This window comes from Adiantum capillus-veneris, chromosome 13, assembly GCF_014529385.1.
Source record: "Adiantum capillus-veneris isolate H3 chromosome 13, ASM1452938v2, whole genome shotgun sequence".
NCBI lineage: Eukaryota > Viridiplantae > Streptophyta > Polypodiopsida > Polypodiales > Pteridaceae > Adiantum > Adiantum capillus-veneris.
Window position 1 is genome coordinate 52,572,953 of NC_140943.1, and position 144,179 is coordinate 52,717,131.

Genomic DNA, 144,179 nt, shown 5'->3' on the forward strand with positions numbered 1-144,179 from the left:
ATCCTTCATTTTTGCCATCATCACTACAAGAGGTACTTCACATTAGCGATGCTTGTAGTGTGACGTTCAAAAGTTAAAATGCACAACATCGCTACAAGCATCACTATGGGTGTCGCTATGAGCGTTTCTATTTTCTTTGTTGCATAGTGCCCTCTATAACGATGCTCATAGCGACGCCCATAGTGATGCCATAGCGACACCGATAGGGAGGATTCAAGAGATCACCTCGCTAGTGCAAGTAGAGATTAGCCATGGCAAGACTAACTCTAAACATACTCTAATCACTAATCAATAAACTCCTACACACATCAAGTCCACAGCAGTCTGACTTACCATAGACTAGAAACCCCAAGCACACTAATGATAAGCACACACTAATTACCACATGTCAATCACGGTACTTCAAGACTAGAAACCCCAAGCACACTAATGATAAGCACACACTAATTACCACATGTCAATCACGGTACTTCATCAATAGCTACACACACAAGGTGAATGGTGCTAGAGCTTCATAAAACCTATCTACACATAAGCAAAGAATAGGGCACACACACAAATTACAAGATTAAAACCCAACTTAATGAACCTAATTTGTGATGCTAAATATCACAAATCAATTGCTTGTAGAAAGATAAGGTTAATAGCAAGAAGTACATATCTCTCTCAAATCTAGAATAATGAGAGTGTAATACTACTCTATAACATGATGAAATGTAGAGAAGAAATATACTAATGAGAAAATATGAATTAGATTAATCAACAAGAGCTTACTCTAATTACAATGGTTAGCACTAGCCTCTCAAGCATAGACATTAAGCTCAAGGCTAGGCGATAGAGTGAACACTCAAGAGAGAGGGAGCTCTCAAAAGTGGATCCTCAAGAATGAAAGCTCCCTGCACTTCCTTTTAAAGGCTTTCACCACAATCCCTTCTACTATGAGTTTAAGCTTGAGCCCTCAAACTAGCATTTACAACTTTGGAACTCCAAGTGAGCCCAAGACTTATACAAAATGAGTGGAAATATTATTCACAACCATAGATATCTCCCGCTTGATGCATATTCGGTGTAGCCTGTGTTAGCCACTGCTAACATTCCCCCCTTCCTAACTTGGCACACGTCCTCGTGTGCCGATGAAGCAAGACAAGGTGACATGGTAGAAAGCAAGTCCATGGAAGAAATGTTGAGCTGCAAAACATAAGAACAAGTAATGAGCATCAAAGGCCACCAAGAATGAATAAAACATGAAGCACAATGAACGACCATGCAAAGTGAATTTTTTGCTTCTAAAAGATGGGTGAATCATAGTAAAAAAACTAGACAACATAAAGCAAAAAAGACATCTATACTCTTGTGAAGATTAAACCATTTGAAATTTCAGTTTTATGCATGAAACACAAGCAATCAATTATGACCATAGGCTAATGCAAGTTCATAAACCTACTAGCCTAAAAACTATGTGACCAATATTAATAAATCATTCAAGTCTAGTATGTCTACGGGTTATAAAAAAGCTCTTAATCTAGTAGTACATTGTCACAGCTTTTTGAAGCTCATGGAAGTTTTGTTTTTGTCATTCAATGAAAAAAATAAAACACATCGTAAGGCTACCACCCCAAGGAAATTTTATGTGCGACTCTCGACTCCTTGAACCCTCAAGAAGGTGTTCCAAAAGCCTACTAGCCTACCAAGGCGACAGATAACCCTTATCAGCCCAGGGCATGGGTTTAGGGCCTTGACAAAGCGAGCCAAGGTGATTCCCCTCGCCTGTCAAGTGCCAATAAGGCGCTAGGCCTCACATAGACACAACATACCATAAAAATGTTCTTTTCACATGTCTAGTAGCATTTTTGCTACTTCTTCTTGACACTTTTTTGCTTCATTGTTTCATTTTTTAGCACTTTTTTTATTTCTTCCAACATGAGATGTTTATGGAAATTGGACTAAAGGACTAAATCCTAATCATAGCCCTAGGTCATGTTAAAAATGAATGGAGTATTAAGACCACACTAAGACTCTCTAGGACTTATAATTAAAAGACCACCAACAAACCTTAATTTGCAACACATAAAAACCTAATTTTTGCACACATAAAACCTAATTTTTTGAGGAGTTAATATTCACAAAGCAAAGTGTTGAAATTTTAGTATGCCTAGATTTTGAACATGAAAGAACCATAGCTTGGAAGAAAAATTTCACTTAAGCCAAGCATAGAGAATGGAGAGATGAAAAAGAGCAAAATCATGGAAGGATTACACCTATTCATGCTCTTTTGAGCATCCTTGAGCAACCATCCCCTTTGTGTAGAGAAGTCTTTTGATCTTTTTATTTACAATCCACGCTGATTTGAAGCTAAGTGTGAACACAAGCTCCAAAAGTCTTTTACTGAAATCCAAAAGCACACAAAAACATTTATGAAAACCTAAAGGTAGGATCTTACCTACATTTTCCAAAAAAAAACCGGGAAAAAAGTGACTTTGGTTACATGAAAGACTTTTGGAGCTTGTGTTCCATACATAACAACAATGAGAGAGGAAATTGTTCTACATAAGAAAATTTTGCAATTTTTACCATCTCTCATGCATGATTCAAAGGTTGATTAGTTTGCTCAATGATGCTAAAAAACAAGACAAAAGCTGTAATGCCTTTTGAATGAAATTGAAGTGGCTCTCGAAAGCCAAATTTTACAATTTAAAGCTTTTCAAAAAGTTGGCTAACAACTAGCATACATGAAATTTTCAATTTAAGAGCAATCTATGAGCTAGAGATGAATGCAACTTGATGAAATGAAAATGAATGGCTCTCAATAGCCAAATTTTGTACTTTGAAAGTGCTCAAAAAAATTGGGTAAACACTAGCTCAAAAGAAAACATTTGCATTTTAAACCAGGCTATGAGGTAGCATGTATACAATTTTAATCCAAAGAATTGAATGGCTCTTAGTAGCTAAATTTTGCAATTTTTTGCAATGATGACCCCTTCATGGATCATGAGAGTACACTCCTGCCACACCCCTTCAAAATGAAGCTCAATTGCTAGTGATTTTTAGCATATGAACATCCAATACAAGCACTAAAAGCATGCTCAATCATAACCCCGAAATTTTAATGCTCACTCTTGATTATTCAAGAAGATCAAATTTTAGTGTTATGTACGGGTTTTGCATTTAAAGTAAGCACTAAAAATGTACAATCAATGTTAAGTTTAAGCACAAAGTCCAGACCTAGCATCAACTTTATCATCCAATGTAGCTCTTAAACCCCATGCATGTCATACGGATTTTTTTCATTTAGTGGTATGATAATGTCAATCAATCCAAGCACTAAACCATGTTCTGCACAAGCCAACCATGAGTGCAAAATACGACCATTTCTGTATAGAAATTATCACACAATCAAATCACACAACCAATGCTCACATCATATACACATATGGAATCTGCGGAAAACTAGAGCAATAACTCATTTGAGATGTTTGCAAATCATGACGTATCGCTTTTGAAATGCACAAATTTGATTTGCCATGATCTCATTAGCCAAATTTATCATACAAAGCAAGTTAGGGGAAGAGAATACCCATTGTAAAAATTTGTGTCATTTTTAAGCTCGGTTTTGATGATTCAACAAGCACCTAATAAGCATTCGATACGCTTTTTCACGAAGCAGAACTTTCACGTTCGACTCCTCATTTCAAATCCAAAAATTTGCAAGCTTGTCGGACTGTCTCAAAAGTTATGAGCCCTGCAATGCGCACTTGAGTTTGCCTTTTTCTACCCTGATGGTTTGTTCTCGGAATTTTTTTCAATGGTAAGAGGTGGGAATCCCGTGCTATATGTTATTTTATTCTCTAAAAGGGATTAACGTTTTTATTTTTTCATTACTTTTTGCTCGACAGCGTGCAGGCTATTGTTGAAGCTAGTGGAGATGACAGCGAAGAGTGAGGAGGAGCCCCGGAGCATTTGGTTTGACAGATCCATACTCAGAGGCTGCAGCACAAAAAACGGGTTTATGTGTGTGTGTATGGGTGTGAGCCAAGCCTGGCGAGTATATCATGCGTGCATGTGTGTGTGTGTCTTTGACGTTGAAGGCGTGCCAAGCAGCGGGTTGTGTGGCAGAACTGCAGCCGAACAGCGGGGCCATGAGAGGATTGAGAGCGGGCTCAACGAGGAAGGGAGCCACGAATTTGCACGAGAGAGAAAGAAGAACCCGCTGGCTATTAGCACGCATGTGTGTGTGTTGAGTTTTTAAAAAACGCCAAAACTGGCCAGTGAGTTGGTGTGTGTGTGTGTGTGTGTGTGTGTGTGTGTGTGTGTGTGTGTGTGTGTGTGTGTGTGTGAGAGAGAGAGAGAGCCATACTCAGCAACTTGCAAGACAAGCAGCTTGGAGGCTTGGAGGCTTGGAGCACCGTTTGTCACATGGTGCAGGTAGTGTGAGAGTTAAATAAATGGATCAAAGGAGCACGAGTCTGATGTCTGTGTCTTTTTGGCTTCTTCGTTTTTAAATTTCATTTTTGAAATATTTCTTTATAAGAGGAGTCCCCCACAGGAAATTCGGGGTGTGTGAGCATGTTTTGATCTTAAACATTTGGGTATGTTTAGTAAACCTTGGCCACATTCAATAACGTTGATAAACGCAAGTGAACACATAATACCATCAAAATTGACTTATCAACCATTATTTTCAAAATTCATTAGTCATCCGTTAAGGCGACTCAATTGTGTATTAGAATTGCACATTCACTTGATTTTAATTCTCCCATTCACTTACCAAAACACTTGAAATGACGTTCAATTCCTCAATTGATACCAAAAATTGGTTACAAGATCATAAAGATACACAATTTGATCTTAATTTATCCTTCAAGTCATTTGATATGATCATACACATAAAAAGTTGGATCTAGTAATGATAAAAAATGGGTAAAACAGTTGAAATTGATGTATATGATACACTATGGTGCATCCCATATGCATAACGTAGTGTGCCAATTTTTGCAAAACCATTTCCAATTGTCATCATTGCAATTTTAAATTGCTCGTGTCTAATGGCCCTCATCATCCAAATTCAATTAAAGTTGTCATGATGGTTTGCATGGCTACACACAATTGATTATGGCATTTAGAAAGTCAAAAATCAATGAAAGTTTTACCATATCCAATTGGCATACATAGCAATAGTAATTCATAAAATCATTTCCAATTGCATCAATTGAATCATCTCAAGTCAATCGTACACATCAACTTTTAGGTCTAATAATCATCATAATGGACAATTGCTACCGATTATTCATCCGTAATTTGGATATCCAATGCCATTGAATAGGCACACAGTCCCAAATTTAGGCCAAAATTTTATGCAATTCACCGATCAATTTCACATTGCAATGCAAAAATTGCAAGCTCAATCAAGCATAATTGGATGCATGCATGCTCAATTTCTAAAAAATTAACACTATTTTTACCCAATCAAGCAATGCACACACTAAAACGTTAAGCACAAAAGATCGAATTTGTCTCAATTAGCATTGAATTTAGGCTTATACCTAATCATTGCACATACTTTTTATGCAATTTTCACAATAAAAAATCATTTAGGTGCCCTAATTGACCATCACCTATAGAAAATCAAGTTATGGAGACATTTAGACCTAAGCTACTTGCTCCAAACCCAAGGTCAATGAAGTGTATGAAGGGGGTGGGGAAGTAGATTTTTTTGTTCACATCTCACGTGGGCTCCACACCCCCTAAGAGTGTGTGACCACATGCTGCTACATTTGCATGCTTTGTTTCCTCCTCATCAATAGAACGTGGCTTCTCAAGTTCATGACCATTTTCAACAACCTTATACAATAAATCAACCAAGTGCAGATCCTCTATCTTTGGTGGCGCATCCAAACCTACCATAAGCCTTATCTTCCTCTCTTTGTTGTAGGCAACATGTAGTGCTTCTTTCATGGTTTTTGGATTCTTCAATTCCACATGTGAACGCAAGGTAGGTTTCAACTTGCTTATCAACATTTTCAACCTCTCAAATTGCATGTGTGTACCATGTAACTTTTTCACTGACATCACATTAGCATACTTCACACACTCTTCCAATTGCATCCATACATCATTGAACCTCTTCCAAAAGCAAGAAACAAACTCATCTTCGTGCATAGATAAGCTCTTCACCCTTGACCAAGCTTCATTTGGAGTTGGCATCACTACATATCTTTGAAGAAATAATGATTCCAAGAGTGAACAACAACTCTTATTTGCATCATTCAAGCTCTTATACCAGACATAAGCATCACCCTCAAGCAAGAGAGGAAACATACGCAACCATTCTGCTTCACAATCATTCCCTGTCAGTAAATATTTCAATTGTACCTGTCTCAAGAGCCTTCTCGGGTCCTTATCATCTTCACCTGTAAAACTTGGAGAACTCATGAAAACAACTTACAAATAGAAGGTTGAGATTGACTCCAAGGAAAGTCTCAACCGGAGAGCCAAAATAGATCCTGAGAAAGGGGGCACCAAAACATGTGAAGGATTTGGGGGTGGCCTCTATAACACCTCCATACTCACAAGATATATGAGAAAAAGTAAAGTAGCTATCACAAGAGGATAGGATCCGATCTCCACTCACAAACACACTCACTCTTGCATGCAAAAAACCCCGCCTACACTCGACTAGCTTCCCTCTATACTGTCATAGCCCTAGCTATGATCAATTGCAATCAAGGAAGAAAAAAAGGCACTAAATTTTGGAAAAAAAAACCAATGAAAACCAAGGAAAATCTCTGCACTTTTGTTCATAAACACCATACCCTAACACCATCTCAGCAGACCTTGCATATGCAAGAAGGGGCTCCATAGTCGCTCCCAACCATGTACACAAACCCATCAAAAACCATGCCAATCATGAGTTATACAAAAACTCATGATGCTCAGCCAAAAAGCTCAGAAAAAACCATGGAAAAAATGGGGAAACAACCTCCCATTCACAACAATAACAAGGGGCTTTCACTGCCAAACCTGAGTAGCAGGCACACGCGTACAAGACAGCTTCGCTTCACGTAGCTTCCATCACCAAAAAGAGAGAAGAGGGGTGAAAGTGCATTGATCACCACCCATGTTCATGGCCTTCTTTATGAGAGACACACTCTCCAATCAAGGCTCCAGGCCCTCGCACGCACACACAGGCACCTCCACTACACAACCCCCACGCACCACCGCAGACTGCAGCAAGAGAGGCTTTCTTCTTCACAGCTGAAAACTCCCACTCACTCACGACCCCAAGCTGATAAAAGTTCATTTTTTTCTCATATTTTTAAATCACTAACTCACACTTTGAAGTCTCGACACTTCTATGTACAAAAACAGCAAAACTATGTACCCCGCACAACTGGCACGCATGCATAAAGACAGCTGGCACACACCACCTTTGTACACTTTGTACAAGCATGATTTATTAACATCCAAGAGGTATAATAGAACCAAAAAACATCTTGCAAATACTTTGGGGTGGTCCGCACCATTTCTCCAAAACACGTCACAACGTGTACTTTCGAATAGGAGGCTATTTGCATAGAGGAGATAATGCCTTCATCCATCTTTACCAAGCATACCAAAGGAGTTAAGAAACGTACCAATGCAAGCGTAGGTGCAGACATGGTGGGCAAGGGATTTCCTTACTCAATGTCAAATAATATTTTTGCTGATTTGAGAAGGCTTCAAATGGAAATGATACATTTTTATGGTGTACCACCTAATGGTGAGGCCACAATAATGCAGTCTTTTTTTTCAATTATGGTTTTCCTTATGTTATTTTGGACATCTTCTAGTGCTAAGGTCAAAGTTGGTGTTTGTGCTCAAGCTAGATGAGTGTCAATTTGTGAAGAAACAAAGATTAGAAAGGATAAGTATTACTCTCATGAACAAGGCATTATTTCATGCAAAACGTACAGCTATGAATGAGGATTGTGCACCATCTTTCAGTGTGCAATCGAAGAAAGAAATTTGGTGGCTTGGTGCTATTGAGGTTCCCAAGGAGACCCATGGAGTTCTTGCTTGGATATTTGAACGCATTCCGTGGATAACAGATGTTATTAAGGGACAACTAGTTGGGAAAAAACTCCAAGTAGATGGCATAGGGGAGTTTGAAGTTGACTGGCACTTAGGTGGTGATTTTGAAACAATCAAGTGCATTATATGGTGCAAACAAGGGGCAGGAACTCTGTATCCTTGTCCATTTTGCATTAAGGGCTATAAGGGGAATGCACGCAAGATCGCAATGGTTGACGAAACAGAAGAAGATGACAATTCACACATTACATGTGTGTGGGAGCATTTGGTTCTACAATATCCTATGCTGGAGGAGCCCAATCGTGCCGCAAAAGATAGTGAATGGAACCCTATAATTAACTTCCCTCTCAAAAAAGTGCATGTTTGCACACTTCATGCTTTTATGCGCATCTTTGATCATTTATTAAAGCTTCATATTGATTATGCCTTTACAATGAAGCCTATGGAGAGGTCGTTTGATGCAATCTCAAAAGTGGAAGGGCTCTTAAATTCAATAGGTTGTCATGGGACCAACACCTCCATTGTTGTAGAGAAGAACATGCAAGCACTCAAGAAGTGGCCCAGCTAGTGTCCAATTGGTTGGCTTGAAATTGTCCATAATGTAAAATGTTTTCTTTGTATTTTCCAAAAACTTGCAAAACTTGTAAAATCGGTGATGTCCACAAGACAGCAAGATTAGGCTAGACAGCAGGCTTGAAGTGCTAAATCTCACTGCCTTGTGGACACATAGAGAATTGCATGAAATGTCAATGATAGGGCATAGCTAGAACCAAAAAAGCTATTATATGTTATTATTTGGACAAGTTTTTTTCAATGTACAAAATCAACTTTCAAACATTTTTCCTTGTCTCACTGAACATGAACAAAACAATAAATTAAACTTTGCAAAAGATCATGGAGAATATAGATAATTTTCATTTAAAAGCTTGTACATCTAGCTTAAAGATCTTTTGACAGGAGGCGCTTTGTGACCTCTCTATGGTGTTCTATAGCGTTGGGTAGAATGGATGTAAGTACAGAAGCAGCCATAGCTTGGGCACTGCCAACCCCGGGGGGTTCACCTTACATAGTATGTAGCCTATCACGTGAGTTCAACAAAAGGGTATTTAAATCCCTTAAAACTTACAGAACTAAATTTACATAAAGATATGTCTTTTACAAATCTCAAAAAAATTTACAGAATTTAAAAGAAAAGGGTTCATTATATTTCGTAGAAAATTCACACATTATGGATTTTAGAAAAAGAGCCTGAACGCACGTGATATAGTGGCCTTAAATATAGTGAGCCCCCAGGGCTTGACAAAGAGCTATGCGTGTCATGACCTTGCCGCGGAAGCCAATGCCAAAAGTGGCAATTGGGATGTGGCCATTCCGAAATCAGTAATAAGGTTTGTCAACAACAATGAGATTACCATATCCATCCTTCGAGGGTGGCACTACATACGTGTGTGAGTAGAAGAAGATTCTACGTTGCAACAGAATCGAAGTCGGAGAGTTGGGAAGCATCATAACACCAATGTCCGCATGACGAGCATGAAGGTTCCTGTGAGACTCTTGATTGCTTGTTCCTCAACAAGGTCGGATTGGAATATATCTATGGAAACACCAAAAACTATCAAGTCAAAAACAAATAACAAGCATATACTATCAGCAACCAACAATGTTTTACGACTTACAATGTATTGGGAAATCTCTTGAGCTTCCATTCCTCAAGCGCATGGGATGCCAAGAGTACACGTGTTGAACAATGGCCATTGTGCCATTGACTCTATGGTTCTTGAAACCAAAAGGTCTCCCCTTCCAATGTTCGTGAAGTTTTCCACGGTTTTGAACTCGATGAGGCTCGATAGCTGCAGGTTGCATGAAGACCCAAGATCCTTTAGAAAACACATGCGGCACGCATTCTCCATCAAAATCCCTAGTGTTATGAAAGCAAACCACCTTTATCTCATCCTTTGGCTTCCTTGAAGTGGAAGGGGTTGACATGGTAGCACCAAATGAAGAAGAGTCGTGGTGTTAGAGACAGAGGCTTGTTGCTTCAGGAATGAAATGAGAAGGAATGGTTGAATGGGAAAAAAAAAAGGGGAGAAGAAGTAGTTCAAATGGATGGTGTGGATGAAAGGGGGAAACAGATCATGCAGCTATGGAAAGCTTCCATTTGTGATGAAGCTATGGAAAGCTTGGCAGGAGGGCGAGAAGTGGCTAATGGGGAGCAAGGGGCGAAGAAGTAGTTCAAAGGGATGGTGTGGATGAAAGGGGGAGACAAGTGGTGTAGCTATGGAAAGCTTCCTCATGTGCTGCAACTATGGAAAGCTTGGAGGCAGAAGGAGAAAAAGAAGAAAGAAGAGGTAGAATAGAGGGTACACACTTTGGTCAAAGAAAATAGTTTTTTGACCATATATTTGGTTAGGAGAGCTTTTGGAGAGTGAAAAGTGAGATTTAGAAATTTTCAAAAGATTTGAAAATTTAGGGTTACTTTATGGGCGCCCATGAAAATGGCGGGAACCATATAGGTCATGAGTAAGAATCTAAAGTGCTCCCAACAATTAAAAAAGTTTTCTTATTGATTAATTCTTCAAACTATGATACTTACAATCATTCAGTAGAGAGACATCTTTGAATCATTAGAGGCAAAGCACAAATTATAGGCTCTCATCCATTTCCATGATATTTTCCGTTTTGTGGGTACATTACAATGTTGTGATAGTGTTAGTTGTGGATCATAGCTTATTTGGTGAAGTTTCTAAAGTCAGGCTAAAAACCAACATAGACGTTGTAAGTTGAAGTTATAGAATGTGGGAGTCTACTGACAAGTATGGGTTGTAGACCGTGCTGGATGAGTTGCTTGACAAGATGACAAAACAAGTGACAATGACTGCAAGAAGGTTGGGAGCCACTACCAACATTAGAGAAATGGCATGTAGGTTGCAAAGGGTGTGCATCCTTTTTAAGATAACCTTTAGGTAGTTTAGGGAAACAGAAGACCTATGCCCAACATGGATCTTGATTTTAAGAATAGTTTGTGAGGAATGATATCGCATCCACAACAAATCATGCATGGGGTCTATTTGCGCTCTCTCTCTCTCTCTCTCTCTCTCTCTCTCTCTCTCTCTCTCTCTCTCTCTCTCTCTCTCTCTCTCTCTCTCTCTCTCTCTAGCTTCTATCCTGTCTGTGCCTTAAATTTGATTCCCTTAAACTTTAGATGAGTGCTGCACATCACTTTTTGTATATGTGCTAAAAAACGAGATAATGTTGTGATTGTTTTCATCTCTGTGGATGGTTCGGTTCTTTGGGGTAGTGAGTTTGAAGTGGATCCTATTATATATATATATATATATATATATATATATATATATATGATGTTTTTATGCATTAATATCATATGCATGGTAGGGGGCATAAGACTATTACAAAGGTGGTATACACCAATACCGTCAAATATGTTCTCAAGTTTTAACATAATTGATTGTAGGCCTATCTCTACTCCCTTATATCAAAATTTGAAGATAAGAGATTGCGTGGATGAAGTGATTGAGAGTGCTCGCATGTACAGGAAGATTTTGGGAGCTTCATCTCTCCCTCATTACTTGATATTGTCACAGCAAGACTTATATTGATTGGAGAGTGAGTCTAGCATTGATTTGCAACTTAGTCCCTCTAGGAATGAGGACTCAATTGGTACTGTATATGGTTAATGCTACCACAATATGGTAACAAATTGTGTCACACAAAGTACATTGAGATATTATTGTGTAGCTTTAGCCTTGTGAAGATTGCAAAGCTATTAATTGATATGCCTTTGGAGACAGGTATGAACCTTAGTCTTCATGATGTCGAAGACTACACTAATATCATTCTCTATTAATAGGCTATTGGTTGACTCATTTTTGTATGCATTACGAGGCAATATATTGTTCACAATGTAGTATTATAGGTGACTAGATTTATGCATAGCCTAGGGTCTATGTTTTATTTGAAAGGCCAATAGATTTTTGAGTTCATTTTGGAGTGATAATTATTCCATCACATGGAGCAGCAAGGTGCAACGTATGATTCCTTTATTGAATACATAGTAGGCTGAGTACAAGGGTGTTGTATTGGCATCACATGATGTAGCATGGTTACATATGCTACTTCAAGAGTACAAGGGTGTTGTATTGGCGTAAAATGATGCAGCTTGGTTACATCTGCTACTTCAAGAGTACAAGGATGTTGTATTGGCTTAATATGATGGAGCTTGGTTACATATGCTACATCAAGAGTTGGGTATGTAGGTCAGGAGACTAGTTGTCATCTAACTTGAGTCCAATCTTAGTAGCATACAGCTAGCACAAAATCAAGTGTTCCCTCCATGGGTGAAGCAACTACCACTTTATTACAATTGGGTTTGGCACTGACCTGAGGTACGTAACTACGGATGCCTTTATAATTAACACCCTTGGACGAGGTGAGAACCTAGCCCAAGCTTAAAGTGCTTAAGGGCCAAGCTTGTAGTGGGAATTGGGCCTAAGCTTCAGGGGCTTGAGGTGTCAAAAGTCAAAGATCCAATCCCTACAAGGAGGGGGCAACCCCTACATGAGGGCTAATGAGAGAGAACACCCACACACTCACAAGGCATACTTGGGACAAAGAAATCATAAGGAACAGTTGTCAAGTTCCTCCTCATGTTGCCCTCATGCTGTACGTGAAGCCTATTGGTTGGCCACCCAAGGGGTCCAATGATAATTTAGGAGATTTAATTTATATTCTTTGCATTTATCAAGTCCTCTCTCTCAAAGGGGAAAGGGGGACACTAGTCCCAAGGCTACCCTTGTTGCTTGTAATGCCTCCTGCTTGTGATTGGCTAGACCTGGAGGGGTCCAATGAGCTTCAAGCATGAGCTACAAGGGGTCGACCAAAACAAACTAGGGGGATGCTTAGGGGGTATACTCTCCCACACACACTCTTATTATGCATTGTGCAAAGTGCAAGATCTCCCTCTCCTTCTCCAAGCCACCAAGTGAATTATGTACAGGTTATATGGATCAGAGTTGCAGTGAGTCGCCTTTGGTCGAAGGATTGAATGCATCATAGAAGGTAACAGATCAGGGTTTGCAAACTTTATTTTTTTGATGTACTTGTAGTTAGGCAAATTTTATCAAAGTAGAAACCTTAGTAATAGAGACCGATCAACCCATATTTCAATCAAGGGTAGTGTCAACCAAGGGAATATACTCACCTTATATCCAATCTTGGAGGAGAGTCTTTCTGATACTTCTTCAGAGTGATCATACACCTATATGGTTGAGGGATCCATAAGTGTGAGTTTCAAAGAAGACACAAAATGAGAGTGGGACCATCGCAGCATACACCAAGGCCAAAACTTTTGCACTTGCAATATCAGTTTTAGAATGAGCAAGGTACACAAATCTATAAGGTTGGTATGGATCGTTACTACGTTAAAATTGAAGAGAGGCATAGTGAGCTTAAGCTCGTTGTGCTCGTAGATTATAGTGGGGATCGGTATTTTGATGAAGAGGGAAACATGTATATTGTTGTGCTTAATCCTTTTATTGTGGAAAAGCGAGGATTAATAGGCACTAAAGAAAAAGTTGACGTAGAGCCTGAAGAGAAGCTGCCTAAGCTGGATATTTCAAATGCCAAACTCAAATGATTAAATGTGGCTACACACATCAACATCGACAACATACATGTGGGATTATATAAGTATGATAATGGAGAGAAAATGCTCTATTATAGATGTCGGGAGCCCAATGTGAGAAAGTTAATAGAGCAAAAATACTTGTACATATTTATATTTGAGGTTGAGAGAGATACACGATTAATCATGATAGAAAAGCATGGTCGGAAATATTTGGTAGTGATCCATGATGAGTTCAAGGGATATACGTACTTTGGGGGCACACTTCATCAATACTTGTACGTATTTACATTTGAGATTGAGAGAGATACGCAATTAATCATGATAGACAAGCATGGTCGGTAATATTTGGTAGTGAGCCATGATGAGCTCAAGGGATATACGTACTTTGGGGGGCCACTCCATCAATACTATGTGACCCCTAGCATACTCACACTTGTAGTCTCAGAAACCACAAAACTGGAAACTACGAGGGCGAGTCCTCTAAAATCTCATGTGGAAGACTCATTCAGATGATTGCATCTCTCTATACCGAGACTTGTGGGGTCCTTGGATTCCCGGGTTCACATGTCCACACATTGAGGTAGCGACATTGCAAACACAATTTTCAACATGGGGGTGCCGGATATCATGACTGAAAACCGAGATGTAAGACTCAAAGGAAGAGTGACTAATCGAACCCCTTCCAGAGCACCTCTCAGTGGATACGAGATGCGGGATATAATGGTGGGAGAACCTAGAAGGATGAGGATGGTTGCAGAAACTAGAAGATGCGACCTTCTCAAGTGGCTAAGTGCATGCCGAAGAAGTATAGTGGATAAGAAGTATACCATTTTCTTAAAATATATTTTCAATACTATTTTTAATTTACTAAAGTTTTTCTCTCTTTTTCTACTCATTATACTTCATTTATATATATTTTTAGTCATTTCTCTCAATCTTCCTACTAAAAATCTAGCTAACACCTAATCTACTAATTGTTCGTCTTTTAGAGCACATGTTATTTTTAATAAATTGTACTACTTATTATACTTTGTTTAAATATATTTTTAGTCATTTCTCTCTATTTTCCTATTTAAAATCTAGCTAACACCTAATCTACTAACTAATTGTTTATTTTTTAGAGCACATATGATTTTTTATAAATTTCTTGAATTAACATGTCTCTCTTTCACACATGTGCAAGACGATTGGGATAATAGTGGCCCTCCGAACTACCCCGAACCTGATTTGAGGCTCAAGGACAAACTCCTTGTCCTTGTGCCAAGTGCGAACGGGCAATCCCTCGCTTGAGGTGCAATGATTTGGAACATATGGAGAACGAAGGGCTTTGGCGCCTCAAAAAAGTGCTCAAGTAGATGAGAGCGCATACTCTCCCCCCTGCTTGAGGATGCCCCCCACTGGTCTGTGTACGGTGGTGGTGCTTAGGCATGTCAGACCGAAAGACAACAATAAGAGTGCTTGGGTGCAAAGACATGGTGCATGGTGACCCTCCCACTAGCTCTACTTCCACAGCTCCTCCACACGCATCACAGAGAAAATTTGAGCTTGAATTGAGCAGATGTTCAACATGGTTGATGAGGTATTGGATCATGAAGGCAACATGTGCGAGAAAGATTGGAGACCATGCACTCAATGGGTACAAACAATGGAGGACGGGTTGTTGTCCAGTGCCTGAACACCACTTTACAAGGGTCCCATAAGGGTGCACAATACTCGGTGCTCCGGGCATTGTTAAAAGTCCTCAACTTGCAAGAAAAATTTGGTTGGAGCAATGCAAGTGTAGATGCACTCCTTGGGTAAGTTTCGATATGGTTTTTTTTATACATGGCACTTCCTTCATGGCACGGGCTTGCATTTGTATTAATAATCTTTTTTGTTATAGTCTGTTGGGCAAAATGCTTCTTAAAGATCACCACATGCCTCCGGATTTCTAACGAGCTAGATCATATGTCAGTGCACTTGGCATGGACTATGAGCGCATCCACGCATGCATCAATGATTGCATACTATACCACAATGAGCATACGCATGCTACCTCATGTCCCGTCATGTGCGGGTAAGCGCGCTACAAGACCGGAGTGAGCGGGGCGCACCTATCCCGCAAGGTATTGAGGCGTTTTCCACTAATCCCTCGCATTCAACACATGTTTAAAAGGAGTTCTACGGTGGATCTTCTCACATGTCACACCAACCACCACTCAAATGATGGAATGATGTGTGTCTCTTCCAATTCACCTACATGGAGGCACATAGAGACTGAATGGCCAAAGTTCAGCCTTGACACTTGAGACTTGAGCTGGCAAGCGATGGTGTCAATCCCTTTGGCACCAAGTCCACTTCATGGAGCACTTGACCTGTGGTGATCATCAACTACAATATTCCACCATGGGAGACAACCAAGAAGGCCAATATACTTCTTTCCTTGCTTGTGCTAGGGAACTTCAAGGTCGCAAATATTGATGTCTACCTTGAGCCCCTCATCCATTAGGGCCAATTTGGATGAAAAAAGGGTTGTGTAAGGATCTAAAAAGTGGAAACCTAAAACAGACCATGAAGATCTTACCAACACTATTCAACATGGGTATTCAATGGATAGAGCTCATCAAGTGCCACCTATGGACCATTTGAGCACTAAATTTGGAGTTCATATGCAAAAGTTATTGCTAAAATAGTGCAAAATATTCCAAAAGCAAGTGAAGGAGATCTTCACACGTGTACAAAAGTGCCATACTTTTGGAAATGTAGCTCCTCCTTGACCCTTAATTCAAGAATAGATAAACCCTAAACAACCCTTATTTCATCCAAATTGGCCCTAATTCGAAGGAGTTATGAAGAGGAATCCTTGTGTAGATGTGTCACTTCCAAAGGAGAGGAGAGAAGCCGTTCTGAGGGGGAATCCTTATGTGGACTATGCACAAATAACTTGGGCTTGGAGAGATTTCTGGTTTGTTATTTTTATTCTTCTTTCTAGTTACCATTTGGAGTTTGAACCTTCTCTCTAACAATGTGATATGTGTGTAGGGTTGTCCACATCGGGCCACAATGCATGCCAGCCATCATTAGTGACGGAGAGGCAAGATGCCTTGCACAAGGTAATCTATCCAAACAACCATCGTTTCTTTCCCCAAGTCATAGCAAATACAAGGCCCCAAGAAATGCGAAGATGCCACTAAAGTTCACGATGGCAAATTGGGGAACTATTTGACAAGAGCACCACAATAGTGATCCGGGCCCGACTGCTCCACCAAAAGGTATATCAAGGTATTCCATATCTTCAAAGCTTCTATATTGGAAGGACTTAAAAATAAAACACCTCTTGGATGCCATGCACAAATTCAAGAATGTAGCTCACACCTTGTGGGACCACATTATTGGATAAAAAGACTCATTGGAGGTGAGGGAGGATTTTAGGGCCTTTAAACTTCTCCCCACCTCCACCACTCCATGTCGAGCCCCCAAAGGAAAGATAGTTCTTCCTAAAGTGCCATGGATGCTAACCAAAGAGGAGCTGGATCAATTGAATGGTTCCATTGCATCTATTCACACACCAATAGGATACATGAGGTCACTAAAGGGAGCTTTCATAGGTAATTCTCTATCTCTATCTCTCCCTCCCCCTCATTATGTCTAGATATTGATTTGTGTGTATGACTTTTTCTCACTTTCTCGTTTACTATTTTGACATTGTAGTTCATTTTTCCGATGAGTATGTGCATATACCAGGACAAGAAAGGGAGGGAAGTTATTTTCAATCTCAAGGAGTTAATAAGGTACACCATAGCTCCACTCAACTAAACTTTTCTATGTACACAAATACCTCAACAAGCACGTAGTGTACTCTTGTGTGTTCTCTTGTAGATTTGTAAGCTCCAAAGAAATTGAAATAGATGCCATTCCCTGCTGCTCAAACACTTGATGTGGAAACTGTGTGTGCCATTGAGGATGCATTTCCTTGATCTGTTCTTCTTAGCCAAATCCACCTCTTAGCTCACATGGTTGAGGAGATCGATATATGTGGAGAAGTGCATGCATGATGGCTGTTTGTTTTGGAAAGGTTTTTAAAGATTCTCAAATATTTTGTGTGGCTACGATCCCAGCCATAGAGGCATGTATGGACAAAGGGTGGATCATGGAAGAGACATTTGTTTACATTTCACAATATTTGGCACAAGATGATCCCTCAATGCCTCGCATGTGGTCAGATGACGAGGATGCAAGAGTGACTTCACACTTGCCAATTGGAAAGGGGAAATTATTTAACATGGATATGGATCTATCCCAAGTGGTCAATAAATTTTTTATCCTCAATTCAAAGGTTATGACCAAGTGGGTGGACTTGTGGACAATGGCAAAGGCAAGGAATTTGCAGGAGAAGGACGCATGGAAGCAAGTGCATGGAGGTAGGAGGCATGGAGGTAGGAGGCCACCCCTAGTGCTTAGACACCTTGCATGTTTCCCATATCTCATGAGTGCCGAGTGGATTCATGAGAGAATGACCGAAGCAAAAGCACACGAAGAAGATAGCACCGACAAAGAATAGGATTATGCACGAGGTTGCATACCAAAGGTAGAGTACTTATATACTTAAATCATATTGTATAGTTTTTTCTTGATTTTATCTTTGTGATTGATAAAAGATATTCTCTTATTTTGTAGTGCCTTTCCTTTAAATCTTTGTGGAAAAAGGGTCGAAACTTTCATACATGCCACATTGAGGAGCGTCGAACCACCATGGATTATGGCATCATGGGCAGCTTTAACACAGATGGTGATGAAGCCAAGTATTATGGGACAATTGAAAGGATACTAAAGGTCAATTTTAGAACCTTTCATACCTTCATCTTTGAGTGCAAGTGGTTTGAAAATGTGTCTAAATGGCATGAGAATGGCCTCTACATGGTGGACTCTAGTGTGCATCACACAGGGAGTTATGACAATTTAGTTTTGCCACGCAATTGTGAGCAGGTGAGTGATTACCTTCTTTACCCTTATTTTCTTGTAACATTAATTATACCAATGTTACTCACTTTGAAATTCTCTTCTATAGGTCATCTATATCCCAGCAATCCACCAACCAAAACTTTGGTTTGTAGTTCCTATGTTACTCACTTTGAGCAGGTGAGTGATTACCTTTATTTACCCTTATTTTCTTGTAACATTAACTATACCAATTTTACTCACTTTGAAATTCTCTTCTATAGGTCATCTATATCCCAGCAATCCACCAACCAAAACTTTGGTTTGTAGTTCCTATAACACCTCGAGGGAGAACCATTTTTTCCACTAACGAAGTGCAGACCATCTTTGAGCCTCTCCCAATTCCCACCTACTACTTTGAATGAGGGGGAGACAAAGGAGAGAGAGATTGATGATTCAAGTCCCATGGCTACCAGTCTTAGCGAGGATGATTTCCATGATGATGATGATGATGAGATGGAGGATGATGAATTTAAAGATGATGAGGCCAACACATCCACAAGCGACAATTATATTTCTCTCTTTATTGATTTAGGAGCCATGGGCTTAGAACTGGATGACGCTTATTGTAAAGATCTTTTAAAAGATGATTTATTAGCATTTTGTATACTTTAAGTTATGAAAAAAAATTGTGTCATCCATTCATCTCTCTCTCTCTCTCTCTCTCTCTCTCTCTCTCTCTCTCTCTCTCTCTCTCTCTCTCTCTCTCTCTCTACAAAACGCGGTAAAAGGTCACGATAAATGTTTTGAGATTTTTATAGTTGACCCTACAAGGGCCAGCGGGTCTTACCAGGGCCGAAGGGCGGACCCATAATATGTATGCAAATCAATGTACCGCAAGGGTTTAGATCCATTACCGATCGGATGGAGTAGCAAATGAGTGTTGGTCAAGGTCTGTTTGGTGCATAGTGTGTTGCCGATCACAGCAGAGATGACTATCGACCGATTTTGGTACAAGCGGACCCAAAATAAGTATTAAACCTTCTTCACTGCTTGTTTTGATGTTTGCCTTGATGTTTGCCCAGTGGATGCCTGATTTGAGGGGTGCTTTTGAATTGCCTCCTAAGTTTGGGAGGTTTCCACCATAGGAATCTCTTAAAGAGAGTACGGTAGGGTGACTTGAAAAAGACAACAAGCATTTAAACAAGTTGCGATATCGAAACGCACACACATGCAAGTGTTGAGTTGTTGCAATTCTGCAAAAAAATCCAGAGAGTGAAGAAGCAAAAATCTTGTAAATTAGTCAACCAAGTAGTGCACATATGAGGCTCAATTAAAACAAGTAGATAGTTGGTGGAAGACTCTTGGCAATGGCTTTACACACACGCTAGTTGCATAAGGAAATGACATTGCACACCCAAAAAAAATGACATTGCACACCCAATGCAAATCTAAAAAAGTAATGCAAGGTCACTAGAATTCCCAATTATTGAGCTAATGCAAAAAAAAAAAAATCAAAGTGTCAGTGTCTCCTCACCTAATTAGTGTCTCCTCACCTAATTACCAAAGGGTAGTGGAGCATGCTCATGCACAAGTGGTATTAGGGAGTGGGATTATTAAGCAATTAGCTAAGGCAATAGAAATTAAAGGGGAGCAACATCAGTTGGCCATGTCGATTATGATGGGGAATCTATGCCAAACGATAATGCTTTGTAATTTGGTTATTGTACCCAAGATAATTGATGTGTACAAAAGGTATATAATCTTAAATGTCGAAGAATTTTACTATTAGTATGCAAACTATGTTGATTTATATGACAAATTTGGTTTTACTTTGATCACCATGGATATATCTTGACATTATGCACTTTTGATGAAATTTTTAAAGGATTAGACACGGTCATTGGACATGCCAAATGATAGGTCCTTCCCTTACTGATTTAGTAGCGCACTTTGAATTTAACTTTCATGTTACTTTGGTGAGGAGGATCAAAACATCGATCACTTGTGATAAGGCAATGACAAATATCAACAACAAAACAATAAAATGAACAATGAAGAACAACCAAGAACTAACAATGACAATAACAATATGGAAATACACAACAACAACAAATTGTGGATTTGTGTGGAAGAGACAAGATTCCTCCAATTCAACAACAAAAAAAGTATTGTGCATTTTTGTATAAAGCACTCAATTTGTGACCACCGTTTTTGTGTGTAGGGGAGGATTGTGAGTCCCTCCTCTTGCTTGTGTTTAAGGAGAGGATTGTGAGTGTGTCTACACCCTTTGTAATAGGGGAGACTTGTGTGTGCCTCACCCTCTGTTGGAAGTCAAGCTAGACGGGCAGCCTTCGAGTTGCCCCTTTCTCCCATGAGCCCAAAATTTTGATGTATCTTCATTATTTTTTTAAAAAGCTTTGTAATTATCGATACTCTCTAATAATAGTTGGGTAATTTTAGAGAAGTTGATTCACAAAGTCTGTAATGGAGACTGAGTTCTGTAAGTCAGCCAATGGCCAAAAGAGCCCTAGGTATAAAGTCTATTTTGTAAAGTGGGAAGGGGACACATTATCATTATCAAGTTTTGAGTTTGAAGTGTACAAGTGAGAGCGGCTACTCTCTTGCAATGAGCTCTAGTAATCACAGTATTATTTTGAAACTTGCATTGTGTTCCTTGTCCTTTGCTCTTTCATTCAAATATACTCATTGTTGATTCTGATGTGATTTGTGACTACACACTAGTAGGGTAAATATATTGTTTTGAGTGTGTTATTGACTATTTTTTGACATTCCAACCATAGGAGAGTATTCTTAGACCCTAGGGTGACCTTCCTGGTATGTTCTGTTGCAGTTTACAGGACCTTGATCATGATGGATTGTGATTTTGGTGCCTCCTTAGATTGGTAGATTAGAGCCCGTAAGTGTCTTAGACCTCCTCCTAGAGTTTTATAGCATTTGGACTTTGTTCAAGTGCCAAAATAGGTCGATGGCTGAGTGCAGTGACATAGGACATAGGCAGGTTATCAGATCCTAGACTGATAGATTTGCACATGCTAAAGATATTATCGTTTCGTAGGTTCACTTATTTAGGTTGACACCCTTGAAGACTCTTCGTGCCCCATCCGAGTGGCTTTCTTGAGTATTGAAATTATCTTAGTTCTAGCAAGCTATACTATAGACGTCTGTCACAGTGACCCGCTATCATTGGCAACTCTGCTAGGGATAGTGATCCTTAGGTGGTGAGTGATCGAGTTGTTGCTTTTTACTTAGAGACTTTGATTTTGATTTCCACTTCATTTACACGTTAGTAGTCAGGCAGCTAGACCTAGGTTTTAGTGCTTAGTAGAGTCTAGAAGTCAAGAGCTTGCTAGATCTATTGTCGAGAGGTAAAGAGGGTTGTGAGTGAGATAGGCCAAAGAATTTCATTCTACAAATTTTTCCCTACTTTTAGAGTGTTGTACCGTTTTTCATTTTGACTTTAATTTGTACCATTTTCTTTGTTTTTGTTTCATGTTTCATTATAGTACTTAGGAGTAGGGTAAGTAGAAACGACCACCATCAAATTTGAGCAAAACGATTAGAGGAAAAAAAGGGAGAAACCCATATTTTGGGGAAAACGACCATAAACTCCGAAAAACTAAACATTTGATGGTCAAAACTCCAAAGCTAATCTAAATTCAAAAAAAAGTGCAAAAAGGGCAATAACCAAACCATACGGAGTGAATTTTGAGAGTTTCATGTAGTTTGGTGTAGGAACAAGGATCGCGATCTATGACCCCTTGTAACTTTTGAACAGAAATTGATACCATTGGATCTAGAGTGGTTCCGAATTAAAGGATATATACTTTTGGTGAAAATTTGACACAAACACTCTACCAAATCAAGAAAATTGGGCAAAGACACCAAAAATATGCAAATAGACAAAAATTGGTGCTTTTTGACTTTTTGGTGTCCAAATTCAAAAATAAGTGAAAATCTAACCTCTACAGGGTTTGGACATACAGCTAACCAAACCCCACAACTAGATACAGTGCAACATGGATCGTGATCCATGACCCCCTGAAGCATTTGAGGTTGAGATTTGGACAGTAAACTTTGATACCATTTAGAACAACTTTTGTAAAGGTCATCATAGAAAAAAAACAACAAAAAGCTGACCCAAGCTCTAGGTTGTAAGTCAAAAAATACAAGCAACCACAAAATTTTTCTTTTGGCAAGGTGAAGGGGTTTCAAATCCAAGAATAAGTGGATAGGGAGACCCCACAAGCCTTAACACTAGAATGGTAAATAACAGGACACTTTTATGTCCTTGGACACTTTTGTGTCCTGTTAAGTGACCATTTTGCTTGAATTATTTGAAGAGTATGAAAATTAATTTCTAGGTGCTATATATCCACAAAGTTGCCTTATGAGCTGAAAAAAACTTAGCATTTTTTTTTGAGTATGGATCTCACCATTAACCTTACTCTTGCACAACATTTTTGAACCTAAACTGTGTGAAAAAACGGGTCCTGCTTTTGGCTTTTTTTCAATTTTTGGCAACTATACCACTGTAAACTTCATGTTTGTGAGGTTTAGATGGCTAGAGGTTAGGCCTTCATAGTTCTCAACATGTTTTGATGCTTGTAGGAAGAGCTAGTGTTAAAATTGAAAGTTATGACCAATTTACAAGAATTGCATAATCCTGTTTTTTTTTTTGCCAAAATGAGCACTTTTATGATTTTTTGGTGGCTTTCTTGATATCCAAATTCAATTTTGATTGTGTAAGTGTAATGTATAACATAAAGCTAATCTTCCTTGAGTTTTGGGGGACCTAATATGCTATATAGCATAGTATATGATGATCGTTGAGTTTTTTGATTGCTGAAGAATACGATACATTTTAGAGTAGCAAGTATAACTTTCTCAATATTAAGAGTTTCTTAGGCCAATTGTTTGTATTTTGTAGGTAGTAACCATATCTAATCATAGACTACAAACTTGGCTAGATATTGAGTAGTTTCTATGGGTTTCTAGAGGTCATAATGCTAAACCCAATTTTTTCATGTTTGTTGTATTTAGCACTTTATCATTGCCCCCAAGGTTCCAATTGTAAGAGATCCATTTATTGAGGAGAAGTGGGGATTATCAGGCACTAAAGAAAAAGTTGACGTAGAGCCTAAAGAGAAGCTACCTAAGCTGCATATTTTAAATGCCAAGCTCAAATGATTAAATGTGGCTACACATGTCAACATCGACAACATACATGTGGGATTATATAATTAGGATAACGGAGAGAAAATGCTCAACTATAGATGTGAGGAGCCCAATGTGATAAAGTTAACAGAGCAAAAATACTTGTACGTATTTATATTAGTGGTTGAGAGAGATACGCAATTAATCATGATAGACAAGCATGGTCGGAAATATTTGGTAGTGAGTCATGATGAGTTCAAGGGATATACGTACTTTGGGGGGCCACTCCATCAATACTTGTACGTATTTATATTTGAGGTTGAGAGAGATACGGAATTAATCATGATAGACAAGCATGATCGGTAATATTTGGTAGTGATCCATGATGAGCTCAAGGGATATACGTACTTTGGGGGCCCACTCCATCAATACTATGTCACCCCTAGCATACTCACACATGCAGTCTCAAAAACCACAAAACTGGAAACTATAAGAGCGAGTCCTCCGAAATGTCATGTGGAAGATTCATTCCGTTGATTGCATCTTTTCATACCGAGACCTATGGGATCCATGGATTCCCAGGTTCCCATGTCTACACATCAAGGTAGCAACATTGCAAACACAATTTTCAGCATGGGGGTGCCGGATATCATGATTGAAAACCGAGATGTAAGACTCAAAGGAAGAGTGACTGATTGAACCCCTTCCAGAGCACCTCTGAGTGGATACAAGATGAGGTATATAATGGTGGGAGAACCTAGAAGGATAAGGATGGTTGCAGGAAACTCGGAATATGCGACCTTCTCAAGTGGCTAGGCGCGTGCCGAAGAAGTATAGTGGATCAAGAGATCCACATGTCTTCATTTTTAAGCCGGCTCTATTGGTTTTTTCAGGTCATCACTAGGATCACTTTAACAATTAATGTGATCACGTCTTTCTTTTGTGTAATTATTGGTGTTATTAACATAATCACACGATCGGTGATCACGTCAATGAAATCCCTGTTGTGCAGCTTTCACTTTACTGTCCCTTTGTAATATATAAACCATTTGGGATTAGGTATGTATGTATGTATAATTGATAATACATATTTATATTATAACACAATTAAAATGCCAAATTTAAACTTACTCCTCTGAAATCTCATCCCCCCCTTAACTTAGCAAGCTTTAGTGTCTCCTCACCTTGTTAAAACACTCTCCAAAAATATGCCACTCACAAAAATTTATATATTATGGTACGCTTTTCTTAACACTAGAATGGTAACATGACACTTTTATGTCCTTGGACACTTTTGTGTCCTGTTAAGTGACCATTTTGCTTGAATTATTTGAAGAGTATGAAAATGAATTTCTAGGTGCTATATATCCACAAAGTTGCCTTATGAGCTGAAAAAAACTTAGCATTTTTTTTTTAGTATCGATCTCACCATTAACCTTACTCTTGCACAACATTTTTGAACCTAAACTGTGTGAAAAAACGGGTCCTGTTTTTGGCTTTTTTTTCAATTTTGGCAACTATACCACTGTAAACTTCATGTTTGTGAGGTTTAGATGGCTAGAGGTTAGGCCTTCATAGTTCTCAACATGTTTTGATGCTTGTAAAGAGAGCTAAGTGTTAAAATTGAAAGTTATGACCAATTTACAAGAATTGCATAATCCTGTTTTTTTTTTTGCCAAAATTAGCACTTTTATGATTTTTTTGGTGGCTTTCTTGATATCCAAATTCAATTTTGATTGTGTAAGTGTAATGTATAACATAAAGCTAATCTTCCTTGATTTTTGGGGGACCTAATATGCTATATAGCATAGTATATGATGATGGGTGAGTTTTTTGATTGCTGAAGAATACGATACATTTTAGAGTAGCAAGTATAACTTTCTCAATATTGCTAGTTTATCAGACCAATTGTGTGTATTTTGTAGGTAGTGACCATATCTAATCATAGACTACAAACTTGGCTAGATATTGAGTAGTTTCTATGGGTTTCTAGAGGTCATAATGTTAAACCCAGTTTTTTCATGTTTGCTGTATTTAGCACTTTATCATTTCCCCCAAGGTTCCAATTGTAAGAGATCCATTATCATTTTGACATGCTCCATGGCTCCTTTGAATCCAGAGGCCCAAAGGGAACTAAGAAAACATGTATATAGTATCTGTATTGAGCGTGACTATAGAAACTTTGATGATAGGTCCGCAGAATGGCAAAAATGCAACTTTTTTGTACCTTTTTTTTTGCCCAAAAAAAAATTAGTGAGGTAAAATCAACCATATGTTTTGGTCACCAACCCATTGAAGTTAACGGGGCATTTTATCTCATGTCCTACAAAAATCTCCACTCTTATTGATATGCAATCAACGGTAAGAAATTGTTGTTTTGGGCAAAATGCACTGGTCCATCAACTTTGGAGGCTTGTAGTGACCAAGGGATGAGAAAAATTACAAGTTTCTCATTTTTTCCATATGTAGTAATTATTGAACTATAAGCTCATGAAAGGATTTTTCAAAATGAGTGGATCTACTATGGTTTTGGAATTTTTTCCCAAAACCCTGAAAGGACACTTCTATGTCCTGTTAGGTTACCATTCTAGTGTTAAAAAGGATGCTCTTGGGATATTCAGTGCATGAACCATAGCAAGCCTCAAGAGCCTTAGAGATATCTAAGACCAAGTAAGGTGAAAGATGTGACGATGGGAGTATGTGTTGCTCCCCTTTTTGAGCACGGTTAAAGTGATCAATTTGTTCACACTCTCTTATATTGCCTTCACTAGCCTGATTCTCAAGATTTTCAAGTGAAACTAGAAAGAATTCTTGAAACCAGTTAAATGATTCTTGTGGAAAAAGAGCACTAAAGACTCATTGCCCTGACATTGGGAGTCGGTCACTAGGCCAGTGAAGCAAGGACCTTGTTGTTCATGCAGAAGCCTAATGTGCCAAATTTATGGCATCAATCATAAAGCAAGACCAGGCATGGGGGATTATGACAAAGTATATGATGGACAAGGCTAAGCTTGTCCCCCAAAGGGGGTAGTGGAAAGTGATAGAAGCTCATGACAAACTATTGGCCCCTAGATTGTCCAACTTGAGACTAGGTGGCACAACAGGTGTGCTGGTACGCAAGTGTACCAAAGCAACAAAGGCTCTAGAGGGGAGATTTATTCAGACATTTCCAAAGCTCCTTAGCACACTGGTCCCCTTGGCTTTCTAAAGCAGGAGCCATACTCTTGAACTCATTTTGGACAAAAATAGCCAGAAAGGTGAATAACAAAGGTTTCCAACGGCTCGCCCACTTTTGGGACGACAATAGTAAGAGCTAGAAAGAAGCAGATCAACTGGCTACCCAGTTTAACCTAAATGGCACTGAAAGACTGCTAGTGAATAGGAATATGGAAGGGCTAGTAAAGTATTTAATGCCTATCTGCAAGTCCAACCTTGAGTTCAAAGTCAAGAGATGGCCCAAGTGCAGTCATTTTTGTAGTCCACAAACCAGGAGTATATACCTTACTCTAATGCTCAAGATTGATTGGTTCTCACCCCTTAACAAATAGTGGGGCTTGCAATGGTCAGAAACAAAATAGGTGACGGTTACTAATAACATTTGGAATCCACAATGGCCTTTTTCCATGAAGCTATTCGTGTGGAAGGTGTTGTGGGGGCTCTGTCCATATGCGCAAAGATTTTGGCCAGAGGTGTTGGCTCAAATAGGTATTTGTGGTGTAAAAAGGCAAGTGAGGACCTCTCACTTGTTCAGGGGATGTTCGATGATTAGTGGCCTCGTAGGGAAGCTATGTCTAGAAGATAGGGTTCTACCAGAACGATCTATTTTTTGGAGGAATGGTGCTAAAAAGTCAAAAGCTACAAAAGCTACATTGTTAGGTTCTGCTACCTTCAACATGTTTGGAAGGCTAGAAACCGTCATGTGAAAATGAAATTGATGCCATATGGAAACTAAATAAAATTAAACTATGGAAAAATCTATGCTAATTTCCAAGAAGCCTTAAAGTTTTTCTTAATAAAATAACTACTTTGGTAGATATATATAGTGGAAGCAGCATGGAGATGAAAGAGCTCTCATATGTGTGTTGATTGTTTTTAAGGAGAGGAGAGAACTACATATGCATATCCCTTTAAGGAATAGCCAAAGAGACTACTTGTTAAGAAAAAGCACGACAAACTTCTAGCCCCGGGGTGGGCTAGTTTAAGACTGAGTGGCATCAGAGGAGAGTTGGTGCAAAAGTGTAATAGAGCAATAGGGGCACTGGAATGGGGTGAATTAACCAGATACTTCCAGAACTCCATCTCGCATTGGTCCCCCTGGATGTTTAAAGCTGCTAGGGTTATCTTGAACCCTAACTGGAGAGAAATTGCAAGAAGGATGAACAATAAAGGATTTCAACAGCTAGCCACTTCTGGGATAGAAATAGCAAGTGTTGGAAATCCTCTGAGCAAGTGATTTCCCAGTTTCAACTCAATGACACTGAGAAGCTACTTGTCAACAGGGTTGTTCAAGGCCTGGACCGTGTTCTAATGTCGATCTGTGAATCTACTTTTGAGTGGAAAGCTTGGAAATGGCCCATGAGTAACCGATTCTCTAAACCCCGTACCAAGGGCATTTACCAAGTGTTAATTCATGAGGCCGATTGGTTTGCCCCTCTCGCGTGTTGCTTTCTTCGCCCCTCTCACGTGTTTCTTTCTTTGCATTCTTCCAATCTTCTTTGGCCAGCCAATCTGGTCTGTTCCACCCATGCTTAATTTGTATTTGCGCTTTGGAACGCTTGTGCTTACAGTATTTGCGCATTCGAAATCAGGTCTTCATTGAAGCCGTCATCCCATGTTGAAACGAGAAACTCTTCATGCATTATGCTGATGACTCTGTCTTTTAAATCACTTTCTACTTCACTCCAAGTGTTTAGTATGTAGTGTCTAAACACCTGACAGCAAAGACCGCGCATGCGCAAGATCACCTTCTTGCCTTCATCATCCAAGATGATGCCGCCGTTGAAGTCGATGGAGTAAGGCAAGCCCTCTCGCCAGTGGCGCGTGAACCTGGGTGTCCCGGCAGGGGTCACTAGCAGCGTGTCAATGGGGGTATGGACATCAGGAGTCTCCATTGGATTCTAGGCTCGGAAGCGAGGAGTGTTTGACTGGAGTGACTCTTGGAGGAGTAGCTAGTGGTGTGTAGCTGCTAGGAACGGCCGGTTAGCGGCGCCAAACCTGGTGTAGATGGTGATGCCGTGGCTAGTGTGGGGGCGGGCAAAGAAGGGGAGTGTAAAGAGCCTCGTCAACACGAGGCGGTGTCGAGGCATCGGTAGCGGCATCCCCACAACAATCGTCGCCACCACCACTAGAGCGGCGATGCCTAGAGAAGTGTGAAGATCGTCTCATCGACACCGAAGCTTCGAAGCGCGCTGAATGCTCTGAAACAGAGGGAGACGCTAAAGGAGTAGGAATGCGTGATGGTGCTCCAAAGCAATGACGCTCCACGTACCACTGTCTCTGTTGGGGTGACAAAGAAGAAAGAAACTCATCATCATCCACACCTGCATGAAGAGCATTGAAGGTTCCTGTGAGACTCTTGATTGGTTGTTCCTCAACAAGGTCGGATTGAAATATATTTATGGCAACACCAAAAACTATCAAGTCAAAAACAAATAACAAGCGTTTACAATCAGCAACTAACAATGTATTACGACTTACAATGTATTGGGAAATCTCTTGAGCTTCCATTCCTCAAGCGCATGGGATGCCAAGAGTACACGTGTTGAACAATGGCCACTGTCCCATTGACTCTATGGTTCTTGAAACCAAAAAGTCTCCCCTTCCAATGTTCGTCAAGGTTTCCACGGTTTTGAACTCGATGAGGCTCGATAGCTGCAGGTTGCATGAAGATCCAAGATCCTTTAGAAAACACATGCGGCACACATTCCCCATCAAAATCCCTAGTGTTATGAAAGCAAACCACCTTTATCTCATCCTTTGGCTTCCTTGAAGTGGAAGGGTTTGACATGGTAGCACCAAAAGAAAAAGACTCGTGGTGTTAGAGACAGAGGCTTGTTGCTTCAGGAATGAAATGAGAAGGAATGGTTGAATGGGAAAAAAAAGGGGAGAAGAAGAAATTCAAATGGATGGTGTGGATGAAAGGGGGAAACAGGTAATTCAGCTATGGAAAGCTTTTATTTGTGATGCAGTTATGGAAAGCTTGGCAGGAGGGGGAGAAGTGGCTACTGGGGAGCAAGGGGCAAAGAAGTATTTCAAAGGGATGGTGTGGATAAAAGGGGGAGACAAGTGGTGTAGCTATGGAAAGCTTCCTCATGTGCTGCAACTATGGAAAGCTTGGAGGCAAAAGGAGAAAGAGAAGAAAGAAGAGGTAGAATAGAGGGTACTGCTGAGAAATGCAGACTTTGGTCAAAGAACATAGTTTTTTGACCATATATTTGGTTAGGAGAGCTTTTGGAGAGTGAAAAGTGAGATTTAGAAATTTTCAAAAAATTTGAAAATTTAGGGTTACTTTATGGGTGCCCATGAAAATGGAGGGAACCATGTAGGTCATGAGTAAGAATCTAAAGTGCTCCCAACAATTAAAAAAGTTTTCTTATTGATTAATTCTTCAAACTATAATACTTACAATCATTCAGTAGAGAGACATCTTTGAATCATTAGAGGCAAAGCACAAATTATAGGCTCTCATCCATTTCCATGATATTTTTCGTTTTGTGGGTACATTACAATGTTGTGACAGTCTTAGTTGAGGATCATAGCTTATTTGGTGAAGTTGCTAAAGTCAGGCTAGAAACCAACATAGACGTTGTAAGTTGAAGTTATAGAATGTGGGAGTCTATTGAAAAGTATGGGTTGTAGACCGTGCTGGATGAGTTGCTTGACAAGATGACAAAACAAGTGACAATGAATGCAAGGGGGTTGGGAGCCACTACCAACATTAGAGCAGTGGCATGTAGGTTGCAAAGGGTCTGCATCCTTTTTAAGATAACCTTTAGGTAGTTAAGGGAAAGAGAAGAGCTATGCCCAACATGGATCTTGATTTTAAGAATACTTTGTGAGGAATGATATCGCATCCACAACAAATCCTACATGGGGTCTATTTGCTCTCTCTCTCTCTCTCTCTCTCTCTCTCTCTCTCTCTCTCTCTCTCTCTCTCTCTCTCTCTCTCTCTCTCTCTCTCTCTCTCTCTCTCTCTCTCTCTCTCTCTCTCTCTCTCTTCAATTTGAGATGAGTGTTGCACATCACTTTTTGTATATGTGCTAAAAAACGAGATAATGTTGTGATTGTTTTCATCTCTGTGGTGGATGGTTCGGTTCTTTGGGGTAGTGAGTTTGAAGTGGATCCTATTAAAAAAAAGTAGTAATTTTTCATGGAAGGTTTGGGGGCGTGTGTGTGTATATATACATGTAATAGCCTTATGCCCCAGACCATGCCTATGATATTAATGCATTAAAACACCATTATATGTTCTCAAGTTTTAACATAATTGATTGTAGTCCTATCTCTACTCCCTTATATCAAAATTTGAAGATAAGAGATTGCGTGGATGAAGTGATTGAGAGTGCTCGCATGTACAAGAAGATTTTGGGAGCTTCATCTCTCCCTCATTACTTGATATTGTCACGGTGAGACTTATATTGATTGGAGAGTGAGTCTAGCATTGATTTGCAACTTAGTCCCTCTAGGAATGAGGAATCAATTGGTACTGTATATGGTTAATGCTACCACAATATGGTAACAAATTGTGTCACACAAAGTACATTGAGATATTACTGTGTAGCTTTAGCCTTGTTAAGATTGCAAAGCTATTAATTCATATGCCTTTGGAGACAGGTATGAACCTTAGTCTTCATGATGTCGAAGACTACACTAATATCATTCTCTATTAATAGGCTATTGGATGACTCATTTTTGTATGCATTACAAGGCAATATATTGTTCACAATGTAGTATTATAGGTGACTAGATTTATGCATAGCCTAGGGTCTATGCTTTAATTGAAAGGCCAATAGATTTTCGAGTTCACTTTGGAGTGATAATTATTCCATCACATGGAGCAGCAAGGTGCAACGCATGATTCCTTTATTGAATACATAGTAGGCTGAGTACAAGGGTGTTGTATTGGCATCACATGATGTAGCATGGTTACATATGCTACTTCAAGAGTAGAAGGGTGTTGTATTGGCGTAAAATGATGCAGCTTGGTTACATCTGCTACTTCAAGAGTACAAGGATGTTGTAATGGCGTAAATGATGCACCTTGGTTACATATGCTACATCAAGAGTTGGGTATATAGGTCGGGAGACTAGTTGTCATCTAACTTGAGTCCAATCTTAGTAGCATACAGCTAGCACAAAATCAAGTGTTCCCTCCATGGGTGAAGCACCTACCACTTTATTAGAGATAGGGTTTGGCACTGACCTGAGGTACGTAACTACGGATGCCTTTATAATTAATACCCTTGGAGCAGAGAAGTTTTAGCATGCCTTTGAGTGATGCTCGTGTAGTATAAGAGATGGTGTTTGGCTTCCAATAGAGTGTTGAGACATCAAGGTCACCACGTCATAGTTTGCCCCGATAAATGTTGGCTTACATTTATTATTGATATGAGGTACGCAAGCACGAGCATTTTTGGTAGTGATACTACTCAATCATTGAGATGACCCAAGTGCTAATAATGATGGCCCTTATCTTGCCAGGTTAATCAGTAGCACCTCTCTCCTTGTCTATCTCTTTATAAGGCTTGCCCCTTCGAAATGTGTCAACTTGATCAGTGGACGAAATCCATGGGATAATTTGTTGATGTTGTCACTCTTGTCGCGGGTGTTGTGCAAGTAAAGTGATGCTTGGATTTGAATCCCCCATTCTCAAAATAAAAGGTATAGCTACCATGCCCAGGCCTCGCTTCACTATACTAGTTGCCTCGGACATCACTTGGCCCGCATGTCATCCGAGAGAAGAAAATCTTGGGGACTAGAAGGAGCCCATACAGTTTATAGCCAAAACAGTGCCAAGCTATCCTTCAGTTAGGGACTAATTAGAAGCGTGTTGCGACATTTGAAGTGCTTTTTTGAAACCGGAGGTAATTTGAAAAGGTTGTCCCTGAGAAGAAATTTACATCCTTGGGGCTATAACTTCTAGTACACCTTAAACCCTGTGCTTTGTAAAGATTTTGGAAGCTGAACTATGCATATGGTGTTTTACTGTGCTAGATATCTTGTTTATTTGTTTTACACTTGTTATCATGATTTTGAGGGATAGGGACCGTTCATATAAATTTCATATAGTCTATCGAGATAAATCTCATAAAGACTATTCACATAAATTTCAAAGTGTGGCTTGAATATAAAACAGTTGTATGCTTCTTTAATGCCAAATTTAGAATTGTAACCATTTTTGTAACACATCATACTTATTTTTAATGCAAAGATGCTACAACTTGTGGACAATTTTATTACCACAACATGATTTTGTCTTCACTTTTATGGCACCTAACATCTTGTACACATTATCATACGACATGGATTTCTTTCAAGATCAGGATGTACTTGACACTACACCTAGGAGCACGAGTCTTTCATAATGGTATATGGAAGGTCATTGAATTTGTAGCCTCTATAAGTGTCAGAATATCCAATGAAGGTAACTTTAAGACCAGAAGCATCAAGCTTTATAATTCATGTCTCTTTTGGAACATGAATATAAGCAATACATCCCAAGGTTAAAAAATGAGAGATAGAAGGAATTTCACTTGTCCATGCTGTGATGGATATCTCACCCTTTTTACGTTGTGCATGTGTGCAATCTATTGCTCTCTCTCTGGCTCTACAAAAGACCATGCTTTGTATACATAACTATAGTGCAATAATGTATTCTCTCTATGACCAAAATTGTCCTTGATTAACTTTTTATATATAGTTAAGCTCTCTACATACGTAGTTAAGCTTTTACCTTCCTAGTGCAACAAAAAACTTTGATATAAGTAGTACTATCAAAATCAAGGGAAGTATCCCCTTCACTTATCACTCCCAATCTCACACCTCCTCTTGGTCTAGATTAGATAGAATTATGTATGTTTTGAGATTGAAATGGATTCCATCCTATGCTAATATTTTTGTTGGTATTCAAATGCCATTTTTTTATCTCTTACCCTTTATTTTGACTTTATCTGATGCAATTGATGTGTTTAAGTGCTTTAGACGACTTGATAAAGTCTCTCATTGACTCACCTTCCTCATGTTCGGCCTTTTTAGTTGAGATGCAACACCCCAAAGCACACTTTCTCGTATATACTCCTTCAGGAACAATCTCTAAAGAGTAGGGTAAATCGTTCTCTTTTCCATACTCAAGGTCCTATACCAATTCTCAGCCTTCCCACTCAAAGTCAATCTTAAAGCATTGCGCAGTTTATGTAGTTTGTTGTGTTCTCCTAGGGAATCGCATACTTGTTCAGATACTTTGATGTTCTTTCGAGCATCTTCGTCCCCATTGAATTTTTTCATAATCTTTGCCAATTGTACCCCTTTACTCCTAGGCTCTCTCTCAAGTACATGACGCATATATATGAAGAAAATGCTTCCAAATCACATATGTGAGGAGGTATGGTCTGTGGAGGCACTCCTAGAATCATATGTGGACGGGGGCGATTACTAGCCCTAGCATATATGTAGTGGACGTAGGATGTGGAAGATGACTTGGCATAGGCCCACTGGCATAAGGGCTCGAGATGGCACTCATGGAGCATATACTATGTGGGTACTATGTGTACAATCAGAGGTGTAGGAGCCATGTGTGCAGAAGTGGCTACAGGCATATACGATCGAGACCTAGTGATAGGTACTACGTCACTAGGTAGTGGTACTTCACTAGCCCTAGAGGCCATGGGTGCATTCTCTATCAAGGCCATCACTGGAGTAGGCACTACGGTTTCTCTAAGAAGAAGTTGAGCCAAACTAGGAAAACTAAAGTTGTTGTTTGTGGGCTCTCCAGGAGAAACGACGTATGAGGGATCATAGGACTCATCATAGGAGTCTCCATTTGTGATAGAGTAGGTAGTTTGTCCTTGCTCGTATCCAAAAATCTCATGGGGCCAGTTGAGCTGGGTACGTTTATGCCTCGATTTTGCCTCTCCCAGTGGATGATTCCATGGAAGATGTCACAGATTATTATTTGTTGCTCCTCAATATTAATGGTGCTAGATGTGGATTGTACAATCTCTATCCAACCTACATGGTAGGAGTGACCAGAGTATAGATCCATCAAAATCTCACGGTGGAGGTCATATTTCCAATTTTCATTAAGGAATATCCCTTCTGGACTTGACGTGTTAGAGCTCCCTTGTGAGGTGGAAGCAATGTTGCTCCCCATGATTTTCCCTTTCGTGGTCGGTACTTTAGAGGGAACTTCCAAGGGAGGTAGCTCGATAGGACCTGCATTGAAGGAGGTAGGCAGAATATCTACATGGACACACTACAAGAGGTTGTGTGCACTTGTGACGCTGTTAGCGACTAAAATACATTGGGTTTTTATACTCCCCGGTGTCGCTAAGACCGTCACTGAAAGCGTTGATACGGGAACATCGCTATATGTGTTGCTATATGCGTCACTATAGACGTCGCTATGTAGTGACATCTATGGCGACGATCATAGCGATGTTTATAGGCCACCTATAGCGACGTTCATAGCGACGCTGCAGAGCCTTATATAGCGACCTATAGGCCACCTATAGCGACGTTCATAGCGACGCTCATAGCGACGCCCGAGAGAAAAAACAATTGGTGGCAGGGCATTCAACCCATCAACCATATTGAATGTTTCAATAATAGAGTAAACCTAAATGAATCCAAGATAAGCCCAGATTCACCTTGAAAGAAAGTGCAAGCTTAGATATAGACCCAAAGTAGTCACCCACAAGACAATATAACCATTAACTCCATCATCCATAGTATCGTTTGCAGAATAAAGATATAAAACTGACAAAAGTAAATTGATGAAAGTAAATCAATGACAATTGTACACATCATAGGCAAAATTCCCTGATTGTTAAACTTTGCAAATGTAATAGTTACAACACCATTGTCATTATTAAAAGAATATACATGGTTTTCCAATAGTTACAAAAAGATGTATAAACGTCATCTCATGATACATATACTATGACAAAAGGAAACTAATGCTATCTAGCTACGGCTAGATTGACGTCGTCTAATCAGACGTCTCATCGCGTCCAAGCGGCGTATCTGTCGGATTCTGCAAAAAAAAACAATAAGACAGCTTTATGTAAGTATAAACATAAAATTTATAAAACAATACAACAAATAGAAAAGAGTAAACCCTTATACTAACCATGCCGCCCGCGAGAACTCAGAGTGTCTAGTTGGGAGCAAGGCTTAAAATGGAAAGTCCAAGGGTGCAAGTGTCAAGGGGAGGGTGGATGACTTGTCCCACATGCCCTCACTTCCTCTTGTGGGGATAGATTATATATATAGTCTTGGGTCTATACTATATCATAAGACTGAGGATTGAGGCATAGCCTATGTTGGGGAATGATCCCAATCCTGATCATTCTTTTAATACACGGGTTTTTCTTATTTTCAGATTTTGTTTACTCTTTGGGTGAGCAAAACAACAATTCATAACCTAAATGATTATTCTCGTACATAATGGAGAGATCCATTACCTAGTTTTACATTGTTTCCTTATCTAACTATGTAATTAAAGTACTTGACAAACAGGATGGCTTTCAACACTTGGTTGGGTAATTGGAATCTTTTATCTCTTGTTAGACAAGCAACTATTTAGATTAGTTTAGCACTTGGTTGCGTAATTGAATCGTTCATCTCTTGCAGTTAAACAAGCATCTATCAAAATTTGATAGCTACTTGATTGGGTAATTGCAATCTTTTATCTCGAAACTCTTGTTAAAAAAGCAGCTATCAAGATTTGATACAATTGGATAAATTCTTATGTCATAAAATCTAATATCTAACCAATCCAAATGATTTTCTCATATTAACCTAATCATTTAATGTGGGAGAATAAACGAGAACAAGGGTTAAGCTATAGACATGTTCTTATAGATTTATCTCAGCATGGGGCCAATGGTAAAGGGGCCCAAATGAGAGATGGTCTATCAAAGAGCAATGCTAACCAATGGAGCATAAGACCTTAAGGTTAGCTTCATTGAAGACCTCCAATAGTTAGTGTAAAAATCCTTTGACCTTAGATAATCTAGGGCTGCACTTGAGGTGGGAAACCGGCCGAAGCTTAGAGTGCTTGAGGTGCTTGATGGCTAAGGTGCTTGAGGTGCTTGACATGCTTGAGATTCTAGGGATGTACTAGGTGAGAACCCAACCCAATCTTAAAGTGCTTAAGGGCCAAGCTTGTAGTGGGAATTGGGCGTAAGCTTCATGAAGGAGTACAAGCGGAAGTGCGACGCGAGAGAGAGTGCGAGAAGAAGAGCACGACGATATGGTGAACTCGCTCTACTGTAATGTGTAGAGCATAGTGAGTTCTTATTAGGTTTTTACAAAAGAATATGTGTACATACCTGGCGGCCCTCCCACTTACCTAGGCGACCACATTGGGCTTTATACCCCAACAACCTCCCACTTAAAGTCCAATGTGGTACTTTAAGTGTGAGAGAAGCTACTATACAAGCTAATATACAAGAGATGTAGAGAAGTGATGTACTACCCTACACCTATCTGCTTGCGAAAATGCGCAAAGCTCTCTGAGGGAAGTCCTTTTGTAAGTAGATCAGCAGGATTTTCTGTGGTGTGAACTTTGACAAGCTGAAGTTGCTTATCCTCCAGCATTTCCCTGATGAAATGATACTTCACATCCACATGCTTTGTCTTTGAGTGATAAACTGGATTGCGAGCCAATTGTATAGCACTTTGACTATCACAGTATAACACAGGCATCTCTTCTTTGATTCCCAAATCTGTTACTAGTCGATTAAGCCAAATTGATTCTTTGCATGCCTCTGATGCTGCAACATATTCAGCCTCTGTAGTAGACTGAGTAACACAATCTTGTAATCTAGAACGCCATGATACTGCTCCACCAGCCAATGTAAAGACATACCCTGACGTAGAACTTCGGTTTTCTAAGTCACCTGCATAATCTGAGTCTGTAAAACCCTTTACACTTAGCTCCTGACTCCCATAGCATATACGCATACTCTTTGTAGCTTTCAGGTATCTCAATATTCCTTTCACTGCCTCCCAATGTTTCTTGCCTGGGTTTGACATGTATCGACTTACTACTCCCACTACAAATGCAATGTCTGGGAGAGTAGCAATCATTGCATACATCAAACTACCCACTGCAGACGCATATGGAATCTTATCCATTTCAGCCTGTTCTTCCTCAGACACAGGACAATCTTGTTTGCTAAGTTTCACATATGGTGGCAATGGAACACTCAGTGCCTTTCCCTTCTCCATATTGAAACGTTGCAAAACCTTGTCAATATACTCTGTTTGAGATAACCAAATCAACTTCTTTGATCTGTCTCTCTCAATGCGCATACCAAGTATATGACTTGCCTCACCCATGTCTTTCATGTCAAACGATTTTGCCATCTTTGACTTCAAAGCTGAAATTTCTTCCAAGTGCTTGCCAGCAATCAACATGTCATCCACATACAAAATAAGGATCAGCCAGCTGCCATCCTTAGCCTTCTTTGTATATAGACAGTGATCGAACTCACTACGTTTGTAGCCTTGAGAAATCATAAACTTGTGGAATTTATGGTACCATGCCCTCGGTGATTGTTTTAAGCCATAAAGACTCTTTAACAACTGGCATACCCAATCTTCCTTGCCTTTCTCAACAAACCCTTCTAGCTGCTGCATGTAAATTTCCACATCTAAATCACCATGCAAGAACGTTATCTTGACATCCATTTGGTGCAACACCAAATCTAATATGGCAACCAATGCAAGAAAGCATCTCAATGTAGTCATCTTGACCACCGGAGAGAAGACTTCATCAAAGTCAATGCCTTGTTCTTGCTTAAAGCCCTTGGCAACAAGCCTTGCTTTGTACTTTGGTTGACTATCATGAGCGGTGATCTTATACCTGTAAACCCATTTACAAGGTAGAGCCTTTTTGCCCCGTGGTAATTTAACTAGCTTCCATGTCTGGTTTTTATGCAGAGCTATCATCTCTGACTGCATGGCCAATTGCCAATTCCCGGAGTCCTTCATTTGCACTGCTTCCTTGTAACATGAAGTCTCATTGCAATCAGTCAACATGGCATAGTTCATAGATGGAACAAACCTATCAGGAAGTCGCGTGACACGTCCAGATCTATGCACAATAGGTGGCTCAGGCTCAGCCACAACCTGTGGTTCCAATCTATCATGTCCTTGCTCCTCTTGAGCCCTGACATTTTGTCTTGCACGTGCAGGTCCATCTTCTTGGAAGACAACTCTTCTAATCTCCTCAACCCTCTCTGGTTTAGAATGATATTTGGATTCATTAAAGTGAACATCATTGCTGCGGACAACCTTTCTGGATTCGGGATCCCAAAGTCTGTACCCCATCTCACCAGAATTACCATAGCCTAGAAAGATGCACTTTCTACTCTTTGGCTCAAGTTTGTTCCTAAATTCCTTTGGAACGTGAGTATATGCCTCACAGCCAAAGACTCTCAGATGCTTGTATGAGGGCATTTTGCCTGACCATACCATCTTTGGCATTGAATCCTTCTGCAAAACCTTGCTAGGAGATCTATTTACAAGATGAACAGCTGTTGATACAGCTTCAGCACAAAACCCATTTGGCAGCTGTGCATTAGACAACATACTTCTGACCTTCTCTTGTATTGTCCTATTCATCCTCTCAGCAACACCATTTTGAGGAGGATTGTAAGGAGCAGTAAGTTCACGTTTTATACCTTTTGACTCACAAAAGTCCTGAAAGGCCTTTGAAACATACTCTCCACCATTGTCAGTGCGTAAGCATTTAAGCTTCTTGCCACTCTGATTCTCCACAAGTGTCACAAACGTTTTGAAAACACTAAACGCTTCATCCTTATGCTTGAGAAAGTAAACCCATACTTTCCTCGAGTAATCATCTATAAATGTCATAAAGTAAGAAGCTCCCCCTAGAGATAGTTTAGGCATAGGTCCACACAAATCACTATGAACAAGTGCCAACTGTGTATCTCTTCTACTGCTTCTATGCTTATGTGGCTACTGTGTTTGCTTACCATACAGACAATGTTCACAGAATTCAAAATCATTAAATGAAAACCCAGGCAAATAACCACAACGAGACAAGATTTCCATTCCCTTCTTGGACATATGTCCTAACCGGCTATGCCACAAAGAAACGTTTGGCTGCTCGGTTACATTGATTACATTTTTAGAGACATTTGATACATAAATCATGTAAAGTCCTCCAGACTTTACTCCATGTGCTACTGTCATAGAACCCTTGGATATCTTCCACATGTTCTGTCCAAAAGTGGTGACGTAGCCAGCATCATCAAGTAAACCTGTGTTGATCAAGCTCTTTGTAATTGCGAGAACATGTCTCACATTCTTAAACTTCAATTGAACATCTCCAACACCTAAGATCTCACATGTCTGCCCATTGCCTAGCTGAACATGATCTTTAGTGGTCACATAAGAGGTAAACCACTCCTTGTTTGGAGACACATGAAGTGATTCCCCTGAGTCTATAATCCAGTCACTCAGTGCATTTCCATCAGATGCTGTAAGAAGAGCTGAGTCCATTGTATTCTTCAAGAAGTAGATGTCTCCTGACACTAGACTGTCATCCTCTGCAATAGTGTTTGTCACATTTATTTCTTGAATCTTCACTGAGGACTTGTTCTTCTCACCATGGTCTTCACCTTTCTCTTTGCCTCTTTCTGCTTTCCATTCTCTGCAGTCTCTTTTCATGTGACCCTTCTTGCCACAATGGTAGCATTCTATGTCACTCTTGCCTTTAGCACTGCGGGACTTTCTACGAGACTGATTCCTCTTTCCACCTTTGTACTTTTCTTTGGTCCTTCCCCTGAAAACTAAGGCTGTTCCTTTGCCTTTGTCCATTGTCTTTCTATTGGTTTCTTCAGTAAGCAGACTTCCTTCTACACCTGCTATGTTCAAACCATCTGGAGGTGCAGAATTACTCAAAGCTGTGCAAAAAGTGTCCCAACTTTCCGGCAATGTGATCAACAGGAACATAGCTCTAACAGGTTCCTCAAACTTGACACCTTGAGCTGACAACTGACTATAGATTGTGTTGAATTCATTCAGATGATTGGACATAGGCGTCCCTTCTTTCATCTTCAAGTCAACAAGCTTCTTAAGCCAATATACCTGTGAAGCTGCACTCTGCTTCTCATAAAGATCACTGAGCTTTAACCATGCTTGATAAGCCGACATCTCGTCTGCTACATTGAAGTAAACGCTTTCTGCCAAAGTCAGCATAATGGTAGAAAGTGCCAATTCATCCATTTCGCTCCATTCATCTTCGTCCATATCTTCTGGTTTTATCCCCTTGAGCTTTATAGGTTTTATCTGCTTCTTTTGTACCAACACGTGCCAAATCTGCTTCTTCCACAATGGGAAATTGGTTCCATCCAGCTTCTTGATATTGTAAAGAGCAGTGTCCTGTGATCCAGTCATAGCTACGCTTCACAGTAGTTTACTTTTCTGGGAAAAATTCGGCAGAGTTTCCCCTGTAAAGTGACCTCTGAACCAATATCAACCTGTCAAATGAACCAAGAAAGCTTCAGATTCTGCATAAATTTCGGCAGAGTCTACTTTGTAAAATGGCTCTGGTGTACTAAAAACAGACCAAAAAACAGCTCAAAAAACACTGTCTCTTTGACACTGTAAGCTGCGGGTAAACTTGTCCTGCACCTGTACTGTCTCTCACTGTCCTGTCACTGTCCTATAAGCATAGACTGTGACAATGCCTCAACGGCAGTAAAGCAAAGATGCAATCCCAATTGTCTAACTCACAGTCAATACATCCTAGCTGCCTATCTAAGGGTGCTCGAAGGATCGCTCCAAGACCTGTATCACCGAAAGGATCTCAACATTCGAGAATCCCCCAGCTCAATAAAACCTCACTCGACCCTCAACAAAGGCTGCAATAAATCTGACAGTACATAGACTTCCCACAAAGTCATACATCCACAAATTTCCCACTGTATGCTGTAACCGTTGCGGCGGTTGTTTGCTGCGTGACTCACAGCCAGCAAACCCTCAACAGACATACATCATCTCTGACAATACATCCCATGTGGAAGTACCTGCAATGTCAGGATGAAATCTGGAATATCAAGCAGCAAACACAAGCTACCTAATGAACTAGTGGATGTCGCCTACGGTCTGTGTGTAGATGCGCCCGTGTCGTATGTGACACGCCTCCAAGAAATGTGAGCCGTCCTTCGATGTGTAGACAGCAACAAATCAACACTCTGGGAGTGTCGATATCCTCAGCACCTGCAGTCGTAGGCCGAAAACCCCAAATTTGCAGAGTCGGATCTGCACCCGCCGAGACCACGTAGTCGAAAATGGCATGCGCAGACCTTTGTCGAAGCCGAACGGTGGCCGAGATGATCTCAGAATGAAATTCTGAGAACACATAGCCCTTCAGGCTGTCCCACAGGATTTGGGGCCGTGTCTTTGCCTGTCGAATTTCACTCCAATCTGAGTTGGTGACTCTAGTCTCCTGCAGTGCTGCCCCGAGCCTCGATCTGAGTTCTGATACCAGTTGAAGGAGTACGAGCGGAAGTGCGACGCGAGAGAGAGTGCGAGAAGAAGAGCACGACGATATGGTGAACTCGCTCTACTGTAATGTGTAGAGCATAGTGAGTTCTTATTAGGTTTTTACAAAAGAATATGTGTACATACGTGGCGGCCCGCCCACTTACCTGGGCGACCACATTGGGCTTTATACCCCAACACTTCAAGGGCTTGAGGTATCAAAAGTCAAAGATCCAATCCCTACAAGCAGGGGGCAAGCCCTACATGAGGGCTAATGAGAGAGAACACCCACACACTCACACAAGGCATACTTGGGACAAAGAAAGCATAAGGGACACTTGTCAAGTTCCTCCTCATGTTGCCCTCATGTTATACCTGAAGCCTATTGGTTGGCCACCCAAAGGGTCCAATGATAATTTAGGAGATTTAATTAATAATCTGTGCATTTATCAATTCCTCTCTCTCAAAGGGGAAAGGGAGACACTTGTCCCAAGGCTACCCTTGTTGCTTGTAATGCCTCCTGCTTGTGATTGGCTAGACCTGGAGGGGTCCAATGAGCTTCAAGCATGAGCTACAAGGGGTCGACCAAAGCAAGCTAGGGGGATGCTTAGGGGGTATACTCTCCCACACACACTCACACACACTCTTATTATGCATTGTGTAAAGTGCAAGAGCTCCCTCTCCTTCTCCAAGCCACCAAGTGAATTCTGTACATGTTCTATGGATCAAAGTTGCAGTGAATCGCCTTTGGTTGAAGGACTGAATGCATCATAGAAGGTAACAGATCAGGATTTGCAAGCTTCATTTTTTTTATGTATTTGTATTCAGGCAAATTTTATCAAAGTAGAAAACTTAGTAATAGAGACCAATCAACCCATATTTCAATCAAGGGTAGTGTCAACCAAGGGAATATACTCACCTTATATCCAATCTTGGAGGAGAGCCTTTCTAATACTTCTTCACAGTGATCATACACCTATATGGCTAAGGGATCCATAAGTGTGAGTTTCAAAGAAGACACAAAATGAGAGCGGGACCATCGCAGCATACACCAAGGCCAAAACTTTTGCACTTGCAATATCAGTTTTAGAATGAGCAAGGTGCACAAATCTATAAGGTTGGTATGGATCGTTACTACGTTAAAATTGAAGAGAGGCATAGTGAGCTTAAGCTCGTCGTGCTCGTAGATTATAGTGGGGATCGGTATTTCGATGAAGAGGGAAACATGTATATTGTTGTGCTTAATCCTTTTATTGTGGAAAAGCGAGGATTAATAGGCACTAAAATTGGATACGAGATGAGGGATATAATGGTGGGAGAACCTAGAAGGATGAGGATGGTTGCAGAAACTGGAAGATGCGACCTTCTCAAGTGGCTAAGTGCATGCCAGAGAAGTATAGTGGATAAGAAGTATACCATTTTTTTTAAAAATATATTTTCAATACTATTTTTAATTTACTAAAGTTTTTCTCTCTTTTTCTACTCATTATACTTCATTTATATATAGTTTTAGTCATTTCTCTCAATCTTCCTACTAAAAATCTAGCTAACACCTAATCTACTAATTGTTCGTCTTTTAGAGCACATGTTATTTTTAATAAATTGTACTACTTATTATACTTTGTTTAAATATATTTTTAGTCATTTATCTCTATTTTCCTATTTAAAATCTAGCTAACACCTAATCTACTAACTAATTGTTTATTTTTTAGAGCACATATGATTTTTAATAAATTTCTTGAATTAACATGTCTCTCTTTCACACATCTGCAAGACGATTGGGATAATAGTGGCCCTCCGAACTGCCCCGAACGTGATTTGCCAAGTTCGAACGGGCAATTCCTCGCTTGAGGTGCATTGCTTTGGAACATATGGAGAACGAAGGGCTTTGGAGCCTCAAAAAAGTGCTCGAGTAGATGAGAGCGCATCCTCTCCCCCCCGCTTGAGGATGCCCCCCACTGGTTTGTGTTCGGTGGTGGTGCTCAGGCACGTCAAACCGAAAGACAACAATAAGAGTGCTTGGGTGCAAAGACATGGTGCATGGTGACCCTCCCACTAGCTCTAGTTCCACGCATCACAGAGAAAATTTGAGCTTGAGGATGAGCACATGTTCAACATGGTTGATGAGTTATTGCCTCATGAAGGCAACATGTGCGAGGAAGATTGGAGACCATGCACTCAATGGGTAGCAACAACGGAGTACGGGTTGTTGTCGAGTGCCTGAACACCACTTTACAAGGGTCCCACAAGGGTGCATAATACTCGGTGCTCCGGGCATTGTTAAAAGTCCTCAACTTGCAAGAAAAATTTAGTTGGAGCAATGCAAGTGTAGATGCACTCCTTGGGTATGTTTCGTATATGGCTTTTTATACATGGCACTTCCTTCATGGCATGGGCTTGCATTTGTATTAATAATATTTTTTGTTATAGTCTGTTGGGCAAAATGCTTCTTAAAGATCACCACATGCCTCCGGATTTCTGACGAGCTAGATCATATGTCAATGCACTTGGCATGGAGTATGAGCGCATCCACACGTGCATCAATGATTGCATACTCTACCACAATGACCACACGTATGCTACCTCATGTCCCATCATCTGCGGGAAAGCGCGCTACAAGACCGGAGTAAGCGGGGCGCACCTATCCCGCAAGGTATTGAGGCGTTTTTCACTAATCCCTCGCATTCAACACATGTTTAAAAGGAGTTCTATGGTGGATCTTCTCACATGTCACACCAACCACCACTCAAATGATGGAATGATGTGTGTCCCTGCCAATTCACCTACATGGAGGCACATAGAGACTGAATGGCCAAAGTTTTCGCTAAAGCTAGCCTTGACATTTGAGACTTGGGCTAGCAAGCGATGGTGTCAATCCCTTTGGCACCAAGTCCACTTCATGGAGCACTTGATCTGTGGTGATCATCAACTACAATATTCCACCATGGGAGACAACCAAGAAGGCCAATATACTTCTGTCCTTGCTTGTGCTAGGGAACTTCAAGGTGGCAAATATTGATGTCTACCTTGAGCCCCTCATCCATTAGGGCCAATTTGGATGAAAAAAGTGTTGTGTAAGGATCTAAAAAGTGGGTACCCAAAAAATACCATGAAGATCTTACCAAAACTATTCAACATGGGTACTCACTAGATAGAGCTCATCAAGTGCCACCTATGGATCATTTGAGCACTAAATTTGGAGTTCATATGCAAAAGTTATCGTTAAAATAGTGCAAAATATTCCAAAAGCAAGTGAAGGAGATCTTCACACGTGTACAAAAGTGCCATACTTTTGGAAATGTGGCTCCTACTTGACCCTTAATTCAAGAATAGAGAAACCCTAAATAGCCCTTATTTCATCCAAATTGGCCCTAATTCGAAGGATTTATGAAGAGGAATCCTTGTTGTAGATGTGTCACTTCCAAAGGAGAGGAGAGAAGCCGTTCTGAGGGGGAATCCTTATGTGGACTATGCACAAATAACTTGGGCTTGGAGAGATTTTTGGTTTGTTATTTTTATTCTTCTTTCTAGTTACCATTTGGAGTTTGAACCTTCTCTCTAACGATGTGATATGTGTGTAGGGTTGTCCACATCGGGCCACAATGCATGCCCTACATGCCGGCCATCATTAGTGATGGAGAGGCAAGATGCCTTGCACAAGGTAATCTATCCAAACAACCATCGTTTCTTTCCCCAAGTCATAGCAAATACAAGGCCCCAATAATTGGGAAGACGCCACTAAAGTACACGATGGCAAATTGGGGAACTATTTGAGAAGAGCACCACAATAGTGATTCGGGCCTGACTGCTCCACCAAAAGGTATGTCAAGGTATTCCATATTTTTAAAGCTTCCATATTGGAAGGACTTAAAAATAAAACACCTCTTGGATGCCATGCACAAATTCAAGAATGTAGCTCACACCTTGTGGGACCACATTATTGGATAAAAAGACTCATTGTAGGTGATGGAGGATTTGAGGGCCTTTAAACTTCTCCCCACCTCCACCACTCCATGTCGAGCCCCAAAAGGAAAGATAGTTCTTCCTAAAGTGCCATGGATGCTAACCAAAGAGGAGCTGGATCAATTGAATGGTTCCATTGCATCTATTCACACACCACTGGGATACATGAGGTCACTAAAGGGAGCTTTCACAAAATCAAAGAAAGGTGGAAGCATCCAATTGTATGGGTTGAAGTCCCATGGTTGGCACAAGATGTTACAGGTAATTCTCTATCTCTATCTCTCCCACCCCCTCATTTTGTCTAGATATTGATTTGTGTGTATGACTTTTTCTCACTTTCTCGTTTACTATTTTGACATTTTAGTTCATTTTTCCGATGAGTATGTGCATATACCAGGACAAGAAAGGGAGGTAAGTTATTTTCAAGCTCGAGGAGTTAATAAGGTACACCATAGCTCCACTCAACTAGACTTTTCTATGTACACAAATACCTTCAACAAGCACGTAGTGTACTCTTGTGTGTTCTCTTGTAGATTTGTAAGCTCCAAAGAAATTGAAATAGATGCCATTCCCTGCTGCTCAAACACTTGATGTGGAAACTGTGTGTGCCATTGAGGATGCATTTCCTTGATCTGTTCTTCTTATCCAAATCCACCTCTTAGCTCACATGGTTGAGGAGATCGATATATGTGGAGAAGTGCATGCATGATGGCTGTTTGTTTTGGAAAGGTTTTTAAAGATTCTCAAATATTTTGTGTGGCTACGATCCCAGCCAGAGAGGCATGTATGGCCAAAGGGTGGATCGTGGAAGAGACATTTGTTTACATTTCACAGTATTTGGCACAAGTTGATCCCTCAATGCCTCGCATGTGGTCAGATGACGAGGATGCAAGAGTGACTTCACACTTGCCAATTGGAAAGGGGAAATTATTTAACATGGATATGGATCTATCCCAAGTGGTCAATAAATTTTTTATCCTCAATTCAAAGGTTATGACCAAGTGGGTGGACTTGTGGACAATGGCAAAGGCAAGGAATTTGCAGGAGAAGGACGCATGGAAGCAAGTGCATGGAGGTAGGAGGCATGGAGGTAGGAGGCCACCCCTAGTGCTTAGACACCTTGCATGTTTCCCATATCTCATGAGTGCCGAGTGGATTCATGAGAGAATGACCGAAGCAAAAGCACACGAAGAAGATAGCACCGACAAAGAATAGGATTATGCACGAGGTTGCATACCAAAGGTAGAGTACTTATATACTTAAATCATATTGTATAGTTTTTTCTTGATTTTATCTTTGTGATTGATAAAAGATATTCTCTTATTTTGTAGTGCCTTTCCTTTAAATCTTTGTGGGAAAAGGGTCGAAACTTTCGTACATGCCACATTGAGGAGCGTCGAACCACCATGGATTATGGCATCATGGGCAGCTTTAACACAGATGGTGATGAAGCCAAGTATTATGGGACAATTGAAAGGATACTAAAGGTCAATTTTAGAACCTTTCATACCTTCATCTTTGAGTGCAAGTGGTTTGAAAATGTGTCTAAATGGCATGAGGATGGCCTCTACATGGTGGACTCTAGTGTGCATCACACAGGGAGGTACGACAATTTAGTTTTGCCATGCAATTGTGAGCAGGTGAGTGATTACCTTCTTTACCCTTATTTTCTTGTAACATTAATTATACCAATGTTACTCACTTTGAAATTCTCTTCTATAGGTCATCTATATCCCAGCAATCCACCAACCAAAACTTTGGTTTGTAGTTCCTATAACACCTCGAGGGAGAACCATTTTTGCCACTAATGAAGTGCAGACCATCTTTGAGCCTCTCCCAACTCCCACCTATTACTTTGAATGAGGGGGAGACAAAGGAGAGAGAGAGAGATTGATGATTCAAGTCTCATGGCTGCCAGTCTTAGCGAGGATGATTTCCATGATGATGATGAGATGGAGGATGATGAATTTAAAGATGATGAGGCCAACACATCCACAAACGACAATTATATTTCTCTCTTTATTGATTTAGGAGCCATGGGCTTAGAATTAGATGACGCTTCTTGTAAAGATCTTTTAGAAGATGATTTATAAGCATTTTGTATACTTTAAGTTATGAAAAACAATTGTGTCGTCCATTCATCTCTCTCTCTCTCTCTCTCTCTCTCTCTCTCTCTCTCTCTCTCTCTCTCTCTCTCTCTCTCTCTCTCTCTCTCTACAAAACGCGGTAAAAGGTCACGATAAATGTTTTGAGATTTTCATAGTTGACCCTACAAGGACCAACGGGCCTTACAAGGGCGGAAGGGCGGACCCAAAAGATGTATGCAAAGCAATGTACCGCAAGGGTTTAGATCCATTACCGATCGGATGGAGTAGCAAATGAGTGCAAGTCAAGGTCAGTTTGGTGCATAGTGTGTTGTCGATCACAACACAGAGGACTATCGACCGGCTGATTTTGGTACAAGCGGGCCCGAAATTAGTATTAAACCTTCTTCACTGCTTGTTTTGATGTTTGCCCAATGGATGCCTAATTTGAGGGCTGCTTTTCAATTGCCTCCTAAGTTTGGGAGGTTTCCACCAAGGGAATCTCTTAAAGGGAGTACGGTAGGGTGACTTGAAAAAGACAACAAGCATTTAAACAAGTTGCGATATCCAAACGCACACACATGCAAGTGTTGAATTATTGCAATTCTCCAAAAAAATCCAGAAAGTGAAGAAGCAAAAATCTTGTAAATTAGTCAACCAAGTAGTGCACATATGAGGCTCAATTAAAACAAGTAGATAGTTGGTGGAAGACTCTTGGCAATGGTTTTACACACACGCTAGTTGCACAAGGAAACGATGCCTATGACGGGAGTAATAGTGTCGTAAAGCAAGCTAAAAATGAACTCAAAGGTACACCCAAAAAAATGACATTGCACACTCAAAGCACATCTAAAAAGTAATGCAAGGTCACTAGAATTCCCAATTATTGAGCTAATGCAAAAAAAAAAAAGCAAGGTGTAGTGTCTCCTCACCTAATTACCAAAGGGTAGTGGAGCATGCGCATGCACAAGTGGTATTAGGGAGTGGGATTATTAAGCAATTAGCTAAGGCAATAGAAATTAAAGGGGAGCAACATCAGTTGGCCATGTCGATTATGATGGGGAATCTATGCCAAACAATAATGCTTTGTAATTTGGTTATTGTACCCAAGATAATCGATGTGTACAAAAGGTATATAATCTTAAATGTCCAAGAATTTTACTATTAGTATGCAAACTATGTTGATTTATATGACAAATTTGGTTTTACTTTGATCACCATGGATATATCTTGACATTATGCACTTTTGATGAGATTTTTAAAGGATTCGACACGGTCATTAGACATGCCAAGTGATAGGTCCTTCCCTTACTGATTTAGTAGCGCACTTTGAATTTAACTTTCATGTTACTTTGGTGAGGAGGATCAAAACATCGATCACTTGTGATAAGGCAATGACAAATATCAACAACAAAACAATAAAATGAACAATGAAGAACAACCAAGAACTAACAATGACAATAACAATATCGAAATACACAAAAACAACAAGTTGTGGATTTGTGTGGAAGAGACAAGATTCCTCCAATTCAACAACAAAAAAATAATTGTGCATTTTTGTATAAAGCACTCAATTTGTGACCACCGTTTTTGTGTGTAGGGGAGGATTGTGAGTCCCTCCTCTTGCTTGTGTTTAAGGAGAGGATTGTGAGTGTGTCTACACCCTTTGTAATAGGGGAGACTTGTGTGTGCCTCACCCTCTGTTGGAAGTCAAGCTAGATGGGCAGCCTTCAAGTTGACCCTTTCTCCCATGAGCCCAAAATTTTGATGTATCTTCATTATTTTTTTAAAAAAGCTTTGTAATTATCGATACTCTCTAATAATAGTTGGGTAATTTTAGAGAAGTTGATTCACAAAGTCTGTAATGGAGACTAAGTCCTGTAAGTCAGCCAATGGCCAAAAGAGCCCTAGGTATAAAGTCTATTTTGTAAAGTGGGAAGGGGACACATTATCATTATCAAGTTTTGAGTTTGAAGTGTAAGAGTGAGAGCGGCTACTCTCTTGCAATGAGCTCTAGTAATCACATTTTTATTTTGAAACTTGCATTGTGTTCCTTGTCTTTTTCTCTTTCATTCAAGTATACTCATTGTTGATTCTGATGTGATTTGTGACTACACACTAGTAGGGTAAATATGTTGTTTTGAGTGTGTTAATGACTATTTTTTGACATTCCAACCAGAGAAGAGTGTTCTTAGACCCTAGGGTGACCTTTCTAGTATGTTCTGTTGCAGTTTACAGGACCTTGATCATGATAGATCGTGATTTTGGTACCTCCTTGGATTGGTAGGTTAGAGCCCGTAAGTGTCTTAGACCTCCTCCTAGAGTTTTATAGCATTTGGACTCTGTTCAAGTGCCAAAATAGGTCGATGACTGAGTGCAGTGACATAGGACATAAGCGGTTACCAGATCCTAGACTGATAGATTGAAGAGTCTTCATGCCCCATCCGAGTGGCTTTCTTGAGTATTGAGATTATCTTAGTTCTAGCAAGCTATACTATAGACGTCTGTCAGTGACCCGCTATCATTAGCACCTCTGCTAGGGATAGCGATCCTTAGGTGGTGAGTGATCGAGTTGTAGCTTTTTACTTAGAGACTTTGATTTTGATTTCCACTTCATTTACACTTTAGTAGTCAGGCAGCTAGACCTGGGTTTTAGTGCTTAGTAGAGTCTAGAAGTCAAGAGCTTGCTAGATCTATTCTCGAGAGGTAAAGAGGGTTGTGAGTGAGATAGGCCAAAGCATTTCATTCTATAAATTTTTCTCTACTTTTAGAGTGTTGTACCATTTTTCATTTCGACTTTAGTTTGTACCATTTTCTTTGTTTTTGTTTCATGTTTCATTATAGTACTTAGGAGTAGGGTAAGTAGAAGCTACCACCATCAAATTTGAGCAAAACGATTAGAGGAAAAAAAGGGAGAAACCCATATTTTGGGCAAAACGACCATGAACTCCGAAAAACTAAACATTTGATGGTCAAAACTCCAAAGCTGATCTAAATTCAAAAAAAAAGTGCAAAAAGGGCAATAACCAAACCATACGGAGTGAATCTTGAAAGTTTCATGTAGTTTGGTGTAGGAACATGGATCGCGATCTATGACCCCTTGTAACTTTTGAACAGAAATTGATACCATTGGATCCAGAGTGCTTCCGAAATAAAGGATATATACTTTTGGTGAAAATTTGACACAAACACTCTACCAAATCAAGAAAATTGGGCAAAGACACCAGAAACCTTGGAAATAGACAAAAATTGGGGCTTTTTGACTTTTTGGTGTCCAAATTCAAAAATAAGTGAAAATCTAACCTCTACATGGTTTGGACATACAGCTAACCAAACCCCACGACTAGATACAGTGGAACATGGACCGTGATCCATGACCCCTTGAAGCATTTGAGGTTGAGATTTGGACAGTAAACTTTGATACCATTTAGAACAACTTTTGTAAAGGTCATCATAGCAAAAAAACAACAAAAAGCTGACCCAAGCACTAGGTTGTAAGTCAAAAATTACAAGCAGCCACAAAAATTTTCTTTTGGCAAGGTGAAGGGGTTTCAAATCCAAGTAAGTGGATAGGGAGACCCCACAGGCCTTAAGTAACAATCTGATCAAGTTTTGGATCCATCCAGACATGGAGGAACATGGATCGTGATCCATGACCCTCTTCTAATTTTTGAGTGTGCAATCTTACAGAATTGGAGGGCAGTCTTACAAAATTGGAGTAGAGACCAACACAAACATTTGGTTCTAAAAAGGGGGTAGTAAAAAACATTAACAAGAGCTCAAACAAGACTAGAGGAAATCTAGACCAAAGATCATAAAACATGCCGACAAGGTGACTTTTGGGATGCCTAAAGGGGATCAAACCATCTCAAATCACTTAACAGCTATCAAGAGATTGTGAGAAACATGTGTGCCAAGTTTCAAGTAATTCTAGCATCGGGGTACATAGATCGCAATCCATGACTCATTGACACAGACAATGCCCAAATTGATACCAAAGTTAGTACTAGTCCTTGTGAGCACAATGGTGTTTTCAAAATTCAATTTAGAGTTGGATTGTGCAAATTCCAAGCAAAATAGAAGTTGTGTCAAAAGTTCGACAAGTTTTGATTTGTGTAGATTTTTTACTAACCCAGCGGCTGTAAAGCTACAGCCACCAAGTGAATTATGTACAGATTCTATAGATGAGAGTTGCAATGAGTCGCCTTTGGTCAAAAGACTGAATGCATCATAAAAGGTAACAGATCAGGGTTTGCAAGCTTCATTTTCTTGATGTATTTGCAGTCACAAGCAAATTTTATCAAAGTAGAAACCCTAGTAATAGAGACCAATCAACCCATATTTCAATCGAGGGTAGTGTCAATCAAGGGAATATATGCTCACCTTATATGCAATCTTGGAGGAGAGTCTTTTTGATACTTCTTCAGAGAGATCATACACCTATATGGCTAAGGGATCCATAAGTGTGAGTTTCAAAGAAGACACCAAAATGATAGTGGGACCATCGCAGCGTGCACCAAGGCCAAAACTTTTGCACTTGCAATATTAAGCTCGTAGTGCCCGTAGGTTATAGTGGTGATCGGTATTTTGATGAAGAGGGAAACATGTATATCGTTGTGCATAATCCTTTTATTGAGGAAAAGTGGGGATTAACAGGCACTAAAGAAAAAGTTGATGTAGAGCCTGAAGAGAAGCTGCCTAAGCTGCATATTTCAAATGCCAAGCTCAAATGATTAAATGTGGCTACACACGTCAACATCGACAACATACATGTGGGAGTATGGAGAGAAAATGCTCAACTATAGATGTAATCCCAATGTGAGAAAGTTAACGGAGCAAAAATACTTGTACGTATTTATATTAGTGGTTGAGAGAGATACGCAATTAATCATGATAGACAAGCATGGTCGAAAATATTTGGTAGTGAGTCATGATGAGTTCAAGGGATATACGTACTTTGGGGGGGCACTCCATCAATACTTGTACGTATTTATATTTGAGGTTGAGAGAGATATGCAATTAATCATGATAGACAAGCATGGTCGGTAATATTTGGTAGTGAGCCATGATGAGCTCAAGGGATATACGTACTTTGGGGGGCCACTCCATCAATACTATGTCACCCCTAGCATACTCACACATGTAGTCTCAAAAACCACAAAACTGGAAACTACGAGAGCAACAAAGGCTCTAGAGGGGAGATTTATTCAGACATTTCCAAAGCTCCATAGCATACTGGTCTCCTTGGCTTTCTAAAGTAGGAGACATACTCTTGAACTCATTCTGGACAAAAATAGCCAGAAAGGTGAATAACAAAGGTCTCCAACAGCTCCCCCACTTCTGGGACGACAATAGTAAGAGCTAGAAAGAAGAGAATCAACTCGCTACCAAGCTTAACCTAAATGGCACTGAAAGACTGCTAGTGAACAGGAATGTGGAAGGGCTAGTAAAGTACTTAATGCCTATCTGCACATCCAACCTTGAGTTCAAAGTCAAGAGATGGCCCAAGTGCAGGCATTTTTGTATTCCACAAACCAAGAGTATATACCTTACTCTAATGCTCAAGATTGATTGGTTCTCACCCCTTAACAAACAGTGGGGCTTGCAATGGTCAGAAACAAAATAGGTGACGGTTACTCATAACATTTGGAATCCACAATGGCCTTTTTCCATGAAGCTATTCGTGTGGAAGGTGTTGTGGGGGCTCTGTCCATATGCGCAAAGATTTTGGCCAGAGGTGTTGGCTCAAATAGGTATTTGTGGTGTAAAAAGGCAAGTGAGGACCTCTCACTTGTTCAGGGGATGTTCGATGATTAGTGGCCTCGTAGGGAAGCTATGTCTAGAAGATAGGGTTCTACCAGAACGATCTATTTTTTGGAGGAATGGTGCTAAAAAGTCAAAAGCTACAAAAGCTACATTGTTAGGTTCTGCTACCTTCAACATGTTTGGAAGGCTAGAAACCGTCATGTGAAAATGAAATTGATGCCATATGGAAACTAAATAAAATTAAACTGTGGAAAAATCTATGCTAATTTGCAAGAAGCCTTAAAGTTTTTCTTAATAAAATAACTACTTTGGTAGATATATATAGTGGAAGCATCATGGAGATGAAAGAGCTCTCATATGTGTGTTGATTGTTTTTAAGGAGAGGAGAGAACTACATATGCATATCTCTTTAAGGAATAGCCAAAGAGACTACTAAGAAAAAGCACGACAAACTTCTAGCCCCGGTGTGGGCTAGTTTAAGACTGAGTGGCATCAGAGGAGAGCTGGTACGAAAGTGTAATAGAGCAACAGGGGCACTGGAATGGGGTGAATTAACCAGATACTTCCAGAACTCCATCTCGCATTGGTCCCCCTGGATGTCTAAAGCTACTAGGGTTATCTTGAACCTTTACTGGAGAGAAATTGCAAGAAGGATGAACAATAAAGGATTTCAACAACTAAGCCACTTCTTGGATAGAAATAGCAAGTGTTGGAAATCCTCTGAGAGGTGATTTCCCAATTTCAACTCAATGACACTGAGAAGCTACTTGTCAACAGGGTTGTTGAAGGCCTGGACCGTGTTCTAATGTCGATCTGTGACTCTACTTTTGAGTGGAAAGCTTGGAAATGGCCCATGAGTAGCCGATTCTCTAAACCCCGTACCAAGGGCATTTACCAAGTGTTAATTCATGAGGCCGATTGGTTTGCCCCTCTAACAAGCAGTGAAAGAAGCAATGGTCGGAGGCTCGATGGGTAGAGGTCACGGAAACATCTGGAATCCACAGTGACCTCAGTTTATGAAGATATTTCTGTAGAAGGTACTTTGGGGGGCCTTGCCAACAGGCGTCAAGATTCAAGCGCATGATATCGGACCCGATAGATGTTCAAGGTGTAGACTGGCTAGCAACCACGTTTTCATGGAATGCTCGCCTATTAAAGGCCTCACAGGCGAGATGTGCAAATGGATACAAAGGTTGTGGAAGATAGGGTTTTTCAAGAGAGATTTGTGCCTTAGTGGTAAACAGTTTCGAAGTTCTACACTTCCAATTTGTACTCAAATTGTAGGATATTTTTTCTGCAGTAATATCTAGAAGGCCAGGAACTGGCGTGTCTTTAATAGCAACCTCCCTATGGCTAGCTTCTCAAAGATTGTGCAAGAAAGCAAGGAATTAATATACGTAGTAACTAAAAGACATGGCTCGGATGAGTGGCTTAGAGCAACCCTCGTCATCTGGTTGAGCCCTGCTTTGTAAAGGATTGAGTTGTTCCCAATAGTAAGCTACTATGTACTTATAACTAAGCTCGGATGTAACTGTTTGTCCCTCAAGGCTCGGCCTGAGCTTGAGGCTGATTTGTACATCTATTGATGACTTTATAAGACAATCACTCACAATTGTAAGTTTTGCACCCAAAAAAATATCATTTTTTTGGATCTCTTCATAGCGCATCCACCCTTTTTCACTCTTGTGGGTTGAAGTACCCTTCCAAGTAATCAAAACGCCTCGAGGCTATCCCCACCTTAATCCTTGCCATGTTCTCGCATTTTTGAACAAAAAGTTTGTTCATTCTGTAATCATTCTTGCTCATTTTGTTGCAAAAAACATGTAGACCTCCTAAAACTTTTTTTACTTCCTTTTGAGGTTTTTTAACGTTATGTAGGCCTTCTCTATTCAAATCTTAATATTTCCATTCTTGCATGCTTCATAGTGGGATTATTAGCACTCTGCTCTCTGTAACCTAAAGAGAGAATTATATACAAGCCTCAAACTTAGAAGTAAACTAACCTTTTGATGGTTGAAGTTTGTTTTGGCTTGTCAAAATGTTAACTTTTATGACTCGCTTATGTTATGAAATGGCATCATCCAATCAAGATATTGGGAGACATCATTCAATGTGCAATCTTATTCCATTGATAATTGTTAACAAATACCTACATTCACTAAAATCCTTCTTTCCAAGGATGTTGTTTGGATAACCAAGGACTTTGCAAAGGTAGATTACTTCCTTACTTTTAACTTGTTTATTCCTATTTACTTACAATTCATTTAATTTAGGAGATTTGTCTTCTTCTACCTCCAATTTGAGAATGATTATCAATTGTTCAGATGCAATGTTGGACATCTTCATAATTTTTCTTTGCAGTTATGGAATTTTTTCTAATAAGTCACGAATCTCGTCCCCAAAGAGTTGGTCTAACAGTAAGGCTTTGGCCTCTCGTCCTACGGGTTGTGGGTTCAAATCCCCCGTTGGGTCACCTCTAGAGGGACACCTTGTGCTCACCTGGTGTTCACATTGCTAGGGCTCTTGCCCTTGAACACCTGGTGCATCCTCCTCCTCGGGTGGGTCACCCAAGGAGGAGGTTCCTAGCTGTCTTTCCATCGTTTCGAGCCATGGTGATGCCTATGCGTGGCTCTTGCCGGATGGTATGCGGCCCTGCCCAACCATGTTTCATGGCTAATATTTGGAAGGGATAAGCACCTCCCCTTGTGGGCCCTCTGGTGCGTCGAAAAAAAAAGTCAAGAATTTCTTGTTTACATTCTTCCTCTTTATCCTCGTTGATTGATATGGAAAAACGAATATTCTATACCTGTGAACCCAAATTGCAAAAACGGTGTGTGTATAACACGAGGTTTAACATAGCACATTATCAATGTCCTGTGAAAAACTAAGCATGAACTTACACTACTGAAAGGAGAATTTTTCGCTCCGAAAAAGTGCAAGTATGAAACCACCACACATTATTTCCAAAGGTTACTAGAGAAAAAAAAATTGAGAGCTGGAATTTATTGAAAAACAAGTTCTAACATCTGGTAGAATTTTGACATCCAAAGTAGAATTATTTGCAACAATTTTGCAAATTGTGCACTAAAATACAGAGACGTCCTTTTTTTGGTACTGTCTGTTTTCTCATGTAATCAACTCCATTTGAAAAACTAAGCATGAACTTTATAAAGTCCTAAAAAGAGAGATTTTTGCTCTGAAAAAGTGCAAGCAAATTTCATATATAAAACCACCGAACCATATTTCCCAACCATAAGTAACAAGGAATGTGTGAAGACCTTTCCTTGATTCTAGTTACAAGTCGAGATTTTATTGAAGAAAAAGGACTGCTTATATCTACTACAATTTTGCTATGCAAACTACAATCATTTGGAGTGGATGTGCTAATTCTACTCTTCTAAGAAAAAATAAGTAAGGTCACAAGAAACGTTTCATGTTGAGACTGAGGCAATAAGTAACAATTTCAAGAATTGGCCCTTAATGAGTTGACAGCCGCACCAGTGGTCCCACCGGCGGAGTTCATCGATCAGCAAGCCAGCCAACCAAATTAGCATACCAACACAACAGTAGTCTCTCATCAAAACCAACAAATAATGCATGTTCACCCACAGCATTACGCATACTGTATGCAGCCACTGCCATTATGTGTACAAGTTAGGCTTTCACAAGGCTTTCACTGTATGACATGTTAGGCTTTCACAAGGCTTGGTCTACAAGCAAAATCATTGAAGTAGTCGAGATTTGCAAAACACTTGAGCATTACAACCATACAAACCACGTGCCCCAAAATTCCCCACTTAAAAGGCCATAAGCTAACAATATTATGTGTGAAGGGGGGGATGACACAGGCAGGTCTCCAAAAATCTCTCTCTTGCTTCCTTACAAAGTACATACGGTTCTTATACAGCTCATGTTCGCCTATGTACCACAGTTCAGTATGTACTACGAAGAACTTGTAATCTATTACAAATGGAGTTACCCTGCTGCAAGGCTACCTCCTAATTGGAGAGCTCAGCTACAAATTTGCAGCAGATAGTGAAACTAGGCGTTGGATGGCTTGTGCAGCGTACTACAACTATACTTCATCAACTCCTGGCTTCAGCAGCAACCTTTAGGCTGCACCTGAAGCAGGCGCAGCGAGGAAAATTGAATGCCCTGTATTGATCGGATGCTGAGAGGCCAAGCAAGCCTCAGACGTATTGCCAACTTTAACCATAGTGAGGCAGCTGACACAAACGACTCCTGCTTTGGGCGTCCAACTAGACAGCTACAGGAAGACCTTTCTTTGCCATACTATCTAGCACGTCATTCAAAGCTTGGCAAATATTCACAATCTGGAAAAAATTGAAACTAAAATTCAGAAACACAGAAATCATTGACTAAGTCATTTTAAGAATCTAAAAGATATGTACCTGTTGATCCCATTGCTGTAGCTCCTCCATGTCTGTACCAAAATGGATAATCCCTTCAACCTGCAACAAGCACATTCCAGGTCCTTTAATTTTTTGAACCAAAAAAGCTTTCTGAATGCGAGACACGCAGGACCAATTGTATCCAAACTTTGCAGGTTTTGAGTGCGAATCCTGTGTAGTTTGTGCAAGCAAAGCAGAGAGAGAGAGAGAGAGAGAGAGAGAGAGAGAGAGAGAGAGAGAGAGAGAGAGCGAGAGAGAGAGAGAGAGAGAGAGAGAGAGGATGCAGTGGATATTCCACTGACACAAATGGCTTCCCACCTTAAGCAACCTTAACTATGGTGGTCGCTAAATGCTGCCTGCAACGGTTTCTTTCCTTTCATTTAGTTTCTTTCCTTTCCTCTTGTTTGCTATTCTTAAGCAAGTTTTTTTCTTTGTTTTTCACAGTTTCTGTTTGTTTAGCTTGCTTGCTTGTATGCGCCTTATTTCTTTTGTGTGTGATGCTTGTGCTTGTGGATCTGCATGTGCATGACTGCTTGTGGTTGAGGTGCGTGTGCGTGTACGTTTGCCTGTTCTGCCTGTTTACTGCTTGTTCTTTTTTGTTTTTTCTCCTGTTTGATGGGTGATTCAAGTTTGAAACTGGTTTGGTGGGTGTGGACTGATGGTGTGCGGTTCCTCCCTCGCCTTCAGATTTGCACCATATACTACTTATGCTTGCAGGTTGAAGAATGTCATAGCCCTGTTGATCATTGCCACGGATGGCTATCTCTCTCCCCCGAATTTTTGGTGCAGAGTCTTCTTGCAAAGGTAATGTCTCTTTTGCTCGGATGGGCCATTGTATATGGCCTTGGAGATCTGGAGTTGGCTATCGGAGATTCTTTGGTGGTGTTGTGTTTTCAGCCTCCTCTCGACATCTGGGTGGCCTGTTTCTACTTTAGCTCTCTGCTACGTTCTTCCCTCACTCCCTTGCTCCTAGCTTTTGTTGTAGCACCCATCTTTTGTAACTTCGCATCACTAGTAGTTTTCCCTTATGGTTTGCAATCATTAAAATATCTCAAGGGCTGATGTAATGCCTTCAGGCTTAAGTTTGAATATGTAAAAGTACCCCACTTTTTTGCCAAAAGGGGGGAGAGAGAGAGAGAGAGAGAGAGAGAGAGAGAGAGAGAGAGAGAGAGCGCGATGGCTAGCCTTAGCAATGGACTCTACGACTGCTGTTGTGGCGCCGTCTGGAGGAGTCACCCCGCTTGCTGTTTGTCTCCTTGCCACAGTTGCTACAGCCACCGTCGTCAATGGTTTGTGCTCACCTGCACCGTGCTACTGTTTGCAGCCAGTGTTTTGCTGAGCCCACTGTTAGCCTTGATGTCAGCTCCTACTTCTGCTTCGACAGGTTCCCCCCCCCCCCCCCCTCTCCCTCCTCCCAGTCGGACAAGCCACCTGAGCATAGCCAACATCCCCTGGCTGGTGCCAGCATCCAATGACATGGACATCTAGCCTGTCCCACACCATCCACCCTCACCCCAGATCTGGCCTCATGGGCTCTCCATTGGCACTTTGGTAGTGGTGATCATCCATTACCAAATGAGGCCTTCATCTCATTTTATAGGCAATTAGCCACATTGGCCGATATCTACCTGGACACTGGACACTGGACACTCGACACCCACTTGACTAGCGTCCTGACTCCTAGACTTGGTCAATCCTTTACAATGGACATAAGATATCCTTTAGGATCATCGATGTCCCCATCAATGAGTGGGAATACATCTAACACACAACTGAGTGGACAATCTTTTGGGATGGACCCTTTTTCTCAATCAAGTACTCACCATAAGCACCATCCAGAAAATATGATAGATGCGTTGATCTAAGAATGTGCTCACAACACACATACTCGGTTTGGATATATTCCCCAACAATTTTCTCAATAGACACAATGGTATCAGCTTCGCCTAATTTTTCACAAAGGCGCCTATAACATAAAATACTGATGAATGCTAACATTTGAAGGAAGAGCCAACTTATAGGCAACAATTTTCATCTTTTTGTGATCAAGAAAGGAATAGAAAATCTTGTTGAAAACTTATAGTGCTTTCTTGTACACATAGTCTTGAAGTCTTTGGGTATCTTATATTAACCCACTACCCAACATCAAGAGTGCTTGAGCGCTCATTAGCTTTTGTATAGATTTCAAGGTTTATGTATAGAAAAAGACTTATTATAAAGAACTCAAGCTTCATAACTTAGTTCTTAGACCAATTTTTTGTTAAAATCAAAAAACCTAAAGCTTGATAACGTTGACAAAGGGGAAACTTTTGTCTTTCAAAGCCTCTTTCATTTTAACATGATGAGGTTATGGCACAAAACTTAAGGTCTATAATGTATCTATACGCCAACGCCAACACCCATCAACTGAACATGTTTCAAGGTTTCAAACTCACAAGCATCTTGTAATTTAAGCTCTTTTAAGAAAATTTATAGAGCATAATTTCTTGAAAAACAACCATTGCTATGAAAAAACAATGAAAGTGTGCATATAGATCCCCGAATTGTGTTTATATGAGGTATTTGTATACAAATAAACGAAATGAATGAAAAAATTCTAAAGTAGACTTTATTTAAGACTAATTTTTTATAAATTAAAAATAAGAATTTCAACATGCACAGTTATTGGCATATGACATAAAGCGCTTACATAACCATCAAATAGTATCACCTTAAGTAATGCGATGGTAGATCTAGTATATATGTCGCATAAGACAATGCAAATCTAGATGAACTAAATGTTTTTTGAGGTCCTTAATTGAATTCAAAAATATTGCATATTTGGCCCACACGACTTTCTATATTTAATTCTAGTCATAAAGAAAAAAATGTTACATGAGAGTTGCAAAAATGTCAATCGCATATATAAATGGTTACCGTGGATTATTGCACGCACCCTGCTCACTTTTTTCTTATACTTGGGTAGGAGTTTTAGTGAAACATCAACTGTTGCATTGCATTGGTGCTTTTCTTGAGTGTAGTTACTATGGAGGTTGTGTACAAAAGTGGGGGATTATAATTTTTATGAGTACTGTGGCTAACATTTTTTAAGTTTACAAAAGCATTTCTTGAGATTTGTTAAATTTCATGTACCATTTTATTTAAATCTGTAAAAAAGGACGTTAAAGTGTCCTTTTTCTGCCAAACTAGTGTTAACTTGAATTCGAGCTCTCTTTAGACTATTCTTGACCAATTTAGCAATTCTTGCATGTCATACAAGATATCACAAGCTTAGAAATCTTGGACTTTCTCCAAGCAAGAAGCAATTGGGGACTTGCGCTCAAACCAATACATCATCATGAATGGGCTAAATCCAACAAGAGTGCTTAGGCAAACTCCAATTGTGAAAGGTATCTCTCCCAATTGGATTGCCAATGCAAGTCATATGCTCTCAAGTCTTAGCATCTCCTCTAGTGTTTGATTCATCCTTTTCGCTTGTCCATCAAACTCGAGAGTGATGAAATGAAGACGTACATAGCTTCGTCTTAAGTTGAGTAAAAATCGAACTTATCAATATCATTGTGTAAACTCAGTGTCTTTATCACTAATAATATACTATGGCAAGCCATATAGCTGGTTGACAAATAATAGCACCACCTCATGGCTTTTTAAAAATAGCTAGAATTAAATGAGGATCTCTAAGCTGCATGTACCACCTATAAGCACGAGTTACACAAGCCTCAAGACCACACTCATCATCTAACAACGCCTCCTAGCCGGGCAATGTTCGAGGACGTAGGCATGCGCCTATAAGACCGTGTGTACCATACCACCCAACCTCACCCCCTCGTGCAGGCATAACGTCGTAGGCTCATTAGCAATCTGCTAGTATCGGTCGTCCCTAACAAATGAGACCTTGACCTCCTTTTATAGGTGATCCACCACACAAAGGGAAGATGGCCACACTAGCCATCTCACGTTCACATTTTCCCAAAAAGTGGACACCCATCCCACCGGTGTCCTAGATTGGGTCACCTCTCTATGACGTAAGGAAAGCAATCATCCAAAGAATGAAGGTTTATGTTGTCGACCTTTCTAGCAACCTCATCATGGAGCATTGGTTGCTCCATGGGGTAGGTGGAAGGACTACAAAGGCGGGGCTTTCTAGTGAAGTTCGAGTATCGACACATTCAATGAAGAGATTAAAAGAGCAAGGACTTGGCCTTCATTGAGCATTTTAATGAAGCTTTTTCAAGAGGTAACTTTATAGAGTTCTCAAAGGTGAGAGTAGCAATCTCTTTTCTCCAAAGCAATGCACAAGCTTGGTGGTAAGGTCTCCTTATTGAAAGCAAGGTACAATAAATTCGGGTGGAGTTCGAGCTACTTTTCTCATCTCTCTACTTGACTTCTAATTTTGACATCCATGTGTTAGCAACATAGAAGTATCTCTCTTGCCAAGAGAGCAAGGGCCTAGACAACTATGTAGAGAGTTTGGGCTACTTTACTCAAAGTGACATATATCCGCCCAATGCTATTGACAAAGCAAGTACAAGCCTTCTAATATTACTTGAAGTTCTCATCACGATTGCTTAAAGTATTAACTATGCAACATGCCACATTTCAAAAAGATTGCTTACAATGCCTATCACATGTTTACAAGACAGATGACAAAGGGAGCTTCCTTCTTACACTATAGGACCAAAGGACTAAAGGGAGGTCAAAGGGCTGCTTGCAAAGTTTTGCTTCACGCTTGTCAATGTTACAAGACCAAGGTGCTTAACCATTTGTACAATTTGAACAACTCACTCAAGCATTGGGGTAGGAAGCTCATTTTAATTGTGAAGCCTACGGTCGATCCATCCTAGATTGTTTGTCAATAATCTTTATATGTACATGAACTTTGTGCAGGAAAGGAAGAGAAGGGAACCTCTAACTTTAACGGCTTAGATGAAATTTTCAGCAACCAAATCTGAAATAGATCAACACCACAAATCAGCACTTGCGTTGCTTACCTTCTTGAGGACATAGCCTTGTCAACTTTCTTTGACACCGGCTTCAAATGCTAATGGTTTTTGTTGGGGTAAAGGTGGTGTGCCTCTTACCCCGATCGGATGCGCTAGAGGAGTCCAAACGCCCACTACTTGTACACACCTTATTCTTTACTAGACAGAAGAATAACGGGCTCTCTCACACATTGTGGTGAGTTGCTGCACCCACATCCTTTGTTTTCTCTCTCTCTCCTTCTCCCCCTTCGCACACGCATCACATTCGTACACTCTTCAATTCGTATCAAAGCACATGGCCATCGCGGAGGGCATGGCCGTGTCGAGAGCTTCGACGCGAAAGCTTGCTCTCTCTCGACAGTGGAGAGATTAAGAAACCTTGGAAGCTTTGTGAGAATGCAATGGGAGCTTGCGAGCTCAGCTGAGAGTAATGTATGCTCTTGCAGAAGCTTGAAAGACAATGTGGAAGATACTGTGTAGATGAAGGTGTTGCCCTAAAAATTGTGTGCGCAACAACACTGTTTTGTAGATCGTTTTTCTCCTTGTAGAATGCAGATCTGAAAATTCTACCAGCAATTCCCCTCCAATTTGACGTGGTCTACAACTTTGCAGAAAAAAAAATTTGCAAATTCCTCACCAATTTTCTGATATCAGCTCTATCTAATTGTAGGCACGGAATTTCAGATTTTCTGTTTTTGTGTAGTGTGCGAGTATGATGCACTTTTGAAAGCATGATAGGTGCTCAAAGTTGAGTGCATAAATTTTGAAGTTGAAATGAAAGTTTAGCTTGTGCAAAGCTTTTGATGTTTGAGGTTTTTTGGTAGATTTGGGTAAAAAAGAAGCGGATAGATTTGGCCGACAGATACCCATTTCCCGGCCGAGGTGAAAATGTCGGCATTGGCACTACAGTTAGAGCTTCTTTCACATGTTTCACGGGACACTTTGGCAACAATTTTGAGCTTTGGTTCATGGTCTTTGCGGATGGATTTACATATGCTTATGGTGCATGGTTGATACCCACTGTACATGGATTTTGGCAAGCACTTTTGAGTGTCAGTGAACTCTCTTAAGAGCATTGTTGTTGAATTGATTAGTTTTCAGATTGCACCTCTTCTTTCGGTGCTTGTTTATGAGCGGTCACTCCATTTATGTACGTAAGTGCGGATTGCCATTGTATACACATTGTGGAGCCGTTTTGGCATTACTCTTTGGCATTGAGTAGTATTATGGTTTATGATTTTGAGTGTCACAAACTACTGACGAGCCACTGAAGAACAGAGCCAACATGCAGATCTCAGCCAAGGATCCTAAACCCTAGAAGCAGTAGAAGAAGTTTCAAAGTCTTGACAAGTGGCCTATTATCTATTTTTTAAGAGGAATTTCCACCAACTTATGGGACCCCGTCCGATGGGGCCCAAGTGACTACAAGCATTAAAATAAAACACCCAAAAGACTCGCGTGGAGAATCGATGATGTGGCAGCAACTGTATGGACAACCCGCAATGCGCGATGGACTGCTCAAGTGGCAGACAGTACGGAATTCCATGTTTAATGTTGAATGTGCTGACGTGGCACCTGTACAAATTTCTGTAATTTGCGCTGGCTGATTTTCAACGCCAGCTTTTGGGCCAGATGCTTCTAGAGTTTGATGCTTTTCATGTAACTGCTAAATATGTGCAGAGGGCTCATACTTTGACACTCTTCCGAGTGAAGCTGCAAAGCGCGAGTACCGGCATTGTACTCAATTCAAGCAATATAAAGAAATACAAGAAGGGGCACCAAAGTTTGGGGCTAATGCTCTCTTGGGGTGGAACTCCGCCACTCCCCATCTCGTGTGTCGTGCATCTCTTTTAGCTCAGTTGTTATTTGAAGTGCTTAAAGTTGTTCAATCTGTTCTTTTCCGTTGGCACATGGTGCCCGTCCCCGTCCCCGTGATAGTGGTATCAGAGCTTCAGGCGTGAGCTTTTCTGAAAGCATATCAGTCCTACCAAAGAGGAGGCAGAGCAAGAATCTAAAAGCATATTAGTCCTATCAAAGAACAGACAGAGCAAGAATCTTTGTGCTGGGAATTTTTGTGAAAGAAACTTTGTGACCAGACCCCGGACTTATTAGTGACTCCAACCCTTACTCCATCGCGCAACGGGCGTGCTCCCGTCTTCATCGCTTTGTCTTCCAGGGCATAAGCCATTGGCGTTCATGGATTCGGCAGAATACACAGTTTTTCCTCAACGAGCTTCGCGACATTCTTTCGCAGCATCCTCAGAAAAATCTCTCGATGCTGCAAAGTTTTCAACAGTTTCTAAATTACATGTTACCCCCTCTGATGCCCCAGGTGGTACAAACTCCAACCGGCAACCTTCCCAGCCGCCTGTTTCGATCAGGGGAGTCTTCAAGAATATGGTGCAACCATCTACCCCTGATCCAATGCAACCGCCCTTGCCACTGCCGTTGCCCCACCACCATCGCTACCAGGCTACAGTGGTTGGAGCCCGTATGGATACCCTTATTATCCATACCCTAGATATGCGCCGAAAGATTTCAAGGATGGCCATACGACAATCAAATTTTTCACCTTTTCCAGGATGAAAGATTGGAAGAAAGAATTGCAGTTCCTACATCAATTCGACAACATCTATGTTTTGGGGAACTATACATAATGTAATTATATACTTTTGAACTCTGTTTGAGGAAGTATTGTTTGAAATTTGTTTGAAATGGATGGTATCTATTTTAAACTTTTCTTGGTGCCGATTTAGACTGGTTGACTTTGGTTTTAATACTGGTTTCAATGCTTTTTGGTGATTTACTCCCGGATGGAGTATTGAGAAATGTTGTTTTGGTATTGTCTAAACCTCGGAACGACGTAGATGGGATGTCTAGGGAGCCCTTCATTGTATGCTGGAAAACCTCTAAACGACGCAGACGGGATGTCTGGGGAGCGTTTGGTTGTACCAGTCCTCTAAACTCATGGCCCGAACCTCTTTAGGTTATTTGCGGGGGAGTGACGAGGTAGTCGTTGAGTAGCTCCGTACAGCAGACTGTCTGTCTCGAAAGAGTGCTTAGCAGCATTGTTCGTTGTGTCTTGTAACATGCATATGTGAGCATTTGTGTTGCATTGTAATGTGCCAACCACTGAATATTCTTAATTGGATGAGATTACCTGGGTATGTAATTTTAGTGCATCGAGACACCCATTGGAGATCAGCGCGGTCTGGGTGTGATTGGCTAATTTTTACTGCACAATATCAAGAGCTCCGATCTGGAATGAGAAATACTCCTTATTGGATGAGATTTTTCTAGGGAAGCCAACGATCCAGGATATCAAGAGCTCCAATTTGGAATGAGAAAAATCGATTGTCCCTCAAAATGTCCATTGGAATGACCCTCGGAAATTTTTTTGAGCTAACTTGAGTTGTTTTGCAGATATATTGTATCGCGGACGATTACTTTGTTTCAAGAAGGGAGATGCCACAAACTGCTGGCGTGTCAAGCCACTGAAGAACAGAGTCAACATGCAGATTCCGACCGAGGAGCCTAAACCCTAGAAGCAACAAAAGACGTTTCGGAGTCTTGACGAGTAGCCTATTTTAAAAGACAATTTCCCACCAACTTATGGGACCATGTCCGATGGGACCCAAGCGACTAAAGGCATTAAAATAAAGCACCCAGAAGACTCACGTGGAGAACCAATGACGTCACAACAACTATATGGACAGTCCGTTGGACTATTGACGTTGCAGACAATTCGGAATTCCGCTTTTTACACTGACTGTGCTAACATGGCACCTGCATGGATTTTGGTAATTTGCGCTTGCTGATTCTCAACGCCAGCTTTTAGAGTTTGATGCTTTTCATGTAACTGCTTTTCATAGGCCAAGGGCCTTTAAATATGTGCAGAGGGCTCATACTCGAGGACTCTTTCGAGTGAAGCTGCAAAGCGCGAGTACCGGCATTGTACTGAGTTCAAGCAATATAAAGAAATACCGAGAGGGGCGCCAAGGTTTGGGGCTAGTCCTCTCTTGGGGAGGAACTCCGCCACTCCCCATCTCGTGTGCCGTGTATCTCTTTCAGAGTTCAATTGTTATTTAAGGTGCTTAAAGTTGTTCAATGTGTTCTTTTCCATTGGCATGTGGTGCACGTCCCCGTGACATCGAGTCCTCTTTCGCGAACTATAGTGGTCGAGGTTTACTCCCCACTTTCCATATCTTTGTTTACAAATTTTGGTCAGTTTATAGTGGTCGAGAGCTTCTCCTACTTTCGAATCTTTGATGCAATTTATGGTTGAGATTTTGCTCAGTTTATAGGGGAGACTATGTTCGTTTTTCCCTAGATTTCTCGCCATAGTTATGGCTTGATTGCCATACACGTGCATTGATGAGCATACGATTGTTTTCAACGCACACAAGTGTTCGCGTACCCACACTCATTGGAGTGCGTATGACATGTATGCTCGTGTGGCTACGAGTTACAAGTAGCCGCGGATTTGAGCTTTGGCACTAGTTGAGTCGTTCTCCCACTCGCTCTAGAGGTTCCATGTACATTTGGTAATTAAGGCTTCCATCGGTGTGATGATTGCAGAGCACACTATGGTTACGCTACTATAGGAGCTTTTATGCGTTGATGTGCTTGAGCACTACGAGTGCTAGTGAGCTCTTTTGAGAGTGTTTTCTCCCCGCAAGGAGCTCCTTCCGTTCCAAGTTTGGTGCACTTCTCTATGGCATTGGTTTATGCACATTGCCCTTGTACATGTTGTAGCGCCATAGCTTCACCTTTGGCAGTTGATGTGTAACAGTTCTCAGTCTACGACGATGACTCATGAGAGACAATGGATGTCAAGTACTGCTTAGAGAGAAGTTCTTCCAAATGCATTGCGGTTCGCTAGTCATTGCGAGAGGAGCCAAAATTGCCATGGTCTATCCTATGCATGTATCTGAGGTGCGAGACGGAATAGCCTCAATTACATTATAGTCATGTCAGCGAAAGACTAGATACATATCTTTCGCAGATGAGCTCCAGAGTGTTGTGCACTACATGTCTGTAGATGCAGAGTTAGAGAGGCCATGCTCTAGCGAGACACAAAAGATTCTTCCTCTTAGGACAGAGATGCCTCCTACCACAGAGATGAGCAATATAGAGTTTTTTTGACATGCTCATTGTCACAAACTGCTGACGTTTCAAAGGCCTAAAGAATGGAGCCAATTTACAGATGCTGGCCGAGGGGCCTAAACCCTAAGAAGAACAAGTAACAGAAGAAGTCCTACCAACTTATGGGGACCCCGTCTGATGGGGCCCCAAGTGACATAAAGGATTAAAATAAAGCAGGACCTACACAAAGAAAGACTTGCCCCAAAAAAAAAAAAAAACTAATGACGTGGCAACTGAACGGGCAGTTTCCGGATTTTGCGCTGACAATGCTGACGTGGCAGATTTTCGCAAAACGCACTGACAGTGCTGACAAGGCAGTTGTACAGAATTCCGTGATTTATGCTGGCAGCTTTTTGGCTTGCTTTTGGACCATAAGCTTTTGACTTTGAAGGCTTTTCATGTAAAACTGCTTTTGGGGCCTAGGGCCTTTAAATATGTGCTAAGGGCACATTCTCTGGCATGCTTCCTGGAGAAGGTGCAGAGTGTGGAGTACCGGCTTGTACTGAGTTGATGCAATATAAAAAAGGGGTGCCAAGGTTTGGGGCCAATACTCTTTGGTGTGGAATTCCGCCACTCCGTGTCGCATGTCGTCTCTCCCTTTCAGTTTAGTTGTTATTGAAGTGTTAAAAGTTTGTTCAGTCTGTCCTTTTTTATTGGCACGTGGTGCCCGTCTTGTGAAAGTTATATCAGATCAGGCAGGTGCTTTTCTGAACGCATACCCGTCCTACAAAAGAGCAGACAGACCCTGGACTTATTAGCCACTCCCACCCTTACTTCATCGCGCATCGGACGCGCTCCCGTCTTCACCGCTCATGTCTTACAGAACATAAGCCATAAAGAACCCAAGACATAAAATTCATGGATTCAGCACAATATTTGCAGTTTCTGCTCAACGAGCTTCACGACATTCTTTCACCGCATCCTCAGCAAAACCTTCCAATGCTGCAAATTTTTCAACAATTTTCGAACTACATGTTACCCCCTCTGATGCCCCAGGTGGTACCTCCTCCTCCAGGATCAGAAAGTACCAGAGCTTCCAACCAGCAACCTTCTCAGTCGTTTGTTCCGATCGGGGGAGTTTTTAGGAGTATGGTGCAGCCATCTGACCCTCATCCAGTGCAACCGCCATTGCTTTGGATGCTTTCAAATAGGGCATAATCATTTTAGTTGTCCCAAACACACTAATAGACCACAGGAGCCGACGCCCGCACCAACGGTCGACAGAACCCTAACGCCACCTCCTGCTAAGAGAGCTAAACCCGCTATTGGGCTAGTTCATGATATTTATGGCATACGCCTTGAGAGTACAAATGAATTGTGTCGAGCATATGGCAAAGTGAATGGCTAAGCCCTTATTTTCTTTGACACAGGAGCTACAGAGAACTTCATCCATCAAGAATTCTTAACGCAGATGCACTTTGATTATGATGCAGAGGGTGGAGAAATTGAAGCTGAGCTAGCCACAGGGCAAACTCAGAAAGTGGTACCGCTCATTGGTGCTCTTCCAGTGACTATTCAAGATTATCATGGAAAAGCTGATTTCCACATCATGAAGTTGGGCAATTGCGACGTTCTCTTGGGCATGCCTTGACACGACAAGAATGATGCGACTCTCCAGGTTCGGAACCGAACCATCACCGTCATGCAGAAGGACAAGCCAATCGTCCTCAAAGTTCGGTTGTCCGAACAAAACCTCGAATGAACTCTCTACTTATTTTTCTTTATAGCTAGAAAGTATTGTTTGAAAATTTGTTTGAAATGGATAGTATCTATTCTCAACTTGTCTTGGTGCCGAATTAAATTGTTTGACTCTGGTTTTAATGCTGGTTTCAATAATTGGTGATTTTACTCCCACCCACTCCCGGGTGGAGTAGTCTGAAATGATGTTTGAGAATGCTTGTTCATACTCATGGCCCGGACCCTTGTGGTTATTTGCGATGGGAGTATTGAATAATTGAAAAGTGTTGTTTTTACTCATGGCCCAGACCCTTGTGGTTATTTACGGGGGGAGTATTATTGTTGTGACTCTCGGTCGAGACCTGGATGGTTATACGGGAGCAGTACTAAGAAGTCTGAGCAGTGATTACTCTCAGCACCTCCAAACGACGCAGGCTGCGGTCTGGGGGGCGTTTGGTTGTAAAAGACCTCTATATCTCCCGGCCCGGACCTTTTTAGGTTATGTCGGAGGAGTGATGAGGGAGTCCTTGAATATCTCCCGGCCCAGACCTTGTTAGGTTACACGGGAGGAGTGTTCATCGATGGCTTTATGTTTCTATGTCTTGTAACATGCATATATGAGCATTTGTGTTGCATTGCGATGTGCCAAACACTGAATATTCCTAATTGGTTAAGATTGCCTGGGCATGTAATTTTAGTGCATCAAGACACCCGTGGAAGATCAGTGCGGTCTAGGTGTGATGGCTAATTTTACTACGCCGGAATATCAAGAGTTCCGATTTGGACGAAAGGAGAAGCTAACTCCTTGATCAAGATTCAAAAGGAGCTGAAAGGAGAAGCTAACTCCTTAACAAAAAGAGCAAACTGATTGTCCCTCGGAATGTCCCTCGGAAATCTTTGAGCTAGCTTGAGTTGTTTTGCAGATATGTTGTAATCGCGAACGATTACTCTTTCAAGAAGGGGAGACGTCACAGATTGCTGACGTGTCAAAGCCCTGAAGAATGGAGCCAACTTACAGATGCCAGTCGAGGGACCTAAACTCTAAGAAGAACAAGAACAGAAGAAGTCCTACCAACTTATGGAGACCCCATCTGATGGGGCTTCGGACGGGCCCCAAGTGACATAAAGGATTAAAAATCAAGCAGGACCCACACAAAGAAAGACAATGCTGACGTGGCAGATTTTCGCAAAACGCGCTGATAGTGCTGACGTGGCAGTTGTACGGAATTCTGTGATTTACGCTAGCAGATTTTTGGCATTGCTTTTGGACCAGAAGCTTTTGAGTTTGAAGGCTTTTCATGTAAAACTATTTTTGGGGCCTAGGGCCTTTAAATATGAGCTAAGGGCTCATTCTCTGGCATGCTTCCTGGAGAAGGTGCAGAGTCTGGAGTACCGTCTTGTACTAAGTTGATGCAATATAAAGAAATACCGAAAGGGGTGCCAAGGTTTGGGGCCAATACTCTCTTGGGTGGAATTCTGCAACTCCGTGTCGCGTGTCGTCTCTCCCTTTCAGTTTAGTTGTTATTGAAGTGTTAAAAGTCTGTTCAATCTGTCCTTTTCTATTTGCACGTGGTGCCTGTCTTGTGACACTCATGCTAGAGGCTAATATGGTGATGCTAGGACATGTGGATATAGTCCCTATGGACGATGAGAGGGTGACGACTACCCTGGAGTCAGGATTGACGTGTCCATGCGTGACTAGTACTGTTGGTGGTGCAGTGAGCGTTGAGATACCTACTGCAGATAGATTGGCAGAGGTCACTGCGTTTCAAGGTTAGGGTTTGTGTCTAGGTCCAAGACGCAATTGACCATTGCATCCGTCTGGCCAATCACCAATATTCTCTCTCTAGAGAGGTGGTCCATGTAAATCTTTGAACCAGAGCCATAAACCTCCATTGCTTCCAACTAAAGGTACTTTACTCAAGACCACTTACTCACTCTTACTCTTAGAGTGATGATTGTGGAAGAAAGTTCTCAGCAAAGGTGGCTTTGCAGACTCTGCAAAGCTTTTGACACATCCCAAAGCTAGGCTACTTTATCTGATGTTATGATGTAAAGAGCATTTGGGCGTTCTCATTACTATACGAGATAGTAAGGACACTTAAGGTCTTGTCTACACTTGTTCATTCCTTCTTCCATGCCTTTCAGGCTATTCATCGATAAGGTCATCAAGTAAATTGATAACGGAACCGAGAGCCAAGCAGGAGCAATATGGATTCCTCTTAATATATGAAGTGCAAAGATGTTATTGTAAAGATAGTTGATACTCTAGAAGGGTTCCAGAGACATCTTAATGTATTGCACTTATACACACGGGATAGAAGTCTCTCGAATAACCTTGAGAAGAAAACTAAGGTTATGGTGTTTAACGTTGACTTCCTGGTGGAGAAGATCTGCACCTCAGCTCACTCCAGACTGGAAGTTGGTGGTGCTTGTAAACTTACCCACTGTTCTCATAAATGGGGAGTACTCGCTACTCAGTAGAAAGAGTGAATACTATCAAGCTTTCTTGCATCACACTATGCAAAGCTACAACGAGGGGCTCCTTTCCAAGTGAAAGGGAGCAACAAGAGGATATCATGAGTGACATCATTATGTAAATTCATGAAGTTAATCATTAACCCATAGGTGACATCATTGAACATAATATAGGTGATGTCACATGATAATGTCATGGAGGACATCATGCAATCATGCCATGAGCAGTATCATGCTTACATCAAATGTTGACATCACACTTAGCCTTAAATCATGCTTTCAACATTGTTGACATCACACTCGGGTCATGGATCATGGATGACAACATGTTATATCATACTTATAAAATCATAGCACATACTAGAGAAGATCCAAGCGCCAACCCCCGTAGTAACTTGGGCATCACCTTATGCATCACTAATTTCAATATGACTCTAAGTTGAGGTTCTCGCCAATGTCACTTGCACAAATGACCTCTCCTCATATGGAGGCGCTCGCAAGAGGGTGTGTATCCAAAACTGTACCTCTTTTTGTTAGAAGTTTCCAGGTATTTCTAGGTAAGTTTAAGCTTTGGCATACTGTGTTGTATGAGTATAAATGTGTTGTGCATAGTGTCTATTTGTGCCTCAATCCAATCTTCTAGGTGTGTCACATATGAGAATGGTGTAAGCGGACAATGAACACACTGGTCATGATTTGCCCTCTTTCTTCTAATAATGCTGACGTTTGAGCAGTCCCTCACAACCAGCAAACAATTTTGTTTTTTCAAACTTAGTTCTAAAGACAAAGGCTTACAAAAATTTGCATGTACCTGATCAATAGATCCTTTCATTCGATCTTCTGAAATCATTCTCGCCGCAATTTTTTCAGCCTACATAACAACAAGAGCAGACAATATTCGACTGTAGAAGAAATTTCCCATACAAATTCAAGCCATACTGGAACAAAAATTTCAATATTTTTAGAAGGAGATAACATCACCACCAAAAATGTTGACATAACCATCAAGAGTGCTCATGAGGAGACATATACCCAGATGAATCCAGGATAAGCCCAGATTCATCCTTAAAGGAAAGAGCAAGGTATAGACCCAAGGTAGTCACCCAAGACAATATAACCGTCAGCTCCATCATGCATAGTATCAACTAAATACCACAACATCCCCACTAACGTCGTCAGTGCTCATAAGGAGACACATTGAGTTTCTCAAATTCACACATGGAAAGAATATAACAAAGCACAAAATTCAACAAAGAAAGTTCAGAGTAAGATATACAATTCCACCGGAAGGAAACAACCATATGCATACCCATCCCTGGCTTTACAAATATAACAGGATCTGTTACTGTCAGAAAGTTCAAGCTTTGGCAAGTCATCACACCATAAATAAACTACGCCAACGTTTACTTAGGGCACTGCTAGACGCAAGATTCTCCTGAGATTTCCAACGAGCATGAAGGACAAGCACTTGGAAGCCTGCGCTTAAAGCTGGTTCACACCACCTTAAAAATGAGGCGAGATTATCAATAACCGCTCAAGCTCACTAAGTCATATGTTCTCTTTTTTGCATGTTATCTGCTCAATGACCATGCCATCAGTGATGCAGCCCTAAGTAGACTGAAGGCTGAAAATGCACAGAAAGGCAACCACTATATCACTTAAATACTGAATTCTGTACAGCTGCAAACACAAAGAAGGTTACCTTTTGAGATCCAATGCCCAACAAAGCACCCAGTTCTTCAAAACTGCAGAGAGCAATAATTTAAGGAGTCAAAATTCCTCTTTCACCGAAATGTAAATCCAAAAGAAGGGGAAGTAGAAGCGACGCATGAGAGGTGGCTGGCTGGCTGGGTTGAACGCGGTCCAAGTGGGATTTTTTTTTGCAGGGGAGGGGGGGGGTAGTTTACCTTATATTTGTGTATAATTTGCTTGCACTCAGCAGATTGTGCTCAATCATGGCACGGTCCAGAACTGTGGAATTGTCTGGTAACAAGGCTTTCTGCCAAGCATGAAAATCAGGGAGTCAGTTACGAGTCAAAATGTCCGCCCTGCATAAAGACTAATATCCTTCACCTGATGAGGTTTAAGCTCTTCAGCAAACGCGTCAACTTCTGGCTTCCTTAAAATCCGTTCTAAATAAACCTGCATAAACACAAAGTATAAGTGGTTGTAATCAAAAGCTGCAGCAACCCTTGGCACATGAAACAGTACACTATCTCAAAACCTTTTGAAGAATAGGATAGATCTTCAGCTTTGAGCATCTTTCATCCTGCCAACCCGGCAGAATTAGTGCAAGTCACTTGACCAAGCATAATCTGCAAGAATGACAGCATATAATTGCACCTTATACAACGTTGCCAGCACTCTTGATCTCTGCGGACCAGCAGCAGCAAGAATGGTGCAAGTTACTGCTGCTGTCAGGGCCTGTTGCAGCTCGTCCTCGTCTACTTGCCTAAACCAGTTTAAGAACACTTAACATGTTCAGTCTGACCCTTTTCCCACACAAATGGTAAATCAAGACCCTTGAGAGAACACCTGCTCATACCTGCCTTCAAACTCTCGTTTTTCTAACTGAGATAGTTCATAATATCGAAGGGCCGCCTCAAGAAACTTCCGCTTTAGATCCAGTATCCGAGCATAACAGACCTATATCGCACAGTCAAAGTGTCATTAAGAGTATACATTTAGCATTTCAGCATGACATGAACCTTGATACTTACTTTGTACTGTAAATTAAGGCCTTCATCTTTGCTATTATTCACCAAAAAAGATGCCTTCTTGATAAAAGTCTCTGCATTCACCGCATCATCATCCTGACCAAAAGAAGCAATACAACAGTAAGTTCCTTCTTGAAGTAAGAAGCAGTGAAAATGTTGGAGAAAAATTGTGCACAGAGGCTGGCACGTCAGCTTAGATAGACCTCCGCTTCAATCTCTACTCAAGTTGTCTTTGGTGTTTGGCTTTGATGTCCTATATCACCCTCCTATGCACGTGTGATGGTCTACACTAGGAGCTCTTGGTCTTTGGCAAGCTCGAATCTCCTCCGCTCTCGTATGCTATCACACCTTGGTGAAATGGAAAGCAAGAAGCAACCCAACCGCCTCTAATCAAGGGTCATCATAAATAAGTAGACACAGAGCGTTGTCCCATCAATGGATAGCAACCCCAGATATCACTTTAACAAGCACGAGTGCATACAAAATGTGCCTTATTCTCCAGCTCCTCTTGCATAGCCTACCCTATCGATGGGGGAGCAGCATCCAGGCCAATAAACTGGCACACACCTCGGATTACAATGCCGACTCGCTCAAACACAAACCACGCTCGTGGCCGACGGGCCCTGGTTCACTTCACACACTTCACATTGGCCATGCCTCGTCCTAGGACCTCCGGGCCTTGTCCACTTGCTCGTATCAAGAGTTTCGGGGAAAAGAAAGAAACCAAAATAAAATAAAAATAATACAAAACAAAATAAAATAAGTGGACATCAAGATACACCTCTCGGTGACATACCTACCCCCCCCCCCCCCCCAAAAAAGATTGCAAGCTACCTCGATTGCATGTTTGTGGTAATAATCTATGCCAACACATGTATGTCTTTGAGCAATAACTATAACAACACTCCTTTATGCTCACATAAGTGTCAATTATATCTTGTTTATAGAAGCCACTTTGTATTCTCAACAATGTGAAGCAATAATGACTTCTATGGCATCGAAATTGCATGAACATGGGAAGTTGAGGCACCATCACTACCCCTCTTGAGCATCTACGTAATTGCAATACATGAGGTGACTCTGCTAACTTGGCTTCTTCCATCCACATTGCATCCATTGTTGGAATCTAGATAGTTCTTGAATTTGCGTCTAGAAACTTCTCCTTCGACTTTCCTTTCCTTTTGTGCCAAAATTTACGTAGGAATTACAATTTCATCCAACTTCTATACCTCCCGCTGTTCCTCAACAGACATATCTTCCAGCGCATCACCCACAAAAGGCCTAAGAAGGCTCACGTGAAATGCATTAGGGAAACTTTCAACCTTTTGGTGTAAGCTAAGTCTCTAATCTTATCTAAAACTTGAATAGGTCCACAATAACGCATACTAAGCTTTGGAAACAAACGTTCCTTGCCCTCCATTTTCTTTAATCTTGCCTTTTCAATCGTAAAAGAACCCAATCACCAATGTCAAACGTAAGTTCTCTGCACTAACCTTCAACTGCCTTCTTTTGCTTCGCTTGATCTATTTTAAAGCAAGTTTGATCTTCTTCATCCATATTTTGTACGTAATGATCTGCTTCAAAAAATTTGTCCTTCGTACGCAAAATAGGCGGCACTTTCTTTTCCCCTTCCACTATCTCAAATGGTGCCCTGCCTATTGATGAATGCAAAGTATCATTGTATGTACTACGCACATTGAAGTTTCAACCATTGGTAGATGGTGCTCCCAAGTTGTGTTATCCTCTAAAACATAGCATTTATGTAGAATTTGCCTCTTTCGACTGACCATTTGTTTGCAGATGAAACGAAGATGAGAACTTCAGGGTTAATCTTCTTCCTCACAAGAATGAGTGTAAGGGTAAACCTAGTCATGAGGTTACCCTCTTATCTCATGACATAGGGCATACATGCCATCCATGAAGCATAGCACATTACATGCCATACATATGCATCCATCTCCTAGGTGCCTCCTCCCACTTGCAGGTTGACATCACAGCTTACCTCATTCCCCAAACTTGTTTTGTGCTATATAAGCATCCCATGTATCAAGTTTTCTTCTAATGCATTGTTATTTCCATTTCGCACACACAAAGTCCTTGCCTTGTCTAATTGAGTTGTGGTTAGTATAGCTATAATTTACACCCCATGAATGCCACTAACCTCTATCCTCCCTAATCTAATCTCATCATTGTTATCAGAGCCTCAAGAGGGCTAATCCTTATTTCTTAGCCTAATAAGCATCCTAGGCATTTATCATTTTCTATGCTAAATCGAGTAGATCTCCTCCTTATCTACTTAATTAAAAAACACCCCTTTTGCATTAGCATTCAACTTAAGAAAATTCCCTTAAAACGAGATTAGTGAATGGGCATGCACATTGCTTCAAGGCATTGTGCCACTACCCTAGACTCACAAGTGGGATCCTAATTTCGCATTAATCTTTAAGGTCATAGCCACTTTTGGAGCATAATTGGTCGAATTCTCACTTAAGCCATGATCTTCGTTAACTAAAGAGGCTATTTTAAACTTCCCTAAGTCAAACCCACAAGATGGCAATTGCTAATTCAAGGTGACAAGCCCATCCTTCAACGTAAAGAGCCTACTCCACCCATCGTAGCATCTCCCGAGCTTCACCATTGTTGCATGCAGCTCTACTAACTCAAAACGAGCACTTCCACGTGCTTTGATCATCCTTGGATGCCAAAGCTCTTGCACACGCACTCTCGCCACCTGCAAGAGCGCTTTCGGCCAGCTACACGCAATCCATTGCCCAACTCCTTATTTCTACTACATTATTCTCATCTGGGATCACCCTATTGCAGAAGCATTCCACGTTGCAATCATAGTCATAACAGGAAACGGAAACGACAAAAACGAAAACGGAAAAACCAAGGAACCCTCTTGCGTAAATGGTTTGTGCGCACGTTTTGACGGATGTTGTTACCCTACGGTGTGCATCTGGCATGACATGCATGTACTTTTAGGTTAAAGGAATCCAATGAGCCATTCCCCACGTCGATCAGATTCTCGGGAGGCAATTGTGCAACAGTTTCTCCCAGAGACTGACCCCCTGGCCAAACTTATTAATAAATCATTTTTACGATATATTTTGTTGGATCTGGTGGACGGTTTGCCCTACCTAAACCTAAGCCATCAATCCGGAGCCAAAGGGTTCCAATCCGAGGCAAACACCGCGGGAGTTTGCAAGCATCATGAGCTTACATTCGCAACCACAACCGTTGCAGAGACGAGAATTCTTCAGCTTCCATCATACGGCAATCTAGTCGAAGCCCCAAGAGGAGCCTCTATCTTTGAGGAGTTCCTTGGCGCTTTCATGAGACGTCATACAGAGGACTTGCCATGGTTCGTGGACATTCCAAAGGACATATCCATCTTCATCTCCCATTCGTCATTGCTTTCGCCAATCTTCCCGCATAGGCGTGGCCGGTAACCTTGTGGACATCCGCGTTTGCATATCCAACCATTCGCCCTACAAGCATCCATCCGGTTTGCAGTTTGGTTCACACCATCCGAGTTGGGGTAGCAAAGGTTATTGTTTGCCACTAAGGGCTATACGTTGTTCCGTACTGGAAAGAAATTATGTACGTAAAAAAACGTGTTCTTGTAAAAAAAACTCAATTTGCCAAACTTTCTAGGACATTTCCAATTAAAAATACGATTACATGCATTAGCTTTTAGAGACATTTGAAGACATCTCTGTTTATGTGCCCAAAATTGTACGGAATGGCTTGAAAAACCTCATAAAATCACTCGATGGCCTTATCCTCCCAAAAATATAAAAAATTTGACTTGTACGGATCGTACAGTACGGCCGTACGAAACGAAACGGATCCATATGTACGTTTTGAAACAGCCTTGGCAAATTTATAAGTCCAATTTCAGCCCTATTAAAGGGAACCAGGCAACCAAGCATTTAAGCAAGTTGCAGATTACCAAGCGCTAGAGGAAGGGCAGCCTAGCGTTTCTAGTTTTCAAGTCAGCCTCAATGTTTTGTTGGGAATGGCCAGATCAGCACCAGCGTTTTCAAATCAGCAGCCCCTTTCCATTGCCAGAAACGGCTTGGATCTACCTTCGCAATCATCTCGTAGCGGTCCGGTACTTATATAGCCCATCGAGCCTCCGCTCGGCCATTCCCTTGCCGGCATTGAGTGTTCCATTGTTGTCCATCATCAGCATCGTCAAGATCTGCGTTTTCATCCCTTCATTTGTAACCAACTTGGACACCTCGAGTCAAAATTCTACTGCGACACAGCAGAGATTCACTTCAAAACAGTTCACAAAAGACGACACGGCCCCAAAATCCGTTTAAACTCAAAAGCTTCTCAAACTCAAAAGCAACTATAACAAAAGCTGCCAAAATCAGTCCACACAACCTCCGTACCGCCTGTCAGCAAAAATCACGGAATTCAGTACGCTGCCACGTCAGCATGTCAGCAGAATTTGCAAAGATCCGTACGGCTGTCACAAAATGTGATGACATGGCTGCCCATGAGTACACACACACCTTGCACAAAGCTGGGAAAATGCAGAGATGCTGAAATTGCTGACGTGGCTGGCTGTATACGGCATGACACGGGCAACTATACGGACACCCGCGTTTTGCGGCAAAATTTGCGAAGGCTTTAAAGCTGCGGCAGTTTTGCTTTTTGGCATGCTTTTTGGCTACACATATCGGGAGAGGGAGAGAGAGAGAGAGAGAGAGAGAGAGAGAGAGAGAGCTCTTTTGCTTTCTTTTTAAAAGCTATTTATGGACAGCTTTTTGGAACTTGCTTTATTTTTACAAGCAAGAGAGAGAAAGAGCCTTTGCTTTATTTGGGCTTTTGATTTTCAGCTTTTGGGCTCTGCTTTTAGCATCCCTTTGTAACCTTTAAATACGCGGGTTGGCCTCTCACAACTCAGAGCATCTGGACGCAGAGTCTGAGTGTAAGCATGTGCCTGCACTATTGTACTTTGAACACAGATTAATACAAAAGAAATACCGAAAGGGGCGCCAGTCTTTGGGGCCAATATCTCTAGGCACGGAACTCCGTCGGGCCAGTGTCAAATCAATTGTGAACTGTGAACTGTTTGAAGTGATTATTTGTGGTGTCGTGGTAGATTCTGGACTTGGAGTGTCCAAGTCTGTTACAGTGGTATCAGAGCACGACCGATTTCTCTTCTACGGAAAATCTGATCCTTTTTTTTTTTTGCGGCACCTATGGCTTCAGGAAAGATCAGTCGACTTTCTGTGTATCCGACGATGCGGGAAGAGATCACAACGAAGATTCACACGAGGACTCAGGAGTATGGCCCGCCTCGGCCTACTCAGGCGGAGCTCGAAGAGATGGAGCGTTGACGATTGATCGGCGACGCAACAAAGATGATGCTCAATTTTGCGAAGGACCCAAAATTTGCAAAATATATGAGTGAGACCTCTTTCGATGAGATGCACTCGCAGTGGAAGAAGACCACAGAGCCACCCCTCAAACCGGCTCTCAAGAAACCTCCTACGCCCACGATGTACACAGACCTCTTACGCCCACGATGTACACACAGCAAGAATTAGAAGAGGTGGTTGATGCACGAATTGCTCAGCTTTTTGACGCGCAAAACAAAGCTAAAAAGCAGAAGAAAGGCGCTGATTTCCCAGGTTATTTGGGTCGTCAATCTACTTTTGAATCGGAAAGAAAGCAGAAGAAGCGTGTTCGATTTGAAGGAGTACCCAGTTCTTCTTCTTCTCTTCTTCTGACAGTTCTTCTAGCTTATTTGACTCGAGCGAAGAAGAGCAAAAAGCGAAGCAAAAAGCAAAGCTTCAGGAAGGGCAAGAAAAAGGCAAAGAAGTCTAAATCTCGCCCCGTGGTTGACAGTTCTACAGAGGACTCGTCTTCAGATAGTTCGGACTCTGATGAAAACATCTTTTACGCAAAGAAGAAGAATTTTTATAAAGCCAACCAGTATGACTTTCTGGAAGACAAAAGCAAGAAAGTCCGAGAGTTTAAGGAAGGTGGACAGTCAATTAAATTTGACACGTTTTCTAGTTATAGAGATGCTTCGAAGGCTTTGTCTTTTATACAATAGTTTGACATAGCTTTCTTTGGAGGGCGTTACTCAGAGCACTCTAAGATTCGGAGAGCTGCCTCTTACTTTAAGGGGAATGCTCGAACTTAATGGTCCTCGCTTCTAGTAAACAAGACAGCGCCAGTTAAATGGCTGAAATTCAAGAGGCTTTTTATTTCTTCTTGGCTGACTCGAGAGTATGAACGCGAGATACAAACTGCTTGGAACCATCTTCGGATGACCAAGAAAGATACACTGGACGCTTATTGTGAGAGATTCTGGAGCTCTTTTCTACCCGCCTCTTCATTTAAGAGGATCTCGTTCAAGGAACAGATTGAGCAGTTTACCTTGGGTCTACCTACAGAGATCCGAGATTACTGCTTAGAACAAAAGTCAACTTCCATTCAGGAGTTGATGAGTCATGCGAAACGGGGTTTTGCCATTCACTCTAGCAGTCTGACCTACCCCACAGATGAGATCATGACACAAAGAGCCGAACAGACTTCGAAAAATGAAAGTAGAAAGAGAAAGAGCAACCCAGAACAGAAAGACAAGGATGCACAACCCAAGCTCACTCCTCAAGCGAGGGCTCTCTACATAAAGGAGGGGAAGTGCTTTGAATGCGGGGAAACTGAGCATATCTCCGCGAAGTGCCCTAACAAGGCACCGAATGAACAGGATGAAGAAAGGCCAGAAAGTTCCAAGGCAGTTGAGGGACGTGGCAGAAAAGGCAGATTAAAAGCAAAACTAGTACCACATTGCGTGGGGCCTGAACCGAATCAAATGAATGAAAGTACAAACTTTGCCGCTTTTGGGGCAAAGTGAAGGATCGGGAAGCCCTCTTTTGTTTGATGAAGAAGCCAAGGCCAACTTCTTTTCACTTGGAATTGGCGGCTCGATTTGGAATTACGCCCGATAGGCTGAGGCCACAGGCGGAGGTAGTTCGAGTGGCACCCGGACGAGATGTTGCCATTACACCGAGCATTGGCAAACTTCGTTTGCAATGATAGGGGTGTTTAGGGCACAAGGAGTTCTACGTAATTTCCTTGGAAGGTTGTGACGTTCTACTCGAAATCCCTTTACAAAAACAACGCTGTGGTTGACTATCGGGCCGAGTTGACAAATGAAGGGCTCAGAGATTGTACTCTTTACTCACTTTTTTGGGGGAGAACTGAACGATGGATGAAGGTTGAATATGTCTTGACCTGAACAAAAGAACGCCAAGATTTTCTCCACGCTTATGCCGATTGCTTCTCAAAAGCCCTGCCAAGCAAGTTACCGCCCGCTCGTCCTGAAGATCATACCATTGATCTGATACATGGAAGCACACCACCGAACCGGCCACCTTACAGTGTGAGCCGAGCCCAAAACGAAGAGATTATGAACCCAAGTGAAAGACCTCTTGGAAAAGGGTCTTGTCCAACCTAGTACTTCATTGTATTGTTTTCTAGTGTTATTGGTTTTAAAGAAAGACAGATCTTGGAGAATGTGCATCGATTATAGAGCTCTCAACAAAATCACCATCAAGAACAGATTTCCGATTCCTAGGATCGATGATATACCCGACAGATTATAGGGATCCTCATGCTTTACCAGGATCAATTTGAAGAGTGGATATCATCAGATCCGAATCCGCCAGGAGACGTCTACAAGACAGCCTTTCGGATGACATTTGGACTATTTGAGTTTTTGGTGATGCCTTTTGGCTTAACCAATGCTCCTACGACATTTAACCGAATGATGGACAACATTTTTCAAGAGTACAGGCTATTTGTTGGCACTTTCTTTGATGATATCATTGTTTTCTCCAAGGATGAGGCAGAACATAAAGCACATCTGCTTCAGGTCTTTCAGGCATTACGAGATCACATGTTAGTGATTAATGCGAAGAAAAGTGAATTTTTCTTACCAAAGGTACACTTTTTGGGACACATTGTGTCAACAGCAGGAGTGCAGATGGATCCGGCCAAGATAGAGACTATCCGTGATTGGCCTGATTTGAAGAATGTCCATGAAGTTAGAAGCTTCTTGGGATTGTGTTCGTACTACAGGCGGTTCATTCGAAAGTTTGCAGAGGTTGCTTCCCCTTTGCATATCTTGACACAGAAAGGAGTCCCTTTCTTGTGGGGACCCACAGAGGTGACTGCCTTTCAGACTTTCAAAGAGAAATTGACTTCACGACCAGTTTTGACTTTGCCGGACTTGCAGAAGTCATTTGAAGTATATTGTGATGCTTGTGGTCGTAGTCTGGGTGCGGTCTTAATGCAAGAAGGCCATGTCATTGCTTATGTGAGGAGATTGTTCTCAAGGCTGGAATTGACAACACAGATTTATGCGAAAGAGCTTTTGGCGGTTATCCATGCTCTTACTCAGTGGCGGCACTACCTACTCGGAGCGGAATTTACTGTCTTTACAGACCATCAGAGTTTACGCTACTTCTTGTCACAGAAGAAGCTATCGGAAAAGCAGATGCGGTAGGCGAACATCTTGTCACAGTTTTACTTCCAGATTGTCCATGTGCAGGGACAGAAGAACTCGGTGGCAGATGCTTCGTCTCAGAAGCAGTTGGTTCTGGCTATTTCCGTGATACATCATAGGAGCTTCGAGGATATGGTCGACCAGTATGCCACAGATACGGATTTTGCAGACGTTTTCACATGGATACGAGATGGGGAGACAGTAGTGGGATATTCTATTCGGAATGGCTAATTGATGAGGAAAACCATGTTGTGCGTTACACAGCTGTTGAGGGAAAAGGTTATGACCGAATGCCATTGTCCGCCTTTTACGGGTCATCGCGGCATTGCTACCACCATGAAAGGGGTAGAGAGATACTTCTTTTGGCCAAGACTCAGGAAGGATGTGGACGAGTTTGTGCGCAGTTGCTTGGTATGCCAGAAGGTAAAGTTTGACAGGCATAAAGCACAAGGATTGTTACAGCCTTTGCCCATACCCACCCGCCCCTGGGAAAGTATTGCAATGGATTTCATCTCTTGAGAACACAACGTGGGCACGATTGTTTATTGCCCAGGTCTTTAGATTACATGGCATGCCTGAGACGATTGTCTCCGACAAGGACCCCGGGTTCACGAGTTTGTTTCAGACGGCTATTTGGGAGAAATAGGCACGCGGTTGCAGTTCTCGTCATCGTTCCACCCGTAGACTGACGGGCAATCAGAGATTGCTAATTCAGTGGTACTGGATTTGTTGAAGTCTTCTTGATTGGATCAGAAGACTACTTGGGAAAGGTTTTTATCTTTGGTGGAATATGCCTATAGAAACACGATTAACTCTTTGATAGGGAAGGTGCCATTTGAGATTCTTGAATTTGCTACGAAGGTTTCACCCTTCCTTAGCGCAAAAAATAAGAATTTTTTTTCTTTGAAGCCGACCAGCTCACGAGGGACTTGGTCTGGAAGGCTTTGCAAAAATTTCAGGAAAGACAGAAAAAACGCAGCAGATCGCCATTGTTGCGATTTGAAATTGAAGGAGGATGATTGGGTGCTCTTACGTTTTGAGAAGGCACGCCTGCGAAAGAAGAAGGGAAAGGAGAGGCTTTTTTTCCAAAGCTTAGTATGCAATACTACGGACCTTCCCAGATCTCCTAAAAGATCAATGATGTCTCCTTCCGACTGAAACTGGCTAACACTTGGAGGATTCACAATGCATTTCATGTGAGTCTCCTGAAACCTTTTAAAGGCGATGTGCCCAAAGATGGGGAGCCTGATGAGCAACCCAAAGTGGAAGAAAACGAGGAGATCCTTGTTCCTGAACAAATTTTGGCACATAAGGACAGAAAGAATAAGGGTAGAGTGATCTTGGTTAAATTCAAGAACTATCCTGCATTGGATGCGAAGTGGATGGAGGAGGAGGACCTAGCAGATACTCCTCAGATTGTGAAACTTTACCTTGAAGCTTTTGGTTTAGCATAGTCTATTCCAAAATGGAACCCCGAACTCAGCTTGGCCGGAGATCTGGTGCAGTGGGTATGCACAAGAGGAGAGTTACTCCGCTCCTTTGTCAACAGATGCCTCGATTTTTTATATTAGAGTCACTGATGTCTCTTTGAGCTTCAGGGATACTGAGAGCTGACGGTATTCTGCTATATGACTTTATGAACTGGAATTCTTGAACATAATACTAACTTGTTCTTGACTTGTTTAAGTGCAAGAACCGATAGACGAAATGACTGCAGCATTTTGGTTTGAATGATCTCGAATAGATATGGTTGCAGTAGGGGTTAGTCAATCGGGCATCTATGAGGTTCTTGAGTGGATCTAGATACGATTGCTAACTGCATTGCCGATAAATCATGGTCTAAGATCCGAATGAATGTTGAATATGATTTGTCATGTGATGTAATGTGATGTCTAGTGATGTCCTGTGATGTGATTGTCGATTGGTACATGTGCTAGATGTGTGTTCCTAGTACGTCAGTACTAATAGTCAGTGTCTACTAAGGCAGTTTATGGCTTCTGTCTGTTTTGCAAGTGTCATCGAGGCCGATTACAATGCTTTCAAGAGGGGGGGTATGTCACAAAATGTGATGACGTGGCTGCCCATGTGTACACACACCTTGCACAAAGCTAGGAACATGCAGAGATGCTGAAATTGCTGATGTGGCTGGCTGTACGGCATGACACGTGGCAGTTGTACGGACGCCCGCGTTTTGCGGCGGAATTTGCGGAGGCTAAAGCTGCGGCAGTTTTTCTTTTTGGCATGCTTTTTGGCTACGCATATCGAGAGAAAGAGAGAGAGAGAGAGAGAGAGAGAGAGCTCTTTTGCTTTCTTTTTAAAAGCTATTTATGGACAGCTTTTTGGAACTTGCTTTATTTTTACAAGCAAGAGAGAAGAAGAGCCTTTGCTTATTTGGGCTTTTGATTTTCAGCTTTTGGGCTCTGCTTTTAGCATCCCTTTGTAACCTTTAAATACGTGGGTTGGCCTCTCACAACTCAAAGCATCTGGACGTAGAGTCTGAGTGTGAGCGCTTGCCTGCACTCTTGTACTTTGAACACAGATTAATACAAAAAGAAATACCAAAAGGGACGCCAGTCTTTGGGGCCAATATCTCTAGGCACGGAACTCCACCGGGCCAGTGTCGAATCAATTGTGAACGATGAACTGTTTGAAGTGATTATTTGTGGTGTCATGGTAGATTCTCGACTTGGAGTGTCCAAGTCTGTTACAACGGCACTGCCACGTCAGCCTATCGGCACGTTTTTGGGGGCCTGTACTGCTGCCACGTGGCATTTCTGCCGCAGGGTGTGTGTGAGTGCTTATGTCCGAGGCCTACCACATCAACAATTTGTGACATACCCCCCTCTTGAAAGAATTATAATCGCCCTCGATTACGCCTGCAAGACAGACAGAGGCCATAAAACTGTCATAGTAGACACTAACTGTTAATACCGACGCACTACAAACAACACATCTAGCTTGTACAAGACGACAGTCACATCACCAGACATCACATGACAAATCACAAACAAATTCATTCCAAATCTCAAACCATGACCAATCGGCAACGTATTTAGTAATCGCATCTAGATCTATTCGGGACCTCAAGGATGCATGATCAACTAATCCTTATTGCAATCATGTCTATAGAGATTTACGAGACCGAAATGCTGCAGTCATTTCGTCTTTCAGTTCCTACACTCAAACAAGTCAAGTACAAATCAATCATTTTCATTTTCGGGAATTCTAGTTAAAAAGTCGTACAACAGAATACTACTCAGCCCTTTAGTATCCCTAAAACCCAATGGGGACAAACCCGTTGCACCCTCGCTAAAGTCGGGGTTCTATCGGAGTAGAATATGCTAAACCGAATGCTTCAAGGTAAAGTTCCAAAATCTGAGGAGTATCTGCTAGGTTCTGCTCCTCCATCCACTTCGCATCCAATGCAGGATAGTTCTTGAACTTAACCAAGAACCGTCTAATCATTGTTCCTTTTATCTTTATGTCCTTGTGTGCCAATATCTGTTCTGGAACAAGTATCTCCTTGCTTTCCTCCACTTCAGGTTGCTCATCAAGCTCCCCGTCATTGGGCACATCGCCTTTAAAAGGCATCAATAGACTCACATGAAAGGCATTGTGAATCTTCCAAGTATCGGGCAGCTTCAGTCTAAAGGAGACGTCATTTATCTTTTAAAGGGCCATAATACCTCATGCTAAGCTTTGGAAAAAGCCGCTCCTTTCACTTTTTCTTTCTTAGGCATCCCTTCTCAAAACGTAAGAGCACCCAATCGTCTTCCTTTAGTTTCAAATCGCGACGGTGTCGATTTGCTGCCTTCTTGTGTCATTCCTAAGATTTCCCTAAAGCCTCTCGGACCTTGGCAAATGCAGTGTCCAAGTCCCTCGTGTAGTGGTCAGCTTCAAAAAAATTATCTTTCGTGCTAAGGAACGGTGGAACCTTCGGAGCACCTTCAATAATCTCAAATGGCACCTTCCCTGTCGAAGAGTGGATCATGTTCTTGTAGGCAAATTCCACCAAAGGCAAATATTTTTCCCATTGAGTCTTCTGATCAGAAATGTAAGACTTCAATAAATCCACTACAACTGAATTTGCAATCTCAGATTGCCCATCTGTCTGCGGGTGGAAAGATGACGAGAACTACGATCATGTGCCAATGTTGTCTCAAATAGCCTTCCAAAACAAACTCGTGAATAGGGGATCTCTATCAGAGACTATTGTCTCAAGCATGCCATGTAGTCTGAAAATCTGTGCAATAAACAGTCTCGCTAAATGATCCAGCTTGACTGTTTTCTTCACTGGAATGAAGTGAGCTTGCTTGCTAAATCTGTCGATGACAGTCCAAATGCCATCATGCCACTCTGTGTCTTCGGGAGATCAAAAATGAAATCCATAGCAATACTTTCCTAGGGACGGGCGGGAATGGGTAAAGGCTGTAACAATCCCTATGCCTTATGCCTATCAAACCTTGACCTTCTGGCATACTATACAACTGCGTACAAAGTCGTCCACATCTTTCTTGAGTCTCGGCCAAAAGAAGTAACGCTCCACACCTTTCAAGGTGGTCAATGCCGCAGTGACCCGTAAAAGGTGGACAATGGCATTCAGTTAGAACCTTTTCCCTCAACGGCTGTGTAATGCACAACATCGTTTTCTTCATCAAGTAGCCATCCCGAATGGAATATCCCGCTACTACCTCCCCATTTTGTATTCGAGTGAATACATTCGAAAAAATCCGGATCTGTGGGGCGTACTGATCAACCATGTCCTCAAAGCTTCTATGATAAATCGCGGAAATAGCCAAGACTAACGGCTTCCGAGACAAAGCATCTGCCACCAAGTTTTTTTGTCCCTGAACATGGACAATCTGGAAGTGAAACTGTGCAAGATGTTAGCCGACCGCATCTGCTTTTCCGAAAGCTGCTTCTGTGACAAGAAGTAGCGTAAACTCTGATGATCAATGAAGACCGTGAAATCGGCTCCAAGCAGGTGAAATCGGCTCCAAGCAGGTAATGTCGCCGCTGAGTAAGAGCATGGATCACTGCCAAAAGCTCTTTTTCATAAATCTGTGCTGTCAATTCTGGCCTTGAAAAAAATCGGCTTTCATACGCAATCACATGGCCTTCTTGCATTAAGACCGCTCCCAGACTACGACCATAAGCATCACAATATACTTCAAATGACTTTTTGCAGATCCGGCAAAGTCAATACTGGTCCAGTCATAGTTTTTTTCGTACTCGTGTGGTTGCCCAGCCGAACTTCCGTACTCATCCGAGTACATAAACGTATGGAAAGTGATTCCGTACTCGGCCAAAAATTTGGGGCAAAAAATTTTCGACTGTAGTTTTCTGGCCGCGCGAGTTGGGCTACTCACTCTGTTATGAAGGCATTGCAGCACATCAGTGAGCTGCGAGCTGCGAATCAGGGGCCAGCCCATCCTCTCGCCCTCTCTTCCTCACCTTCACCTTCTCCCGTGCCCACAAGCTAGTCTCTTAAGTTCTAATTTCTGAACTTTCTATGGTTTTGTGTTTGTGTAAAAAGTTTTAAACGTGCTGGTGTAGTATGTAGACTTCTAAGCATCCTATGTAGTAGGCCTGACGTGTGGAATTTCCGAGTAGTCTGATCCATACTTATTCCGTACTCCCGTATCCGTGTGCGTCTGACGTGTGGTTGACTATGGAAAAACTATGGGTCCAATAGTCAATTTCTCTTTCAATGCCTAAAAGGCGGTCACCTCTGTGGGTCGTTGAAAGTCGATGGAGCATTGATAAGGCCAAAAGGCATCACCAAAAATTCATACAAACCGAAGTTCATCCGAAAGGTTGTCTTATAGACATCCCCTAACGCAATTCGGATCTGATAATATCCGCTTTTCAAATCAACTGCTGAAACAAGAGAAACCCTGAAGTCGGTCAAAAATATCATCGATCCGTGGAATCGGAAATCTGTTCTTGATGGTGATTTTATTGAGAGCTCTGTAATCAATGCACATTCTCCAAGATCCGTCTTTCTTTAATACCAACAACACCGGAGAGCAGTAGGGTGATGTACTTGGGTGGATAAGACTCTTTTCCAAAAGGTCTTTCACTTGGTTCACGATCTCTTCATTATGGGCTCGGCTAACACGGTAAGGTGGCCGGTTTGGTGATGTGCTTCCACGATCAAATCAATGGTGTTATTCTCGGGACGAGATGGAGGCAACTTGCCTGGCAGGCCCTCAGAGAAGCAATCGGCATGAGTGTGAAGAAAATCTTTGCGTTCTCTATCAAGTTCAGACATGTTCGTTCTGTGTTCATTATTTCAAGTAGATGTAGTAAACAAAGAGACTGGATTTCATTAATTTGGAAATGGCCGAAGCCGATACAATAGGGACGGACTCGCCCTTCAATTTTACATCAAGTACAATTTTTCGGCCCTTTTCATTCGTTAAAGTTGCTTTCTTTGTCCGATAATCGACCACGGAGTTATTCTTATGGTACCAAGGTTGAAGGGACTCCTAGGAGGATGTCACAACCTTCCAAGGGCATTATGTAGAAGTCCTCATGCTTTAAATATCCCTAACAATGCAATCAAAGTTTTCCAATGACAGGTGTAATGGCTATGTCCCGTCCGAGTGCCGCTAGAACTGCCTCTGTTGATGGTCCCATCATGTCGGGTGTAAGCTCGAGCCGCGCCGCCAATTCAAGTGAAATGAAGTTGGCCTTGGCTCCTCCATTGAAGAAAATCAGGGCTTCTTGATCTTTCACTTTTCCCCAAGCTCGGCAAAGTTCTGTACTTTCATCAATTAGGCTTGGGTCACTATCCATGCAATCTGATACCAGCCCCGCTTTCATCTTGCCTTTTCTGCCACGTTCCTCTGCTGCTCTAGAACTCTCTGGTTTGTCTTCAGTCTATTAGAAAGAAAAAGAGTTCCCAAGAAAAGAAACATAAGGATACACGGCCCCGGCTCACTCTTCGAGTGAGGGCCAATTATATCAGAGAGGGGAAGTGTTTTGGTTGTGGGGAACATGGGCACATCTCCGCAAAGTGCACCAAAAAGGCACAGCAAGACTTTCATTGTTGGAGGTCTCTCGGGTTCTCTGAGTCAAAATCTCATCAGTGGGGTAAGTCGGGTTTCCCAAATGTATCGAGTAACCTTGTTTCACATGACCCATTAATTCTTGAACAGAATTTGACTTTTGTTCAAGGCAGTAGTCTGGGATCTCTTAGGGACTCCGCAGCAAAGCCGCTCAATCTGTTCCTTAAACGAGACCTTAAATGAAGAGGTTGGAAGAAAACAGTCCCAAAATCTCTCGCAATAAGCGTCCAAAGAATCTCCCTTGGTCATCCGAAGATGGTTCCAAGCGGTTTGTATATCCTGTTCGTACTCGCGGTCAGCCAAGAAGAAATAAAGAGCCTTTTGAATTTCAGCCACTTGACTGGAGTTTCTTTCCTCAGAAGAAGAGTGGACCACCATGTTCGAGCATTTCCTTTAAGAAAAGATGCAACCCTCCTAATCCTGGAGTGCTCTGAGTAATGTCCTTCAAAGAAGGCTATGTCAAACTGCTAAATGAAGGCCAAAGCCCTCGAAGCATCTCGAAACCCAGAAAAGGATTCAAATTTTATCGATTATCCACCTTCTTTGAATTCTTTTTCTTTCTTGCTTTAGTCTTTGAGGAAGTCATATTGGTTTGCTCTGTAAAAATGCTTCTTCTTTGCATAAAACCTATGGTCATCGAAGTCCGAACTATCAAAAGATGACTCCTCTGTAGAGCTGTCAGAGACTGGGCGAAATCTAGGTTTCCATAACCGGCCTGTAATACACAATAAAGGACGGTACAAAAACTACAACCTGTTAATTACACAGAGAGTACTAATGGAAACGAGAGAGACTCAACACTTTGTCCAGCGACTAGAATGTCATTGCGCACACAAGATCGACACCTTGTAGGCCCCAAAGATTGGCGCCCCTTCCGGAATTTCTTTATTCAATTTAGAATAGACGATCCGAAACACTTAGTACACGCTTTCACAAAGCTGTCCAAACCTGGCGACGACTGAAAACGCAGGTTTCTGACCTGATTTCAGCAACATAACGGCGCGAAAACCCCTGTAGGTCAAAAGAACATGTCCAAGACGGATTCCCTCGCTATCTTGGAAGCTTTCTAGTGAGCTGTCACAGAAATTCAGCGTGCTGTAATTCTCTGTTTTTCACTGCCGGGTGCCCAGAAGCCTATACACACATCCCAAGGCTCTCACGAGGCTCCCCTGATGTTCCCTTGCAGTTTAGGTGCGAAATCCTAAACCTGCAGAAAAACACAGCAGCCTGTAATTCCCTGTTTCGGATATTTTTTAGAGGAGCGAACACGCCTACGCGTGTCCCAAGGGCTCCCGCACGCAATGGGACAGTTTCCCTATGAATTGGAGGAGTTTTCACGCGAGAAAACTCTCCAAACTCGCAATCTTCCGCGATGGAACTGTGCGTACCAGTAGGGGATTAGCAATTAGCTAATCCGGTTTCTGTTCAGAAGACTCGTGCCTTGGCAAACGCACATAAAGTTATAAACCCCAAGAACTGTACATATTCATCTAAGTAGCCCAACTAGTGGAGCATTACTATATGTGCCAAAGGGGAGAGAGAGATGCACGAGAGCAAATCATCGCGCTACATGAGACAGAGGAGAAGGCGAGCTTTCCATTAAAGCTGTAGACCTGCACACACTACTCACACACACACACACTGTAAGTTCACTTAGTAGCCGCCATGTGTCCAATTTGCCCCTTTTGAGTTCCCACTGACTTATAAAGTTATAAGTGACTTGCCAAGTGGCCCAAATTCCATCTGGCGCACACAAGCTTCCATATTCATCAAAATTCACTGCTAATTGGCCCGCGACCAGTCCCACCGACCTAGACTCCCGATGTGAGAAACCCGTTCAGCCCGCAGCCGTTTCACACTAGCCATGCAATGTCCACTTGCACCTTTTCAAAGATTTCGAGGGAAACAAGTAAAAATAAAAATATGTACTACATATTTAAAGAAGGCAACAGGCAAAATACACCTCCTGGTGACACACCCCACCCTTGAAATATTGCAAGCGACCTCGCTTGCATGCCAATAATACATGTTGTTATCTCCTGATAACACATATATTCTATGATGGGAATCCAAGATACACATGCTTCCGGAAATGTAGCGTTGGACAATTAAACATTCCCACCAACTTGGCTACCACACATATATTAAGCATAGAAGTCTTCTGGTGCTCTCTCAAGCACAAACTTCTCTAGCCAAATTCTGTATGGAAGAGTAAATACAATTGCTTAATTGCTCTTTTGAGCATCATGAACCATGATCTCACATTGCGCCATAGAGCTACATCAAGTCATTGTGGATTTCATTTGAAAGGCTTCAAGATATAGTTGCAATAGTTGAGGTGAATCAACCAAGCATCCAATGATGGATAGTTCTTTAACTTCACCAAGTAGCATCTTGCAACCTTTCCTTTAACCTTCCTGTCCTTATGTGCCAATATCCTTAAGTGCAAAGAGCAATACCTACCCCTATTCATAAAAATAAATGTAATTTTCATATTTGAATTAAGCATAGTTTACATAGCCACCCAATATGGAAATCTATTGAAAGCTCATTTCGAGCACGTTATGAGCTAAAATCAAATGAAATATACCTTCATAAGTTTAGAATAGTCTGAACTCGCAAGTTATAAGAGGGGATAAAACACTCACAAAACTACAAAAGCAAGGAACACAAGAAAACAAGAAAAACAAAACTAAATCACTTCATTTAATAGTAAACAAAACTAGATAAAACCAACCATTATACCATTATTCACTTAAAAATGTTTTTAGAAAAGGAGTATTCATTTCTAGTATTTAGCTTAGATTAGGTCTAAAGAATTTGTTCCTTTAGAAGTTGTGGGGAGTGTGAGATCTAGGATTAAGTCTTTGAGATGTCTTATCCTTGTTAGTTTAAAGTTGAGTACTTGTTTCAAGTTTTAGTCACGTAAGCTGCTTCAACTTATTTTGTGTATGATCCAAATTGACACTATGTAACCACAACTTCGTTGCTTGAAATAGGAAGAATAAGATTATCACCTTTCTCATGCATAGTTTGGACAATAGCTATGACATCCCTACTCGCGTCGCCCGTGCCCAAGAGTAGGTGCAAGTTTGCATAGAAGTCATTCAAGCTTTGAACGTACTCCATAAAACAAACGAATTGAGTTTCGATCACCCTTCGGAGGTGAAAGACATACTCAACCATAATAAAGGCTAGCATTCCTTAATGATCGACTCTTTGTCAATAAGGCACGCATAATGATGATATCATTGCTCAATAATTGTTAGTCCTTTTTATTTTCATGGATCTAGCCAACTGTCACGTGCAAGTGTCTCTATTTTCCATGTGGGCATGCTACTACTATGTCTTCGGAGCCAAAGTTTGTCCATACTACACAGAGTCAAAGTGATTTAATTCCGCCAATTTTGTGAGCTTGTTGACGGGACCTACATGTCCGGACAAGTCCATTAGATAATATTTCCAAGTTTTGGAACCCTCTTGCATAAATGGTTTTTACATGTGTTACACTTCGGTAGGCATCCCACAACACGAGCATGTAAATTTGGTCTAGGGCAAAACGTCAATTCAACTCCCATTTCTCTCGAGTAACAAAGGAAACGATGTACAAATGCTAGTTTAACTGAAGGGCCAAATAGCTTCAAACACGAAAATTCTTCATTGACAACAAGATAACCATTCATAAATGGAAAGCGTCTTAGGAGCAAAACCCTTACTTCAAGGTACAAAAGCGCAATTTTCACACATTTGGAAAGCTTATACGTGTCATCCAACATCCTGCAAGGGCGCACACAATTTACTTCATGTTCCTTAACACAAATTTTGTTTCGTGTTCCTAATACAGCAATATGAATGGAGATCAATTTCAACTTGTGGAACGAACGAAACAGTATCAATGCTTCTCTAAAAAAACTTGTGACTGGTGGATCTTGGTTGAATTTAGCAAGAGCTAAACATTGAATTTGACACATGCAGAACTTTGCGGTGATATACATAGGAAGTGAATAATAGTCTAGATGTGGTCCTTATATTTAAGCAAGAAGCTTACAGTAATGTCTAAACTAACCTGATTCCAGATTCTAAATCAATGCCACTAAGCATTTGTGCAGCTTTCGACCACTCTTCCTCATTCACGTAAAGCTCTGCCAATCCTTCACGAATCACAGACACCTGTTGGAAAAATACAATGAGCAAGTAAATTGTCTGAATAAGAAAGCAATCAACAATATACTTGCATGCAATGGTAGTCAAAGAAGCTACTTTTTAGTCATGAATGCAATTTTATAGGCAAAAACCAAGGCCTCAGTAAGGCTCGGTTGACTTGCTTCTTGAGCTACTTATATCTCAATAAGAAAACCTGCATAAATTTTGGAGACTTGAAAATGTCACATCAGCAACAACATTATTTTGGAGTCACATGTTGTTTGCCATGGCCCAAAAAAGAGAGTGCACTTTTGAAATCCTCATCTGCAACTAAAGCCAAAGAGAGGCTGCTTCTTTCTATGAAGACTTTCCAAAAGCAACCTTTCTATAAATCCACGTAACAAGTTATGTTTGGTCTCAAAAGTTGTTTAGGCAGCTTGTCACAACAGAAAGCACTCCAGTTTCATTCGTGCATTTCGCCTTAAATAGAGTGAACGAAAGATACAGAAATGAGGAGTTCAATCACATCAAGAAGCTAATATAGAACTGTGATTCTCAAGAAAAAGGTGAACTACTCAAAGGTTTGAGCTAATATGGTTCCAGTGAACTACAACTGCACGCAAGTTTCTACTATTATAAACAGAGAGAAGCACCTGCCTGCATATTACTTGAAGCACCAACAGTGTGCACAGTCTAGGGGGGGGGGGGGGGGGGGGGGGGGGGGGAGAGAGAGAGAGAGAGAGAGAGAGAGAGAGAGACTATACATAGATCGCTTTAGTACGTTGCACTCATCTGTTCCATAGCGAATGCACAAAAAGAAAAGTAGACTAGCTACAAAAGCTCTTCAAAAGAATGAGCTCTCTACAAAACATTTGACAATCACCCATGAGAAAGCATCGTCATGAAATTATCAACAGTAGTATCTTTTTCGTCCTTTCTTCAGTGAAGGAGTGATGGCATCTCAGATCTTTCTATGAGTGGTGTAATTTCGTTCAATTCATCAAAAATCCACCCTTAAGTACCAAGTGCAGACAATGGAGAAGAGAGAGGAAACAAAGGGACAAGGAACAATACCGAGAAGGAGAGAGGAAGAGAGGTGACATAATCAACTTAGAATGAACAAACAACAATATGCCATCAAATCTTTAATTCATCACAAAACCATGATGCAATTCTACTTAGCAAAACAGGCATAATGCTCTCCAAAAAATAAGAGAAAAAATCGAAAAGTGGTGCCTTAAAAGACTCAAGAAAATGTGATGAGCAAGAACATGATTAGCACGCACTGCCCAAGTGCCTACTAGAAGCCATGTTGTCTAAGCAAAATTGAGTAGGACAATCGCGGACCACAAAGCCAAAAACAAGATAGCGAAGACATAGGTCCAGTCAACCAGTCACCGCCATCTTTTGTGTTATGCCCACGTCACAGATGATAGGAGAGGGGACCTAGTCTAGGACACCGGACTATGGGTGTCCAGTGTCTCGAGGAATAAGAGGAGAACAAGGCCTCCACACTACCATCCTCTATGTTATGTCCACGTCATAGGAGAGGAGACCTACTCTAGAACACCCGTCTGTTCAGTGTATGGGCCCGGAATTGGGAATAAAACGAGGTCAAGGCTGTCTGGGCGGGAATTGGGAATAAAACAAGGTCAAGGCCTCATTTATGAGACAACAACCTCCATTGGCAAAGTGCCATTGGTTAGCGCATGAGGTTAGCATGTGCAAGGCCACCATGGGGGGTAAAGGCCAGGTGGAATAACTTATAGGACGCTTGGTCTTCCAAGTGCACCTCTACGTACTCCACGTTTCCCAACAAGGGGGTGTCGTCGAATGGTGGTTATGGTCAGGCAATTCATCTAACGTGTCCATAGGCGGTCCACGAAAACAAGAAACTTAGTAAAAAACAACAAAACCTAATCATGGTATTATGATTGCTAGCCACATGGAAAACTGTAGAAAAACTGAAGGCCACAAACCAATTGTCTATTGAGGTTAACTAACGCAAGATGAACTCATATTTTTTTGGTGAATACTTCATTTTGAATAAATTGAGCCTCTATTTGAACTTACCGCTTGTTTAAGCTTGCTAGAATTTGTTCGAGTTGTCACAAACTGCTGACATGTCAGCCACTAAAGACCCAACGAGTTAGGGCTTCCCGAGTCTAACCCCAACCAACCAACCTGCAGATCCTGGTCAAGGGCCTAAACCCTAGAGGCAATAGAAGAAGCAAGAGTTCTCCCCCAACTTACCAATCCTCATCGAGTGGGGCCAACAACTTAAAATAGAGTGTTACCAACTTATGGGACCCCGTCCGATGGGCCCAAGTGACCCAAAGACCATAAAATAATGCAGCCCACACTCACTAGCGATCGACTAATGACGTGACAGGCATGTACGGACACCCCCACAATTTGCGTTGACATGCTAATGTGGCACTATACGGATTTCTGCAAATTGCACTGACAACACATGACATGGCAGGGCTATACTGAATCCACATTTTGGGCGCCAGTTTTTTGCTTAAGGATGTAGATCTTCAGATGCTTAGTCAGCAGGTCCAAACGGCTCGTCAAACGGAGCCACGGTGTGCAAGATACGATGCTTTGAAGTTGAAATGTTGGCAGATATCAGACGGATAGGGCAGGTGATGCCAGGTGGTCCAAGCCAGTTGGGAGTTATGGGTGTGTAGAGCTCGAATTATGGAGCATGTCGGTCTTTTCAGGTCAACAATTTGAGTCTTGGATGCCGAGTTACGGAGCTTTGATTTCCCAGGGGTCTGGTCTCTGTCACAAGGCGGGCACCACGTGCCAATAGAAAAGAACAGACTAAACAAACTTTTAGCACTTCAATCACAACTGAACTGAAAGAGAGAGACGACACGCGACACGAAGTGGCGAAATTCCACCCCAGAGAGTATTGGCCCCAAACCTTTGCGCCCCTTTCAGTATTTCTTTATATTGCATCAACACAATACAAGCCGGTACTCCAGACTCTGCACCTTCTTTAGGAACCATGCCAGAGAATGAGCCCTAACCTTTTATTTAAAGGCCCTTGGCCTAAAAAGCACTTACAGTAAAAAGCCTTTAAAACTCAAAGCTTCTGGTCCAAAAAGCAATGCCAAAAGCTATCAGCGTAATTTACGGAAATCCGTACAACCTGCCACCATCATGCCAGCACAATTTTCGAAAATCTGCCACGTCATCAGTTTTTGCGTGTTTTTGGGTCCTGCTTTATTTTAATCCTTTATGTCACTTGGGGCCCCATCGGACGGGGTCCCCATAAGTTGGGAGGACTTCTTCTGTTACTTGTTCTTCTTAGGGTTTAGGCCCCTCGGCCGGCATCTGTAAGTTGGCTCCATTCTTTAGGCTTTGACACGTCAACAGTTTGTTACATCTCCCCTTCTTGAAAGAGAGTAATCGTTCGCGATTACAGCATATCTGCAAAACAACTCAAGTTAGCTCAAAAATTTCCGAGGGACAATCAGTTTGCTCTTTTTATTAAGGAGTTAGCTTCTCCTTTCTGCTCTTTTTTTTTTTCCGAGAAAAAGATCCTTCTATTAGTTAATGAAAACTGCCCATAGGGCTACATCCACCTCTGCAAGAGAGGGCTACAACAAGCATGATGGGGAGACTCTCCCAATGAAAAAACAGCATATATACAATGAGGCTAAATCAAGAGATGGGAGGAGGGAAGAGCCACACAAGTGGACAGTAGTGCCATCTGAGCACCCCCTGGACTATGGTGTAGAAAGGCCCACAGAGTATGGATCAGCTCTAGCCAGAAGTCACGAACAATCTCTGCTGGTGGCACAGGGCGAGCCTCAAAGATGCGGAAACAGCGGGCCCGCCAGATGAACCAAAGTGTCAGGCCACTGATGAGCTCCCAACACTCCTCTCTCTCACTGCACCACTCCTGTGGAGCAAGCTCTGTAGCAGGCTGGAGTGTAGGTCGCCCCCCCTGCATCACTATCATTCTGCTGGTGGAAGATAGCTCAAACTGAAGTGCTGGGCCCGTGAGTGTGGACCAGGCCGCTGCTCCCCAAGTGTACTGTCGAGCTGTGGAGAGAGCAGGCATCAGCCGAAGAACTCGTAGCCACACCTGCTGGGCCGAGGGACAGTCCCAAAGACAATGACGCTAACTCTCCACCAACTGGTCACAAGCTGCACATGCGGCCGAGAGACCACTATGCACAAGCCAACTCCCTACTGCAGTGGCTCTGTGTGCAACCAGCCACTGAAACAAAGTGACGCACCTCGGCTGTCTGGAGTCCCACAGCCTCTGCCAAAAGGCTGCCAAGAACTCGATTGTGAGGCCCTCCTCCTGCCAATGACGTGCTGCAGCGGGGCGGGCCTCTCTCTGTGTTGCAAGTATATGACGTCCAAGCCGAACACTCTACTGAAAGAAGGGGACTCTTGGGCGGTTTGCAGAAGAGAAGGGGTCCCTCCATAGCCACTCACCAGGATCCCACTGTACTCGTGTCAATGGACAACACTCCCAAGCCCATAGCCTCCAGTGTCCAGTCTCAAGAGCTGCTGGGTCAGGGTCTATGACGCAAGTCCTCCCACAGATGCCCACAACTCGGATCCTCTCGAAACAACACTCTGCTACCTGCGGGGCCTCTACTGTAACTCGCTGTAATCGTCCCCCACCCTGAAGCTCGAAGAACAGGGCTGGGACAGTCTCTGAGCAGGCCCTGACTGAAATGAGAACCCCAATCGTGTGAAGGCTCCCATCCATCGGGGTGCTACCGGCTCGAGAGACGTGAGCCACTCAGCTGGAACTAACTCTGAGATGTCCTGACACATGCTCTGCACCCCTCTCATGCACTGTAGCTGGAAACCCTGCACCTCCTCTGACAAACCTGTGAACTCTAGCCAATCACCTAGAGAGCGCGCTGGACCTGCTGCCATGGGACCCCAAGAAACATGAGGCCGACTCCCAACCAAGTGGCCTCTTTGAGTGCTAACCATGGGGTTCCAGACGAGGGGCTGCCGTAGGCGCTCCTCCGTGCACGTCGGCTGTCTCTGCTCTAGGCCACACCGTAAGAGCTCCCAAGATCAAATCAAACTCACAGCGAAGCGGTCCTCCAGTCTCTTGCTCAAACCAACTCGACGCAACTCTGTAAAGATCCATCTGGTCAAAGGTTGCCAAGGGCCTCCTGACTAAGGGCCTCCTGACTAAGGCACCCTGGCACGAAGCCTCTGCAGCAAGAACTCCTTCCAGGGCTCCTCGCCTGGAAGAAGTCCTCTGACGACGAACTTCCCAAGAAGGGCTCTGCTCTGTTGTGCTAGATCAATGATCCCAAGCCCTCCCTGAGAACAAGGAAGTGTGATGACCGACCAAGCCACCTTGGCTCGAGCAATCTGAGTGTCACGACCTGACCAAAGGAAGTTCCTGATCAGCCTCTCTACCTGGCTAATACAAGAACTCGAGAAGATCCAGCAAGAAGTGATGTACCACATAGTCGCCAACAACACCTAGTTGGCAACTACTACTCTACCAGCCAGCGAAAGTCGTGCTGAGCTCCAATGTAATAGCTTTCTCCTGATGGAGAGGAGAAGAGGAGCAATCTGTTGCTCGAGGGACAAGTCCAAACCAACCTGACAACCCAAGTACCGAACTGCAGTCCCTGGGGGAATCCACCTAAAACCCTCTCCTGGCATCCAATCTGGCACAGGAGCACTGCCAACCGAGAAAGCCACTGTCTTGCTCCAGTTGATCAGTGCACCCGATGCACAACAGAAGGTCTCCAAAGCCTGCTCACATCTGTGTAGATTGGCCTCCTGGCCCTCTAAGTACAAGGCTGAGTCGTCGGCAAACTCAACATCCAGAAGCTCATCTCCCCGAATAGGGAGTGCTAAGCCCCTCAGACCAACCTGCTGTGACACCAAAAATCTGCTCATCGCCTCCGCATAGAACAGAAAGAGAAAGGGGGCAAGAGGGCAACCCTGTCTGACCGATCGTGTGAGCATGAAGCGCTCACCTCTACCTCTTGCCAAAAGCACCTGACTGTGAGCCTGTCTGTACAAAGCTGACACCCCTCTGATCCAAGCATCTGAGAAGCCCATCCTGCGTAGAGTGCCCTCTAGAAAGTCCCAATCAACTCTGTCGTATGCCTTCTCAAAATTGAGAAGAAGAATCACAAGGTCCTCCCCACGGAGCCGTGCCAGGGCAGAAGCCTCCCAAAAAGTGAAGATGTTGTCAAGGATACTGCGTTCCTTGACAAAACCTGTCTGAGTCCCATGTATAAGGCTCTCCAAAAGTGGTTGAATCCTCAAACTCAAAGCCTTGGCAAGAATTTTGTAGGCTGAGTTGAGGATGGTGATGGGGTGCCACTGTCGAATCTCATCCAAGGAGCCACCCTCCTTTGGAATGAGGTAAATCAGGCCCTCACTCATGCTATCCGACATCACTCCTGTGTGTAGAATGTACTGAAAGGCACTACAAAGATCTGGGCCAAGCAGGTCCCAGTACTCCAAGAAGAAGCTGGGAGTCAGCCCATCCTCACCTGGACAGCTACCACGAGGGAGGGCCCTAAGAGCCGTGTGCAGCTCCTCAAGCTGAAGAGCCATCTCTAGCCTCTGGCGCATCTCCTCAGTCACAAGACAAGGCATCTGTGCCCAAACCTGCTCCCTGCATGCATCATGCCGCTCTGACTGGGGCTCAACCGACAGTAACTCACGGTAAAAGTCAGTAGCAACTGCACGCATATCCTCGAGCTCACAAACAACTGACCCATCGGGTCTCCTCAACTGATTGACCTTGGCATGCGAGTGTCGAGGTCCCACTGTCTCAAAAAAAGCACCTGTCACCCACCTGAGTCCACTGAGATGCCTGTCGGTGAAAGGCAAACTCATGACGCCTCTCCTCTGTGCAAGCAAGCTCCTGTCGAGCCTACTGTAACTGCTCCTCCAACCATGGACTGTCTGGATGCTGCTCCTGCATCCTCTGTAGTGAAGCAATGCCTCGTCTGAGACGCTGCTCCTTCTCTCTCGCTGCAGCCCGTCGAGCCAGAGACTCCTGGAGAAAAAAGTGGCTAAGCTGAGCTAGGCCTAAGGCCACTCTGTCTGCAGGTAGAGCCTAGCTGTCCATGCCCTCTGTCCAGAGAGCCTCTACCCTCTCTCTGAGTGCTAAATCCAACAAGACCCGCTCTGGGATGCGAAGCATCGTGCTCCCACTCCTCTGCCTGTGTGCCATTGTGAGGATCACTGGTGCATGGTCCGAGAAGGATGTCCCTGCCAGGATGCCCACTGATCCCCCCAAGTCACTCAAGTGGTCACTAGTGTAGAAGCGATCTATCCGCGATAGATTCACTCCTCCCACTCTGTGGTCCGATCTAGAGAAGGCAAGACTCGCTGGAGGCCTCACAAAGCCAAAGTGCTGCCATGTATCCGAGACCCTCAAAGTCATACACAACCTCTCCCAAGCTGCTAACTCGACTCCATGCACAGTAGCATGGCTACCTCCAATCCTGTCAGAAGGGTCCTACAACATGTTGAAGTCCCCTCCTACACACCAATGGTCAGCCTGTGGCAAAGACTCAACAATCTATGACCAAAACTTTGCACGAGCACTCGCCACATTGGGCGCATAGATGTTCAGGAAGCCCACGAGGCCACCCTGAACCTGCATAGTAATCCACTGAGCCCTGCCTGGCACAATAATCCCTCTGCCCACAATGGCCTGCTGCTGCAATGAGTCCGCAATAGTCATACATACCCCACCCTGGATGCCTCCAGGTCCAAAAGCAGCTGACCAAAAGGTATCATATCGTCCACGCAAAATCTGACAACATCGTCGAATGCGGCTCTCAGACAGATGGTGCTCCTAAAGCATAAGGAGATCAATCTCTCCTCCCACAAGGCAACGCTGAAGCTCCTGACGCAATTGGCCCCGCTGTCGCTGAAATTGGGGTCCACCTAGTCCCTGCACGTTCCACGAGACGATCCTCATGGGGAGCGAGAGAGAACAGATGCTGCCGCAGCAGCAAGACGGGCTATCTTCGAGGCTGGCTTGGATGGGGAGCAATCCGCATCCGAGTGTCCTCTAGATAGGCAAGACTGCAGTGAGTGCCTAGCCCAAGCCCAAGCAGAGCGAGCTGTGCGTAAAGCAACCTCCTCTGTCCATGAGTCCTCATGAATGTATACATAGCAAGGCAAACACTGTGTATCAGCAAAAAAGTACACCACAATGTGCCTACATCCTGCTGAGTCTGGGGGTGTCACCGCAAACTTGGCCAGTGGCCACAAAGTCTGCAGCAAATCTGTAACTCCAAGTTCTCCCATGTGGTGAGAGAACTCGAGAACCTGTGTATGCAACCATCCCACCATTGAGTCAAGGGACCACTCTGTCTCGGCCCTACCACAAAGGGGGAAGGAGAAACCAATTGCTGAGTCCAAGGCCTCTGTCCCCCTAGCGGCGAGGAACAAAGCATGGACCCTGAAGCAGGCTACCTCGTGGTCTGCTGCGGAATCGCCGAGAAAGCGAGTGAACCCGTAGTCGAAGAAATCCCAGCGGCGTCGGAGGTCAATGCTCGTCAGACCACGAGGGATAGCTGCAAGGGAAGATGTCTGAATCTGCAAAGGGGGCCGCAAGAAGGGCTGACCCTCTCTCGCTAGGCGACTCGTGGCAAAGGCGCTGCCAAGAGATCTCCTAGCCGCCAGCGAGAGACCACTCTCCTGAGTCAACTGTGGAACTGGAGCAGGAGGGGGGGGGAGAAGGGGGGGGGGGGAGGAGCGGGGTGGGGCGACAAGGGTAGAGGGGCGAGGTGGGGAGTGGACGGGAGCAGAGGGCAGGGGGGAGGATGAGGAGGAGGAGGGGAACTCTGAAAGGGGGGGCGGCTGGCGAGGGTGAAGCGGAGGTGGAGGCTTGCGTAGGGGGCTCCTCCTGCTCAAGAGGACCAAAGCGGTTTCCCGTGGGAACCCACTGCTGCTGAGTAGGCACCTGAGGGCCACTCTGAGTGCCAGGCTGTCGCTGTGGCCCTTGGCGTCGACGGCCACGGGCCTGCTGCCACCCCTCCTCCGCTGGAGCCCCAAGCTCAGAGGGTGGCTCTGAATCTGTGCGCTGTGCCGCTGGCTGTGGCTGCGGCCCAGCCTTGGCAGGCTGTGGCTGTGGCTGAGGCTGAGGTGCAGGTCGTTGCCTCCTCCGTGGAAAGGCCTTCGCTAGGTGGCCCATCTGTCTGCAAATGAAGCACTGGTTCGGGAGGCCCGAGTACTCCACACTCTGTCTAAACCAACCCCCACTCACCCGAGGCAGAAGGATGACCTTCGGGAGCGTGTGGGTATTTCTGACCAAAACTCGAACTGAGGGGATGCTGCCGTACGAGGTGTCTACAGGACACTCCCGATGGCGGAGCCAATCCTGGAAAGAAGTGGTAGGTACTCCCTCCGTAAACCCGGAAAGCAGACTGAGATGGGGATGTCTGCCTCCTCTACTAGCACATCCGAAGTCGGGTCAAAACCATGTCGCCACTGTCGAAAGTGGGCGCGTGATGCTCGGATGGCCAATGGACTCATAGCTATGACCTTGGAAGCCATCTCGAAGGTCTCGAACTCGATCTGGTAGTACCCCCATCCGAGAATCTGGACATCCAAGATCTTGCCCACCTCTGCGAGAAGGCAGGTCTGGAGAAGGTCTCGCAGCTCTCCTCTGCTAGGACGGGTGTCGAGAATTTTGCAGATGACCGAAGTCGCCTGCAAATGCTCTATCTCAGCGGCTAGGCTCGCTTGCTCTGTCGGCCATAGAGCAAGTCGAATGGTGGGCTCAGCGGGGTCGGGCGAGGGGGCTTCTGGCGAGTCCCTCTGTGGCGAAGCTGGAGCCTCCATCTGTGTCTACTGCTGTGTCATAAGAAGAGGTGAACGGGCGGACGCTGCAATCAGGCACAGGAGACACTGCCCCAAAAACGAAGCACTGCCGAGGAGGCCGAACTGCAACGGATGACGAGGAGAAACCGAGGCGGGGGGTAGAGGAGGGGGTGATGGGGGGGGGCGGAGGGCAAGCAGCGGGCGGGCTGAAGGCAGTGCGGGCGGGCTGGGGGCGGCACAGGATGACAGGCAGCGGGGCAGTGGGGGAGGGGGGAGAGGCAGAGAGCTGAGGAGGGGAGGGAAGGGGGGGGAGTGAAGCAAGAAGTGTGCAGGTGGGCAGCAGTAGCGAGCTCGCGTCCCATGCACTTGGATCGGAAAAATCCTTTCTGCTCTTTTGATCAAGGAGTTAGCTTCTCCTTTCTGCTCTTTTGATCAAGGAGTTAGCTTCTCCTTTCGTCCATATCGGAACTCTTGATATTCCGACGTAGTAAAATTAGCCATCACACCCATACCGTACTCATCTTCCACGGGTGTCTTGATGCACTAAAATTACATACCAGGCAATCTCATCCACTTAGGAATATTCAATAATTGGCACATCACAATGCAACACAAATGCTCACATACGCATGTTACAAGACATAGAAACATAAAGCCGCCAATGAACACTCCCCCCGCAAATAACCATCCAGGTCTGGGCCATGAGCTGTTCAATGACTCCCTCATCACTCCTCCCGCAAATAACCTAAATTGGTCCAGGCCATGAGAGATAGAGGCCTTTTACAACCAAACGCCCCCCAGACCGTAGCCTGCGTCGTTTGGAGGTGCCGAGAGTAACCACTGCTCAGACTTCTTAATACTCCCTCCGTAAATAACCATGCAGGTCCGGACCATGAGTAACAACAACAATACTCCCCCCGCAAATAACCACAAGGGTCCGCGCCATGAGTAACAACAACAATACTCTCCCCGTAAATAACCACAAGGATCCGGGCCATGAGTAACAACAACAATACTCCCCCCGTAAATAACCACAAGGGTCCGGGCCATGAGTATGAACAAGCATTCTCAAACATCTTTTCTACTCCACTCGGGAGTAAAATCACCAATCATTGAAACCAGTATTAAAACCAGAGTCAAACGGTTCAAATCGGCACCAAGACAGGTTCAAAACAGATACCATCTATTTCAAACAGATTCCAAACAAGATCAAACAGAAGTCAAACTTAAAAGCAATCTCGACATCAATCGAGCTCGAAAAATCGACTGACTTTCCATCCTGGAACCTGCACCAAAAATTACGGTTAGGTTCATTCCGTAAGGTCATAGCCAAGCACAGCATGGTCCATCAACTCTTGGACAGACAGTGTTTCTTTGGCGGATGGTAGTCCCAAGATAGCAATCACATTGTACCTCCAAGGTCATCTGCTCGTGAAGAGACATCTACTGAGAGATGTCGAGAAATTTCAAGTTATAATCTGCTAAGGTTTCCATGACAAGCATTTCAGGATACCCCACTCTGCCAGAAGTTGCACTCTGAAGGAAGATGTCAAAAACCATATAACTTCGAGCAAAAACAAATTTCTTGAAAGCTTGCCAAGTACTTGGAGTATGCTGCTTGGTAGCTATAGACATCAACATCTGCATGGCACTGCTTCTGAGAAAAACAGTAACTTGAAACAAATCTGGATCCTTCTCTTGCAAGTGATCTTAATTGGCTTATGCCTTGTAAGACATGAGCGATGAAGACGGGAGCGCGCCCGATGCGCGATGAAGTAAGGGTGGGAGTGGCTAGTAAGTCCGGGTTGGAGAGCGAAGATCCCTCAAATAAAATTCCAACAGCTCTATCTGCTCTTTTGTAAGACAGGTATGCTTTCAGAAAAGCACACGCCTGATGCTCTGATACCACTGTCACAAGGCGGGGACCACGTGCCAATAGAAAAGAACAGACTGAACAAACTTTTAGCACTTCAATTACAACTGAACTGAAAGAGAGAGACGACACGCGACACGGAGTGGCGAAATTCCACCCCGGAGAGTATTGGCCCCAAACCTTTGCGCCCCTTTTGTTATTTCTTTATATTGCATCAACACAGTACAAGCCGATACTCCAGACTCTGACCTTCTCCAGGAAGCATGCCAGAGAATGAGCCCTAACCTTATATTTAAAGGCCCTTGGCCTAAAAAGCAGTTAGAGTTAAAAACCTTTAAAACTCAAAAGCTTCTCGTCCAAAAAGCAATGCCAAAAGCTATCAGCGTAATTTACAGAAATCCGTACAACCTGCCACGTCGTCAGCCAGCGCAAAACGCGAAAATCCGTACAGCCTGCAACGTCATCATGCCAATGTAATTTTCAAAAATCTGCCACGTCATCAATTTTTGCGTGTTTTTGGGTCCTACTTTATTTTCATCCTTTATGTCACTTGGGGTCCCATCGGACGGGGTCCCCATAAGTTGGGAGGACTTCTTCTGTTACTTGTTCTTCTTAGGGTTTAGGCCCCTCGACCGACATCTGTAAGTTGGCTCCATTCTTTAAGCTTTGACACGTCAGCAGTTTGTCACAGTCTGTGCTAGTTTGCCCGCTTCCAAAGGTTTTTTGAAGCTCAATGAGGTTCGGGAAGATAGAGGAGAGCATGTGAAGCTAGCAGGTAGTGACTGCTTGTCAATCGGATGCTCGATCAGTGAGTTACAACTAGGTAAAGGGTTCTATTGCCAGCTAGAAGTTGCCATATGTTTTTTGGTGGTTTTGATTGCCTGCATTGGAGGGCTTGGCGAAGTCGAAATGTAGCCGAGACAGGTGAGGTAGAGGCTGGCAATGCCAACTTTGAGGAGAATTTCCTTGTTCCGAGATTGGAGCTTCAGGCATGACATGACCATGCAAAGATGTTGACATAAAAAAAGATTTTTTTGAAGTTTGTGGTGGTGATTTTTGAAGGCTTTGGAGGTGAAGGCATGGCGACCTGCCACGTGTCAGCATATTGGTCCCATATGCAAAGCCAGCAAAGAGGAACGCATGGTATAAAGCCCTAGAGAGCGCCATTTGAAGGCATCGAGCAAGGAGGGAGCTCGTGCCACGTGGAGCCCCGAAGGTGTTGGCTATGGAGTTCTTTGGTTGATGCTGCGTGTGGCCGTGCAAGGGCGACGCGCGGTGGTTTTGGTGGCCATTGACGACGGCGGTGGGCATGATGACGTGGCAGTGTCATGGGGTCGTGTCCCACGCCAAATATTTTTTGAGGGAGGCCTTGGGGAGCAACGACGGCGTGGGAGGATAAGGGGAGAGAAAGATCCCGAGGCCCGTAAGGGGCGGTTCTCACAGAGATGGAAATGGAAAGGGCCAATGTGTCCAAGCCCCATGCAAGAGGTGCTAAATAAGGGCTGCCAAGTGTTGGGCAATGCACAAAGAATACCAAAAGGGGCTCAGTTGTCTGCACGAGCCAATAAATACCAAAGTTTTTTTTTTTTTTATGCTTTGTAAAATCTTTTATAGGAGAGGATGCACACATTTTTGAAAGGGCTTTTGGCCGGATTGTCTTTTGGTGCCGTTTTGCTCCGCTGTTGAGCATCGAACATGTCAGACTTACACTACTGTTGCACCACAGGTCTAGGGCATACTTGTACGGCTAGTATGTCTCCGGGCTGGGAACCCATAGTCTAGGTTGCTCCTAGTCCAGCCGCTCGAGTTTTGGGGCCGGGCGCCCTCATATATTTCCATATATCATTTTCTTGTTGGGTCGGGGGGGAGGGGGGTGTTATATCAGGCCTTGGGCACCTATTTATAGGGCGAAGGGGGTACCAACTTCCATCATACTGATTGTACTAAGGGTCTTCTGCTCATGGTAGTCATGGGGGGCTGATCGCCCCCTCTTCACCATCTCTAGCGTTTGTCTACTGCCTCTCTCTCCTCTCTCACGCTTCCGCACATGCGCACTCTCACATGGTATCAGCAGCTTCAGGCTCTCCATGGGACCAGCGCTTCACCATCAGCATGAGGTTTTCCTCCAAAGGGACCAGATCAGCCAGCTATCCAGCTTCTAAGGCCTAGCGCTAGCCTTTGTGCAACTTTCCGTTGCGGGAAACTCCTTCAAGAGACCTAGCATTTTTCAACCTTCTAGCGTTTTTGGATCTGGCTTCCGTTTTGCTGCTTCAAGACATGATCAACATGTCCCCTTGCAGGTACCACCCTCCTTGTAACAAAAACGTCCCAGATCGGCACCAGATTTGCTTGGTGTTTTTAGGCAAGATCTGCGTTTTTGGGACAGCTTGCGTTTTTTGGACCTTGCTGCGTCTTTTGGTTTGCTGCTGCGTTTTCAGCAGAGGTGGGCGCTAGGCAATTGCCCTCTACAAATCTTGCCTACATCACCGGCTTGGCATCCGGTGGCTTGCCGGCCCGTATCCTCTCCATTTCCACCAGATTTCAGCCATATACCACTGCTGTTTTCTCTGTTTCCAGCCCACTTGGGGTTGTGTGTCACAAGACGGGGCACCACGTGCCAATAGAAAAGAACAGACTGAACAAACTATTAGCACTTCAATAACAATTGAACTCAAAGAGAGAGAGGACACACGACACGGGATGGCGGAATTCCACCCTAGAGAGTATTGGCCCCAAACTTGCGCCCCTTTCGGTATTTCTTTATATCAACACAGTACAAGCCGGTACTCCATGCTCTGCACATTCTCCCATAAGTGTGTCAGAGAATGAGCCCTAGCCTCATATTTAAAGGCCCTTGGCCATTTAAAGCAGTTTACATGAAAAGCTTTAAACTCAAAAGCAACTGGTCAAAAAGTGCCAAAAGCTGCCAGCACGTTTTGCGGAAATTTGTACAGTTGCCGCGTCATCAACGTAAAACGCGAAAATTCGTACCACTGCCACGTCATCACTGTCAACGGAGATTGCAGGAATCCGTACACTTGCCACGTCAACATGCCAGTGTGAAATCCGGGATTCCGTACTGCTTTCCCATGCCATCAGTTCCCCACGCAATTCTTCTTCTGCTTCTTCTAGGGTATAGGCCCCTCGGCCGGGATCCGCAAGTCAGCTCCGTTCTTCAGTGGCTTGACACGTTAGCAATTTGTGACATCCCCCCTTCTTGAAAGAGAATAAACGTCCGCGATTATAGCATATCTGCAAAACAACTCAAGTTAGCTCGAAGATTTCTGAGTGACATTCTGAGGGACAATCCCTTTGCTTTTTTTTTGGTTATGGAGTTCGCTTCTCCTTATGGCTTTTTTAGAAGTTGGCTTCTCCTTTCGTCCAAATCGAAACTCTTGATATTCCGGCGTAGTAAAATTAGCCATCACACCCAGATCGCACCGAACTTCCACGGGTGTCTTGATGCACTAAAATTACATACGCAAGCAATCTCATCCAATTTTGAAAATTCAATGGTTGGCATATCACAATGCAACACAAATGCTCACATATGCATGTTACATACACAACAAACAGCGTCGCTGAGCACTCCCCCGAGACAAACGGTCTGCGGTATGAAGCTACTCAATGACTACCTAGTCACTCCCACCACAAATAACCTAAAAAAGGTCCGGCTCTTATACCACTATCACAAGACGGGCACCACGTGCCGATAGAAAAGAACAAACTAAACAGACTTTTAGCACTTCAAGAACTACTGAACTGAGACACACACACAGAGAGAGAGAGAGAGAGAGAGAGAGAGAGAGAGAGACAACACGCGACAGAAAGTGACGGAATTCCACCCCAGAGAGTATTGGCCCCAAACCTTTGTGCCCCTTTCGGTATTTCTTTATATTGCATCATCAATGTACAAGCACGTACTCCACGCTTAGCACCTTCTCACAGAAGTGTGTCAGAGAATGAGCCCTAGCCTCATATTTAAAGGCCCTTGGCCATTAAAAGCAGTTTACATGAAAAGCTTTAAACTCAAAAGCAGCTGGTCAAAAAGTGCCAAAAGTTGCCAACGCGTTTTGCAAAAATCCGTACAATTGCCATGTCATCAACCTAAAACGCGAAAATCCGTACAATTGCCACGTCAGCACTGTCAATGGAGATTGCGAAAAATCCGTACAGTTGCCACGTCAACATGCAAGCGTGAAACCCAGGATTCCGTACAGCTTTGCCACGTCATTAGTTTCCCACGCAATCCTTCTTCTGCTTCTTCTAGGGTTTAGGCCCCTCGACCGGGATCCGCAAGTCGGCTCCATTCTTCAGTGGCTTGACACGTAAGCAATTTCCCCCCTTCTTGAAAGAGACTAATCGTCCGCGATTTCAACATATCTGCAAAACAACTCAAGTTAGCTCAAAGATTTCCGAGAGACATTCTGAGGAACAATCCGTTTGCTTTTTTTTGGTTAAGGAGTTGGCTTCTCTTTTCGGCTCTTTTGTTAAGGAGTTTGCTTCTCCTTTCGTCCAGATCGAAACTCTTGATATTCCGGCGTAGTAAAATTAGCCATAACACCCAGTCCGCACTGATCTTCCGCGGGTGTCTTGATGCACTAAAATTATATACCCAGGCACTCTCATCCAATTAGGAATATTCAGTGGTTGACACATCACATTTCTACAACTACCCTGGGTTTTATTTAAAGAGGGAGGGAATGTCACGATTGTGACTATGTTGCCGTATTACATACACTCCTAGTTGCAGATACGCAAAGTGCCATGCCAAGGAGAACCCCTACGCTTGGATGGTCACGACCCTTCGTTCAAGAGACGTGCCTCTTCACCAAAAGCCACACTCCTTTGACGATTGGTCACACCCCTTTGCTCTACGGGTGCGACTCTGCGCCCAATGGTTGCAGCTCTTCGCCGAAAGGATGTGTCTTTACGTATAAAGTCATGTCTCTTCACCAAGAGACATGTCTTTTCATTTGTGTCTCTGTCTCCTATATAAGGAGCCCTTGTAGTACATTCTATAAATCAACACAGAGTCTTGTTTTTTAGTACAGTTCAAGTTTCTTAAGTCTTAATCATGAGTTTAAGTAATTAATGAAGGATTAGCAACTAGAATCCTTAAACAAAACCCTACGACAGAACTTAAAAATCCCCTAATATGGAGAACTGTCAGAAAGAGGGCCTGGGAAGGCAGGGTGCAATTGGGAAAGAAACGTAGGGCGGCAGAAACCAAATGGCTAGGGAACTTAGCCAAACCCTGAGCTAAACATAATTGGAGAATCCCGACATGAGAAAACAACCTCACACTAGTTGGGCACAGCCACAAAACAACCCTCAGTCCCTAACACCTATCCCTGGGAGAAATTGGGACAGACTGGAAGAATCCATGAACTCTTAACACCCCCTCTTAGCTCCTTAAAAGGAAGTCGGACCAAGAAGCTGGAGTGAGCAATCTACAACTGGAAAGAGAGGGTTTTGTGGACGAGGATATTTGCTACAAACTCTGCAGTATACGATCCAACTTGCTACCCCCGAGAGACGTCTGGGCAGTAAAATGTTGTCCGCTAACAGTGAATCAAGCTCTATCAAGAATCTCCTCAACTCAACCGCCTCACAAGTCGCACAACCAGCATCTGCAAGAGTTATTTTTTATGAACGCTCCAAGAGAATGTATCAAAACATAGGGTAAAGGCATAAACTACTAGTATCCAGATCATTTCTCAACTCTAGAATGCTCCACCCTCGAGGAAAGAGACAGAAATATGCACCTCCGGTATACCACATGCCAGAATCTCCAAGCTGCTACGGGAAGTTCGAAGAATGGGACAACCAAAGCTAATGAGAAATCAATTGTCCGATGATGAAAAACCAAAGAACTACACCAACCACCATATACAATGATGAACTGCAAACTGTATCTAAAGGAACTTTATCCGAACTGAGAGTGAAACTACTATCTAATTTGCATCTGTCTTAAACACATTCCGAGAGAACAAACATCCAGCAGAAAGGAACACACATCAATACTGAGACTGTAGCTAACATGACAAGGAGCCCCTGCACCCAGGCTTTGCAAGAGAAAAACAAGGTGCTATAGAAAGTCACCAAATAAACTGTCAATCTTGTTCGCTGCACATGGAACCACTGGTACTGAAAGGAAGTAGTCCGCGGAAACTGACTCCCAAATTGGCTGGAGAAACACTCGAACCAAGAATAATTGTCATAACTCTCCAACAGTCTCTACCTGTGTAACTGGATCACCCGAGGTAGGTGAATCCGAAAGAAAATATACATGTGGAACTTGGAACCAAATCTGGTTCTCCTAGACTATGTGCAAACCTGTCATCCAAAGGATCCAAAGGTGGTTGCTTCGTCTTTCTGATCTATGGTGTGACGGTTGCTCTTCTTCGTGCATCCGAGTCCTTGTCTTCCACATTGATCCCTAGAGACTGTATCATTTAGGACACATCTACTTCCCTTATCCTTAGACCGACATGTTATTTCATTAAGGTGGATAGTGGTCCTTCTTGGACTACGAACCAGTTACAGTTACTATGTGCAAACCTGTCATCCAAAGGATCTGTAGTCGAACATCAAGACTACTGCACATAGAAGGTTGCAAACCTGTCTCAAAACTGTTGCTAACTAGCTCACGAAAGATCGTAAATTGTCCCACAACTGATACTAACAAGCTCACAAAAGGGCAAAGGATTGATCCAACCTGTAGGGACACACTACCATTGTGGAAGAAGTGAACATGGAGATAGGAGAAGTCCACACTCCAACAAAACCTCCTTACTAGTGTCATTGTCGGCTAAGGGTCTGGCACCACATGCTTCACCTCTAAACCCCAACCACGGAAGTGGGATGATCAAACAAGAAGTGGTTCCAAAGATAGAAATATCCCCCTCTGCCTATCAAAGCCAACTCCAACACAAGCACTAGAACATGCACCTCAACTGCTACATGCCGCATGAGCAAGAGTCACTTGAAGCCAAAACTGGAACTTCCATCCTTAGATGGACAAGAGAAAATCAAAGAACATCCTCTGCTTCAAGAAGGAAAGAGATCCCCCTCTGTGAAACGAATGAGGAGAGAGGATCTCCCGGCTACACAGACCGCCTACAGATACACGTCGGACGAACCACCCGACCAAAGCCACCATCCGGTAGCTCCCCCGTGATGGGGCCAACGTCCGAGGACGTAGGCATGCACCTGTAAGACCAAGCGTCCCATACCACCCGGCCTCACCTCCTCGAGGTGACCTCGCGCACTCCTAGCCTCACGGGCTAACCACAGGCACTCTGCCGATGGGGGTCGATAACCCCAAATGAGGCCTTGGCCTCCCTTTTATAATAATGGCCGGCCACACTGGCCGTGTTCACACTACGTCCACCTGGACACTGGACGTCCATCCCGACGACATCTGGGCTAGATCCCCTCTCCTGTGAGCGAGACATAACACTCTGTCATCCACAATCTGGTACAAAAGTGCAATTGAATTATCAACCTACTACCCATCGGATACCTCTGTCGCCAATTCCAAGAAAGACGTGCATTTGCAAAAGGCACAACAAATCTGCCAATCCATCTCCTCGAAGAAAACACAGCCATAGAAACCTACTCGAAAAGTGTTGAAGAAGATCCTACTGTTGTCCAAACACTTCTCTCTAATGAATAAGCTGGAAATGAATAGCTCCCCCTCTGGACCCAACCCCCCCATGCATGCTCCCCTTGCCGGAAGGCAAGGCAACATGACTTTATCAAGGAAAAGCAAAGCGATACACCACTGGTACACATCCTACAACCTCCATCGGGTTCCCCTCGGTGAAGAGAGGTCGAGGTAAACAAGGGTAAAGCCGGGGAAGCCGTAAACGAGGATCCAAGGCCTCCACATACTCAAATCTACCCCATATTGGAGAAAACCAGGAAAAACCAGCAAGCTTCTTCTCTCTCAATCAAGTCCAAAACGGTATCGGATCAGCCAAATTCGAGCATCCAAGGTGGTCGTGCCATTTAAAGCTCTAATACCATGTCAAAGGTGGCAGCGGTAAATGCAATGAAGAGAAGAACTCGCTCGTGATCCAATGAACACCTCAACTCCAATCTAGAACACCTGCAATGCCAAACACTTGAAGAAGGCACCTATAGAGAAGAGACATCACTGAGGTAGAAAGAGACAGGAAATCTGAGAGAGAGAGAGAGAGAGAGAGAGAGAGAGAGAGAGAGATCTGGGAAAGGCTCTCCATGCTCATAACAAGCTGCTCGTACAACTGACCAAGGGTGGCCCTAGCATATATCTCACATGCCTCATGGCTAGACCCGAGGTACACACAACTACGACTGCTACTAACACTGCCAACCGCTCTGCACACGAGACCACTGACACAGCCTCAACATGGGCATCCAACCCTAAGATGCTCCTCCTACTGACACCTACCCAAATATGGGGAGAGAGATCTACATGCCTCAAGACTAGCCATGTATGGCTGCCCTCTAGATGGCTGAATATCTCTACTCTCCTAGGCCCGCACCGTCATCAAGATGCTCTGCCTATGCCTGGGATCGCACACGAGGGTGTCCTGAGGAGAAAACGCAAGGCTGGATCTGCTGTTCATGCCCGCATGCTGCCCACATCACATGCCAAAAACGCTACCCTGCTGCCTGCCAAAAACGCTAGGCTGGACCTAATGAAAACGCTAGCAAATCTGGTCTCCCCACGGCTGTGGCAAAGAGCTGCTCACAAGGGCACCCTACTCGGCTGCTCAGCAATGCCTCAAGGTGCTCCCCCAGAGACCTACATATAGGCCCCTCCTGGCTGCAAAATCTCAAACCCCACAACAGGGGTAAAAAGCCCCTAATAGGGAGAACTGTCAGAAAGAGGGCCTGGGAAGGCAGGGAGCAACTGGGAAAAAAACCTAGGGTGGCAAGAACCTACATGGATAGCGAACTTAGCCAAAACCCTGAGCTAAACATGACTGGAGGATCCCGACATGAGAAAACAACTTCACACTGGCCGGGCACAGCCACAAAACAACCCTCACTCCCTAACACCTATCCCTGGGAGAAACTGGGACCGACTGGAAGAATCCAGAGAGATGCCAGAACTCTTAACACGTGCGGAGGTGCTAACGTGGCACTACTGCTGATGTGGCAATTCTTTTAAGGGTGTTGGTAATTGACCAGCATTATTCACGCCAATATTTCATATGCTTGTATAAGCGGCATTTGATTTAGAGTTGCCTTTTGGCAAGGTGCCTATAAATTAAAGGGTAGGGCCTCAATTGTAACTCAAAACTTCAAGGTGGGTTCATACGGAACAATTGTATTTGCAACAAAGTCACAAATTTTTAATAAAATAAAGAAATACCACCCAAGGCACCTATTTGGGGGCCAAACTTTGCGTCCTATCAAGCATGCAGAGTTTCTTTTCTATTTTCAGTTGTTTAAGATCTATTTACGTTGGCGCATGGCATCAGCAAGTCGACGGTTACAGTACAATAAAGAGCTCTTAGAGGTGATTCATGCTTTGAGTTATTATTTGCTTGGTGTAGACACTACAATGCACACTGATCATCAAAGTTGTAATATTTATTGTCTTAACTGAAAATGTCCAACAAGCAGACGAAATGGGTAAATTTTTGTCACAAAATCACCCCATATGGGTTATGTAAATAGCAGATGTTTTACGTGCTTTTGGGACCCAATGGCTATAAATTGAGGCTAGGGGCACAAGTTTAACTCTGATCATATGTGCTATGACAAACCACGGGCACTGCCCAAGACCTATGATCAGAGAATGACCTCACAAGGCTGCCCAGGAGATGACCCTCAAAACTAACGGGAAATTGGACCAAATTCCGTCCAGTAAAGGAATGTAAAGCAGCATCAATGACCATAGTGTCCTCCTCCATTATCTCCAGGTAACAGGCTCATGGGTTACTTGGGCGGCACTTGAACAGGAAAAAGACCGCAAATAGACAGGTCAGATGAAGCTGAATGAGCTATGTCAAAGAAGTGGACTAGACTGGAGTGAGCTTTGAAGGAACACCAAAGGGAGATGTTCTCTCTGTGTCTCTACCAGCATGCACCAATGACCATTGCTTCTGCAGCACTCCAGAGTCCATCCAAGTATTCCTCTTGAACACTTCAACGAAAAAATCTGGAGTGCATGTGGCCTACCAAGATCGGTTCCATGCACAACAACTACAGCTTCGTATAAACCAAAAGAAGCAGCAGATTATTTTAGGCTGCTACAAATGAAATCAAGCCTAAGTGTGGAAAGGTCTTTGCAAGACTTAGAACGTTGAAAATTAGACACCAATCTTCTTTCAACCCTTGAGCCTCCCTCAATATGTATTCCAGAAAATCCATGCAAACATTACTAACTTGTTCTTCAAAGGAGACTACTCGAGGCTGAATCTGCATCAGAGCATACTGAGCAACCTCCTTATGAGCTTCTGGATCCAGTTTTACAAGATCCTGAGCAAAAGTCTGCAGTAGTTGCCTGGATGCAACCAAAGGAACTTCATCGGAAACCACTGCAAAGCATCAAGATACAAGAGCTTCAACAAACAGCACAAGCTTTGTCACTTCTTGGGGATACGGGAATCTATCCTAGAGAGACAATTTTTTATAAGGACCGACAGAATCATACAAATTCTGCATAAGAGAAAAAAAAACCTCACCCTGTGTACTAAAAAACTCTCTCTCTACCTCTCTCTCTCTCTCTCTCTCTCTCTCTCTCTCTCTCTCAAACACACGCACGCAGACGTAAACTTCTCACTCGCGCAGAATAACGGTTGAGCTTACTGTGATCAACGAAGGCCTTGGCATGGGAGACATTGTTCGTGGAGATGATGGAGGAGAGTAGTAGTTTATACTGTTCGATCTTATGCCGCTGATCAGAGATGGCAGCAGCAGCTTTCAAGGCGCTCTTGATGTCTGCGGCCATGGCGATGGACGTCTTGGTTGTTGCAGGGGCTTTTGCGTTAGAATTGGAAGACGCTACTAAGAAAGAACTAGTCTTGCTTGGCGGGCCTTGCTATATAACATCTATAGAATATAATAGGACATGCAAATTGACTTTTGACAGCTAACACTGAAGGGAACAAGAGCAAAACTAATTAATTGGGAAGGAGGGCATTGCGTGAAATGGATATACACTCCGATGACCAAGCACTACTATGATACACCACATGCATTCACTACTTGTGTATTCACTATTGTAATACATCACATACATTTGGCAAGCAGACCGTATGCAAAAATTTGTGTGTAACTCACTTGCAGATGTTGGTCGACATTGAGTGTATAGTTCTGAAAATGAGATCCAAATAAACCACAACAAAGGAAGTAATGCAGAAAATTCTAAAACAAGCAAGTAGATAAAGCATGAATGAATTACAACAATAAATGAGGTACTTTACTCACCTGCAATGTTGTACTCTTGTTTTTTGATTGTCCAATCAACAGTCCGATATGTGAGTCAAGCTACAATAAAATTAGTGTGAGTAGTTAAACATATCGTCTTGCAATGAAACGTCACACTGAAAGTGCAAAGTATATTGTGCACGTCATATAGAGGTGCCATCCAAAGGTATGGTGGAGAGCTGGCAATGTGGTCTCTCCAAAAAATTATAAGAAACGGCAGCCCTGCCCTGCCCCGTAGCGTTTATGTGTTGCGCCAAGCAAACGCATGCGCATGAAAATTTGGATGCAAATAATGGACCTTGCAATGTTGTCGAGCTCGAGTCCTGCTTGTGCAATTGGAACGTGCAGTGTTGTGAATACATGTCCTCCCTGTCATACACAAAACATGCAAATGTACCTTTATGCTCTATGTCCTATGATCAATATTACCTTCTCTCTCTCTCTCTCTCTCTCTCTCTCTCTCTCTCTCTCTCTCTCTCTCTCTCTCTCTCTCTCTCTCTCTCTCTCTCTCTCTCTCTCTCTCTCTCTCTCTCTCTATCTATCTATGAGTTGTAAGCTGCTACGGTCAGCAATTATGTCTTCTTGCCTCGTTGTTGTTGACTAACTGCGTTATGTATCAATACCAAATTGATACATGTTTGCATTTGCAACCCTCTGAACTTGATTTGATAACTGTTGCGTACATGGACGTTTGCTCATAGGATCTGCCACCGAATCGTGGTTATTGGCAAGAAGGGAGCTCCGACACAATAAATATTATGCGTTCATATTCACATGACTGGCATCACCTGCTTCATATGAATCTGCTAAAGAAAAACGCTACAGTATATTGTTGTTGCTAATCTCAACTGCGGTGCGGCAGCATTGGCTGCCGCATGCACGCGGTTTAGAAAGAGAATCTCTTTACAAGCCGCAATATTGGCCATATTGTCTGTAAAATTTCTGTTATCCCACCCAGATGTTGAATGACTAGCAGTGAACTACTGCTGGAGGCTAATAGGTGCCGACATATTGGTATGCCTGTCGTCGGAAATGCCATTACTCTGTAGTCCTTGTTCTTTGGCTTCTCCAACATCAAAGCTCTTTGTGTGGAAAAAAGAACTAGCTTCGTCTTCTGTTTTTTTACTATTCTTTTGATCCTGGTCGCTAGTGTAGGCACCTGTATGATTGACTACTTGACTTACGTTGCAATGTTGTTGCATCTCGTTGGAGCTACACATTAATCACTCCCACGGACACCATATTCTGCATTGAATTGGTCATGAGAGATGTTTCTGTTTGTTTGCAGATCGTTCTGAAATGCTTGCCTCATCAAATTTTTAGATAGGCTATCAACAGAGTTGGACGAGGAGTGCGACTAAAGTCAACAACTCATCAGACCATGACTTGCACTAGCGGCAATATTCCCCAATGCCTTCCCCTCGACATTGAGTTGTCTGCCGCTAATCCCCTCACACTCTCTGCTAATTAAAAGCGCAAGCAGCTAGCACTGAAGCCGCTGGCTTAATCACTTGAGGATAACCATCATAAGCTTTTCTACCTTCATGTCCACTTCGATGTTTATTCTTTCCATTTCTTCGGTCTCTTCCGTCCGCATCGCCAACACCCTGATAGCATCAGCAGAAAAATGTGTTGAACGAGCATGCGAAGGCAATGGGTTTCGGTGGTTCGAGTTCGGATTAGGCCAATTGATCATCGAATTATCTTCTGTTTCAGTAGCACTAGAACAGACCTCTGCCATTGGTTGATCGCACGAAATATCTGATCTTTGAGAATGCTCATCACTTCCGCAAGCATCCGAAATACTCTCTAGCTTATGATCTATGAAATATAACCAGGGCCTGAAAGGTCTGTGGCACTCCTTACCGATTCTACCTGGCTTACTGCTTCAAAGGCAAACTGTGCGGAAAAGAATTGGTGTGAATTAGGCATGGGGAAACGAGCTAAGTCATACTCAGCTAGCCACTGGGTCTTGTTGCACACAAAGCTGTTATGATCGCTATTGGGGAACCTGCGAACTACTCGTGGAGAAGATCACATGGTAGCTTTTTGCACAGAGTTTTATTTAGAGCTTTTTTTTCTGTGTTGCAGACAGCGCATAATGCTGCTTTACAAAGCTTTTCATGGCGCTGCTTTAGTGTTGCACGATTCGCTTGTTTTTTGTAATTTAAAAAATCTGTTTTTCCCATGCCACGTGGTTGCCTGTGGTGGCTGCAGATAGGGAAAAAAGAACCTTTGGCTCACCAAGTAAAGAATGGTCTTTAAATTTTTATTTTTTTGAAAATATGGGAGCCTGGAGGATTATATACATCATAGTACGGCCGGTCGCCTCTCTCTTTCTCCCTCTCTCCCTCTTTATCGCGTGCAAAGGGGCTTGTTTTTGTTTTGGACTTTAGCCTTCAGGTCGCAGATTGCGACACATGTAAAGGGCTCCTCCTTTCGCCATATTATGTTAGTAGATAGTACGCCCGCCCACCTCTCTCTCTCTCCCTCTCTCCCTCTTTATCGCGTGCAAAGGGGCTTGTTTTTGTTTTAGACTTTAGCCTTCATGTCGCAGATTGCAACATGTGTAAAGGGCCCCCCCTTCCGCCATATTATGTTAGTAGAAGAATTGAAAGATGCTACTAAGAAAGAAAAAATGGTCTTTAAATTTTTATTTTTTTGAAAATATGGGAGCCTGGAGGATTATATACATCATAGTACGGCCGGCCGCCTCTCTCTCTCTCTCCCTCTCTCCCTCTTTATCGCGTGCAAAGGGGCTTGTTTTTGTTTTGGACTTTAGCCTTCAAGTCGCAAATTGCGACACGTGTAAAGGGCTCCCCCTTCCGCCATATTATGTTAGTAGATAGATGAGTAGATTATTAGAAAAGGCAAAGGGTCTTAAATTTTCATATTCACCTTTTAGTCTTGGCTTTAATTTTGAAAAGCCACCAAATTAAAGCCTATAGACTAAGGTTTTCTACTCTTACTGCTCATTGTATTGCGAAAACGCCTTTCTTTACTTTGGTAAGATCAATAGACGGGCTCTCCTAATGGCTTCAAAACAAATAAAATGTCTTGGTTACACATGACTTGCTCTGGTACCCTCATCTAGGACCTCACATCACATGCGACTTGCTCTACCTGCCTTCTTCACACTCTTGGTGTCGTCATCCTCCCTAGCTCACAACTAAAGACTTAGACCTCTCTACACGCCTATGGTGCGCCATTGGGACCCACCTCGCAATTGTTGCACACCAAACCCCTACCTATCCCTTGATTGACATACCATCCATCGCAAACTCATGCTATCGCAGGTTGTACATTCATGTCTACACCCATTAAGGATGAAGCACTATCACTAGGCTTCAACACTAGAAAACCGGGCTCTGTGTAGCACAATCACACTTGGAAAAGGGGGGGCTAGAGACACCCAATACACTTTAACAGAAGAAAACAGGGCTGTGAGAGAGAGAAGATAGAAAGAGAGTCCACTTCCACCTATACTCCATGCAAACCAGCTTTTGACCTTTCAACTTCCACCCAATCTGTCGACATTATCTATTTGAACAAGTTTTAATTTTTCTGAGATTGGGGAGACCTGTTAAGGTTTTTTAGGTTCTCAATTCTAGGAATGGAGACTTGGCAGGATCTAGACCATTGCCCTTGGCCCAAATCGTACGATCAATCAATCGGCATAGTGTCTACATTAAAGCAGGTTCACCGAAAATATGGAGCAGCATCTGGATTAAAGTAGTCTTTGTCGAGGAGTCGCGAAGAAAAACAGGAGCAGCACAAAAACTGAATCAACGTGCAGCTCAATTAAAGTAACCTATTCAAACCATAGAGGATCAGCATGCAAGAGGGAGGTCCTATGGTTTTTGTAGTATCGTCTAATGCAGTGGCGTGTGACGCAAGTGGTGTTTGTGTAAGTCAACAATGCAGAAGCGTAGAGAGCCAAGGGGGGGAAGAGAGAGAGAGAGAGAGAGAGAGAGAGAGAGAGAGAGAGAGAGAGAGAGAGAGAGAGAGAGAGAGAGAGAGAGAGAGAGAGAGAGAGAGAGACTCCTGAACTATCCAACCTTGGCAATGAATAACTGATGTGCAATGGGGGCTAAGGGTTGCTTGTATAGCAACCTCAGTAAATTTCCCTACCCAGACTTTGACAAATAAGTAAAATAAGTACCTGCCAAACTAAATAATGAGATCACATTGGGCAGTTTACTTGAGATGCCAAAACTTTAACACCGTCTTTGCAACTCATAGTGGACATAAATAGTGAGACCAAGTTGATGAAGAAGCTACCATGGACAATCCAACTGAGGATCCGTCTACTGAATACACCTCGGATTTGCTACCCTCAACTTTGTTCCTTAGAAGAATTCCATCTTGAACATCAGTTGCTTATAGAAAATTGGACTATAGACCAAACTACGTCCAAGAATCCCCATTCGTGAACTGTGAACACGTCACGTCCAATACTTTCCAGACAGTGAACTTTGAAACACATTTTGTTCATAATCTGACCAACAACAATGGATTGGTGCACTCATCCATAGTGTTTCGGATACATCTATTGGTTCCCTGCCAAATGCATGTCCCTTGAACTCTGACCCATGGGTTCAAACACCGATAACTTGAACACCAACACAAGGGTCCAAATTAATTATACGGAGTACTATTTGCTCCTCTCTACCATGAGTCTTCCCACTGACAAGCCCCTCTCTGGTTGAAGCTAGTGGTGGCAACTATGATGTGGCCACTATGGTCGCCACCACATGTGCCATGTCAATCTCCTCTGTCCAATCTTTATTACCGTAATCACTGTCTAGCTTATCTTTGTCTTTGTCTATCTGTGGGTTCCTGCCTCGTGCTTGCTTTTGCCTTTTGCTCCAAACTCCTGAGCCAAACAAAGCGTCGTGTCATAATTAGAACAATTGTTATCGGACCTCGTGGGTACCAAGGCCGCTAACTGAGACTTGGTACAATTGTCCTTGTCAAGCTTGTCTTTGCCTCTGTCCTTTAGTAAACTCGTCCATTTGCTTTTGGCTTCACAATCTCGAGCCAAACAATTTGTCGATTTCCTTGAGAACTGTAGTTGAGCATAGGCCGCTAACTGGATGGTTGATCTGTTGTCCATAGCCCATAGTTGGTTTTGGTTGTTGATGTTGCTGGCATTCAAGGCCATGTAGGAATTGCAAGAGCTGGAAATAATTGGTTCCTTCTCGCACTCCAAGGAATGGCCACAATTACCAAGCTTTACACTAAGTTCTTTAAGGGCTCGTTCCTCACTTCCCAAGCCAAAAAAAAGTCGTCTTTAGATGCACCTCTCTTGGGTGGAAGTTGAAAGGTCAAAAGTTGGTTTGCATGGAGGATAGGTGGAAAGCAGAGGTCGAAAGCCTTCCGCAAGCCGTTGTCTAAGTCCGTTGAAGCCCTTGTAAGGCGCTTTTCCAAAGCTTCTCCAAAATCCCTTATCTCCAAGTCACCATGCAATTCAACTTTTGTCCTTTCCTCTTGCAACACACCGCCCACCATTTGTTGGCTCACAGTGTTTTTCAATAAGGTGGGGGTGACAATTGGCGTCGCTGCCAAAGAGGAGGAGGGGATGATATCTATGTCACCAAAAAATTGCAAAGGCGGAGCATTTTAAAACGCAGAGCCGAGAGGGTGGGGGAGGTCTTATTGCCGTCGCAAGCAGTGGGGAGAAGACCTGGCGTCTGACAACGCACACGCAGTGGCTATCTCCAGCGTCGTCGTCTCTCCCTACCGCCGTCAGCGTTTCAAACCGCTTGGAGTGTGGAAAGTCTAGATCATCCCCTAGGGCTGCCAGTGGGTAGCGTTTCACAACACATCCTATAGTGCGGATTAGTGAAGGGGGCTCCAACTAGGCAGCGTTTCACAACGCCATTGGAGAGGGGGAAATAGTAGCACCGTCGGCTACGAGGAGATTCTCCACGGTTCTCTTCAAGGCTCTGATACCATGTCAAAGTCGACGATGCGGAAGTGTAGAGACCAAGGGGAGAAGACATGGCATCTGACAATGGACACGGAATGGCTATCTCCAGCGTCGTCGTCTCTCCCCACTGCCGTCAACGTTTCAAACCGCTTGGAGTGTGGAAAGTCTAGATCATCCCCTAGGGCCGCCAGTAGTAGGTAGCGTTTTAAAACACAGCCTATAGTGGGGATTGGTGAAGGGGGCTCCAACTAGGCAGCGCTTCACAACGCCATTGGAGGGGGAAATAGTAGGACCGTCGGTTACGGGGAGATTCTCCACGGTTCTCTTCAAGGTGTCACCTTGCTCCACCAAGGCTCTAATACCATGTCAAAGTCGACAATGCGAAAGCGTAGAGACCAAGGGGAGAAAGGATATGAGAGAGAGAGAGAGAGAGAGAGAGAGAGAGAGAGAGAGAGAGAGAGAGAGAGAGAGAGAGAGAGAGAGTCTCTTGAACCAACCAACCTTGGCAATGAATAACTGATGTGTAATACAATGGGGACTGAGGGTTGCTTTATATAGAAACCTCATAAATTGCCCTACCCAGACTTTGACAAATAAGTAAAATAAGTACCTAAATTTCAAACTAAATAATGAGATCACATTGGGTAATTCACTTGAGATGCCAAAACTCTAATAGGTTGCTGCTTGGGTGTGGTGGCAGGCGATGCTAAGTTGATAGGACCGCAGGCAGTGAGGGGTTTTTATGATGTCTATGTTGTTTATTGCTTGTTGATGATAGTGTTGGTTTGTCATTTTCTCGATCTGTAAAGACCCTTGCATCATCGATAGTTTGTTGATCAATGGTTTTACTGCTGGACGATGATGTCCATTAGGGCTCGGTTATTGCAGCACATGCCCAAGCCGCCTTTGATTATCGAATAGGAGGTCGTTGTGCAGCGCATATGCCAACACAAAAAGAAAATCTTCACAAAGCAAACAGAGAGATGAAAAACTAAGAGGTGACTGGAGGTAGGTGTGTCTTACTCTACATCATAAGTCGACGTCATGTAAGAACAAAAAACGCAGGGTGTCTCATAAAAAAGAGCAGAAAAGTGGCAATTGGGTGATTTCAATATTCCAACATGATAAAGGCAGTTGTAATCAGTTGTTCAAGGAATGAACTCAGACACCAAAGTCATTTGCAATGCTAGCAGTCATTGAAGGGTCTCAGAGCTGCAACACTTCATTATTATCACCACAGCCAAGTTCTCCTCCAGTTTTTCTAACAACAATCCAGAAGGGTCTTCCAAAAGAGGTTACAAAATCTGAACCCACATAAGCTTTGTTTAAAGCTTGACGTTGGGGTAAAGGCTCATGCGGCTACCCGGAGTCCGACCACTCACCATGTCCGACTGCCCACATATGTACTCATACCTTATTTGTTATATGCATATGAATAAGGGGCTCACTTACTCTATTCCCACAGAGTGAAGCTCCACCCACAACACGCACCTTTCTCTTGCCCTCTTCGGCACCCCACAGCACCGCACACACATGCATCCCCACTATGCGCATTTTCAAGTGGTATCAAAGTTGCGGCAATCGACGCGGATGCGATGGCTTCTCGGCTAGGTACAAAGGTGATGGAGCTCGACTATGGAAGCTTGAGCTTGGCGGCGGTAAATTTGGCACCCCAGAGCACCGCACACACATGCATCCCCACTATGCGCATTTTCAAGTGGTATCAAAGTTGCGGCAATCGACGCGGATGCGACGGCTTCTCGGCTAGGTACAGAGGTGACGGAGCTCGACTATGGACGCTTGAGCTTGGTGGTGGTAAATTTGGCACGGAAGAACCGGATAGGACTTATTTGGAGGAGATCTCATAACTCGGAGCACCGGCGTAGGCAACCCCTCTTGGCTTGGAGGGAAATCTCTGCAAAAATGGGGATCCGCAGGAACCGAGCATGTCGGGCATGAGTAAGCAAGTAGAAAGAGAATCGACTATTAGCAAAATGTAGAAGCTCTGTCAAATCAAAAGCTTAGGAGGTGAGCAAGCTTAAGCAAAGCAAGCAGGTTGAGAGCAAGCAAGTAGGAATCTTGAAGGATCTTTGATAGCCTGAAGGGAATCAGAGCTTTGCAAAACCGACAGAGAGACTCAACAAGTGGGCAGATCTGCAATTGAGCAAGTTCGAGCAGCTGGTGCAACAAATCCTGGCGCTTTGTAGCGAGCAAAGGAAGCAAGGAGCTTACGGGCTGCAACATACAATTGAGCAAGCATTAAATCGGGTAATTGTGTGCCGACGATGGCTAGGGAAGCCTTCGAGGCCGTGAAAGAAGAATTTGAAGGCAAATCGGGTTATTTGCAGCTCGTATGAGCAGCCCCAATGCAAAGCATCGAGCGAGTAGCTCCGAATAGAATTGGGCTGATCTCAGGTTCGTCTCGCCATCGCCCAGGCACACAGGTTTTTGTCTTTGCACTTGATGACATGTATGGTCATATGTTGATCTATTCGTGAGCGTCTGCGGGACATATATTTGCAAAGGTATTTTGAGGGCAGTCTGATGTGTAGTTATTGCTTGTGTTTGAGCTTGGCAGCTTGTGGGTTATTTGGGTTTGATAGCCATAGTACTGTCGAAACTTTGGCAAATTCTTCCCAACAGTTTTATGCGCATGATTTGATGCAATCCAGGTCGTGATTGTACGTTACACTTAGGGCTTTTGTGCGGTATTCTCTGTAAGTGGGAGATTAGTGCGTGTATGCTTCGATATCGCATTGGGTGAGCTTGGCGATTAGCTCACTCGTTTGCAGTGTCTTTTGCAGTAGGTACAACTCATGTATTTGACATTGCGAGAGCTCTATGCTCATTGATTCCGGTTGAGGGATTCTTGGATTACTTTCCATTGTGTTTTGGCATTCCCTCCTTTTTTGGTGGTATTTTTCTCTAGTTCCACAAGGGACTCTGTCGATTTTTTGCCAAGTTTTATGCACTTTGTGACAAGTGCTAGAGAGCCGTTTTAGCCAAGTCTTGGCTTGTGCGTATGCGGATGGTCATTTCACTTGCACTCTCATTACGTGCGATCATGATTTATGCATGATTGGTTCTTGGTTTTGGCACAGGATTATGTGCTTTACGCCATCTTTGTCATAGTTTTGGTGGCAGGTGGTTGATCAATTGGTTTTCTTTTGCATTGTATTGAGCGATTATGCTCTTGTAGATAGTGCATTTACATTATGTGTGGGCTGATCTATAGATTCAATTTGCGCTCAATTATGGCATCTTCTAGTGACAATTCCTCATTGGTGGATACACAGGTTGGTGTATCAGGCATATCTCAGAAGCGTAGACACGTGGTTTGTTGGCATTGTGACAGACCAAGGACACATAAGGAGACATTTTTTCAAGCATTGGAGATAGTAGAGTTTTCCATCGGTGTTGTGCTGAGAGTACGATTGTGGTAGACACTCTTACTTCTGCAGGTTCACCCAGACATGCATGGACTTTGTTACATGATTGACATCTAGATAGCAGTGCTTTATGTTATGTTACTCCTTGAAGCGAGTGGTGTAGCATGTTTTCTAGTTTGAGACAAGATGGTGTTCATGGTATGAGTGACATTCATTTGCACTTTGCTAGTGGGAGTATGCTTGTTGTTATAAAACATAATATCTAACTTTACCAAATGATTTTCTCATATTAAACTGATCATTTAATATGGGAGAATAAACGGGAACAAGAGTTAGAATAGAGACATGTGCTTCTAAACCTGTCTCACCACGGGACCAAAAGGAGAGATGGTTGCATCTTAATAGGGGTCCAAAAGGAGATGGTCTATCAAAGAGCAATGTGCAATAAGTGCTTCTAAATTTACCTCAGCAAGGGACCAAGAGAAGATATGATTACATCTCAATAGGGGTCCAAAAGGAAGTAGTCTATCAAAGAGCAATGTGCAACTAATGAAGCTTAAAAGACCTTAGGGTTAGCTTCATTAAAGACCTCCAATGGTTAGTGTTAAAAGTCCTTTGACCTTAAGCAAGCCAGGGCTGAGCTTGAGGTGGGAACCCGACCTAAACTTAAGCAAGCTAGGGCTGTGCTTGAGGTGGAAACCTTAAGCAAGCTAAGGCTGTGCTTGAGGTGGGAACCTTAAGCAAGCTAGGGTTGTGCTTGAGGTGGAAACTCGACCTAAACTTAAGCAAGCTAGGGCTTTGCTTGATGTGGGAACCCGACCTAAACTTAAGCAAGCGAAGGCTGTGCTTGAGGTGGGAACCCCACCTAAGGTGCTTGTCATACTTGATGACTAAGGGACTTGAGGTACTTGTCACATTTAATGAGGAAGTTGCTTGAGAAGCTTCCGATGCATGGGGGGTAAGATGCTTGAGTCAAAAAGAGAACCTACTCACTTAATGAGGAAGTTGCTTTAGAAACTTCCTATGCATAAAAATCTCAAAGTTAGGGGAATTCTAAAAGAGCACATGGGACACATGTCAGACTCTCACTAAGCTTAACCACATGGTGTGCTTGGATGCTATTGGTTGGGCTAAAGAGGGGTCCAATGAGATTCTACTTCCATCTAACAAATATCTAGATATTTTCAAGCTCTCTCTCTCTCTCTCTCTCTCTCTCTCTCTCTAAGGGGTAAGGAGGACACTTGTCAAAAGACTACCCATATGCTTGACTGCATGTGCTAGAGGTGATTGGCTAAGGGGAGAGGGGTCCAATGAGCTTGTAGCAAGTAGAATTTTTGCCCAAAGCAAGAAAGAGGGGGTGCTAGGGGGATATACTCCACACACACACACTCATTTGCAAGGCTATTCTCACTTGGTGAAAGTTGAGGAACACCACCTCCTTCTCCAAGCTTGTGAAAGTGAAAGCCTACACCAACACTCTTGGCTATGGAATGCAAATCCAACCAAGAGCTATGCTTCAATGATTAAGCTTGCCATCTTCTCCATCTTCATTACTATGCTATTATATATGCTAGCAAGAAGAGTAATGATAAGTGAGGAACTAATTCTTTCTCCTATGGAATGTTTCTTCTTTCTCTTCCTTATCCTCATTCCCTGCTAGCTCTCTCCACCTTCGAAGGTGTTTGAGGCCTTGGGAGTGAGGCTTGGGATAGTTAATGCTTTCTTCAAGTTTATGTTATGCTTGTGATGCATGAAGCTTTCCATCTTCATTGCATCACCTAGGTTACAAGGAACATAAAGATTGTATTGTACCAAGTCTCTCTTGATGGGAGAAACTATAATACAAATGCCTATTGGAGGGGGGACCGGCTCCATATGAATCCGGTCCTCAACTATTGTCATGTTCTCTAAACTCTCTCCTTGCAAAAGTAATGTTCATGCCAAGTTAACCAGGTACCATGTTTATGTTGCTACCATCGATTAAGTTCATCCACTATGCTCACAAAGTAATCTCGCAAAAGTGCTTCACCTAATTTCCTAATTCCGCTATTCTCAAAGTTCATAGGCCATTTCCATTACATTGGTATCAGAGCATTAGGTTTCTCTTTTCTTGATTAAGAAGAGAGTTCCTTAAGTAGCCTATTAATGGTTGATTTTGTTAATTATATTAGGGTAAGTGAAAGTGGGATCTATTATCGGTTTTATTGAGCCCACTATGTGGGTTATGGTGCACACCTCGGGAGCTTTGGTCTTAATAAGAGAATCTTTTTAGACTTGCCTACGGCTTTACCATTATTGAGCCATAAGAAGTCTGAAAGGAGCTATCCCTCGGCAACTCCGCTATGTGAGACTCACTCCACTACTCTCTATAATTAACCAATTCAAGCCGTGGGTGTAGATACTTAAGTGTCTATTTTCAAAGGCTAAGAGGAGTAGCAACTAAGGTTTTAAATTGCCAAAGCATACACTAAGTAAACACATACGATCAATTAACATGGCTGACAATAACCAAGAGAGTAGAATGAACATTGATAACTTTGATTTTGCACATGAAGGTGCTAATGATGATGCCCCATGTTTGTTAATTATTTTGTTACTAGGTTGCAACAAGCTATGGGCAATCCCTCTTTGCAAGCCGAAGTTACTCAACAACTTCGTGCTTATGGGATTTTCTTTCCTCTCAAAGAGGAGAGAGAGAGCTTAGGAGGCCTCTTGGTGAGACCCCCAAAAGAAGACTCTCTCCCATACAAGAGGAGGAATCCAAAGAACGAGAAAGTAATGACTCCTAAGTTCCTCAAAAGATGTGGCTCCATGAAGATGGCGGTCGACGATTGCCAACTCCTCCCAAGAGGAAATGGTTAACCCATAGTCCTTCTCCTCGTCACTCTGAAAGGGAAGAGAGGAAACAAAAGAAGAAAAGGGTAAGAAAGAGGTCACCCTCTTCTCCTCCTTCTTCACCTTCCTCCTCTACCGATGAAAGCTATGGCTATTCTCCTAGAGAATACAAGAGGGGAGGACATTGCAAATCTTACCCTGCATGGCGAAGGTCACAAAAGTTAAAGAAGTTCAAAGAGGAAGGAAAGAGTATCTCTTTTCTTAACTATGATGGCACCTTCGGTGCTATTGACAAAGTATTGGCCTTCATCCAACAATTTGATGCGGCCTTTGGAGACGAGGGCTTCACGGAGTCCTCCAAGCTACACCATGTAGCCATGCACTTCCAAAAATCCGCTCATCAATGGTGGGCTAGCTTTTGTGGCAACGGCAAAGCCCCAAAGACATGGAAAACTCTACGAGTTTCCATCATGAAGCAATTCCTTGCAAGTGATGCAAAGAACAAAGTGCTTACCAAATGGTGAAGTTTAAAGCTTCTCTCTCACGAGTCTATCCACAAATATGTGGACAAGTTTGGGATTTACATCTCACGACTACTATTTCAAAAGATATACTTTGCCGTGCAAAAGAAACAATTTTGTACGAGATTACCCAAAGAGATGGCCGAGTATGTCAACTCTCAACAGCCTAGTTCTAACAACAAAGTAATCCACCACACCATGGTTGCTTCGCGTATCAATTTCCAACAAGGGGCTAGACGAAATGTCAAGCCCATGGAAAATAAAGACAAAAATGATGCCAAGGGGAAAACCAATGCCCAAAATTCTTACAAGGCTATTCCAATAACAACAACAATTGGTCCAAGGAGAAGGGAGTTTACAAAGGTAAATATAAACTCTCTCCTAAAGAGCTAGAATCTTTTAGTAAGGACCACAAATGTTTTAAGTGTGGGGAGAAAGGCCATGGTTATCGTCCTTGCCCCAAGAGAATTGCCCGCAATGAGACTCCTAGAGTCTCTATGTTTGAAGCTCCAAAAAGAGGTTGTTCATTGCCAAGGATTTCTCCTTTCCTATGCTTGGGGAAAGATGCAAGAGCATGATGCCTTTATTTTGTTTGACCCTAGTTCAACTCACAACTTCATATCCACGGAGTTGACCACTAAGCTAGGCATACAAGCCCACAAGATGGGAGATGCATTGAAAGCCAATGGAGCTATCAAGGGGCAAGATGTCTCAGTTACTTCTTTCATTGGAAAATTAAGACTTCATGTCCAAAGCTATTTGGACAAAGGGGATTTCTTCATCTCCCCTCTCAAACATGAGAACGTTATCATTGGGGCACCATGGTTTAAGCACATGGCTTCCAACATGAAGTTCCTTGAACGGAGAATCTACTTCACTACAAGGAAAAGAGCATGTACATAGATGCTAATGAGTTGGGGAACACCACATCCCTGCAATAAAGGGAATCAAGAGGAATTAGAGTTGTCTAATTTTCTAAAAGTATTCCAAGATGTTTTCATTGATGGCATCCCTAGTGAGCTATCTCTAAAATGAGGGATGATGACCATGCAATTGAGCTCCTATCAAGAAGCTCACCGCCTAACAAGCCTCCTTATCGAGTTTCACAAGCTCAACAAGAGGAGATCACGAGGCCATCCAAATTCTCTTGTAGAGTACAAGCAACACCTCCAGGTAACCTTTCAAGTTGTGAGAGAGAATAAGCTTTTCATTAATCAAAAGAAAAGTGATTTTTTTCTACAAGAGATTCAACACTTAGGTCACATTATCTTTAAAGATGGCAACCGTATGGATGCAACAAAGTTAGAGGTAATAAAAAGATGGCCTAATTCAAGGAATCTACAAGAGGTACGAAGCTTTGTAGGTATCTGTGCTCATTACATGACTTAACAAAAAAAGAACGTTAAGTATTCATGGATTGCAAAAGTGCAAGAAGCTTTTGAGAAGTTTATCTCTCAGCGTGTGTTCACACTACTAGATCTCTCAAAGCCATTTGAGGTCCAATCTGATGCTTGTGGTGATTGCCTTGGAGCTATTTTGCTTCAAGAAGGGCATGCCATAGCATATGAGAGTCAACGACTCAACTTCAATAAGTGAGTATTGGGAAAATACAAAAAAAAAAACTATTAGCTATTCTATATGCCCCACACAAGGAAACACTATCTCTTGGGGACTCCATTCATCCTACGAATGGATCACAAAACCTCAAGAACTTCATGACGCAAACCAAGCTCTCCGACAAACAAATGAGGTGGGAAAATTTTATTTGTAATTTAAATTTCATATTGCTCACATTGTTGGCAAGCGCAATCAAGTGGTCAATGCACTTTCACAACCACCAAGGGTAAATGTGGTGTCTATAACAACTCACAATGATCTATCTTTTATGATAGATGAGTGTGCTACTGACCAAGACTTTAAGTATGTAATTACAGCCTTTGCAATAGGAAAGAAACAAGAACCATTCACCTTGAAGGATGGTTATCTTCCAAACGGCAATAGCTATGTGTTAATCACCCATATAATACGAAAGTCATGTATGAATCCAATACTTCTCCTTATGCGGGGCAAAGAGGGATTCCATAGTCTAGTCTTCGAGGAGTAGAGTTGGTCTACCATGAAAAGTAAACATACAAGAGTATGTTTCAAAATGCATGGTATACCAAAAGTTGAAAATTGATCGAAGGAAGCAACTTGGATTGTTTCAGTTTTGACAGGCTTAGCAAGAAAACACACTCTATGCTTGTCAAAAAGACTATTAAGGCACATCAAATGGCAACCCTCTTCAGATCTCAAATTTTCAAGAATCATGGATTTCCAACATCTATAGTGTCGGACGAAGATCCTAGAATGACCAATAATTTCTAGAAGGGTCTCTTTTGGAATCTAAGAAGTAGATTAAATTTCTCTTTCGGTCTATCATCCACAAACGGATGACCAAAGTGAAATAACTAATCTAATGATCCTTGAATCTACTAAAAACCTATGTCATGGAAGTAGATCAATGTTCTCAATTATAGAAGTACCTAACTCTTATAGAGTATGCGTACAATGACATTGTACACACTTCTATGGGGAAAGCACCTTTCGAGGTTAAAGAGGGAAGATCCAAAAGTCCATTACTACTTCAATTACAGGGGAAGATCTTCACTGCTGATGAATATAGCTGAGACCTACAAGAATCTTTTCCAAAGATTAAAGGGGTTATATCCATCTCACATGAAAGGTAAAAAGGACTGCTGCTAATAAGCAGAAAAGAGCCTTAGCCTTTAAGGAAAATGCTGGGTCTTGCTAAAGTTTCTCAAGGCTCATATGAGGCATACTACGGGCAAGAGTCCTACGGACCACCAAGAGTATGATGCTAAACTAGCAAAAAGATACTATGGTCCTTAAAATTCTTAAGCCAATCAATGATATGACCTATCAATTGAAGTTTCCCAACCGTTGGCTCATGCACCATGTTTTCCATGAGAACCTACATAAGCCTTACAAAGGAGCGCCATCAAAAGAAGCAATAGTTGTTGCAGACCCTCCAAAAATCAAAGATCAAGAAGAAGTACTTCAACCTGAGTCCATCCTATGACATGAAGACAAGGTATTAAGAAACGGTAAGATTATCTGACGATATCTTATTAAGATTAAGAATTATTCTGTTAAAGATGCTAGATGAATGCAAAGAACCTAGCTTAAGGATAATATGAACCTTGTCAATGCTTACATTGTTGCACTAGAGTAAGCATATGAAAATGCATTTTAAATGGAAAATGTTTTTGTCTTATAAGACTAGTTCTCTTTTTATTGTGCACAAATTTAAAAGTATGCATGCTTAGAATCATGTTTGTGGTGACGACGTCTCCCAAACACCAAGTAGAACTTGTCACTCTACTTTGGAAGTATGATATGGACTAAAGAGCAGACATGCTTGCGGTAGCTACGTCTTCCAAGCACCAAATGGACTAGTCATCCATCTTAGAATGATATCGTAGGGTAAAAAGGGATCCTCTACCCGCTAAGAAACATGGACTAATCATTAGGATTTATCTTCTCTACCTCATACTCGAGGACGACTATGATTTCAAGAGAAAGGAATGTCATAAAATATAATATCTAACTTTACCAAATGATTTTCTCATATTAAACTGATCATTTAATGTGGTAGAATAAACGGAACAAGAGTTAGAATAGAGACATGTGCTTCTAGATCTGTCTCAACAAGGGACCAAAAGGAGAGATGGTTGCATCTCAATAGGGGTCCAAAAGGAGATGGTCTATCAAAGAGAAATGTGCAATAAGTGCTTCTAGACTTACCTCAGCAGGGGAGCAAGAGGAGATATGATTACATCTCAATGGGGGTCCAAAAGGAGGTAGTCTATCAAAGAGCAATGTGCAACTAATGAAGCTTAAAAGACCTTAGGGTTAGCTTTATTAAAGACCTCCAATGGTTAGTGTTAAAAGTCCTTTGACCTTAAGCAAGCTAGGGCTGAGCTTGAGGTGGGAACCCGACCTAAACTTAAGCAAGCTAGGGCTGTGCTTGAGGTGGGAACCTAAAGCAAGCTAAGGCTGTGCTTGAGGTGGGAACCTTAAGCAAGCTAGGGTTGTGCTTGAGGTGGGAACTCGACCTAAACTTAAGCAAGCTAGGGCTTTGCTTGATGTGGGAACCCTACCTAAACTTAAGCAAGCTAAGGCTGTGCTTGAGGTGGGAACCCCACCTAAGGTGCTTGTCATGCTTGATGACTAAGGGACTTGAGGTACTTGTCACATTTAATGAGGAAGTTGCTTGAGAAGCTTCCGATGCATGGGGGGTAAGATGCTTGAGTCAAAAAGAGAACCTACTCACTTAATGAGGAAGTTGCTTTAGAAACTTCCTATGCAAAAAAATCTCAAAGTTAGGGGAATTCTAAAAGAGCACATGGGACACATGTCAGACTCTCACTAAGCTTAACCACATGGTGTGCTTGGATGCTATTGGTTGGGCTAAAGAGGGGTCCAATGAGAGTCTACTTCCATCTAACAAATATCTAGATATTTTCAAGCTCTCTCTCTCTCTCTCTCTCTCTCTCTCTCTCTCTCTGGGGTAAGGAGGACACTTGTCAAAAGACTACCCATATGCTTGACTGCATGTGCTAGAGGTGATTGGCTAAGGGGAGAGGGGTCCAATGAGCTTGTAGCAAGTAGAATTTTTGCCCAAAGCAAGAAAGAGGGGGTGCTAGGGGGATATACTCCACACACACACACTCATTTGCAAGGCTATTCTCACTTGGTGAAAGTTGAGGAACACCACCTCCTTCTCCAAGCTTGTGAAAGTGAAAGCCTACACCAACACTCTTGGCTATGGAATGCAAATCCAACCAAGAGCTATGCTTCAATGATTAAGCTTGCCATCTTCTCCATCTTCATTACTATGCTATTATATATGCTAGCAAGAAGAGTAATGATAAGTGAGGAACTAATTCTTTCTCCTATGGAATGTTTCTTCTTTCTCTTCCTTATCCTCATTCCCTGCTAGCTCTCTCCACCTTCGAAGGTGTTTGAGGCCTTGGGAGTGAGGCTTGGGATAGTTAATGCTTTCTTCAAGTTTATGTTATGCTTGTGATGCATGAAGCTTTCCATCTTCATTGCATCACCTAGGTTACAAGGAACACAAAGACTGTATTGTACCAAGTCTCTCTTGATGGGAGAAACTATAATACAAATGCCTTTTGGAGGGGGGACCAACTCCATATGAATCCGGTCCTCAACTATTGTCATGTTCTCTAAACTCTCTCTCATTCATCCCAAGTTAACTAGGTACTATGTTTATGTTGCTACCATCAATTAAGTTCACCCGCTATGCTCACAAAGTAATCTCTCAAAAGTGCTTCACCTAATTTTCTAATTCCGCTATTCTCAAAGTTCATAGGCCATTTCCATTACACTTGTGCTCCATGATGTTTAGTATGTGCCTGATGCTTGTAGGAGTTTGATGTCCATCTTGCAGCTCAGAGATCATGGGTGTCATGTTCATCTGACTAATGAGTCTTACTTCATGAGAAGAGGTCCACTTGTGATAGCACGAGGCCATTGTGGTGCTTGGTCGACTCTTCTCTACGTTCCTAGTGTCAAAGATGCCATAGTCTATGTGAGTTCGTCGCTATGTAGACAATCGCAGTCTAGGCGAGTACACTTTGTTGATGAGTAGCATGACACTTCGCTCGTTGTGCATGCAGGGTCTTAGGATAGTCATGTAGAGCAGGACAACCTTTGAGTGCACAACTAGAGTACTCATTAGTGGTGGTGATAGATTTTGATTCTTTGTTACTCGAGGAGCAGAGCAATGAGTCATATGTGCAAGACAGTGCAGTCTCAGTGACTTTGCAGACACGTACTCAGCGAGAGACAAGACATTTCTTTTACGGATGAGCTTGCTGCTTTGTAGGACATGTCTCCGTATATACAGTTGGAGCGGCATTCAACAGGTGTTGTCAGAGTTCGTGCGGATAGAGGTAGAGCATGTCTGCTTCCTAGAGACACAAACAGATATTGATGATGTGGAGTTCTTTGATATACTTATGCTAGATGCCGACATGGTTATGCAAGGACAAGTAGAGCATGGTACAATGGATGCAAGGGCGGTCCCATCAATGAGCATCCTTGATCTGTCACATCCATTTGTCTCTATTCCTGATGGTCAGGAAAGAGCGGAGTAGGAGGAATTGAATGATAGCTCTTCAAAAAGGCACCAATCACATGAATTTGAGCAAGCTTTATTGATGGTTTAATAGGAATAACAACCTTTGGTCCGACTCCTACCCGCAAAAAGGTTTGACCATGGGTGCCTTGCTCACTTGTTGACGACTCCAGCTCAACAACATTGCAAGGTCCATCGTCTGCATCCAATTAATCATGCCTATGCATTTGCTTGGTCTAACACATAAATCCTGTGGGGTAGGGCACGACTTTCGTTTCTTATAATTTTTGGAGAGACCACAACGCTAACTCTCCACCATACTTTTGTATGGAATTTCTACATGACATGCATTGTATACTTAGCATTTTCACTATGTGATGCTTCATTGAAAAAAGAAATGTATAACTATTCACATTGCTTTTATGTAGCTTGACACAAACATTGTCCTCCGTCTTGGACAATTGGACGACACCCATACATGAATATCAGGTCGATAGTGGAATTTAACTTTTATAGTCTATTGATGCTTTCTGTATTTTTTGAGTTTGTCGATGCTTTCTTAAGTTTAGTTTAGCTACATGTTTTCCTCACTAGTGTATGCTCAATCTCCATCATCGTATCTATATATCAAATACACACACACACTCCTTTTCTCACAATTTGGCAATTGAACTTATGTATTGCAGCACTCAATGCACTTTGTACATGTTTCCTTTATTCGTAGGTGGTTGATGTCAATCTATGTAGGTCCTTGTTTGGCAATGTATCTTATATATTGCAACCCAAAGTTCTCCTCTATATAACCATTCTTTAGCACAAGGACAACCCTTTATCCCAACGTATTTCTCCTCAGATACGTTTTGCTCTCTCTCTCTCTCTCTCTCTCTCTCTCTCTCTCTCTATAAGAATAGGAAAAAATTGTCTCTCTCTCTCTCTCTCTCTCTCTCTCTCTCTCTCTCTCTCTCTCTCTATAAGAATAGGAAAAAATTGACTACGCTTGATTTTGAGTTAAATGGGTCCCGGTTTAGAGACTAAATGATTAAGATTACCAAGCTAAATGACAATCTGCAAACAACTATTAAAGTAGGTTAAGGAGTAGGGTTTAAGCAAAATGATTAAGCTGTAACCCTTATGGGAGAAAACTTAGTTCTTCCCAATTCTCATCAAGTCCCAAGCTGAGCTATTGTTTTTGCCCATCAATTGGTTCTACTCATCTGCTCCTGTTCCACAACAAAAGCCGATGCGATAATTTTTACAACTAACTAAGTAGGTAACCTACTGTGCTCCAAAATCTATTAGATCACGTATGGCAAAGAGCAGTGCCTTGGTCTCTCCGCTCAAACACTTGTAGAGAAAGTCGGGAAATTGGACCATTTCATAAACAGCTATAGATGTTCTATAGCAATGCCCACCAAGCAAGAATAGTTTGCCTCACCTTCCTTCTGTACTTGCACCTCCATCTCCCTCTAATATGGCACACCAATGCCCAAAGCTAAAGCCTCATTCACGAATAGTGCATAGTCACAACACAAATTGACCTTCCCAAGGATGTACGTTGAATTGCTTTGTTGAGACTCTACCCTCAATAGGAGCCCTACACGTCTATCATCAACATGCTTTTGAGCCATATGATCTCCCACCATGCTCCAATACCACCACTAAAAACAGCTTTGTGTGGGTGTCAAATAGCAATATATAGTCCTTATAATTGCAAGGGTTGTCGGTGACCTGAACATAACTGTGAGAATCGACTATGTCATCAAACAACATAGATGATTTTTAGACTTGCTTAGAGGATGTCACACCACATTCCCAACATAGGTTTGTATGAGAAAGGAAAAGATATATATATATATATATATATATATATATATATAGAGAGAGAGAGAGAGAGAGAGAGAGAGAGAGAGAGAGAGAGAGTAGCTTTACAACTAGCCCGATATAGGTTACTCATCTAAAGAAGGAAAATAAGAGGCATGAGGCATTCAATCTTTCCCCTACACCCTCTAAGTTTTTTTCTCCCAGCAAAAAAGAAGCATTTCTTTACTTAATAAAAGCACCCCTCCTCGGGCACGAGGGGTGCATATTGGGTTTTGACATTTGACAACTCCAATCACCAGGGAAAGACTACTTTTAGCTCTACTAACAATGTGAAGTTGTGAACTAATTTGCCTTGATTGCTTTGATGTGGAGTTGGTGTGAATTCAACAAGGAGAGTAGTATAGTACCATGAACCTCATTTAGCAAGGAGAGTAATATACACACCTCATGACCACAAAGAGGTGCTTTTATTAAGTAAAGGGATGCTTTTTCTCTTTTGGTATAAAAATTCTCAGAGGGTGTGCGGGAAAGATTGAATCCCTCGTGCCTCTTATTTTCGTTCTTCAAAAGAGTAACCTATGTCGGGCTAGTTGCAAAGATACCAACTCTCTCTCCCTCTCTCCCTCTCTCTCTCTCTCTCTCTCTCTCAAACTCTAGCATTGTCATGGCGTGTTCTCTCTGTATATCTCTCTTTTCCTTTCTCAGTAAGCTTATGTTGGGAGTTTAGTATGACATCCTCTGAGAATCATCAATGCTATTTGATGGGATCACCCACGGAGTCGATTCTCACAATTATGCTTGGGTCACAATCAACCCTCGCAATCAGAAGAGCCTATATGTTGTGCTATTTGACACTCAAACAAAGTTGTTTGTGGTGATATTGGAGCAGGGTCGGAGTATTGCAATTCTGGCCGACCAAAGGCAAAGTCAACCTTGTAGAGGACAAAGACAAAGACGAAGATCAAGACGAGGAGAATAGTCTCCATGTATGTGCTGCCCTTAATCATTATAGCAACTTTACTCATGTGATGTAGAGATGTGGATGGTCTTTTGTCTTCTTTGTTTGAGGGGAGGATTCTTTAGTCTGAGTGACCCCATATTAGTTGTGACCTACTTTTAGTCTATTGACTTTAGTCTATGTGACCCCTAGTTTGTGTGACTACTAGCCTGTGTGGCTTTGAGCATCGATCCAGCTTGTTTTAGTATAGTCCAAAGTCCAAGGGGAGGATTGTTGGGATTATGGTCTTTGGCCTAGATCTCTCAAACTCTATGGGAACTACCTCTTGTATAGTGAGTAGTCTAGTCATCTTGTGAGCATGTGAGGGCACATGGCATGGTGAGTTGCAAAAAAATCCAAAGGTATTCTTAGTCATCCCCAGTATGTGGAGCCCCTCTTAACCTTTTGGGAGATGTCCCTTGACCTTCGGGAGACCCTTGGGAAAGATTCTTATGTGACTTTTGAGAGGTGAACCTAGCCGTATGTTGCTAATTCTTAAGTAGCCACTCATGGTACTCACTTGTAGTGTTGTTGATCGTTTCATTATCAAGTATTGTTATTGGTTTTCTACTTTGTGCATTGTCCAATTGCTCTCTCTAATTACTCATTATCAAGTATTGTTGATCATGTCATTATTCAAGTATTGTTATTGGTTTTCTACTTTGTGCATTTTCCAATTGCTCTCTCTGATTACTCATTATCAATGCTACACTAATCATGTCACCCCAATCCTAACTTTTCAGGGAGTTCATATGGCTCTAGAGCATGTTGACAATAGGCATGTAGGGCTCTTGTTGAAGATAGTGACTCAACAAACTTCAAAGTACATCCTTGGGACGGTTAATCTACTCTATGAATATGCATTGTTCGTGAATGAGGCTTTGCACCTCCATCTCCCTCTAATTTGGACCACCAATGCCAAAGCTCATAGGGAAGAGCACCACAACTTGTAAAGCATAGAAGTAAGGTCAGACAAAGAAAGGCATTTCTCTGCACAATTACAATTTCTGAAGGAACTGTGCAGGAGAGAAGAGGAAAAAGATGAGCACACGACACACATATATGGGTGGGGAGACTCAATCAGTGAGCAGCCCCCTATACACTTATGCTATGTATAAGGTATACAAGTTAGTGGGCGCCCAGACTCTGGGCGGCCGAGCAAGGCACATACGCCTATACCCCAACAACCTCCCACTTAAAGGAGATTGTGCCTTTAAGCAAGGGAAGCTAGTCTAAAGACTACAAAAGGCGAGAGAAAATCTCTCTCAACCGATGCCCACTGGCTGGTTGTGATCGTGTGCATCTGGCTGTCCTGCTCCTGTGTAAATCCATACAGAACCAGACGTACCGCACACGTACTGCAAGTATGTATGCAATACTTGCATATCTCCCTCGTGCACTATGCCATCATCAGTCAACAAAAGACTGACAACCCCAACTGCAAATGCTCCCACTGCGGCTACGATATCCGGTCTCAAGATCAACATCTCATACATGAGACCACCGAATGTCGATGCGATGCTAGCGGGCCCTGCTAGCTCTACGGAGCATGCATCAACATATATATCCCTGGCAATAGACATCTCTGACTGACAAGGCGTGTCAGCCACATTCATCTCCTGACTGTCCGCAAAAGACGCATCAACCTGTCATGCAACCTCAGAGCAAACCAGCTGCTCTAGGTGTCTGCAAATGCTCCCACTGCGGCTGCGATATCCGGTCTCAAGATTAGCATCTCATACATGAGACCACCGAATGCCAATGCGATGCTAGCGGGCCCTGCTAGCTCTACGGAGCATGCATCAACATATATATCCCTGGAAATAGGCATCTCTGACTGACAAGGCGTGTCAGCCACATTCATCTCCTGACTATTCGCAAAAGACGCATCAACCTGTCGTGCAACCTCAAAGCAAACCAACTGCTCTAGGTGTCTGCAAATGCTCCCACTGCGGCTGCGATATCCGGTCTCAAGATCAGCATCTCATACATGAGACCACCGAATGCCGATGCGATGCTAGCAGGCCCTGCTAGCTCTACGGAGCATGCATCAACATATATATCCGTGGCAATAGGCATCTCTGACTGACAAGGCATGTCAGCCACATTCATATCCTGACTGTCCGCAAAAGACGCATCAACCTGTCGTGCAACCTCAAAGCAAACCAGCTACTCTAGGTGTCTGCTGGAAGACATATCCTGCACAACTATATCCCCATGCTCACTGTTGAGTATAGAAAAGAATGATTGCATAATCGCTGACGTCTCAGCCTCCTCTGCAATCATCCACTACAAACATGACCACTCAATTTGCTATGACTCACTAGAGCTCTCATGCTCTAACTCCTTATGCATAGGCTCTTGCACAACTTCCTCCTGTTCGTGACTCACTAGAGCAAGACCGCTCTACCTGTCTATCCTGCATAGAAGTATCTCGCACAACTGACTCTCTTCTTTGCTCAGTCACTAGCAAAGCATGCATCTCTGACTCTGTCACCTCTCTGTGTGACTGCTCAAGTCGTGCCCCAACTGTGTGCACAACAAGCTCACTACTCTACACTCCATGCAAAGCACCCCGCAACCCATGAGCAAAAGAGAATGTCCGGGTCTCTCGCTCTCTGCATGGCTGAACAAGATTGAGACTTGACCATCTCGCACCAGTACTACGTGCAATGGGTACCATGTGCCAACTCGAGCACCTCTCGCAATCACCAGCGAACCCAAATGCAACGCAAAAGATCGCTCAAGCAGCGATACCTGACATCCACTATCCCTGAGCTGACCAATGGAGATCAAACTCATCGTCAAATTTGGCACATGACGCACATCTCTGAGCACGTACGATGCACCGCTCGGTAATGACAGTCTCACATCTCGTGAACTAGCAATCTCATGGAGTGACCCATGTGTCAATCGCACACTACCATGCACTCTGCTAGAATAGCTACTGAACCAATCACGATACGGAGTGACATGAAAAGTAGCATCCCTGTCTAGCACCCGCTGCAAAAGAAGTGCACTATCCTCAGACGTCAAAAAATAAGGAGTAATACAGGAAGCAAATGTGACCTCACTGTCACTAGGGTACTCAGACACTGTATCTGATCTTGCAACTATCAAGTCAACGGAGCCTATAGCATCTACTGCATCCTTGAGACTAGCATGTCTCCTGCTGTCTCATATGACGAAAGCATCACCGTCTAATGTGCCCTGTGTGACCACAATGCCAACATCTCAAGTGTCAACACGAACGAGAATGCCGTCTCTCATGAGTCATTGTCCTAAACTTGAAAGTCTCACATATATTGACTACTATAAGTGAATGTCAAAAATAACCAAGAGCTGTAACTCTACTCTAGGTACGGTAGCAATGAAATGCACTCAACTAATCCAAAAGAAGCAACCTGCAACGAGAAAATGCTCTCAAAAAAAAGAGCTCACCAGCACCTACAATGCTCATGCGAATCCACACATAAAATCTCTCGCAGTAGTGTAACCACACTGTGCTCCACAAATGACAATGATGCAAATCCCAAATGCCAAGTGTACGAGGCTCCTGTAGAGTAAACCAAGCTCCTATATGGCTATAAAATATGGCTGCAAATCAGCCCCAAAACAGCTCCAAAATTCAGCTCTTTAACAGCTGCATAAACAAGTCATAAATGTGTCCCAGATCAGATTACAACTGAGCCATACATGGACACCTGCAAAGAGGAAACAAAGACTGAAAATTTAGCGCCCAAATAAGCCCTCAAACCTGCTTGTAATTTGTAAACTTGTAAACTTGTAGAGCTGAAACCTGCTGAAAAACCTCAAGCCATTAGTTCTCGAATCCGGCTACCTAGCTCGTAGCCACACAAGCATACATCACAATATTCACTCCTG

The 144,179-nt window shown here is 42.8% G+C and overlaps 1 protein-coding gene across 1 annotated transcript; it reads right to left on the minus strand.

Annotated features, from left to right (window-relative positions):
* Positions 1-58,210: 58,210 nt before the first annotated feature.
* COP8 (Proteasome component (PCI) domain protein) lies at positions 58,211-118,219 on the minus strand. The gene is made up of 14 exons (XM_086526765.1): positions 118,013-118,219; positions 117,590-117,741; positions 95,444-95,547; positions 95,094-95,154; positions 75,772-75,864; positions 75,597-75,697; positions 75,395-75,503; positions 75,276-75,320; positions 75,125-75,193; positions 74,959-75,050; positions 74,754-74,796; positions 73,863-73,922; positions 58,770-58,829; positions 58,211-58,691 (listed from the first exon to the last, which is right to left on the minus strand). The coding sequence occupies exons 1-14, from the start codon at positions 118,152-118,154 to the stop codon at positions 58,617-58,619; spliced, it is 1,206 nt and encodes a 401-aa protein (XP_086382891.1). The 5' UTR covers positions 118,155-118,219; the 3' UTR covers positions 58,211-58,616.
* Positions 118,220-144,179: the final 25,960 nt, after the last annotated feature.

Excerpts from the sequence above, each read along its gene's own strand:
- COP8 (XM_086526765.1), bottom strand. The coding sequence starts at position 118,154 with ATGGCCGCAGACATCAAGAGCGCCTTGAAAGCTGCTGCTGCCATCTCT. Across the intron at positions 75,051-75,124 it reads AAGAGCTTAAACCTCATCAG|AAAGCCTTGTTACCAGACAA; the intron begins GTGAAGGATATT and ends CATGCTTGGCAG. Across the intron at positions 58,692-58,769 it reads TACAGCAATGGGATCAACAG|ATTGTGAATATTTGCCAAGC; the intron begins GTACATATCTTT and ends AATTTTTTCCAG.